The sequence below is a fragment of the Somniosus microcephalus genome, unplaced genomic scaffold (genome assembly GCF_052327205.1).
Source record: "Somniosus microcephalus isolate GS21.2 unplaced genomic scaffold, FLI_Smic_1.0 unresolved_chr2, whole genome shotgun sequence".
In the NCBI taxonomy this organism is placed as follows: Eukaryota; Metazoa; Chordata; class Chondrichthyes; order Squaliformes; family Somniosidae; genus Somniosus; species Somniosus microcephalus.
In genome coordinates this window covers 88,434,728-88,578,906 of record NW_028225180.1, presented here as the reverse complement: position 1 = coordinate 88,578,906, position 144,179 = coordinate 88,434,728, and the positions used below count along the sequence as shown (strand labels likewise).

Below are 144,179 nucleotides of genomic sequence, written 5' to 3'. Positions count from 1 at the left end.
CACTCACGCTCACACACACTCGCACTCACACACACTCACACTCAGTCATTCTCACACACTCACACTCAAACTCACACAGCCACAGTCACACACTTGAGTGAGTGAGTGTAAGTGTGTGTGTGAGTGAGTGAGAGAGTGTGTGTTATTGAGTTTGTGTGAATGAGTGTGTGTGAGAGTGTAAGTGTGTGTGTGTGAGTGAGAGTGAGTGTGTGTGAGTGAGTGTGAGTGTGTGTGTGTGTGTGTGAGTGTGTGTGTGTGTGTACCTAACACGTGCTGTACCTGCCCTGGGAGTGTTTGATGGGACAGTGTAGAGGGAGCTTTACTGGGAGTGTTTGATGGGACAGTGTAGAGGGATATTTACTCTGTATCTAACCCGTGCTATACCTGCCCTGGGAGTGTTTGATGGGGACAGTGTAGAGGGTGCTTTACTCTGTATCTAACCCGTGCTGTACCTGCCCTGGGAGTGTTTGATGGGACTGCGTAGAGGGAGCTTTACGCTGCATCTAACCCGTGCTGTACCTGCCCTGGGAGTGTTTGATGGGACAGTGTCGAGGGAGCTTTACTCTGTATCTAACCCGTGCTGTACCTGCCCTGGGAGTGTTTGATGGGACAGTGTAGAGGGAGCTTTACTCTGTATCTAACCCGTGCTGTACCTGCCCTGGGAGTGTTTGATGGGACAGTGCAGAGGGAGCTTTACTCTGTATCTAACCCGTGCTGTACCTGCACTGGGAGTGTTTGATGGGAGAGTGTAGAGGGAGCTTTACTCTGTATCTAACCCGTGCTGTACCTGCCCTGGGAGTGTTTGATGGGAGAGTGTAGAGGGAGCTTTACTCTGTATCTAACCCGTGCTGTACCTGCACTGGGAGTGTTTGATGGGAGAGTGTAGAGGGGAGCTTTACTCTGTATCTAACCCGTGCTGTACCTGCCCTGGGAGTGTTTGATGGGACAGTGTAGAGGGAGCTTTACTCTGTATCTAACCCGTGCTGTACCTGCACTGGGAGTTTTTGATGGGAGAGTGTAGAGGGAGCTTTACTCTGTATCTAACCCGTGCTGTACCTGCCCTGGGAGTGTTTGATGGGACAGTGTAGAGGGAGCTTTACTGGGAGTGTTTGATGGGACAGTGTAGAGGGATATTTACTCTGTATCTAACCCGTGCTGCACCTGCCCTGGGAGTGTTTCATGGGACAGTGTAGAGGGAGCTTTACTCTGTACCTAACCCGTGCTGTACCTGCCCTGGGAGTGTTTGATGGGACAGTGTAGAGGGATATTTACTCTGTATCTAACCCGTGCTGTACCTGCCCTGGGAGTGTTTGATGGGACAGTGTAGAGGGAGCTTTACTCTGTATCTAAACCGTGCTGTACCTGCCCTGGGAGTGTTTGATGGGACAGTGTAGAGGGAGCTTTACTCTGTATCTAACCCGTGCCGTCCCTGCCCTGCGAGTGTTTGATGGGACAGTGTAGAGGGAGCTTTACCCCGTATCTAATCCGTGCTGTACCTGCCCTGGGAGTGTTTGATGGGACAGTGTAGAGGGAGCTTTACTCTATATCTAACCCGTGCTGTACCTGCCCTGGGAGTGTTTGATGGGACAGTGTAGAGGGAGCTTTACTCTGTATCTAACCCGTGCTGTACCTGCCCTGGGAGTGTTTGATGGGACAGTGTAGAGGGAGCTTTACTCTGTATCTAATCCGTGCTGTACCTGCCCTGGGAGTGTTTGATGGGACAATGTAGAGGGAGCTTTACTCTATATCTAACCCGTGCTGTACCTGCCCTGGGAGTGTTTGATGGGACAGTGTAGAGGGAGCTTTACTCTGTATCTAACCCGTGCTGGACCTGCCCTGGGAGTGTTTGATGGGGGACAGTGTAGAGGGAGCTTTACTCTGTATCTAACCCGTGCTGTACCTGCCCTGGGAGTGTTTGATGGGACAGTGTAGAGGGAGCTTTACTCTGTATCTAACCCGTGCTGTACCTGCCCTGGGAGTGTTTGATGGGACAGTGTAGAGGGAGCTTTACTCTGTATCTAACCCGTGCTGTACCTGCCCTGGGAGTGTTTGATGGGACAGTGTAGAGGGAGCTTTACTCTATATCTAACCCGTGCTGTACCTGCCCTGGGAGTGTTTGATGGGACAGTGTAGAGGGAGCTTTACTCTGTATCTAACCCGTGCTGTACCTGCCCTGGGAGTGTTTGATGGGACAGTGTAGAGGGAGCTTTACTCTGTATCTAACCCGTGCTGTCCCTGCCCTGCGAGTGTTTGATGGGACAGTGTAGAGGGAGCTTTACTCTGTATCTAACCCGTGCTGTACCTGCCTTGGGAGTGTTTGATGGGACAGTGTCGAGGGAGCTTTAGTCTCCAGGCTATTTTACCCGATCTAGGAAAGCTTCCCAATTGAAACCAGAATCCACATTTTGATAAACAGTGTGTCAGTAAAAATCGATCCTGACGGCACTGAATTATGAAAAATTAAATCCAGGGGAGTCCGGGGAAGAAAAGCAAAGGGATTAGCGATTGTCGTTGAGCCGAGCGAGGCTGTGCGGATTTGTGAATGGGATGGAGTTGCCGGCAGTGTCGGCCCCAGTGACCGCATTCACTCAGTTTAACAGATGTGACCTGATCAAGATCTAAATCTTTGGAATTTCTGCCGGGCGCCCCGGTGACAGCAGTTTGGATTCGAGCCTGCAGCCTCCCCCAGGCAGCGTAACATTCCCACTTCCTGCTCACAGAAACAACATCCTCCCAAGCAATTCCCGGGCCTTTCCCTTGTGCTGCCTGCTTTATTCTGCAATCTGTCCTGTGCTTTCTCTCCGTAGATTCCCCCGTCCCCCCTCGCTTTGTCATGTCCTGCGGGGGGTGGGGTGCGGGGGGCTGGCGGCTGGGGGCGGGTAGCGGGAGGCTGGGTGCTGGGGGCGGGGGGCTGGGGGCTGGGGGCGGTTGGCTGGGGGCTGGGGGTTGGGGGCTGGGGGTGGGTGGCTGGGAGCTGGGGGCTGGGGGCTGGGAGCTGGGGGCGGGGGCTGGGGGCAGGGGGCGGGGGGCTGGGGGCTGGGGGCGGGGGGCGGGGGGGCAGGAGGCGGGGTCAGGGGTCTGGGGGCTGGGGGCTGGGGGCTGGGGGCGGGGGGCTGGAGGCTGGGGGCGGGGGGCGGGGGGCAGGGGGCTGGGGGCTGGGGGCTGGGGGCGGGGGACGGGGGGCGGTGGGCTGGGGGTTGGGGGCTGGGGATGGGGGTGGGGGCTGGGGGCTGGGGGCTGGGGGTGGGGGCTGGGGGCTCGGGGCGGGGCTGGGGGCTGGGGGCTTGGGGCGGGGTGCTGGGTGCGGGGGGCTGGGTGCGGGGAGCGGGGGGCGGGGGGCTGGGGGCGGGGTCTGGGGGCTGGGGGCTGGGGGTGGGGGCTAGGGGCGGGGGGCGGGGGCTGGGGGCGGGGCTGGGGGCTGGGGACGGGGGCGGGGGGCGTGGGGCTGGGGGCAGAGGACTGGGGGCTAGGGGCTGGGGGCTGGGGACGGGGGGCGGGGAGCTGGGGGCTGGGGGCGGGGCTGGGGGCTGGGGGCTGGGGGCGGGGGGTGGGGGGCTGGGGGCTGGGGACGGGGGCGGGGGGTGGGGGGCTGGGGGCTGGGGACGGGGGCGGGGGCTGGGGGCTGGGGACGGTGGCGGGGGGCTGGGGGCTGGGGGCTGGGGGCTGGGGGCTGAGGGCGTGGGGCTGGGGGCTGGGGGCGGGGGGCGTGGGGCTGGGGGTGGGGGGCTGAGGGCTGGGGGCTGGTGGCGGGGGTCTGGGGGCGAGGGGCGGGGGGCTGGGGACGGGGGGCTGGGGGCAGGGGGCTGGGGACTGGGGACTGGGGGCTGGGGGCGACGGGCGAGGGGCTGGGGGCTGGGGATGGGGGGCTGGGGGCTGGGCGGTGAATAGCTTTACTGGGGCACCTCATCCAATCCCCTTTTCTTCATGTGTGAGTTTAGATCGATATTTGCTGGCAGGCGGCATCGCACCCTGGCCCGTTCCTGTCCTGGTGTGATGTAGGTGTGCACACTCACACTCACACTCACACTCACACACACTCATACTCACACACATTCACACTCACACTCACGCACTCACACTCACGCACTCACACTCACACCTACACACACTCACGCACACACTCACACTCACACTCACACTCACACTCACACACACTCACACTCACACACATTCACACTCACACTCACGCACTCACACTCACGCACTCACACTCACACACACACACAGACACTCACACACACTCACATGCACACACATACTCACACTCACTCACACTAACACTCACACACACACTCACACAAACTAACACTCACGCACTCACACTCACGCTCACACTCACACACACACACTCACACTCATGCACTCACACGCACACACACACACCCACACTCATGCACTCACACTCACACTCACACACACATTCACACGCACTCACACTCACACACACACACACTCACATTCACACTCGCACTCACACTCACAGTCATACTCACGCACTCACACTCACACACACACTCACACTCACACACTCACACTCACACACACACTCACACTCACACACTCACACTCACACTCACACACACACACACTCACACTCACACACTCACACTCACACACACACTCACACTCACACACTCACACTCACACTCACACACACACACACTCACACTCACACACACACTCACACTCACACACTCACACTCACACACACACTCACACTCACACACTCACACTCACACTCACACACACACACACTCACACTCACACACTCACACTCACACACACTCACACTCACACACACACTCACACACACTCACACACACTCACACACACACTCACACACACATTCACACACTCACACTCACATACACACTCACTCACACTCACACTCACTCGCACACACACACTCACTCACTCACACACACACTCGCAGTCACACAAACGCTCACACACACACTCACACTCACACACGCACACTCACACACACATACTCACACTCACTCACACACACACACTCACACTCACACATACACACACTCACGCTCACACTCACACACACACTCACGCACACTCACACTTACAAATGCACACTCGCACACACACTCACACTCACACCCACTCACACTCACACTCACATTCACACACACACACTCACACACACACTCACACTCACACACACACACTCACACACACACACACACTCACACTCACACACACACACTCACACACACACTCACACTCACACACACACACTCACACACACACACACACTCACACTCACACACACACACACACACACTCACACTCACTCACACTCACACACACACTCACACTCACACGCACACACACACTCACAAACGCACACTCACACACACACTCACACTCACAGGCCGGGGATGGAACCTGAGAGAGAGAGCGAGACAGAGGGAGACAGAGAGAGAGAGAGAGACAGAGAGAGAGACAGAGAGAGAGACAGAGAGAGAGATAGAGAGAGGCAGGGTCACACAGACAGAGAATAGCGTGGATATATTACCGGAGCTCCCCTAACTGTCCTGTGATCGATATTTGAAACTGATTGTGATTATTGTTGGGGCCGAGGCTCCATTTATTGTATGATTGGGGCAGAGGGTGAGATATTACAGGGACCGCTCACTCGGCACTGAGAATCTTCACTGCATTCGAAACCTTGTCCGGGGTAAACACCATTCGAACCACAAGAGCCCAGTAAAGCGGCTGCCTTTTACGATGCCAAGCTTTAGAAATTATGTGCTGTTTCCTGGAGTGTTGGGCTTATAATAAACGCTGCACGCGCTCACACTGTGTCACAGCCAGCCACACACGTCGACAGACTTTAACACCACAAATCAGCCCTCGCTAGTAATACCGGCTTTCCATTGCCTCACCTCACTGAGACAGGCAGCCAGTGTCCGACAGTGGGCGAGGCTGTGCCTGAGGGAGAGAGGGGCAGCCAGTGTCCGACAGTGGGCGAGGCTGTGTCTGAGGGAGAGAGGGGCAGCCAGTGTCCGACAGTGGGCGAGGCTGTGTCTGAGGGACAGAGGGGCAGCCAGTGTCTGACAGTGGGCGAGGCTGTGCCTGAGGGAGAGACAGGGGCAGCCAGTGTCCGACAGTGGGCGAGGCTGTGCCTGAGGGAGAGACAGGGGCAGCCAGTGTCCGACAGTGGGCGAGGCTGTGTCTGAGGGACAGAGGGGCAGCCAGTGTCCGACAGTGGGCGAGGCTGTGCCTGAGGGAGAGACAGGGGCAGCCAGTGTCCGACAGTGGGCGAGGCTGTGCCTGAGGGACAGAGGGGCAGCCAGTGTCCGACAGTGGGCGAGGCTGTGCCTGAGGGAGAGACAGGGGCAGCCAGTGTCCGACAGTGGGCGAGGCTGTGCCTGAGGGAGAGACAGGGGCAGCCAGTGTCCGACAGTGGGCGAGGCTGTGTCTGAGGGACAGAGGGGCAGCCAGTGTCCGACAGTGGGCGAGGCTGTGCCTGAGGGAGAGACAGGGGCAGCCAGTGTCCGACAGTGGGCGAGGCTGTGCCTGAGGGAGAGACAGGGGCAGCCAGTGTCCGACAGTGGGCGAGGCTGTGTCTGAGGGACAGAGGGGCAGCCAGTGTCCGACAGTGGGCGAGGCTGTGCCTGAGGGAGAGACAGGGGCAGCCAGTGTCCGACAGTGGGCGAGGCTGTGTCTGAGGGACAGAGGGGCAGCCAGTGTCCGACAGTGGGCGAGGCTGTGCCTGAGGGAGAGACAGGGGCAGCCAGTGTCCGACAGTGGGCGAGGCTGTGTCTGAGGGACAGAGGGGCAGCCAGTGTCCGACAGTGGGCGAGGCTGTGCCTGAGGGAGAGACAGGGGCAGCCAGTGTCCGACAGTGGGCGAGGCTGTGTCTGAGGGACAGAGGGGCAGCCAGTGTCCCACAGTGGGCGAGGCTGTGTCTGAGGGAGAGAGGGGCAGCCAGTGTCCGACAGTGGGCGAGGCTGTGCCTGAGGGAGAGAGGGGCAGCCAGTGTCCGACAGTGGGCGAGGCTGTGTCTGAGGGAGAGAGGGGCAGCCAGTGTCCGACAGTGGGCGAGGCTGTGCCTGAGGGACAGAGGGGCAGCCAGTGTCCGACAGTGGGCGAGGCTGTGCCTGAGGGACAGAGGGGCAGCCAGTGTCTGACAGTGGGCGAGGCTGTGCCTGAGGGACAGAGGGGCAGCCAGTGTCCGACAGTGGGCGAGGCTGTGCCTGAGGGAGAGACAGGGGCAGCCAGTGTCCGACAGTGGGCGAGGCTGTGTCTGAGGGAGAGAGGGGCAGCCAGTGTCCCACAGTGGGCGAGGCTGTGCCTGAGGGACAGAGGGGCAGCCAGTGTCCCACAGTGGGCGAGGTTGTGCCTGAGGGAGAGACAGGGGCAGCCAGTGTCCCACAGTGGGCGAGGCTGTGCCTGAGGGAGAGAGGGGCAGCCAGTGTCCCACAGTGGGCGAGGCTGTGCCTGAGGGACAGAGGGGCAGCCGGTGTCCGACAGTGGGCGAGGCTGTGCCTGAGGGAGAGACAGGGGCAGCCAGTGTCCCACAGTGGGCGAGGCTGTGCCTGAGGGAGAGGGGGGCAGCCAGTGTCCCACAGTGGGCGAGGCTGTGCCTGAGGGACAGAGGGGCAGCCAGTGTCCCACAGTGGGCGAGGCTGTGCCTGAGGGAGAGAGGGGCAGCCAGTGTCCCACAGTGGGCGAGGCTGTGTCTGAGGGAGAGAGGGGCAGCCAGTGCCTGACAGTGGGCGAGGCTGTGTCTGAGGGGCAGAGGGGCAGCCAGTGTCCCACAGTGGGCGAGGCTGTGCCTGAGGGAGAGACAGGGGCAGCCAGTGTCCGACAGTGGGCGAGGCTGTATCTGAGGGACAGAGGGGCAGCCAGTGTCCCACAGTGGGCGAGGCTGTGCCTGAGGGAGAGAGGGGCAGCCAGTGTCCGACAGTGGGCGAGGCTGTGTCTGAGGGAGAGAGGGGCAGCCAGTGTCCGACAGTGGGCGAGGCTGTGTCTGAGGGAGAGAGGGGCAGCCAGTGTCCGACAGTGGGCGAGGCTGTGTCTGAGGGAGAGACAGGGGCAGCCAGTGTCCCACAGTGGGCGAGGCTGTGTCTGAGGGAGAGACAGGGCAGCCAGTGTCCGACAGTGGGCGAGGCTGTGCCTGAGGGACAGAGGGGCAGCCAGTGTCCGACAGTGGGCGAGGCTGTGTCTGAGGGAGAGAGGGGCAGCCAGTGTCCCACAGTGGGCGAGGCTGTGCCTGAGGGACAGAGGGGCAGCCAGTGTCCGACAGTGGGCGAGGCTGTGTCTGAGGGAGAGAGGGGCAGCCAGTGTCCCACAGTGGGCGAGGCTGTGTCTGAGGGAGAGACAGGGGCAGCCAGTGTCCGACAGTGGGCGAGGCTGTGTCTGAGGGAGAGAGGGGCAGCCGGTGTCCGACAGTGGGCGAGGCTGTGTCTGAGGGAGAGAGGGGCAGCCAGTGTCCCACAGTGGGCGAGGCTGTGTCTGAGGGAGAGAGGGGCAGCCAGTGTCCGACAGTGGGCGAGGCTGTGTCTGAGGGAGAGAGGGGCAGCCAGTGTCCGACAGTGGGCGAGGCTGTGCCTGAGGGAGAGAGGGGCAGCCAGTGTCCGACAGTGGGCGAGGCTGTGCCTGAGGGAGAGAGGGGCAGCCAGTGTCCGACAGTGGGCGAGGCTGTGTCTGAGGGAGAGAGGGGCAGCCAGTGTCCCACAGTGGGCGAGGCTGTGCCTGAGGGAGAGAGGGGCAGCCAGTGTCCGACAGTGGGCGAGGCTGTGTCTGAGGGGCAGAGGGGCAGCCAGTGTCCGACAGTGGGCGAGGCTGTGCCTGAGGGAGAGAGGGGCAGCCAGTGTCCGACAGTGGGCGAGGCTGTGCCTGAGGGAGAGACAGGGGCAGGGAGAGATCATAACAACATAAGACGTAGGAGCAGGAGTCGGCCATTCGGCCCCTCGAGCCTGCTCCGCCATTCAATGAGATCCTGGCTGGTCTGATCTTGGCCTCAACTCCACTTCCCTGCCCCGCTCCCCATAACCCTCGACTCCCTTATCGTTCAAAAATCTGTCTATCTCCACCTGGAATATATTCAATGACCCAGCCTCCACAGCTCTCTGGGGTAGAGGATTCCACAGATTTACGACCCTCGGAGAGAAGAAATTCCTCCTCATCTCAGTTCTAAAAGGGCGACCCTTTATTCTGAAACTATGTCCCCGAGTTCTAGATTCCCCCACCAGGGGAAACATCCTCTCTGCATCTACCCTGTCGAGCCCCCTCAGAATCTTATATGTTTCAATAAGATCACCTCTCATTCTTCTAAACTCCAATGAGTATAGGCCCAACCTGCTCAACCTTCACCAACAAACACTGGGGTCCTACCAAGTGTGCAGGAAGTTGTGCTGCAGTTGTGCAGAGCCTTGCTCAGACCCCCATCCTGGAGTGATTGTGTTCAGTTCTGGGCCCCGCGCCTCCAGAAGGATCTATCGGCCTCGGAGCGGGGGGGCAGCGCAGATTCACCAGAACGACACCGGGGGTAAAGGGGTTAAATTACAAGGACAGGTTGCACAGACTGGGCTTGTATTCCCTCGAGTTTAGAAGATTAAGGGGCGATCTAATCGAGGTGTTGAAGATGATTAAAGGATTCGATCGGGTCGAGAGAGAGAAACTATTTCCTCTGGTGGGGGGAGTCCAGAACAAGGGGGCAGAACCTTCAAATTAGAGCCAGGCCGTTCAGGGGTGATGTCAGGAAGCACTTCTTCACACAAAGGGTGGTGGAAATCTGGAACTCTCTCCCCCAAGAAGCTGTTGAGGTTGGGGGTCAATTGAAATTTCCAAACTGATTTTGATCGATTTTTGTTGGGTCAGGGTATTGAGGGTTACGGCACCAAGGCGGGTGGATGGGGTCAAGATACAGATCACCCGCGATCCGATTGAATGGCGGAACGTGTTCGAGGGGCTGAATGGCCTCCTCCTGTTCCTGTGTAACAGGCTCGAGGGGCTGAATGGCCTCCTCCTGTTCCTGTGTAACAGGCTCGAGGGGCTGAATGGCCTCCTCCTGTTCCTGTGTAACAGGCTCGAGGGGCTGAATGGCCTCCTCCTGTTCCTGTGTAACAGGCTCGAGGGGCTGAATGGCCTCCTCCTGTTCCTGTGTAACAGGCTCGAGGGGGCTGAATGGCCTCCTCCTGTTCCTGTGTAAAGGGCTCGAGGGGCTGAATGGCCTCCTCCTGTTCCTGAGTAACAGTCTCGAGAGGCTGAATGGCCTCCTCCTGTTCCTGTGTAACAGGCTCGAGGGGGCTGAATGGCCTCCTCCTGTTCCTGTGTAAAGGGCTCGAGGGGGCTGAATGGCCTCCTCCTGTTCCTGTGTAACAGTCTCAAGAGGCTGAATGGCCTCCTCCTGTTCCTGTGTAACAGGCTCGAGGGGGCTGAATGGCCTCCTCCTGTTCCTGTGTAAAGGGCTCGAGGGGCTGAATGGCCTCCTCCTGTTCCTGAGTAACAGTCTCGAGAGGCTGAATGGCCTCCTCCTGTTCCTGTGTAACAGGCTCGAGGGGGCTGAATGGCCTCCTCCTGTTCCTGTGTAAAGGGCTCGAGGGGGCTGAATGGCCTCCTCCTGTTCCTGTGTAACAGGTTCGAGGGGGCTGAATGGCCTCCTCCTGTTTCTGTGTAACAGGCTCGAGGGGCTGAATGGCCTCCTCCTGTTCCTGTGTAACAGTCTCGAGGGGCTGAATGGCCTCCTCCTGTTCCTGTGTAACAGGCTCGAGGGGGCTGAATGGCCTCCTCCTGTTCCTGTGTAACAGGCTCGAGGGGCTGAATGGCCTCCTCCTGTTTCTGTGTAACAGGCTCGAGGGGCTGAATGGCCTCCTCCTGTTCCTGTGTAACAGTCTCGAGAGGCTGAATGGCCTCCTCCTGTTCCTGTGTAACAGGCTCGAGGGGCTGAATGGCCTCCTCCTGTTCCTGTGTAACAGGCTCGAGGGGCTGAATGGCCTCCTCCTGTTGCTACACTCACCGTGGAACTGTACAGGGTCACCGGGGGAGAAATTAATTATAGCCTCGTTTGAGGCACTAACTTTTAAAAGTTGGCAAAAATTAGCACCAGGCGCTAATGTCTTTCAACTTTAAAAAAGTTGGGTTTAGCGCTCCAGGAAGTAATTGATGTGATAAATCTGGCGCTGCACTTCCTTCCTGGCGCCTAACAGGGGGGGCGGTGGGTGAGCAGCGCTGCCACGATGGAACGCTCCTTCCCTCCCTTAAAGGGAAGGGTCATCGCTGTGGGCTGTGCAAGGGGAAAAAATGACCTGGTCCCTGACGACAGCCGTGACCCGGCCCGATCAGCCCGATGCGCTGCAGCAGAGTGCCGGGCTGATCGAGAGCTGGGGGAAAAAAAGCAAAAAATACCCAGAGAACGAGCGTTCCAGAATATTTTTTCACTTACCTCGCCTTTAAGTATCGCCCCCCCCACCTCCCTCCTGCAGGGAGCGAACTGAAGTCCGGGTCCGGCGCGCTAGCGGGGCGATGTGCACGGTGATGACGTCACGATATCCGGGCGAAGCAGATTGGGGCGCGACGCCATAGTGCCGCCACTATCTTCCCGGCGCATTTAGCGGGAGGTGATATTCTCGCCGCGCCAGGGTGGTATGTGGTTAGCGACCCGATATCAACCTACAGAGGCGCTAAAGGGAGGCGGTAAACAGCCGAATTTCTAGCCCACCGTTTATTCAGCAGGGTAAGGATCGCTCGCTGTGTAACTGTACAGAGTCACTGTTTATTCAGGGTAAGGGTCATTCACTGTAACTGTACAGAGTCACTGTTTATTCAGGGTAAGGGTCACTCACTGTGTAACTATACAGAGTCACTGTTTATTCAGCAGGGTAAGGATCGCTCGCTGTGTAACTGTAGAGAGTCACTGTTTATTCAGGGTAAGGGTCACTCAATACAATACAATAACAATACAAATCGCTTTATTGGCATGATAAGGTACATCTTATGTTGCCAAAGCATCAAAATACATTTATGGTTGAACACATAAACGCGGTTCTATTGATACAGTGTATAAACAGGTATATCCCTGAGTTTATAAATATACATTCGCCTTGTTTATATATACTCTTGTCTTAGTTTACTGGTTGTCCCTCTGTTCATGGCAAGCTGTAACATAGTGTGCCGCCAGTGTTACACAGCTTCTCTCCTCCCCCAGTAGGAATGGGAGTTTTTGGTTGTCATTCAGATTTCTGAATTCAGGGCATATTTGTGAGAATTTTTGGTAGAAATTCTCCCTGATGCCCTGATATTTTCCACAGGCTGTGAGGAAGTGCATCTCTGTCTCAACTACTCCCTGACTGCAGTGAGAGCATATCCTGTCTTCTCTTGGCAGCCTGGTCTGCCTGTGTCTGCCTTTTTCGATCGCTAGGCTATGTTCGCTAAGTCTGTACCTTGTCAAGGTTCTTCTCAGTTTGTTATCCTTTACCATGGTCAGGTAATCAGCTATGTTGTATTGTCTGTTTAGGGCCAAGTAGCAATTGAGTTTGCTTTGGGTTTTTGTTGTTTCTGCCCAATATGTCAGATATTTTTCTTTTTGCTTAGCGACGATTGTGTTGGGTCGAATTCTTTGTGTTACCCTGTCACTGTCCTGGGGCTGGTTATTGTTAGTATTGTTAGTAGTTACTTCACTGAGTCCCAGGACTAGTTGACTGAGGGTATTCTTCTTTATGGTCAGCTCTTGGCATTTCAGGGCGTCGTAGTGATAGCATTGGGGGTTGCTCATTTGTAGGTGATTCCAAAATTTGGTGGCTCTTTTTTGGATAGTGATTATTAATGGATGTTGGCCTAGTTCCGCCCTGCATGCATTGTTTACTGTTTTTCTTTGAGTCCGGAGGATACTTTTACAGAATTCTGCATGTAGGGTCTCAATTGGGTGTTTGTCCCATTTTGCAAAATCTTGTTGTGTTAGTGGTCCCCAGACCTCACTGCCATAGAGTGCAATTGGTTCAATTACTGATTTGAAAATTTTGAGCCAAATGCTAATTGGGATTTCTATTTGGATTGATTTTTTGATGGCATAGAAAGCCCTTCTTGCTTTCTCTTTCAGTTCATTCACAGCCAGTTTGAAGTTTCCCGTAGAACTGATTTTTAAGCCCAAGTATGTGTAGTGAGTGGTTTGTTCAATTTTGGTTGTTCCGACTGTGAAATTTATTATGGGTCCCTGTTGTTTGGATCTTTGCTGGAACACAAGGACTTTGGTTTTTTGGGGATTTATTGTCAGGGCCCAAGTCTGGCAGTACGACTCCAGCAGGTCCAGGTTCTGCTGTAGACCCTCCTTAGTTGGTGACAGCAGAACCAGGTCGTCTGCATAGAGGAGGAATTTAACCTTGGATTCATATAGGGTGAGGCCGGGTGCTGTAGATTGTTCAAGTAGTTTTGCCAATCCATTAATGTAAATATTAAAGAGTGTCGGTGAGATTGGCAAGCCCTGCGTCACCCCCCGCCCCTGTGGGAAGTATTTTGTTTGTTTGTCTCCAATTTTAACTGCACATTTATTGTTTGTATACATTGATTTAATTACATCATATGTTTTCCCTCCTACCCCGCTTTCGATAAGTTTCAGGAATAAACCGTCATGCCAGATGGAGTCGAAAGCCTTCTGGAAATCTACAAAGCATGCGTAGATTTTGCTTTTGTTATGGTGAACGTGTTTGTCAATTAGGGTCTGTAGGGTGAAGATATGATCGGATGTTCTATAGTTTGGCAGGAATCCAATTTGGCTTTTACTCAAGACATTGTGCTCCTCAAGGAAGTTTATAAGTCTTTTGTTTATGATGCTACAGAATACCTTCCCCAGGTTACTGTTTACACAGATGCCTCGATAGTTGTTTGGGTCGATTTTGTCCCCACTTTTGTACATGGGTGTTATGAGTCCTTTGTTCCAGATGTCACGGAAATAACCGACACTCAGAACTAAGTTGAAGAGTTTTGGATAGCCAGTTTCAGTTTGTCGTCTGCGTGTTTAATCATCTCGTTTAGTATGCCGTCTGTCCCGCAAGCTTTTCCTGGTCACAGGTCCTTGAGTTTTTCAAGAAGTTCTTTTTCTGTTATTATGGCGTCTAGTGGGTTTTGGTTATCTTTTATGGCCATTTCAAGCTTTTCCAGTTTTTTGCGTATTTGGTGTTGCTCTGGTCTTAGTGTGTTTTTCTGGTATAATTTTTCAAAGTGGTTTACCCATGTATCCCCATTTTGAATGGACAAATCGTCGTGTTGTTTTTTGTGTAGTGTTTTCAAGTTGTCACTGAAACTGTACAGAGTCACTGTTTATTCAGGGTAAGGATCGCTCGCTGTAACTGTACAGAGTCACGGTTTATTCAGGGTAAGGGTCACTCACTGTGTAACTGTACAGAGTCACTGTTTATTCAGGGTAAGGGTCACTCACTGTGTAACTGTACAGAGTCGCTGTTTATTCAGGGTAAGGGTCACTCACTGTGTAACTGTACAGAGTCACTGTTTATTCAGGGTAAGGGTCACTCACTGTGTAACTGTACAGAGTCGCTGTTTATTCAGGGTAAGGGTCACTCACTGTGTAACTGTACAGAGTCACTGTTTATTCAGGGTAAGGGTCACTCACTGTGTAACTGTACAGAGTCGCTGTTTATTCAGGGTAAGGGTCACTCACTGTAACTGTACAGAGTCTCTGTTTATTCAGGGTAAGGGTCACTCACTGTGTAACTGTACAGAGTCACTGTTTATTCAGGGTAAGGGTCACTCACTGTAACTGTACAGAGTCACTGTTTATTCAGGGTAAGGATCACTCACTGTGTAACTGTACAGAGTCGCTGTTTATTCAGGGTAAGGGTCACTCACTGTGTAACTGTACAGAGTCACTGTTTATTCAGGGTAAGGATCACTCACTGTGTAACTGTACAGAGTCACTGTTTATTCAGTGTAAGGGTCACTCACTGTGTAACTGTACAGAGTCACTGTTTATTCAGGGTAAGGGTCACTCACTGTGTAACTGTACAGAGTCACTGTTTATTCAGGGTAAGGGTCACTCACTGTAACTGTACAGACTCTCTGTTTATTCAGGGTAAGGGTCACTCACTGTAACTGTACAGAGTCACTGTTTATTCAGGGTAAGGATCACTCACTGTGTAACTGTACAGAGTCACTGTTTATTCAGGGTAAGGGTCACTCACTGTGTAACTGTACAGAGTCACTGTTTATTCAGGGTAAGGGTCACTCACTGTGTAACTGTACAGAGTCACTGTTTATTCAGGGTAAGGGTCACTCACTGTGCAACTGTACAGAGTCACTGTTTATTCAGGGTAAGGGTCACTCACTGTAACTGTACAGAGTCACTGTTTATTCAGGGTAAGGGTCACTCACTGTGTAACTGTACAGAGTCACTGTTTATTCAGGGTAAGGGTCACTCGCTGTGTAACTGTACAGAGTCACTGTTTATTCAGGGTAAGGGTCACTCGCTGTGTAACTGTACAGAGTCACTCTTTATTCAGGGTAAGGGTCACTCACTGTGTAACTGTACAGAGTCACTGTTTATTCAGGGTAAGGGTCACTCACTGTGTAACTGTACAGAGTCACTGTTTATTCAGGGTAAGGGTCACTCGCTGTGTAACTGTACAGAGTCACTCTTTATTCAGGGTAAGGGTCACTCACTGTGTAACTGTACAGAGTCACTGTTTATTCAGGGTAAGGGTCACTCACTGTGTAACTGTACAGAGTCACTGTTTATTCACGATAAGGGTCACTCACTGTGTAACTGTACAGAGTCACTGTTTATTCAGGGTAAGGGTCACTCACTGTGTAACTGTACAGAGTCACTGTTTATTCAGGGTAAGGGTCACTCACTGTAACTGTACAGAGTCACTGTTTATTCAGGGTAAGGGTCGCTCGCTGTGTAACTGTACAGAGTCACTGTTTATTCAGGGTAAGGGTCACTCACTGTGTAACTGTACAGGGTCACTGATTATTCAGGGTAAGGGTCACTCACTGTGTAACTGTACAGAGTCACTGTTTATTCAGGGTAAGGATCACTCACTGTAACTGTACAGGGTCACTGTTTATTCAGGGTAAGGGTCATTCGCTGTGTAACTGTACAGAGTTACTGTTTATTCAGGGTAATGGTCACTCACTGTGTAACTGTACAGAGTCACTGTTTATTCAGGGTAAGGGTCACTCACTGTGTAACTGTACAGAGTCACTGTTTATTCAGGGTAAGGGTCACTCACTGTAACTGTACAGAGTCACTGTTTATTCAGGGTAAGGGTCACTCACTGTGTAACTTTACAGAGTTACTGTATATTCAGGGTAAGGGTCACTCACTGTGTAACTGTACAGAGTCACTGTTCATTCAGGGTAAGGGTCACTCACTGTTTAACTGTACAGAGTCACTGTTTATTCAGGGTAAGGGTCACTCACTGTGTAACTGTACAGAGTCACTGTTTATTCAGGGTAAGGGTCACTCACTGTGTAACTGTACAGAGTCACTGTTTATTCAGGGTAAGGGTCACTCACTGTGTAACTGTACAAAGTTACTGTTTATTCAGGGTAAGGGTCACTCACTGTGTAACTGTACAGAGTCACTGTTTATTCAGGGTAAGGGTCACTCACTGTGTAACTGTACAGAGTCACTGTTTATTCAGGGTAAGGGTCACTCACTGTGTAACTGTACAGAGTCACTGTTTATTCAGGGTAAGGGTCACTCACTGTGTAACTGTACAGAGTCACTGTTTATTCAGGGTAAGGGTCACTCACTGTGTAACTGTACAGAGTCACTGTTTATTCAGGGTCAGGGTCACTCACTGTGTAACTGTACAGAGTCACTGTTTATTCAGGGTAAGGGTCACTCACTGTGTAACTGTACAGAGTCATTGTTTATTCAGGGCAAGGGTCACTCACTGTAACTGTACAGAGTCACTGTTTATTCAGGGTAAGGGTCACTCACTGTAACTGTACAGAATCACTGTTTATTCAGGGTGAGAGTCACTCACTGTAACTGTACAGAGTCACTGTTTATTCAGGGTAAGGATCACTCACTGTGTAACTGTACAGAGTCACTGTTTATTCAGGGTGAGGGTCACTCACTGTAACTGTACAGAGTCACTGTTTATTCAGGGTAAGGGTCACTCACTGTGTAACTGTACAGAATCACTGTTTATTCACGATAAGGGTCACTCACTGTGTAACTGTACAGGGTTACTGTTTATTCAGGGTAAGGGTCACTCACTGTGTAACTGTACAGAGTCACTGTTTATTCAGGGTAAGGGTCACTCACTGTAACTGTACAGAGTCACTGTTTATTCAGGGTGAGGGTCACTCACTGTGTAACTGTACAGAATCACTGTTTATTCACGATAAGGGTCACTCACTGTGTAACTGTACAGAGTCACTGTTTATTCAGGGTAAGGGTCACTCACTGTGTAACTGTACAGAGTCACTGTTTATTCAGGGTAAGGGTCACTCACTGTAACTGTACAGAGTCACTGTTTATTCAGGGTAAGGGTCACTCACTGTGCAACTGTACAGAATCACTGTTTATTCACGATAAGGGTCACTCACTGTGTAACTGTACAGAGTCACTGTTTATTCAGGGTAAGGGTCACTTACTGTGTAACTGTACAGAGTCACTGTTTATTCAGGGTAAGGGTCACTCACTGTAACTGTACAGAGTCACTGTTTATTCAGGGTAAGGGTCACTCACTGTAACTGTACAGAGTCACTGTTTATTCAGGGTAAGGGTCACTCACTGTGTAACTGTACAGAGTCACTGTTTATTCAGGGTAAGTGTCACTCACTGTGTAACTGTACAGAGTCACTGTTTATTCAGGGTAAGGGTCACTCACTGTGTAATTGTACAGAGTCACTGTTTATTCAGGGTAAGGGTCACTCACTGTAACTGTACAGAGTCACTGTTTATTCAGGGTAAGCGTCATTCACTGTAACTGTACAGAGTCACTGTTTATTCAGGGTAAGGGTCACTCGCTGTGTAACTGTACAGAGTCACTGTTTATTCAGGGTAAGGGTCACTCACTGTGTAACTGTGCAGAGTCACTGTTTATTCAGGGTAAGGGTCACTCGCTGTGTAACTGTACAGAGTCACTGTTTATTCAGGGTAAGTGTCACTCACTGTGTAACTGTAGAGAGTCACTGTTTATTCTGGGTAAGGTTCACTCACTGTAACTGTACAGAGTCACTGTTTATTCAGGGTAAGGATCACTCACTGTAACTGTACAGAGTCACTGTTTATTCAGGGTAAGGATCACTCACTGTAACTGTACAGAGTCACTGTTTATTCAGGGTAAGGATCACTCACTGTAACTGGACAGAGTCACTGTTTATTCAGGGTAAGGGTCACTCACTGTGTAACTGTACAGAGTCACTGTTTATTCAGGATAAGGGTCATTTGCTGTGTAACTGTACAGAGTTACTGTTTATAAGGGTAAGGGTCACTCACTGTGTAACTGTACAGAGTCACTGTTTATTCAGGGTAAGGGTCACTCACTGTAACTGTACAGAGTCACTGTTTATTCAGGGTAAGGGTCACTCACTGTAACTGTACAGAGTCACTGTTTATTCAGGGTAAGGGTCACTCACTGTGTAACAGTACAGAGTCACTGTTTATTCAGGGTAAGGGTCACTCACTGTGTAACTGTACAGAGTCACTGTTTATTCAGGGTAAGGGTCATTCACTGTTACTGTACAGAGTCGCTGTTTATTCAGGGTAAGGGTCACTCACTGTTTAACTGTACAGAGTCACTGTTTATTCAGGGTAAGGGTCACTCACTGTAACTGTACAGAGTCACTGTTTATTCAGGGTAAGGGTCACTCACTGTAACTGTACAGAGTCACTGTTTATTCAGGGTAAGGGTCACTCACTGTGTAACAGTACAGAGTCACTGTTTATTCAGGGTAAGGATCACTCACTGTGTAACTGTACAGAGTCACTGTTTATTCAGGGTAAGGGTCACTCACTGTGTAACTGTACAGAGTCACTGTTTATTCAGGGTAAGGGTCACTCACTGTGTAACTGTACAGAGTCACTGTTTATTCAGGGTAAGGGTCACTCACTGTGCAACTGTACAGAGTCACTGTTTATTCAGGGTAAGGGTCACTCACTGTAACTGTACAGAGTCACTGTTTATTCAGGGTAAGGGTCACTCACTGTGTAACTGTACAGAGTCACTGTTTATTCAGGGTAAGGGTCACTCGCTGTGTAACTGTACAGAGTCACTGTTTATTCAGGGTAAGGGTCACTCGCTGTGTAACTGTACAGAGTCACTCTTTATTCAGGGTAAGGGTCACTCACTGTGTAACTGTACAGAGTCACTGTTTATTCAGGGTAAGGGTCACTCACTGTGTAACTGTACAGAGTCACTGTTTATTCAGGGTAAGGGTCACTCGCTGTGTAACTGTACAGAGTCACTCTTTATTCAGGGTAAGGGTCACTCACTGTGTAACTGTACAGAGTCACTGTTTATTCAGGGTAAGGGTCACTCACTGTGTAACTGTACAGAGTCACTGTTTATTCACGATAAGGGTCACTCACTGTGTAACTGTACAGAGTCACTGTTTATTCAGGGTAAGGGTCACTCACTGTGTAACTGTACAGAGTCACTGTTTATTCAGGGTAAGGGTCACTCACTGTAACTGTACAGAGTCACTGTTTATTCAGGGTAAGGGTCGCTCACTGTGAAACTGCAGAGAGTCACTGTTTACTCAGGGTAAGGGTCACTCACTGTGTAACTGTACAGGGTCACTGTTTATTCAGGGTAAGGGTCACTCACTGTGTAACTGTACAGAGTCACTGTTTATTCAGGGTGAGGGTCACTCACTGTAACTGTACAGAGTCACTGTTTATTCAGGGTAAGGGTCACTCACTGTAACTGTACAGAGTCACTGTTTATTCAGGGTGAGGGTCACTCACTGTGTAACTGTACAGGGTCACTGTTTATTCAGGGTAAGGGTCACTCAATGTGTAACTGTACAGAGTCACTGTTTATTCAGAGTGAGGGTCACTCACTGTGTAACTGTACAGAGTCACTGTTTATTCAGGGTAAGGGTCACTCACTGTGTAACTGTACAGAGTCACTGTTTATTCAGGGTAAGGGTCACTCGCTGTGTAACTGTACAGAGTCACTGTTTATTCAGGGTAAGGGTCACTCACTGTGTAACTGTACAGGGTCACTGATTATTCAGGGTAAGGGTCACTCACTGTGTAACTGTACAGAGTCACTGTTTATTCAGGGTAAGGATCACTCACTGTAACTGTACAGGGTCACTGTTTATTCAGGGTAAGGGTCATTCGCTGTGTAACTGTACAGAGTTACTGTTTATTCAGGGTAATGGTCACTCACTGTGTAACTGTACAGAGTCACTGTTTATTCAGGGTAAGGGTCACTCACTGTGTAACTGTACAGAGTCACTGTTTATTCAGGGTAAGGGTCACTCACTGTAACTGTACAGAGTCACTGTTTATTCAGGGTAAGGGTCACTCACTGTGTAACTTTACAGAGTTACTGTATATTCAGGGTAAGGGTCACTCACTGTGTAACTGTACAGAGTCACTGTTCATTCAGGGTAAGGGTCACTCACTGTTTAACTGTACAGAGTCGCTGTTTATTCAGGGTAAGGGTCACTCACTGTGTAACTGTACAGAGTCACTGTTTATTCAGGGTAAGGGTCACTCACTGTGTAACTGTACAGAGTCACTGTTTATTCAGGGTAAGGGTCACTCACTGTGTAACTGTACAAAGTTACTGTTTATTCAGGGTAAGGGTCACTCACTGTGTAACTGTACAGAGTCACTGTTTATTCAGGGTAAGGGTCACTCACTGTGTAACTGTACAGAGTCACTGTTTATTCAGGGTAAGGGTCACTCACTGTGTAACTGTACAGAGTCACTGTTTATTCAGGGTAAGGGTCACTCACTGTGTAACTGTACAGAGTCACTGTTTATTCAGGGTAAGGGTCACTCACTGTGTAACTGTACAGAGTCACTGTTTATTCAGGGTCAGGGTCACTCACTGTGTAACTGTACAGAGTCACTGTTTATTCAGGGTAAGGGTCACTCACTGTGTAACTGTACAGAGTCATTGTTTATTCAGGGCAAGGGTCACTCACTGTAACTGTACAGAGTCACTGTTTATTCAGGGTAAGGGTCACTCACTGTAACTGTACAGAATCACTGTTTATTCAGGGTGAGAGTCACTCACTGTAACTGTACAGAGTCACTGTTTATTCAGGGTAAGGATCACTCACTGTGTAACTGTACAGAGTCACTGTTTATTCAGGGTGAGGGTCACTCACTGTAACTGTACAGAGTCACTGTTTATTCAGGGTAAGGGTCACTCACTGTGTAACTGTACAGAATCACTGTTTATTCACGATAAGGGTCACTCACTGTGTAACTGTACAGGGTTACTGTTTATTCAGGGTAAGGGTCACTCACTGTGTAACTGTACAGAGTCACTGTTTATTCAGGGTAAGGGTCACTCACTGTAACTGTACAGAGTCACTGTTTATTCAGGGTGAGGGTCACTCACTGTGTAACTGTACAGAATCACTGTTTATTCACGATAAGGGTCACTCACTGTGTAACTGTACAGAGTCACTGTTTATTCAGGGTAAGGGTCACTCACTGTGTAACTGTACAGAGTCACTGTTTATTCAGGGTAAGGGTCACTCACTGTAACTGTACAGAGTCACTGTTTATTCAGGGTAAGGGTCACTCACTGTGCAACTGTACAGAATCACTGTTTATTCACGATAAGGGTCACTCACTGTGTAACTGTACAGAGTCACTGTTTATTCAGGGTAAGGGTCACTTACTGTGTAACTGTACAGAGTCACTGTTTATTCAGGGTAAGGGTCACTCACTGTAACTGTACAGAGTCACTGTTTATTCAGGGTAAGGGTCACTCACTGTAACTGTACAGAGTCACTGTTTATTCAGGGTAAGGGTCACTCACTGTGTAACTGTACAGAGTCACTGTTTATTCAGGGTAAGTGTCACTCACTGTGTAACTGTACAGAGTCACTGTTTATTCAGGGTAAGGGTCACTCACTGTGTAATTGTACAGAGTCACTGTTTATTCAGGGTAAGGGTCACTCACTGTAACTGTACAGAGTCACTGTTTATTCAGGGTAAGCGTCATTCACTGTAACTGTACAGAGTCACTGTTTATTCAGGGTAAGGGTCACTCGCTGTGTAACTGTACAGAGTCACTGTTTATTCAGGGTAAGGGTCACTCACTGTGTAACTGTGCAGAGTCACTGTTTATTCAGGGTAAGGGTCACTCGCTGTGTAACTGTACAGAGTCACTGTTTATTCAGGGTAAGTGTCACTCACTGTGTAACTGTAGAGAGTCACTGTTTATTCTGGGTAAGGTTCACTCACTGTAACTGTACAGAGTCACTGTTTATTCAGGGTAAGGATCACTCACTGTAACTGTACAGAGTCACTGTTTATTCAGGGTAAGGATCACTCACTGTAACTGTACAGAGTCACTGTTTATTCAGGGTAAGGATCACTCACTGTAACTGGACAGAGTCACTGTTTATTCAGGGTAAGGGTCACTCACTGTGTAACTGTACAGAGTCACTGTTTATTCAGGATAAGGGTCATTTGCTGTGTAACTGTACAGAGTTACTGTTTATAAGGGTAAGGGTCACTCACTGTGTAACTGTACAGAGTCACTGTTTATTCAGGGTAAGGGTCACTCACTGTAACTGTACAGAGTCACTGTTTATTCAGGGTAAGGGTCACTCACTGTAACTGTACAGAGTCACTGTTTATTCAGGGTAAGGGTCACTCACTGTGTAACAGTACAGAGTCACTGTTTATTCAGGGTAAGGGTCACTCACTGTGTAACTGTACAGAGTCACTGTTTATTCAGGGTAAGGGTCATTCACTGTTACTGTACAGAGTCGCTGTTTATTCAGGGTAAGGGTCACTCACTGTTTAACTGTACAGAGTCACTGTTTATTCAGGGTAAGGGTCACTCACTGTGTAACTGTACAGAGTCACTGTTTATTCAGGGTAAGGGTCACTCACTGTAACTGTACAGAGTCACTGTTTATTCAGGGTCAGGGTCACTCACTGTAACTGTACAGAGTTACTGTTTATTCAGGGCAAGGGTCACTCACTGTGTAACTGTACAGAGTCACTGTTTATTCAGGGCAAGGGTCACTCACTGTGTAACTGTACAGGGTCACTGTTTATTCAGGGTAAGGGTCACTCACTGTGTAACTGTACAGGGTCACTGTTTATTCAGGGTAATGGTCACTCACTGTGTAACTGTACAGAGTCACTGTTTATTCAGGGTAAGGGTCACTCACTGTGTAACTGTACAGGGTCACTGTTTATTCAGGGTAATGGTCACTCACTGTGTAACTGTACAGAGTCACTGTTTATTCAGGGTAAGGGTCACTCACTGTGTAACTGTACAGAGTCACTGTTTATTCAGGGTAAGGATCACTCACTGTGTAACTGTACAGAGTCACTGTTTATTCAGGGTAAGGGTCACTCACTGTGTAACTGTACAGAGTCACTGTTTATTCAGGGTAAGGGTCACTCACTGTGTAACTGTACAGAGTCACTGTTTATTCAGGGTAAGGGTCACTCACTGTAACTGTACAGAGTCACTGTTTATTCAGTGTAAGGGTCACTCACTGTGTAACTGTACAGAGTCACTGTTTATTCAGGGTAAGGGTCACTCACTGTAACTGTACAGAGTCACTGTTTATTCAGGGTAAGGGTCACTCACTGTGTAACTGTACAGAGTCACTGTTTATTCAGGGTGAGGGTCACTCACTGTGTAACTGTACAGAGTCACTGTTTATTCAGAGTAAGGGTCACTCACTGTGTAACTGTACAGAGTCACTGTTTATTCAGTGTAAGGGTCACTCACTGTGTAACTGTACAGAGTCACTGTTTATTCACGATAAGGGTCACTCACTGTGTAACTGTACAGAGTCACTGTTTATTCAGGGTAAGGGTCACTCACTGTGTAACTGTACAGAGTCACTGTTTATTCAGGGTAAGGGTCAGTCACTGTAACTGTACAGAGTCACTGTTTATTCAGGGTAAGGGTCACTCACTGTGTAACTGGACAGAGTCACTGTTTATTCAGGGTAAGTGTCACTCACTGTGTAACTGTACAGAGTCACTGTTTATTCTGGGTAAGGGTCACTCACTGTGTAACTGTACAGAGTCACTGTTTATTCAGGGTAAGGGTCACTCACTGTGTAACTGTACAGAGTCACTGTTTATTCTGGGTAAGGGTCACTCACTGTGTAACTGTACAGAGTCACTGTTTATTCTGGGTAAGGGTCACTCACTGTAACTGTACAGAGTCACTGTTTATTCAGGGTGAGGGTCACTCACTGTGTAACTGTACAGAGTCACTGTTTATTCAGGGTAAGGGTCACTCACTGTGTAACTTTACAGTCACTGTTTATTCAGGGTAAGGGTCACTCACTGTGTAACTGTACAGAGTCACTGTTTATTCAGGGTAAGGGTCACTCACTGTAACTGTACAGAGTCACTGTTTATTCAGGGTCAGGGTCACTCACTGTAACTGTACAGAGTTACTGTTTATTCAGGGCAAGGGTCACTCACTGTGTAACTGTACAGAGTCACTGTTTATTCAGGGCAAGGGTCACTCACTGTGTAACTGTACAGGGTCACTGTTTATTCAGGGTAAGGGTCACTCACTGTGTAACTGTACAGTCACTGTTTATTCAGGGTAAGCGTCACTCACTGTGTAACTGTACAGAGTCACTGTTTATTCAGGGTAAGGATCACTCACTGTGTAACTGTAGAGAGTCACTGTTTATTCAGGGTAAGGGTCACTCACTGTGTAACTGTACAGAGTCACTGTTTATTCAGGGTAAGGGTCACTCACTGTAACTGTACAGAGTCACTGTTTATTCAGTGTAAGGGTCACTCACTGTGTAACTGTACAGAGTCACTGTTTATTCAGGGTAAGGGTCACTCACTGTGACTGTACAGAGTCACTGTTTATTCAGGGTAAGGGTCACTCACTGTAACTGTACAGAGTCACTGTTTATTCAGGGTAAGGGTCACTCACTGTGTAACTGTACAGAGTCACTGTTTATTCAGGGTAAGGGTCACTCACTGTGTAACTGTACAGAGTCACTGTTTATTCAGGGTAAGGGTCACTCACTGTGTAACTGTACAGAGTCACTGTTTATTCAGGGTAAGGGTCACTCACTGTGTAACTGTACAGAGTCACTGTTTATTCAGGGTAAGGGTCACTCACTGTGTAACTGTACAGAGTCACTGTTTATTCAGTGTAAGGGTCACTCACTGTGTAATTGTACAGAGTCACTGTTTATTCACGATAAGGGTCACTCACTGTGTAACTGTACAGAGTCACTGTTTATTCAGGGTAAGGGTCACTCACTGTGTAACTGTACAGAGTCACTGTTTATTCAGGGTAAGGGTCACTCACTGTAACTGGACAGAGTCACTGTTTATTCAGGGTAAGGGTCACTCACTGTGTAACTGTACAGAATCACTGTTTATTCAGGGTAAGGGTCACTCACTGTGTAACTGTACAGAGTCACTGTTTATTCTGGGTAAGGGTCACTCACTGTGTAACTGTACAGAGTCACTGTTTATTCAGGGTAAGGGTCACTCGCTGTGTAACTGTACAGAGTCACTGTTTATTCTGGGTAAGGGTCACTCACTGTAACTGTACAGAGTCACTGTTTATTCAGGGTGAGGGTCACTCACTGTGTAACTGTACAGAGTCACTGTTTATTCAGGGTAAGGGTCACTCACTGTAACTGTACAGATTCACTGTTTATTCAGGGTAAGGGTCACTCACTGTGTAACTGTACAGAGTCACTGTTTATTCAGGGTAAGCGTCACTCACTGCGTAACTGTACAGAGTCACTGTTTATTCAGGGTAAGGGTCACTCAATGTAACTGTACAGAGTCACTGTTTATTCAGGGTAAGGGTCACTCACTGTAACTGTACAGAGTCACTGTTTATTCAGGGTAAGGGTCACTCACTAACTGTACAGAGTCACTGTTTATTCTGGGTAAGGGTCACTCACTGCGTAACTATACAGAGTCACTGTTTATTCAGGGTAAGGGTCACTCACTGCGTAACTATACAGAGTCACTGTTTATTCAGGGTAAGGGTCACTCACTGTGTAACTGTACAGAGTCACTGTTTATTCAGGGTAAGGGTCACTCACTGTAACTGGACAGAGTCACTGTTTATTCAGGGTAAGGGTCACTCACTGTAACTGGACACAGTCACTGTTTATTCAGGGTAAGGGTCACTCACTGTGTAACTGTACAGAGTCACTGTTTATTCAGGGTAAGGGTCACTCACTGTAACTGTACAGAGTCACTGTTTATTCAGGGTAAGGGTCACTCACTGTGTAACTGTACAGAGTCACTGTTTATTCTGGGTAAGGGTCACTCACTGTAACTGTACAGAGTCACTGTTTATTCAGGGTGAGGGTCACTCACTGTGTAACTGTACAGAGTCACTGTTTATTCAGTGTAAGGGTCACTCACTGTGTAACTGTACAGTCACTGTTTATTCAGGGTAAGGGTCACTCACTGTGTAACTGTACAGAGTCACTGTTTATTCAGGGTAAGGGTCACTCACTGTAACTGTACAGAGTCACTGTTTATTCAGGGTCAGGGTCACTCACTGTAACTGTACAGAGTTACTGTTTATTCAGGGCAAGGGTCACTCACTGTGTAACTGTACAGAGTCACTGTTTATTCAGGGCAAGGGTCACTCACTGTGTAACTGTACAGGGTCACTGTTTATTCAGGGTAAGGGTCACTCACTGTGTAACTGTACAGTCACTGTTTATTCAGGGTAAGGGTCACTCACTGTGTAACTGTACAGAGTCACTGTTTATTCAGGGTAAGGATCACTCACTGTGTAACTGTAGAGAGTCACTGTTTATTCAGGGTAAGGGTCACTCACTGTGTAACTGTACAGAGTCACTGTTTATTCAGGGTAAGGGTCACTCACTGTAACTGTACAGAGTCACTGTTTATTCAGTGTAAGGGTCACTCACTGTGTAACTGTACAGAGTCACTGTTTATTCAGGGTAAGGGTCACTCACTGTGACTGTACAGAGTCACTGTTTATTCAGGGTAAGGGTCACTCACTGTAACTGTACAGAGTCACTGTTTATTCAGGGTAAGGGTCACTCACTGTGTAACTGTACAGAGTCACTGTTTATTCAGGGTAAGGGTCACTCACTGTGTAACTGTACAGAGTCACTGTTTATTCAGGGTAAGGGTCACTCACTGTGTAACTGTACAGAGTCACTGTTTATTCAGTGTAAGGGTCACTCACTGTGTAACTGTACAGAGTCACTGTTTATTCACGATAAGGGTCACTCACTGTGTAACTGTACAGAGTCACTGTTTATTCAGGGTAAGGGTCACTCACTGTGTAACTGTACAGAGTCACTGTTTATTCAGGGGTAAGGGTCACTCACTGTAACTGGACAGAGTCACTGTTTATTCAGGGTAAGGGTCACTCACTGTGTAACTGTACAGAGTCACTGTTTATTCAGGGTAAGGGTCACTCACTGTGTAACTGTACAGAGTCACTGTTTATTCTGGGTAAGGGTCACTCACTGTGTAACTGTACAGAGTCACTGTTTATTCAGGGTAAGGGTCACTCGCTGTGTAACTGTACAGAGTCACTGTTTATTCTGGGTAAGGGTCACTCACTGTAACTGTACAGAGTCACTGTTTATTCAGGGTGAGGGTCACTCACTGTGTAACTGTACAGAGTCACTGTTTATTCAGGGTAAGGGTCACTCACTGTAACTGTACAGAGTCACTGTTTATTCAGGGTAAGGGTCACTCACTGTGTAACTGTACAGGGTCACTGTTTATTCAGGGTAAGCGTCACTCACTGCGTAACTGTACAGAGTCACTGTTTATTCAGGGTAAGGGTCACTCAATGTAACTGTACAGAGTCACTGTTTATTCAGGGTAAGGGTCACTCACTGTAACTGTACAGAGTCACTGTTTATTCAGGGTAAGGGTCACTCACTGCGTAACTATACAGAGTCACTGTTTATTCAGGGTAATGGTCACTCACTGCGTAACTATACAGAGTCACTGTTTATTCAGGGTAAGGGTCACTCACTGTGTAACTGTACAGAGTCACTGTTTATTCAGGGTAAGGGTCACTCACTGTAACTGGACAGAGTCACTGTTTATTCAGGGTAAGGGTCACTCACTGTAACTGGACACAGTCACTGTTTATTCAGGGTAAGGGTCACTCACTGTGTAACTGTACAGAGTCACTGTTTATTCAGGGTAAGGGTCACTCACTGTAACTGTACAGAGTCACTGTTTATTCAGGGTAAGGGTCACTCACTGTGTAACTGTACAGAGTCACTGTTTATTCAGGGTAAGGGTCACTCACTGTGTAACTGTACAGAGTCACTGTTTATTCAGGGTAAGGGTCACTCGCTGTGTAACTGTACAGAGTCACTGTTTATTCAGGGTAAGTGTCACTCACTGTGTAAATGTACAGAGTCACTGTTTATTCTGGGTAAGGTTCACTCACTGTAACTGTACAGAGTCACTGTTTATTCAGGGTAAGGGTCGCTCACTGTGTAACTGTACAGATTCACTGTTTATTCAGGGTAAGGGTCACTCACTGTGTAACTGTACAGATTCACTGTTTATTCAGGGTAAGGGTCACTCACTGTGTAACTGTACAGAGTCACTGTTTATTCAGGGTAAGGATCACTCACTGTAACTGTACAGAGTCACTGTTTATTCAGGGTAAGGGTCACTCACTGTAACTGTACAGAGTCACTGTTTATTCTGGGTAAGGGTCACTCACTGTGTAACTGTACACAGTCACTGTTTATTCAGGGTAAGGGTCACTCACTGTGTAACTGTACAGAGTCACTGTTTATTCAGGGTAAGGATCACTCACTGCAACTGTACAGAGTCACTGTTTATTCAGGGTAAGGGTCACTCACTGTGTAACTGTACAGAGTCACTGTTTATTCAGGGTAAGGATCACTCACTGTGTAACTGTACAGTGTCACTGTTTATTCAGGGTAAGGGTCACTCACTGTGTAACTGTACAGAGTCACTGTTTATTCAGGGTAAGGATAACTCACTGTGTAACTGTACAGAGTCACTGTTTATTCAGGGTAAGGGTCACTCACTGTGTAACTGTACAGAGTCACTGTTTATTCAGGGTAAGGGTCACTCACTGTGTAACTGTACAGAGTCACTGTTTATTCAGGGTAAGGGTCACTCACTGTGTAACTGTACAGGGTTACTGTTTATTCAGGGTAAGGGTCACTCACTGTGTAACTGTACAGAGTCACTGTTTTTTCAGGGTAAGGGTCACTCACTGTGTAACTGTACAGAGTCACTGTTTATTCAGAGTAAGGGTCACTCACTGTGTAACTGTACAGAGTCACTGTTTATTCAGGGCAAGGGTCATTCACTGTAACTGTAGAGAGTCACTGTTTATTCAGGGTAAGGGTCACTCACTGTGTAACTGTACAGAGTCACTGTTTATTCAGGGTAAGGTTCACTCACTGTGTAACTGTACAGAGTCACTGTTTATTCTGGGTAAGGTTCACTCACTGTAACTGTACAGAGTCACTTTTTATTCAGGGTAAGGGTCACTCACTGTAACTGTACAGAGTCACTGTTTATTCAGGGTAGGGGTCACTCACTGTAACTGTACAGAGTCACTGTTTATTCAGGGTAAGGGTCACTCACTGTGTAACTGTACAGAGTCACTGTTTATTCAGGGTAAGGGTCACTCACTGTGTAACTGTACAGAGTCACTGTTTATTCAGGGTAAGGGTCACTCACTGTGTAACTGTACAGAGTCACTGTTTATTCAGGGTAAGGATCACTCACTGTGTAACTGTACAGAGTCACTGTTTATTCAGAGTAAGGGTCACTCACTGTGTAACTGTACAGAGTCACTGTTTATTCAGGGTAAGGATCACTCACTGTGTAACTGTACAGAGTCACTGTTTATTCAGGGTAAGGATCACTCACTGTGTAACTGTACAGAGTCACTGTTTATTCAGGGTAAGGGTCACTCACTGTAACTGTACAGAGTCACTGTTTATTCAGGGTAAGGGTCACTCACTGTGTAACTGTACAGAGTCACTGTTTATTCAGGGTAAGGGGTCACTCACTGTGTAACTGTACAGAGTCACTGTTTATTCAGGGTAAGGATCACTCACTGTAACTGTCCAGAGTCACTGTTTATTCAGGGTAAGGGTCGCTCACTGTGTAACTGTACAGAGTCACTGTTTATTCAGGGTAAGGGTCACTCACTGTGTAACTGTACAGAGTCACTGTTTATTCAGGGTAACGGTCACTCATTCTGTAACTGTACAGAGTCACTGTTTATTCAGGGTAAGGGTCACTCACTGTGTAACTGTACAGGGTCACTGTTTATTCAGGGTAAGGGTCACTCACTGTGTAACTGTACAGAGTCACTGTTTATTCAGGGTAAGGGTCACTCACTGTGTAACTGTACAGGGTTACTGTTTATTCAGGGTAAGGGTCACTCACTGTGTAACTGTACAGAGTCACTGTTTTTTCAGGGTAAGGGTCACTCACTGTGTAACTGTACAGAGTCACTGTTTATTCAGAGTAAGGGTCACTCACTGTGTAACTGTACAGAGTCACTGTTTATTCAGGGCAAGGGTCACTCACTGTAACTGTAGAGAGTCACTGTTTATTCAGGGTAAGGGTCACTCACTGTGTAACTGTACAGAGTCACTGTTTATTCAGGGTAAGGGTCACTCACTGTGTAACTGTACAGAGTCACTGTTTATTCAGGGTAAGGATCACTCACTGCGTAACTGTACAGAGTCACTGTTTATTCAGGGTAAGGGTCACTCACTGTGTAACTGTACAGAGTCACTGCTTATTCAGGGTGAGGGTCACTCACTGTGTAATTGTACAGAGTCACTGTTTATTCAGGGTAAGGGTCACTCACTGTGTAACTGTACAGAGTCACTGTTTATTCAGGGTAAGGGTCACTCACTGTGTAACTGTACAGAGTCACTGTTTATTCAGGGTAAGGGTCACTCAGTGCGTAACTGTACAGAGTCACTGTTTATTCAGGGTAAGGGTCACTCACTGTGTAACTGTACAGAGTCACTGTTTATTCAGGGTAAGGGTCACTCACTGTGTAACTGTACAGAGTCACTGTTTATTCAGGGTAAAGGTCACTCGCTGTAACTGTACAGAGTCACTGTTTATTCAGGGTAAGGGTCACTCACTGTAACTGTACAGAGTCACTGTTTATTCAGGGTAAGGGTCACTCACTGTGTAACTGTACAGAGTCACTGTTTATTCACGATAAGGGTCACTCACTGTGTAACTGTACAGAGTCACTGTTTATTCAGGGTAAGGGTCACTCACTGTAACTGTACAGAGTCACTGTTTATTCAGCGTAAGGGTCACTCACTGTGTAACTGTACAGAGTCACTGTTTATTCAGGGTAAGTGTCACTCACTGTGTAACTGTACAGAGTCACTGTTTATTCTGGGTAAGGTTCACTCACTGTGTAACTGTACAGAGTCACTGTTTATTCTGGGTAAGGGTCACTCACTGTGTAACTGTACAGAGTCACTGTTTATTCAGGGTAAGGGTCACTCACTGTGTAACTGTACAGAGTCACTGTTTATTCTGGGTAAGGTTCACTCACTGTAACTGTACAGAGTCACTGTTTATTCAGGGTAAGGGTCACTCACTGTAACTGTACAGGGTCACTGTTTATTCAGGTAAGGGTCACTCACTGTAACTGTACAGAGTCACTGTTTATTCAGGGTAAGGGTCACTCACTGTAACTGTACAGAATCACTGTTTATTCAGGGTGAGGGTCACTCACTGTAACTGTACAGAGTCACTGTTTATTCAGGGTGAGGGTCACTCACTGTAACTGTACAGAGTCACTGTTTATTCAGGGTAAGGGTCACTCACTGTAACTGTACAGAGTCACTGTTTATTCAGGGTAAGGGTCACTCGCTGTGTAACTGTACAGAGTCACTGTTTATTCAGGGTAAGGGTCACTCACTGTAACTGTACAGAGTCACTGTTTATTCAGGGTAAGGGTCACTCACTGTGTAACTGTACAGAATCACTGTTTATTCACGATAAGGGTCACTCACTGTGTAACTGTACAGAGTCACTGTTTATTCAGGGTAAGGGTCACTTACTGTGTAACTGTACAGAGTCACTGTTTATTCAGGGTAAGGGTCACTCACTGTAACTGTACAGAGTCACTGTTTATTCAGGGTAAGGGTCACTCACTGTAACTGTACAGAGTCACTGTTTATTCAGGGTAAGGGTCACTCACTGTGTAACTGTACAGAGTCACTGTTTATTCAGGGTAAGTGTCACTCACTGTGTAACTGTACAGAGTCACTGTTTATTCAGGGTAAGGGTCACTCACTGTGTAATTGTACAGAGTCACTGTTTATTCAGGGTAAGGGTCACTCACTGTAACTGTACAGAGTCACTGTTTATTCAGGGTAAGCGTCATTCACTGTAACTGTACAGAGTCACTGTTTATTCAGGGTAAGGGTCACTCGCTGTGTAACTGTACAGAGTCACTGTTTATTCAGGGTAAGGGTCACTCACTGTGTAACTGTGCAGAGTCACTGTTTATTCAGGGTAAGGGTCACTCGCTGTGTAACTGTACAGAGTCACTGTTTATTCAGGGTAAGTGTCACTCACTGTGTAACTGTAGAGAGTCACTGTTTATTCTGGGTAAGGTTCACTCACTGTAACTGTACAGAGTCACTGTTTATTCAGGGTAAGGATCACTCACTGTAACTGTACAGAGTCACTGTTTATTCAGGGTAAGGATCACTCACTGTAACTGTACAGAGTCACTGTTTATTCAGGGTAAGGATCACTCACTGTAACTGGACAGAGTCACTGTTTATTCAGGGTAAGGGTCACTCACTGTGTAACTGTACAGAGTCACTGTTTATTCAGGGTAAAGGTCACTCGCTGTAACTGTACAGAGTCACTGTTTATTCAGGGTAAGGGTCACTCACTGTAACTGTACAGAGTCACTGTTTATTCAGGGTAAGGGTCACTCACTGTGTAACTGTACAGAGTCACTGTTTATTCAGGGTAAGGGTCACTCACTGTGTAAGTGTACAGAGTCACTGTTTATTCAGGGTAAGGGTCACTCACTGTAACTGTACAGAGTCACTGTTTATTCAGCGTAAGGGTCACTCACTGTGTAACTGTACAGAGTCACTGTTTATTCAGGGTAAGTGTCACTCACTGTGTAACTGTACAGAGTCACTGTTTATTCTGGGTAAGGTTCACTCACTGTGTAACTGTACAGAGTCACTGTTTATTCTGGGTAAGGGTCACTCACTGTGTAACTGTACAGAGTCACTGTTTATTCAGGGTAAGGGTCACTCACTGTGTAACTGTACAGAGTCACTGTTTATTCTGGGTAAGGTTCACTCACTGTAACTGTACAGAGTCACTGTTTATTCAGGGTAAGGGTCACTCACTGTAACTGTACAGGGTCACTGTTTATTCAGGTAAGGGTCACTCACTGTGTAACTGTACAGAGTCACTGTTTATTCAGGGTAAGGGTCACTCACTGTAACTGTACAGAGTCACTGTTTATTCAGGGTAAGGGTCACTCACTGTAACTGTACAGAATCACTGTTTATTCAGGGTGAGGGTCACTCACTGTAACTGTACAGAGTCACTGTTTATTCAGGGTGAGGGTCACTCACTGTAACTGTACAGAGTCACTGTTTATTCAGGGTAAGGGTCACTCACTGTAACTGTACAGAGTCACTGTTTATTCAGGGTAAGGGTCACTCGCTGTGTAACTGTACAGAGTCACTGTTTATTCAGGGTAAGGGTCACTCACTGTAACTGTACAGAGTCACTGTTTATTCAGGGTAAGGGTCACTCACTGTGTAACTGTACAGAATCACTGTTTATTCACGATAAGGGTCACTCACTGTGTAACTGTACAGAGTCACTGTTTATTCAGGGTAAGGGTCACTTACTGTGTAACTGTACAGAGTCACTGTTTATTCAGGGTAAGGGTCACTCACTGTAACTGTACAGAGTCACTGTTTATTCAGGGTAAGGGTCACTCACTGTAACTGTACAGAGTCACTGTTTATTCAGGGTAAGGGTCACTCACTGTGTAACTGTACAGAGTCACTGTTTATTCAGGGTAAGTGTCACTCACTGTGTAACTGTACAGAGTCACTGTTTATTCTGGGTAAGGGTCACTCACTGTGTAACTGTACAGAGTCACTGTTTATTCAGGGTAAGGGTCACTCACTGTGTAACTGTACAGAGTCACTGTTTATTCTGGGTAAGGTTCACTCACTGTAACTGTACAGAGTCACTGTTTATTCAGGGTAAGGGTCACTCACTGTAACTGTACAGGGTCACTGTTTATTCAGGTAAGGGTCACTCACTGTGTAACTGTACAGAGTCACTGTTTATTCAGGGTAAGGGTCACTCACTGTAACTGTACAGAGTCACTGTTTATTCAGGGTAAGGGTCACTCACTGTAACTGTACAGAATCACTGTTTATTCAGGGTGAGGGTCACTCACTGTAACTGTACAGAGTCACTGTTTATTCAGGGTGAGGGTCACTCACTGTAACTGTACAGAGTCACTGTTTATTCAGGGTAAGGGTCACTCACTGTAACTGTACAGAGTCACTGTTTATTCAGGGTAAGGGTCACTCGCTGTGTAACTGTACAGAGTCACTGTTTATTCAGGGTAAGGGTCACTCACTGTAACTGTACAGAGTCACTGTTTATTCAGGGTAAGGGTCACTCACTGTGTAACTGTACAGAATCACTGTTTATTCACGATAAGGGTCACTCACTGTGTAACTGTACAGAGTCACTGTTTATTCAGGGTAAGGGTCACTTACTGTGTAACTGTACAGAGTCACTGTTTATTCAGGGTAAGGGTCACTCACTGTAACTGTACAGAGTCACTGTTTATTCAGGGTAAGGGTCACTCACTGTAACTGTACAGAGTCACTGTTTATTCAGGGTAAGGGTCACTCACTGTGTAACTGTACAGAGTCACTGTTTATTCAGGGTAAGTGTCACTCACTGTGTAACTGTACAGAGTCACTGTTTATTCAGGGTAAGGGTCACTCACTGTGTAATTGTACAGAGTCACTGTTTATTCAGGGTAAGGGTCACTCACTGTAACTGTACAGAGTCACTGTTTATTCAGGGTAAGCGTCATTCACTGTAACTGTACAGAGTCACTGTTTATTCAGGGTAAGGGTCACTCGCTGTGTAACTGTACAGAGTCACTGTTTATTCAGGGTAAGGGTCACTCACTGTGTAACTGTGCAGAGTCACTGTTTATTCAGGGTAAGGGTCACTCGCTGTGTAACTGTACAGAGTCACTGTTTATTCAGGGTAAGTGTCACTCACTGTGTAACTGTAGAGAGTCACTGTTTATTCTGGGTAAGGTTCACTCACTGTAACTGTACAGAGTCACTGTTTATTCAGGGTAAGGATCACTCACTGTAACTGTACAGAGTCACTGTTTATTCAGGGTAAGGATCACTCACTGTAACTGTACAGAGTCACTGTTTATTCAGGGTAAGGATCACTCACTGTAACTGGACAGAGTCACTGTTTATTCAGGGTAAGGGTCACTCACTGTGTAACTGTACAGAGTCACTGTTTATTCAGGGTAAGGGTCACTCACTGTAACTGTACAGAGTCACTGTTTATTCAGGGTAAGGGTCACTCACTGTAACTGTACAGAGTCACTGTTTATTCAGGGTAAGGGTCACTCACTGTGTAACAGTACAGAGTCACTGTTTATTCAGGGTAAGGGTCACTCACTGTGTAACTGTACAGAGTCACTGTTTATTCAGGGTAAGGGTCATTCACTGTTACTGTACAGAGTCACTGTTTATTCAGGGTAAGGGTCACTCACTGTTTAACTGTACAGAGTCACTGTTTATTCAGGGTAAGGGTCACTCACTGTGTAACTGTACAGAGTCACTGTTTATTCAGGGTAAGGGTCACTCACTGTAACTGTACAGAGTCACTGTTTATTCAGGGTAAGGGTCACTCACTGTGTAACTGTACAGAGTCACTGTTTATTCAGGGCAAGGGTCACTCACTGTGTAACTGTACAGGGTCACTGTTTATTCAGGGTAAGGGTCACTCACTGTGTAACTGTACCGAGTCACTGTTTATTCAGGGCAAGGGTCACTCACTGTGTAACTGTACAGGGTCACTGTTTATTCAGGGTAATGGTCACTCACTGTGTAACTGTACAGAGTCACTGTTTATTCAGGGTAAGGGTCACTCACTGTGTAACTGTACAGAGTCACTGTTTATTCAGGGTAAGGATCACTCACTGTGTAACTGTACAGAGTCACTGTTTATTCAGGGTAAGGGTCACTCACTGTGTAACTGTACAGAGTCACTGTTTATTCAGGGTAAGGGTCACTCACTGTGTAACTGTACAGAGTCACTGTTTATTCAGGGTAAGGGTCACTCACTGTGTAACTGTACAGAGTCACTGTTTATTCAGGGTAAGGGTCACTCACTGTGTAACTGTACAGAGTCACTGTTTATTCACGATAAGGGTCACTCACTGTGTAACTGTACAGAGTCACTGTTTATTCAGGGTAAGGGTCACTCACTGTGTAACTGTACAGAGTCACTGTTTATTCAGGGTAAGGGTCACTCACTGTAACTGTACAGAGTCACTGTTTATTCAGGGTAAGGGTCACTCACTGTGTAACTGGACAGAGTCACTGTTTATTCAGGGTAAGTGTCACTCACTGTGTAACTGTACAGAGTCACTGTTTATTCTGGGTAAGGGTCACTCACTGTGTAACTGTACAGAGTCACTGTTTATTCAGGGTAAGGGTCACTCACTGTGTAACTGTACAGAGTCACTGTTTATTCTGGGTAAGGGTCACTCACTGTGTAACTGTACAGAGACATTGTTTATTCTGGGTAAGGGTCACTCACTGTAACTGTACAGAGTCACTGTTTATTCAGGGTGAGGGTCACTCACTGTGTAACTGTACAGAGTCACTGTTTATTCAGGGTAAGGGTCACTCACTGTGTAACTGTACAGTCACTGTTTATTCAGGGTAAGGGTCACTCACTGTGTAACTGTACAGAGTCACTGTTTATTCAGGGTAAGGGTCACTCAGTGTAACTGTACAGAGTCACTGTTTGTTCAGGGCAAGGGTCACTCACTGTGTAACTGTACAGAGTCACTGTTTATTCAGGGCAAGGGTCACTCACTGTGTAACTGTACAGGGTCACTGTTTATTCAGGGTAAGGGTCACTCACTGTGTAACTGTACAGAGTCACTGTTTATTCAGGGTAAGGGTCACTCACTGTAACTGTACAGAGTTACTGTTTATTCAGGGCAAGGGTCACTCACTGTGTAACTGTACAGAGTCACTGTTTATTCAGGGCAAGGGTCACTCACTGTGTAACTGTACAGGGTCACTGTTTATTCAGGGTAAGGGTCACTCACTGTGTAACTGTACAGTCACTGTTTATTCAGGGTAAGGGTCACTCACTGTGTAACTGTACAGAGTCACTGTTTATTCAGGGTAAGGATCACTCACTGTGTAACTGTAGAGAGTCACTGTTTATTCAGGGTAAGGGTCACTCACTGTGTAACTGTACAGAGTCACTGTTTATTCAGGGTAAGGGTCACTCACTGTAACTGTACAGAGTCACTGTTTATTCAGTGTAAGGGTCACTCACTGTGTAACTGTACAGAGTCACTGTTTATTCAGGGTAAGGGTCACTCACTGTGACTGTACAGAGTCACTGTTTATTCAGGGTAAGGGTCACTCACTGTAACTGTACAGAGTCACTGTTTATTCAGGGTAAGGGTCACTCACTGTGTAACTGTACAGAGTCACTGTTTATTCAGGGTAAGGGTCACTCACTGTGTAACTGTACAGAGTCACTGTTTATTCAGGGTAAGGGTCACTCACTGTGTAACTGTACAGAGTCACTGTTTATTCACGATAAGGGTCACTCACTGTGTAACTGTACAGAGTCACTGTTTATTCAGGGTAAGGGTCACTCACTGTGTAACTGTACAGAGTCACTGTTTATTCAGGGTAAGGGTCACTCACTGTAACTGGACAGAGTCACTGTTTATTCAGGGTAAGGGTCACTCACTGTGTAACTGTACAGAGTCACTGTTTATTCAGGGTAAGGGTCACTCACTGTGTAACTGTACAGAGTCACTGTTTATTCTGGGTAAGGGTCACTCACTGTGTAACTGTACAGAGTCACTGTTTATTCAGGGTAAGGGTCACTCGCTGTGTAACTGTACAGAGTCACTGTTTATTCTGGGTAAGGGTCACTCACTGTAACTGTACAGAGTCACTGTTTATTCAGGGTGAGGGTCACTCACTGTGTAACTGTACAGAGTCACTGTTTATTCAGGGTAAGGGTCACTCACTGTAACTGTACAGAGTCACTGTTTATTCAGGGTAAGGGTCACTCACTGTGTAACTGTACAGAGTCACTATTTATTCAGGGTAAGCGTCACTCACTGCGTAACTGTACAGAGTCACTGTTTATTCAGGGTAAGGGTCACTCAATGTAACTGTACAGAGTCACTGTTTATTCAGGGTAAGGGTCACTCACTGTAACTGTACAGAGTCACTGTTTATTCAGGGTAAGGGTCACTCACTGCGTAACTATACAGAGTCACTGTTTATTCAGGGTAAGGGTCACTCACTGCGTAACTATACAGAGTCACTGTTTATTCAGGGTAAGGGTCACTCACTGTGTAACTGTACAGAGTCACTGTTTATTCAGGGTAAGGGTCACTCACTGTAACTGGACAGAGTCACTGTTTATTCAGGGTAAGGGTCACTCACTGTAACTGGACACAGTCACTGTTTATTCAGGGTAAGGGTCACTCACTGTGTAACTGTACAGAGTCACTGTTTATTCAGGGTAAGGGTCACTCACTGTAACTGTACAGAGTCACTGTTTATTCAGGGTAAGGGTCACTCACTGTGTAACTGTACAGAGTCACTGTTTATTCAGGGTAAGGGTCACTCACTGTGTAACTGTACAGAGTCACTGTTTATTCAGGGTAAGGGTCACTCGCTGTGTAACTGTACAGAGTCACTGTTTATTCAGGGTAAGTGTCACTCACTGTGTAAATGTACAGAGTCACTGTTTATTCTGGGTAAGGTTCACTCACTGTAACTGTACAGAGTCACTGTTTATTCAGGGTAAGGGTCACTCACTGTGTAACTGTACAGATTCACTGTTTATTCAGGGTAAGGGTCACTCACTGTGTAACTGTACAGATTCACTGTTTATTCAGGGTAAGGGTCACTCACTGTGTAACTGTACAGAGTCACTGTTTATTCAGGGTAAGGATCACTCACTGTAACTGTACAGAGTCACTGTTTATTCAGGGTAAGGGTCACTCACTGTAACTGTACAGAGTCACTGTTTATTCAGGGTAAGGGTCACTCACTGTGTAACTGTACACAGTCACTGTTTATTCAGGGTAAGGGTCACTCACTGTGTAACTGTACAGAGTCACTGTTTATTCAGGGTAAGGATCACTCACTGCAACTGTACAGAGTCACTGTTTATTCAGGGTAAGGGTCACTCACTGTGTAACTGTACAGAGTCACTGTTTATTCAGGGTAAGGATCACTCACTGTGTAACTGTACAGTGTCACTGTTTATTCAGGGTAAGGGTCACTCACTGTGTAACTGTACAGAGTCACTGTTTATTCAGGGTAAGGATAACTCACTGTGTAACTGTACAGAGTCACTGTTTATTCAGGGTAAGGGTCACTCACTGTGTAACTGTACAGAGTCACTGTTTATTCAGGGTAAGGGTCACTCACTGTGTAACTGTACAGAGTCACTGTTTATTCAGGGTAAGGGTCACTCACTGTGTAACTGTACAGGGTTACTGTTTATTCAGGGTAAGGGTCACTCACTGTGTAACTGTACAGAGTCACTGTTTTTTCAGGGTAAGGGTCACTCACTGTGTAACTGTACAGAGTCACTGTTTATTCAGAGTAAGGGTCACTCACTGTGTAACTGTACAGAGTCACTGTTTATTCAGGGCAAGGGTCATTCACTGTAACTGTAGAGAGTCACTGTTTATTCAGGGTAAGGGTCACTCACTGTGTAACTGTACAGAGTCACTGTTTATTCAGGGTAAGGGTCACTCACTGTGTAACTGTACAGAGTCACTGTTTATTCTGGGTAAGGTTCACTCACTGTAACTGTACAGAGTCACTTTTTATTCAGGGTAAGGGTCACTCACTGTAACTGTACAGAGTCACTGTTTATTCAGGGTAGGGGTCACTCACTGTAACTGTACAGAGTCACTGTTTATTCAGGGTAAGGGTCACTCACTGTGTAACTGTACAGAGTCACTGTTTATTCAGGGTAAGGGTCACTCACTGTGTAACTGTACAGAGTCACTGTTTATTCAGGGTAAGGGTCACTCACTGTGTAACTGTACAGAGTCCCTGTTTATTCAGGGTAAGGATCACTCACTGTGTAACTGTACAGAGTCACTGTTTATTCTGGGTAAGGTTCACTCACTGTAACTGTACAGAGTCACTGTTTATTCAGGGTAAGGGTCACTCACTGTGTAACTGTACAGAGTCACTGTTTATTCAGGGTAAGGATCACTCACTGTGTAACTGTACAGAGTCACTGTTTATTCAGAGTAAGGGTCACTCACTGTGTAACTGTACAGAGTCACTGTTTATTCAGGGTAAGGATCACTCACTGTGTAACTGTACAGAGTCACTGTTTATTCAGGGTAAGGATCACTCACTGTGTAACTGTACAGAGTCACTGTTTATTCAGGGTAAGGGTCACTCACTGTGTAACTGTACAGAGTCACTGTTTATTCAGGGTAAGGGTCACTCACTGTGTAACTGTACAGAGTCACTGTTTATTCAGGGTAAGGGTCACTCACTGTAACTGTACAGAGTCACTGTTTATTCAGGGTAAGGGTCACTCACTGTGTAACTGTACAGAGTCACTGTTTATTCAGGGTAAGGGTCACTCACTGTGTAACTGTACAGAGTCACTGTTTATTCAGGGTAAGGGTCACTCACTGTAACTGTCCAGAGTCACTGTTTATTCAGGGTAAGGGTCGCTCACTGTGTAACTGTACAGAGTCACTGTTTATTCAGGGTAAGGGTCACTCACTGTGTAACTGTACAGAGTCACTGTTTATTCAGGGTAAGGGTCACTCACTGTGTAACTGTACAGGGTCACTGTTTATTCAGGGCAAGGGTCACTCACTGTGTAACTGTACAGAGTCACTGTTTATTCTGGGTAAGGGTCACTCACTGTGTAACTGTACAGAGTCACTGTTTATTCAGGGTAAGGGTCACTCACTGTAACTGTACAGAGTCACTGTTTATTCAGGGTAAGGGTCACTCACTGTGTAACTGTACAGAGTCACTGTTTATTCAGGGTAAGGGTCACTCACTGTGTAACTGTACAGAGTCACTGTTTATTCAGGGTAAGGGTCACTCACTGTGTAACTGTACAGGGTCACTGTTTATTCAGGGTAAGGGTCACTCACTGTGTAACTGTACAGAGTCACTGTTTATTCAGGGTAAGGGTCACTCACTGTGTAACTGTACAGGGTTACTGTTTATTCAGGGTAAGGGTCACTCACTGTGTAACTGTACAGAGTCACTGTTTTTTCAGGGTAAGGGTCACTCACTGTGTAACTGTACAGAGTCACTGTTTATTCAGAGTAAGGGTCACTCACTGTGTAACTGTACAGAGTCACTGTTTATTCAGGGCAAGGGTCACTCACTGTAACTGTAGAGAGTCACTGTTTATTCAGGGTAAGGGTCACTCACTGTGTAACTGTACAGAGTCACTGTTTATTCAGGGTAAGGGTCACTCACTGTGTAACTGTACAGAGTCACTGTTTTTACAGGGTAAGGATCACTCACTGCGTAACTGTACAGAGTCACTGTTTATTCAGGGTAAGGGTCACTCACTGTGTAACTGTACAGAGTCACTGCTTATTCAGGATAAGGGTCACTCACTGTGTAATTGTACAGAGTCACTGTTTATTCAGGGTAAGGGTCACTCACTGTGTAACTGTACAGAGTCACTGTTTATTCAGGGTAAGGGTCACTCACTGTGTAACTGTACAGAGTCACTGTTTATTCAGGGTAAGGGTCACTCACTGCGTAACTGTACAGAGTCACTGTTTATTCAGGGTAAGTGTCACTCACTGTGTAACTGTACAGAGTCACTGTTTATTCAGGGTAAGGGTCACTCACTGTGTAACTGTACAGAGTCACTGTTTATTCAGGGTAAAGGTCACTCGCTGTAACTGTACAGAGTCACTGTTTATTCAGGGTAAGGGTCACTCACTGTAACTGTACAGAGTCACTGTTTATTCAGGGTAAGGGTCACTCACTGTGTAACTGTACAGAGTCACTGTTTATTCAGGGTAAGGGTCACTCACTGTGTAACTGTGCAGAGTCACTGTTTATTCAGGGTAAGGGTCACTCACTGTGTAACTGTACAGAGTCACTGTTTATTCAGGATAAGGGTCACTCACTGTGTAACTGTACAGAGTCACTGTTTATTCAGGGTAAGGGTCACTCACTGTAACTGTACAGAGTCACTGTTTATTCAGAGTGAGGGTCACTCACTGTGTAACTGTACAGAGTCACTGTTTATTCAGTGTAAGGGTCACTCACTGTGTAACTGTAGAGAGTCACTGTTTATTCAGGGTAAGGGTCACTCACTGTAACTGTACAGAGTCACTGTTTATTCACGATAAGGGTCACTCACTGTGTAACTGTACAGAGTCACTGTTTATTCAGGGTAAGGGTTACTCACTGTAACTGTACAGAGTCACTGTTTATTCAGCGTAAGGGTCACTCACTGTGTAACTGTACAGAGTCACTGTTTATTCAGGGTAAGGGTCACTCACTGTAACTGTACAGAGTCACTGTTTATTCAGGGTAAGGTTCACTCACTGTGTAACTGTACAGAGTCACTGTTTATTCAGGGTAAGGTTCACTCACTGTGTAACTGTACAGAGTCACTGTTTATTCTGGGTAAGGGTCACTCACTGTGTAACTGTACAGAGTCACTGTTTATTCAGGGTAAGGGTCACTCACTGTGTAACTGTACAGAGTCACTGTTTATTCAGGGTAAGGGTCACTCACTGTAACTGTACAGAGTCACTGTTTATTCAGGGTAAGGGTCACTCACTGTGTAACTGTACAGAGTCACTGTTTATTCAGGGTAAGGGTCACTCACTGTAACTGTACAGAGTCACTGTTTATTCACGATAAGGGTCACTCACTGTGTAACTGTACAGAGTCACTGTTTATTCAGGGTAAGGGTCACTCACTGTAACTGTACAGAGTCACTGTTTATTCAGGGTAAGGGTCACTCACTGTGTAACTGTAGAGAGTCACTGTTTATTCAGGGTAAGTGGCACTCACTGTGTAACTGTACAGAGTCACTGTTTATTCTGGGTAAGGTTCACTCACTGTGTAACTGTACAGAGTCACTGTTTATTCAGGGTAAGGGTCACTCACTGTAACTGTACAGAGTCACTGTTTATTCAGGGTAAGGGTCACTCACTGTGTAACTGTACAGAGTCACTGTTTATTCTGGGTAAGGTTCACTCACTGTAACTGTACAGAGTCACTGTTTATTCAGGGTAAGGGTCACTCACTGTGTAACTGTACAGAGTCACTGTTTATTCAGGGTAAGGGTCACTCACTGTAACTGTACAGAGTTACTGTTTATTCAGGGTAAGGGTCACTCACTGTAACTGTACAGAGTCACTGTTTATTCAGGGTAAGGGTCACTCACTGTGTAACTGTACAGAGTCACTGTTTATTCAGGGTAAGGGTCACTCACTGTGTAACTGTACAGAGTCACTGTTTATTCAGGGTAAGGGTCACTCACTGTGTAAGTGTTAAAGATCGCAGTTTATTGAGTGATAATGCAGTTAAGTGTGGATTACACATTCCTGTCTGGCTGATTGTTGATGGCGATTATGTTTCGCCCTTTAGCCCGGCCAATTCCAAACTACAACCAAACACAGCCAAAAATACTCGCACACATCAAGAGGCAGAAATAATTCCGGCGATGGTTAACTTGATGAAAATTCTTTGTAATCTGCCGGTTTCCCAAATCAGAAGCTGGAGAGGCAATGACTGACTGGAATTAATAAATAGACACGCTGACTTATTAAAGGGTGGAAGACATATGTTAAAATCGGCAGAGCAGAAGGGCAGGGTCCGCCCAGCCCTCGCTGCTCCTCGCCTGGAGCTGCTGAATCTCTCCGGGCTGCAGTTACACATTGAGTGACCCTTACCCTGAATAAACAGTGACTCTGTACAGTTACAGTGAGTGATACTAACCCTGAATAAACAGTGACTCTGTACAGTTACAGTGAGTGACCCTTACCCTGAATAAACAGTGACTCTGTACAGTTACACAGTGAGTGACCCTTAGCCTGAATAAACAGTGACTCTGTACAGTTACACAGTGAGTGACCCTTAGCCTGAATAAACAGTGACTCTGTACAGTTACACAGTGAGTGACCCTCACCCTGAATAAACAGTGACTCTGTACAGTTACACAGTGAGTGACCCTTACCCTGAATAAACAGTGACTCTGTACAGTTACAGTGAGTGACCCTTACCCTGAATAAACAGTGACTCTGTACAGTTACAGTGAGTGACCCTTACCCTGAATAAACAGTGACTCTGTATAGTTACAGTGAGTGACCCTTACCCTGAATAAACAGTGACTCTGTACAGTTACACAGTGAGTGACCCTTACCCTGAATAAACAGTGACTCTGTACAGTTACACAGTGAGTGATCCTTACCCTGAATAAACAGTGACTCTGTACAGTTACAGTGAGTGACCCTTACCCTGAATAAACAGTGACTCTGTACAGTTACACAGTGAGTGACCCTTACCCTGAATAAACAGTGACTCTGTACAGTTACAGTGAGTGACCCTTACCCTGAATAAACAGTGACTCTGTACAGTTACACAGTGAGTGACCCTTACCCTGAATAAACAGTGACTCTGTACAGTTACACAGCGAGTGACCCTTACCCTGAATAAACAGTGACTCTGTACAGTTACACAGCGAGTGACCCTTACCCTGAATAAACAGTGACTCTGTACAATTACACAGTGAGTGACCCTTACCCTGAATAAGCAGTGACTCTGTACAGTTACAGTGAGTGACCCTCACCCTGAATAAACAGTAACTCTGTACAGTTACAGTGAGTGACCCTTACCCTGAATAAACAGTGACTCTGTACAGTTACAGTGAGTGACACTTACCCTGAATAAACAGTGACTCTGTACAGTTACAGTGAGTGACACTTACCCTGAATAAACAGTGACTCTGTACAGTTACACAGTGAGTGACCCTTACCCTGAATAAACAGTAACTCTGTACAGTTACAGTGAGTGACCCTTACCCTGAATAAACAGTGACTCTGTACAGTTACAGTGAGTGACACTTACCCTGAATAAACAGTGACTCTGTACAGTTACAGTGAGTGACACTTACCCTGAATAAACAGTGACTCTGTACAGTTACACAGTGAGTGACCCTTACCCTGAATAAACAGTGACTCTGTACAGTTACACAGTGAGTGACCCTTACCCTGAATAAACAGTGACTCTGTACAGTTACACAGTGAGTGACCCTTACCCTGAATAAACAGTGACTCTGTACAGTTACAGTGAGTGACCCTTACCCTGAATAAACAGTGACTCTGTACAGTTACACAGTGAGTGACCCTTACCCTGAATAAACAGTGACTCTGTACAGTTACACAGTGAGTGACCCTTACCCTGAATAAACAGTGACTATGTACAGTTACAGTGAGTGACCCTTACCCTGAATAAACAGTGACTCTGTACAGTTACAGTGAGTGACCCTTACCCTGAATAAACAGTGACTCTGTACAGTTACAGTGAGTGACCCTTACCCTGAATAAACAGTGACTCTGTACAGTTACACAGTGAGTGACCCTTACCCTGAATAAACAGTGACTCTGTACAGTTACAGTGAGTGACCCTTACCCTGAATAAACAGTGACTCTGTACAGTTACAGTGAGTGACCCTTACCCTGAATAAACAGCGACTCTGTACAGTTACACAGTGAGTGACCCTTACCCTGAATAAACAGTGACTCTGTACAGTTACACAGTGAGTGACCCTTACCCTGAATAAACAGTGACTCTGTACAGTTACAGTGAGTGACCCTTACCCTGAATAAACAGTGACTCTGTACAGTTACACAGCGAGTGACCCTTACCCTGAATAAACAGTGACTCTGTACAGTTACACAGTGAGTGACCCTTACCCTGAATAAACAGTGACTCTGTACAGTTACAGTGAGTGACACTTACCCTGAATAAACAGTGACTCTGTACAGTTACACAGTGAGTGACCCTTACCCTGAATAAACAGTGACTCTGTACAGTTACACAGTGAGTGACCCTTACCCTGAATAAACAGTGACTCTGTACAGTTACACAGTGAGTGACCCTTACCCTAAATAAACAGTGACTCTGTACAGTTACAGTGAGTGACCCTCACCCTGAATAAACAGTGACTCTGTACAGTTACAGTGAGTGACCCTTACCCTGAATAAACAGCGACTCTGTACAGTTACACAGCGAGTGACCCTTACCCTGAATAAACAGTGACTCTGTACAGTTACAGTGAGTGACCCTTACCCTGAATAAACAGCGACTCTGTACAGTTACACAGCGAGTGACCCTTACCCTGAATAAACAGTGACTCTGTACAGTTACACAGTGAGTGACCCTTACCCTGAATAAACAGTGACTCTGTACAGTTACAGTGAGTGACACTTACCCTGAATAAACAGTGACTCTGTACAGTTACACAGTGAGTGACCCTTACCCTGGCTACCCTCCGGGATGTCGTGCAATTGGCTCATTTTTCATACACACCCCTGGAGAGTGAGTACCAGGCAGGCCCATCGACCATGGTGGGCATCACAGTTGACACTGATCCCTGTCTCACTGCTCTCTTTCGGCTGGTGAACAGTGATCAGGGCAAGGAGCTGCGGCTGATATTCCCTGCTCCCTAACCCAAACAGTACTCGAGGCCGATGGTGGCCTGGGTTCAGCTATCTCGACGTGTGTCCGCGCGTGTGTGTGGGGCTCAGCACCCGCTCAGGCACTGCAATCCCCAAACCAGGGTGGGTGGCGGGGGGTTGGGGGTGGGGGTGGAAAAGTTGACCGGTCAAGCGACAGAAGCGAATCTCAACCTTAAACTCCAGCAAGTTGCGAATTCCCGTCTCAAGAGTCAAGAGCAAACACAAGTCTGGCAGGATCGTCCGTTCTGTCTCACTCCTGGGAAATCTCAAACGGAGAACTTAAGCGGGTTCTTTTAAAACTCTGCCTTGGAGTCCAGCCTTCCCTGAGTGTGTGTGTTGTTTATCCCAGCGACACGCGCCCCTCTTTCCAAAGACCTGGAGTGTGTGGTCCCGCTCCACCCCATTCTCCGATTGTAATTGGCAGGAGTCTCGGGAGCTGATGGCTCGGAGAGCGTGTGTGTGTGTGTGTGTGTGTGTGTGTGTGTGGGCAGGATAACAAAGATCTGCCTTAGAAGGTCTGGCGATTGTGAGATTTCTTGCAAGTTTTCTCTCTCTCTCCCTCGTCTTGCTCCTCCCCTTTCGTGGGCGGAGGAGAGAGAGAGAGAGAGAGAGAAAACAGACTTGGAGAAGTTTCTTGGTTCGGGAGCTCAGAAGGGACGAGCTCGCGAGGGCAGGAAGGATGTTGCTGCTGTGGCTGGGGCTCTCCTCCCTCTTGCCCCGGGCTGACTCTCAGGAGCTAGGGAGCGTCAACGCCGTCTGCAGTGCTGAGGCTTGCTACACGGCTCACCTGCAGAGGAAGTCGTTCAGCGATGCCTGGAGGTCGTGCCGGGACCACGGGGGCAATCTGGCCAGCATCAAGAGGCGGGAGGAGGCGGCGCTGGTGGAGGAGCTGCTGCTGGGGCTCCTGGCCGGGGAGGGGGACGGGCACGGAAAACTCAAGCTGTGGCTGGGCCTGCACCGGCAGCCCCGCCAGTGCTCCCCCTACAAAGCTTTGCGTGGCTTCACCTGGACCACGGGTGACCAGGACACCCAGTACACCAACTGGCTGAAGGACGAGCCCCCGGGCTCCTGCCCGGCTGCCCGCTGTGTGGTGCTGAGCTATGGGACGGCGGGCCGCGCCGACTACAAGTGGCTGGACGGCTCCTGCCTGCTGGCGGTGGACGGTTACCTCTGTCGCTTCGCCTACAAGGGGATGTGCGGGCGCATCGAGCTGGGCCCCGGGCGGCCCGTGGCCTACGCCACCCCCTTCGGCGTCACCTCCGACCGGCTGCGACACGTGCCCTTCGGATCGGTCGCCACCCTGCCGTGCGGCGGGGCGCGGGGCGGCCAGTCACTGCTGTGCATGACGCGGGAGGAGGAAGAACGGCGAGGAGGAGGAGGGGAGGCGGTGGGCTGGTCGCAGGACCCCCCCTACTGCCAGGAGAGCCGGCGGCGCAGCTGGTGCGCGGACAATGGCGGCTGCCAGCACGCGTGCGTGGACGAGGGCGCTTACTACCACTGCCGCTGCGACGAGGGCTACCAGCTGGAGGAGGACGGGCGCGGCTGCACCCCGCTGGACGACTGCGCCAGCAACCCCTGCCAGTTCTACTGCGCCGGCCAGCCGGGCGGATACGCCTGCAGCTGCCCGCCCGGCTACCGGCTGGCGGACAACGGCCGCAACTGCCTCGACCTGGACGAGTGCCCGCTGGCGCCCTGCAGCCATAGCTGCCTCAACACGCCGGGCACATTCTTCTGCCAGTGTTTCGAGGGGTACCAGCTGGAGGAGGGCGAGTGCCGGGACCGCGACGAGTGCGAGGACACGCCCTGCGACCAGCTGTGCGCCAACACCGAGGGCTCCTACCAGTGCTACTGCGAGGTGGGCTTCACGCTGGCGGAGGACGGCGCCCACTCCTGCGTCGACGTGGACGAGTGCCAGTACCAGGGCACCTGCGAGCAGATGTGCGTCAACTACCTGGGCCACTTCGAGTGCCACTGCGAGGAGGGCTATGCCCTAGACCTGGACGGCTTCTCCTGCAACCACGCGCCCGACCCCTACGGGCGGCCCACGCCGGGCGGTTTCGCCCCGGACTTTGAGACCCCGCTGACCGAGGTGCCCAGCTGGGGGGCGTTCCCCTCCATCCAGGAGAGCGAGACAGAGGCTGGAGTCCCGCGCTGGCGGGCGAAGGGCACCGACCCGGCCGTGACGCCGCCGGCGCGGGTTCCCGAGCGGACGCCCCCGAGAGACTCGCAGCCCGCGACCCCCGAGCCGGAGCCGGAGCCGGAGGGCCATTCGACCGTGAGGGCGGAGAACTTGCCCGGTGCGGTGGGCGCCCTTGAACGCTCCTCGACCAGCGTGGCGGGCACCACAGAACGTTCCACGCCCGTCACACAGCCGTGGGAGGCGAGGGGCGTGAGCGCAACCCGCGGAGGCACGGAGAGGCGGGACCGAGTGCCCACGGCCGAGGCCGAAGAGCGACACCAAGCGGCCGAAACCGCTGACCCCGGCTTGCGAGCGCAGGAGGTCGAAGAGCAAACGCCAGTCTGGAAATTGCGGGGGATTCCCGTGCAAGAGGTCCCCCTCGCCACCACCACTGCCGCCAACGCCATGGTCAGCTCCCGCATGGCTCAGAATGTGGGCCAGGAGACGCCCGCCCTGGCCTGGACCTCCTCCGCGCTGGAGAGCTGGCCCGCGCTCAATGCCTCAAGCGGCCCGGACGGCCACCGGGAGCTGCAGCAGCGCAGGGACGACCGGTGGCTGCTCATCGCCCTCCTGGTGCCCATCTGCGTCTTTGTGGTGGTGATGCTGGCTCTCGCCATTGTCTACTGCACCCGCTGCGCCTGCGGGAGGTCACGTAATGTTACCGACTGCTACCGCTGGATAAACAACTCCAACAAATCGGCCGTACCGGACGCCCCCGCGACCAACATGAACACCACAGTGTAGGTGAATGCGGCGCACGCGTTGGGGACTTAAGGGGGCAGCAGTGAGCGCTGGGCAGCAATTACCAAGGGGGCCGTTATGTGGCGAGCGCAGTTAAAGAGTTCGAACGGTGGGGGTGAGGCGAGGAACGGAGGAGCGACAAGGGGTAATGCAAGAGTCGGGGGGGAGAAACCTTCTTCAGCCAGTGTGCCATCGAGTCCTGGCATCAGTTCTCCGGGGAAAGACTGTGAATGGTGGGGACGGTGTTAATGTAGTGCACAGATAGTTAGATAAAGAAGTGGGGTTGGGGGATACGGGGAGAATGTGAGTTGACATCTCAAAATAACCAACAATTATTTATAGACTATGGTCTCATACTTTGATGTAAAAGGATTGTGGCAGGTACAGCACGGGTTAGATACAGAGTGAGGCTCCCTCTACACTGTCCCATCAAACACTCCCGGGGCAGGTACAGCATGGGTTAGATACAGAGTGAAGCTCCCTCTACACTGTCCCATCAAACACTCCCAGGGCAGGTACAGCACGGGTTAGATACAGAGTAAAGCTCCCTCTACACTGTCCCATCAAACACTCCCAGGGCAGGTACAGCACGGGTTAGATACAGAGTGAAGCTCCCTCTACACTGTCCCATCAAACACTCCCAGGGCAGGTACAGCACGGGTTAGATACAGAGTGAAGCTCCCTCGACACTGTCCCATCAAACACTGCTAGGGCTGGTACAGCACGGGTTAGATACAGAGTAAAGCTCCCTCTACACTGTCCCCATCAAACACTCCCAGGGCAGTGTTGTGTATGTAATATGTGTGCTACTTGAACCTATGGACAGGACTGCACTACTTGTAGGGCGTAGTGATACGCAGTACCACTCCTGGCCATAGGGGTATAAATAGTACTGTGGGTACTGATCTCCCCTCAGTTCCCGCCTGTGGGCATGAAGTAAAGACCTACGTGCAGTCCCTACCTCCAACCAGTAAAGACCTGTTTGAGTTATACGTTTAAGTCTTTGTGTTAATTGTTCAATACAATACACATACTTAACAGGCAGGTACAGCACGGGTTAGATACAGAGTAAAGCTCCCTCTACACTGTCCCATCAAACACTCCCAGGGCAGGGACAGCATGGGTTAGATACAGAGTGAAGCTCCCTCTACACTGTCCCATCAAACACTCCCAGGGCAGGTACAGCACGGGTTAGATACAGAGTAAAGCTCCCTCTACACTGTCCCATCAAACACTCCCAGGGCAGGTACAGCACGGATTAGATACAGAGTAAAGCTCCCTCTACACTGTACCATCAAACACTCCCAGGGCAGGTACAGCACGGGTTAGATACAGAGTAAAGCTCCCTCTACACTGTCCCATCAAACACTCCCAGGGCAGGTACAGCACGGGTTAGATACAGAGTAAAGCTCCCTCTACACTGTCCCATCAAACACTCCCAGGGCAGGTACAGCACGGGTTAGATACAGAGTAAAGCTCCCTCTACACTGTCCCATCAAACACTCTAGGGCAGGTACAGCACGGGTTAGATACAGAGTAAAGCTTCCTCTACACTGTCCCATCAAACACTCCCAGGGCAGGTACAGCATGGGTTAGATACAGAGTAAAGCTCCCTCTACACAGTCCCATCAAACACTCCCAGGGCAGGTGCAGCACGGGTTAGATACAGAGTAAAGCTCCCTCTACATTGTCCCATCAAACACTCCCAGGGCAGGTACAGCACGGGTTAGATACAGAGTAAAGCTCCCTCTACACTGTCCCGTCAAACACTCCCAGGGCAGGTACAGCACGGGTTAGATACAGAGTAAAGCTCCCTCTACACTGTCCCGTCAAACACAGTGCCAATAACTAGGGACAGTTGATTTCTCCTGTTTGAAGTGGATTTGAGCACGATTCTCACAGATGTTAGCCCAGTGTCTGACCCACTGTACCACACAGCCCCCCTGCCTTTTACCTTTTCTGAATGTGGTAATATGTCGCACTGCCCCTGTATTACAGCTGTGGTTTGTTGCCTTTAGACAGAGATTATTTTCACACACTAGATTCATAGAATCACAGAATCACACAGCACAGGAGGAGGTCATTCGGCCCATCGTGCCTGTGCTGGCTCTTTGAAAGAGCTCTCCAATTAGTCCCACGCCCCCCTGCTCTCTCCCCACAGCCCTGCACATTTCTCCTTTTCAAGTATTTCTCCAATTCCCTTTTGAAAGTTACTATTGAATCTGCTCCCACCGCCCTTTCAGGCAGCGCGTTCCAGATCACAACAACTCGCTGCGGAAAAACATTCTCCTCATCTCCCCTCTGGTTCTTTTACCGATTATCTTCAATCTGTGTCCTCTGGTTACCAACCCTCCTGCCACTGGAAACACTTTCGCCTTATTTACTCCATCAAAATCCCTCGTAATTTTAAACGCCTCTATTAAATCTCCCCTTAACCTTCTCTGCTCTAAGGAGAATAATCCCAGCTTCTCCAGTCTCTCCACATTAACTGAAGTCCCTCATCCCCTGGGACCATTCTGGTCCATCTCCTCCTTAACCTTCTCAAAATCTATAAGTCCAACTTGGCTCTCTTTCTCTCTGTATGCTCAGGTGGGACACTCGCGATACGGGACCAGTGACAACCCTTTGGAGGACAGATGTCACGCACGTCTGACCCAGGTGGTTGCCAGGAGCGCCGAGAGCCTCGGAGAGACCCACAGGATAGCCACTGGCAAGTCTCACATTTCCTGCAACCCTACTGCATGTTCGGTTAACCCCCCGCCCCTCCCCACCCCACCCTCCACCTCCCCAGCTTCAAGAGGCCTCCATATCTTGAGGCTCGAGCCTCACGGCCAGGAGGGGCCAGGGGAGAGAGGGGGGTACCCCGGTCGATGAGGGAGAGAGAGAGCCGGGCGCAAAAGGCCTTCAGCAGGCCTTGGGCCTTCAGCAGGCTTTGGGCCTTCAGCAGGCTTTGTCTTCAGCAGGCCTTGGGCCTTCAGCAGGCCTTGGGCCTTCAGCAGGCTTTGGGCCTTCAGCAGGCTTTGGGCCTTCAGCAGGCCTTGGGCCTTCAGCAGGCTTTGGGCCTTCAGCAGGCTTTGTCTTCAGCAGGCCTTGGGCCTTCAGCAGGCCTTGGGCCTTCAGCAGGCTTTGGGCCTTCAGCAGGCTTTGGGCCTTCAGCAGGCCTTGGTCCTTCAGCAGGCTTTATGCCTTCAGCAGGCCTTGGGCCGTCAGCAGGCTTTGGGCCTTCAGCAGGCCTTGTGCCTTCAGCAGGCTTGGTTTTGGCTGGGCTGAGAATGTAGGGTTGGAGGTCCAACCACTCTTAAAACTAGTGGGTCTCGCTGACACTCGAGCAGTCGATATATAAACACTGGGCGGGTGGGGAGGTGCGGGTAGGGGTGGGTGTGGGGGGACGTCCCCCCACACATTTTAGGCCGAATAAAAGACCGGTCGCGCTTGGGGTTGTCAAGAACATGTGAGGTACTCGAGCTCGAGTGATAAGAGCCATTCTTCGCGAGGTTCTTTCCTCACCTCAGACCTGAGGGCAGTCACGCAATAAGCAGCCTTCCCTCCCCACGTAGCCTCTCCTTCCAGACTGTCCCCAGGCATTTCCTGACAGACAGTTTCACTGTGTGGGTGTGCAAGGCCTAGGACTAGGCCATAGCAACACCAGTGTAAGAAGAGACTCCCATTTCTCCCCCTAGCCTTTCACCACCTCAGGACGTCCCAAAGCACTTCACAGCCAATGAAGTACTTTTATTGAAGTGTGGTCACTGTTGTAATGTGGGAAACGCGGCAGCCAATTTGCGCACAGCAAGCTCCCACAAACAGCAATGTGATACTGACCAGATCATCTGTTTTAGTGATGTTGGTTGAGGGATAAATATTGGCCCCAGGACACCGGGGAGAACGCCCCCTGCTCTTCTTCCAATAGTGGCCGTGGGATCTTTTACACCCGCCTGCGAGAGCAGACGGGGCCTCGGTTTAATGTCTCATATACTAGTAGGATAGAGGATTGGCTAACTATCAGAAAAGAAAGAGTCGGGATAAATGGGTAATTTTCCGGTTGGATATCAGTAACTAGTGGGGTGCCGCAGGGATCAGTGCTGGGGCCTCAACTATTTACAATCTACATTAATGACTTGGATGAAGGGACCGAGTGTAATGTAGCCAAATTTGCTGATGATACAAAGATAGGTGGGAAAGCAAATTGTGTGGAGGACGCAAAGAATCTCCAAAGGGATATAGACAGGCTCAGTGAGTGGGCAGAAATCTGGCAGATGGAGTATAATGTGGGAAAATGCAAGGTTATCCAGTTTGGTAGGAAAAATTAAAAAGCAAATTATTATTTAAATGGAGAGAGACTACAGAATGCTGAGGTACAGAGGGATCTGGGGGTCCTTGTACATGAAACATAAAAGGTTAGCACGTAGGTACAGCAAGTAATTAGGAAGGCAAGTGGAATGTTGGCCTTTATTGCAAAGGGGATGGAGTATAAAAGTAGGGAACTCCTGCTACAACTGTACAGGGTGTTGGTGAGACCACACCTGGAGTACTGCGTACAGTTTTGGTCTCCTTATTTAAGGAGGGATAGACTTGCATTGGAGGCAGTTCAGAGACGATTCACGAGGTTAATTCCTGAGATGAGGGGGTTGTCTTATGGGGAAAGGTTGAGCAGGTTGGGCCTATACTCACTGGAGTTTAGAAGAATGAGAGGGGATCTTATTGAAACACATAAGATTCTGAGGGGGCTCGACAGGGTAGATGCAGAGAGGATGTTTCCCCCCGTGGGGAAATCTGGAACTCGGGGGCACAGTTTCAGAATAAAGGGTCGCCCTTTTAGAACTGAGATGAGGAGGAATTTCTTCTCTCAGAGGGTCGTAAATCTGTGGAATTCTCTGCCCCGGAGAGCCGTGGAGGCTGGGTCATTAAATACATTTAAGGTGGAGATAGGCAGATTTTTGCAAGATAAGGAAGTGAAGGGTTATGGGGAGCGGGCGGGAAAGTGGAGATGAGGCCAAGATCAGATCAGCCATGATCTTATTGAATGGCGGAGCAGGCTCGAGGGGTCGAATGGCCGACTCCTGCTCCTATTTCTTATGTTCTTATGTTCTAATCTGAAAGACGGCCCCTCCGACAGTCGGCACTCCCTCAGTACTGCCCCTCCGACAGTGTGGCACTCCCTCAGTACTGCCCCTCCAACAGTGCGGCGCACCCTAAGTACCGCCCCTCCGACAGTGCGGCCCTCCCTCAGTACTGCCCCTCCGACAGTGCGGCGCTCCCTCAGTACTGACCCTCCGACAGTGCGGCGCTCCCTCAGTACTGCCCCTCCGACAGTGCGGCGCTCTCTCAGTACGGCGCTCCCTCAGTACTGCCCCTCTGACAGTGCGGCGCTCCCTCAGTACTGCCCCTCCGACAGTGCGGCGCTCTCTCAGTACGGCGCTCCCTCAGTACTGCCCCTCTGACAGTGCGGCGCTCCCTCAGTACTGCCCCTCCCACAGTGCGGCGCTCCCTCAGTACTGCACTGGGAGTGTCAACCTAGATTATGGGGCTCGAGTCTCTGGAGTGGGGCTCGAACCCACGACCTCTGACTCTGAGGCGAGAGAGAGAGCGCTACCCAATGAGCCATGGATGACTCTTATTATGAGACGCTAACTTATACAGAATTGGATTGGGTGGGGTCAGGACTGACTGTTTTCTGACTTTTGGTAATTCACTGCCAGCTCACTAAATAGTGATTTACATTAAAGTGACATTTGATCAGATCCCAACTGTTGACAGGAGCTGGCGAACAAGCTGCCTTCGCTTACATCTGATTCTCATCAGAGTTTGATGGGCTGGTGTGTGAGGGAGGCTGGGGGATGGGGGATTTAGCCCCTTAATTTACTGCACCAGGATTCCCATCGATCGAAGGGCCCCTCTCCCTCTCTCTCTCTCTCTCTCCCCCTCTCTCTCTCTCTCCACCTCTCTCTGTCTCTCTCTGTCTGTCTCTCGTCTCTCTCTGTCTCGTCTCTCTCTGTCTCTGTCTCTGTCTCTCTATCTGTCTCTCTGTCTCTCTCTCTCTGTCTCTCTCTGTCTCTGTCTCTCTCTCTGTCTCTGTCTCTCTCTCTCTGTCTCTCTCTCTCTCTCTGTCTCTCTCTGTCTCTCTCTCTCTCTGTCTCTCTCTCTGTCTCTCTCTGTCTCTGTCTCTCTCTGTCTCTCTCTCTCACTGTCTCTCTCTGTCTCTCTCTCTCCCTCTGTCTTTGTCTCTCTCTCTCTGTCTCTATCTCTCTGTCTCTCTCTCTCTCTCACTGTCTCTCTCCCTCTCTCTCTGTCTCTGTTTCTATCTCTGTCTCTATCTCTGTCTCTCTCTCACTGTCTCTCTCTCTCTGTCTCTCTCTCTCTCTCTCTCTGTCTCTCTCTCTCTGTCTCTCTGTCTCTCTCTCTCTCTCGCCCTCTGTCTCCCCCCACCCCCCCGCCCCATCTGTCTGTCTCTGGGCAGCGAGTTGCAGACGTCCAGCTTGATTTGGAACACAATCCATCCTGGCGATGCTTTGTGCAGATGCGGTCTGATGGGAAGCATGTGTGAGTGTGTGTGGGGGGGCGGGGAAGTGAGGGGAAGCGGAGTGCGGGGGGGGGTTGAGGTGACAGGGGTGGGGTTCAAACAAAGTACTGATGCCGTCTCCTGCGGCGAGCCCTGAGCTTTCTGACTCGAACCTTATTCATCGATGCAGAGCCAGTTTCAGGGACTGCGGGATTTCATGTGTTGCAGAATGACAGAAAGCAGGGAGCGAGGGGGAAGGGCCGATGTCAAAGCAACAGAGAGAAGCGAAGAGGAATCGTTGACGGCAACTCCACATTTTGCCGTTTGTGTAAAGCTGGCTGGAGTTTTCTTCCTCTCGAAGAATGGGGATTGTTCCTTCCATCCCTCGCCCGATCACTTCCCTGCCCCGCTCTCCCTCCTCCTCCTCACTTTACGCCCCACGTTCCTCTGACTCTTACGGGGGCTGTGGGTGGCGATGCGCGCTCCTTGCGCGTTGAGCCCACCCCCTGGCGCCGGGGCTGTGTCCAGAAGGTGAGGCTATTCGACCGTGGTGGGCACCGCTCCGTGGACCCAATGCCAATCCGGCGGGAGATGGGGGTGGTGGGCAAGGGTCACTGGATGGTGAAAGGGGACTGGGAACTCTGGTTTTAGTTCCCCCCGGGGTTCTCAGTCCCATTGCCCACCACGATTTGAGATACCGCACCTGGGTGGGGCAGCCTTCTACGGCCCTCACTCGCTCGCTCCCCGTGCCCCCCAGGGGAGCGAGGGATCCCCTTCACTCCCATTCATCCCCCAGCGCACGGGACCTCTCTATTATTTGCCGCCCCCCCCTTACATCTCTGCCCCGACACCACTGCTGTAACAAACGATCCCTTCTAAACCGTGGCCTGCGATCGGAAAGAATTTGCGGGGCTGTGGGGAGAGAGCGGGTGGGGGAAGCGGGGAGCGGGACTAATTGGGCAGTTGATTCAAAGAGAACCTGCACAGGCAGGATGGGCCGATCGGCCTCCTCTTGTGCGATACCGTTCTACGATTCTAGGGGGCAGCAAAGCAGCAAAGCAGATTGGCCACCCACTAACGCCCAAGAGGGCGCTGGACTCATTTGGCAAACTGTTGCCTTGTTGCTCAATGTCTCCTCGAGCCCGTATCCGGTGCAGGCGGAACACGGGGCCATGAGACACCCCGGGTGGTTCGGAGTGCTGTAACACCACCGCCTGGAGTTTATATTCTCGTTGCCTTGAGGCAGACTGTTTGACCTCAAGTTAAAGTGCCTGCACTGCACACACACACAGACACACACATACTGCAAACATCGCTCAGCTCGTCCCCACAATGCTCCTGATTGTCTGGGTGGGATAATTGAATCCGGGCATTGCAAAAGCGCCAACTTAAAACAGGCACAGCCCTCGGGTTAGAGGCACGGCAGCTGTTAACTCTTGCAGGGACATTCAGACTTTAGATAGGACAGTGTAGAGGGAGCTTTACTCTGTATCTAACCCGTGCAGTTCCTGCCCTGGGAGTGTTTGATGGGACAGTGTAGAGGGAGCTTTACTCTGTATCTAACCCGTGCTGTACCTGCCCTGGGAGTGTTTGATGGGACAGTGTAGAGGGAGCTTTACTCTGTATCTAACCCGTGCTGTACCTGCCCTGGAAGTGTTTGATGGAGACAGTGTAGAGGGAGCTTTACTCTGTATCTAACCCCGTGCTGTACCTGCCCTGGGAGTGTTTGATGGAGACAGTGTAGAGGGAGCTTTACTCTGTATCTAACCCCGTGCTGTACCTGCCCTGGGAGTGTTTGATGGGACAGTGTAGAGGGAGCTTTACTCTGTATCTAACCCGTGCTGTACCTGCCCTGGGAGTGTTTGATGGGACAGTGAAGAGGGAGCTTTACTCTGTATCTAACCCGTGCTGTACCTGCCCTGGGAGTGTTTGATGGGACAGTGTAGAGGGAGCTTTACTCTGTATCTAACCCACGCTGTACCTGCCCTGGGAGTGTTTGATGGGACAGTGTAGAGGGAGCTTTACTCTGTATCTAACCCGTGCTGTACCTGCCCTGGGAGTGTTTGATGGGACAGTGTAGAGGGAGCTTTACTCTGTATCTAACCTGTGCTGTACCTGCCCTGGGAGTGTTTGATGGGACAGTGTAGAGGGAGCTTTACTCTGTATCTAACCCACGCTGTACCTGCCCTGGGAGTGTTTGATGGGACAGTGTAGAGGGAGCTTTACTCTGTATCTAACCCGTGCTGTACCTGCCCTGGGAGTGTTTGATGGGACAGTGTAGAGGGAGCTTTACTCTGTATCTAACCCATGCTGTACCTGCCCTGGGAGTGTTTGATGGGGACAGTGTAGAGGGAGCTTTACTCTGTATCTAACCCGTGCTGTACCTGCCCTGGGAGTGTTTGATGGGGACAGTGTAGAGGGAGGTTTACTCTGTATCTAACCCGTGCTGTATTTGCCCTGGGAGTGTTTGATGGGACAGCATAGAGGGAGCTTTACTCTCTTTATAACCCGTGCTGCACCTGCCCTGGGAGTGTTTGATGGGACAGTGTAGAGGGAGCTTTACTCTGTATCTAACCTGTGCTGTACCTGCCCTGGGAGTGTTTGATGGGACAGTGTAGAGGGAGCTTTACTCTGTATCTAACCCACGCTGTACCTGCCATGGGAGTGTTTGATGGGACAGTGTAGAGGGAGCTTTACTCTGTATCTAAACCGCGTTGTACCTGCCCTGGGAGTGTTTGATGGGACAGTGTAGAGGGAGCTTTACTCTGTACCTAACCCGTGCTGTACCTGCCCTGGGAGTGTTTGATGGGGCAGTGTAGGGGGAGATTTACTCTGTATCTAACCCATGCTGTACCTGCCCTGGGAGTGTTTGACGGGACAGTGTAGAGGGAGCTTTACTCTGTATCTAACCCGTGCTGTATCTGCCCTGGGAGTGTTTGATGGGACAGTGTAGAGGGAGCTTTACTCTGTATCTAACCCCGTGCTGTAACTGCACTGGGAGTGTTTGATGGGACAGTGTAGAGGGAGCTTTACTCTGGATCTAACCCGTGCTGTACCTGCCCTGGGAGTGTTTGATGGGGCAGTTTAGAGGGAGATTTACTCTGTATCAAACCCGTGCTGTACCTGCCCTGGGAGTGTTTGATGGGATAGTGTAGAGGGAGATTTACTCTGTATCTAACCCGTGCTGTACCTGCCCTGGGAGTGTTTGACAGGACAGTGTACAGGGAGATTTACTTTGTATCTAACCCCGTGCTGTACCTGCCCTGGGAGTGTTTGATGGGAGAGTGTAGAGGGAGCTTTACTCTGTATCCAACCTGTGCTGTACCTGCCCTGGGAGTGTTTGATGGGACAGCGTAGAGGGAGCTTTACTCTGTATCTAACCTGTGCTGCACCTGCCCTGGGAGTGTTTGATGGGACAGTGTAGAGGGAGCTTTACTCTGTATCTAACCCGTGCTGTACCTGCCCTGGGAGTGCTTGACGGGCCAGTGTAGAGGGAGCTTTCCTCTGTATATAACCCGTGCTGTACCAGCATTTTGAGTGTTTTATGGGATAGTGTAGAGGGAGATTTACTCTGTATTTAACCCATGCTGTACCTGCATTGGGAGTGTTCGAGGGGACAGTGTAGAGGGAGATTTACTCTGTGTCTAACCTGTCCTGTACCTGCCCTGGGAATGTTTGACGGGACAGTGTAGAGGGAGCTTTATTCTGTATCTAACCTGTGCTGCACCTGTCCTCGGAGTGTTTGATGGGAGAGTGTAGAGGGAGCTTTACTCTGTATCTAACCCATGCTGTACCTGCCCTGGGAGTGTTTGATGGGACAGTGTAGAGGGAGCTTTATTCTGTATCAAAGCCATGCTGTACCTGCCTTCGGAGTGTTTGCTGGGACAGTGTAGGGGAAGCTTTACTCTGTATCTAACCTGTGCTGCACCTGTCCTCGGAGTGTTTGATGGGAGAGTGTAGAGGGAGCTTTACGCTGTATCTAACCCGTGCTGTACCTGCCCTGGGAGTGTATGATGGGAGTGTGTAGAGGGAGGTTTATTCTGTATCTAACCCGTGCTGTAGCTGCCCTGGCAGTGTTTGATGGGACAGTGTAGCGGGAGGTTTACTCTTTATCTAACCCGTGCTGTACCTGCCCTGGGAGTGATTGATGGGACAGTGCAAAGGGAGCTTTTCTCTGTATCTAACCTGTGCTAAACCTGCCCTGGGAATGTTTGATGGGACAGTGTAGAGGGAGCTTAATTCTGTATCTAACACATGCTGTGGCTGTCCTGGGAGTGTTTGATGGGACAGTGTAGATGGAGGTTAACTCTGTATCTAACCCGTGCTGTACCTGCCCTGGGTGTGTTTGATGGGACAGTGTAGAGGGAGCTTAACTCTGTATCAAAACCGTGCTGTACCTGCCCTGGGAGTGTTTGATGGGACAGTGTAGGGGAAGCTTTACTCTGTATCTAACCCGTGCTGCACCTGTCCTCGGAGTGTTTGATGGGAGAGTGTAGAGGGAGCTTTACTCTGTATCTAACCCGTGCAGTACCTACCCTGGGAGCGTTGGATAGGAGAGTGTAGAGGGAGCTTTACTCTGTATCTAACCCGTGCTGTACCTGCCCTGGGAGTGTTTGATGGGAGTGTGTAGAGGGAGGTTTATTCTGTATCTAACCCGTGCCGCAGCTGCCCTGGCAGTGTTTGATGGGACAGTGTAGAGGGAGCTTTACTCTTTATCTAACCCGTGCTGTACCTGCCCTGGGAGTGTTTGATGGGACAGTGCAAAGGGAGCTTTACTCTGTATCTAACCTGTGCTAAACCTGCCCTGGGAATGTTTGATGGGACAGTGTAGAGGGAGCTTAATTCTGTATCTAACACATGCTGTGGCTGCCCTGGGAGTGTTTGATGGGACAGTGTAGATGGAGTTTTACTCTGTATCTAACCCGTGCTGTACCTGCCCCGGGAGTGTTTGATGGGGACAGTGTAGAGGGAGCTTTACTCTGTATCTAACCCGTGCTGAACCTGCCCTGGGAGTGTTTGATGGGACAGTGTAGATGGAGCTTTACTCTGTATCTAACCCGTGCTGCACCTGCCCTGGGAGTGTTTGATGGGAGAGTGTTAAGGGAGCTTTACTCTGTATCTAACCCATGCTGTCGCTGTCCTGGGAGTGTTTGATGGGACAGTGTAGATGGAGCTTTACTCTGTATCTAACCTGCGTTGAACCTCCCCTGGGAGTGTTTGATGGGACAGTGTCGAGGGATCTTTACTCTGTATCTAACCCGTGCTGTGCCTGGCCTTGGAGTGTTTGCTGGGAGAGTGTAGAGGGAGCTTTACTCTGTATCTAACCTGTGCTGTATCTGCCCTGGCAGTGTTTGATGGTGCTGTACCTGCCCTGGGAGTGTTTGATGGGACAGTGTAGAGGGAGCTTTACTCTGTATCTAACCCGTGCTGTACCTGCCCTGGGAGTGTTTGATGGGACAGTGTAGAGGGAGCTTTACTCTGTATCTAACCTGTGCTGTACCTGCCCTGGGAGTGTTTGATGGGACAGTGTAGAGGGAGCTTTACTCTGTATCTAACCCGTGCTGTACCTGCCCTGGGAGTGTTTGATGGGACAGTGTAGAGGGAGCATTACTCTGTATCTAACCCGTGCTGCACCTGCGCTGGGAGTGTTTGATGGGACAGTGAAGAGGGAGCTTTACTCTGTATCTAACCCGTGCTGTACCTGCCCTGGGAGTGTTTGATGGGACAGTGTAGAGGGAGCTTTACTCTGTATCTAACCCACGCTGTACCTGCCCTGGGAGTGTTTGATGGGACAGTGTAGAGGGAGCTTTACTCTGTATCTAACCCGTGCTGTACCTGCCCTGGGAGTGTTTGATGGGACAGTGTAGAGGGAGCTTTACTCTGTATCTAACCTGTGCTGTACCTGCCCTGGGAGTGTTTGATGGGACAGTGTAGAGGGAGCTTTACTCTGTATCTAACCCACGCTGTACCTGCCCTGGGAGTGTTTGATGGGACAGTGTAGAGGGAGCTTTACTCTGTATCTAACCCGTGCTGTACCTGCCCTGGGAGTGTTTGATGGGACAATGTAGAGGGAGCTTTACTCTGTATCTAACCCATGCTGTACCTGCCCTGGGAGTGTTTGATGGGGACAGTGTAGAGGGAGCTTTACTCTGTATCTAACCCGTGCTGTACCTGCCCTGGGAGTGTTTGATGGGGACAGTGTAGAGGGAGGTTTACTCTGTATCTAACCCGTGCTGTATTTGCCCTGGGAGTGTTTGATGGGACAGCATAGAGGGAGCTTTACTCTCTTTATAACCCGTGCTGCACCTGCCCTGGGAGTGTTTGATGGGACAGTGTAGAGGGAGCTTTACTCTGTATCTAACCTGTGCTGTACCTGCCCTGGGAGTGTTTGATGGGACAGTGTAGAGGGAGCTTTACTCTGTATGTAACCCACGCTGTACCTGCCATGGGAGTGTTTGATGGGACAGTGTAGAGGGAGCTTTACTCTGTATCTAAACCGCGTTGTACCTGCCCTGGGAGTGTTTGATGGGACAGTGTAGAGGGAGCTTTACTCTGTATCTAACCCGTGCTGTACCTGCCCTGGGAGTGTTTGATGGGGCAGTGTAGGGGGAGATTTACTCTGTATCTAACCCATGCTGTACCTGCCCTGGGAGTGTTTGACGGGACAGTGTAGAGGGAGCTTTACTCTGTATCTAACCCGTGCTGTAAATGCCCTGGGAGTGTTTGATGGGACAGTGTAGAGGGAGCTTTACTCTGTATCTAACCCCGTGCTGTAACTGCACTGGGAGTGTTTGATGGGACAGTGTAGAGGGAGCTTTACTCTGGATCTAACCCGTGCTGTACCTGCCCTGGGAGTGTTTGATGGGGCAGTTTAGAGGGAGATTTACTCTGTATCAAACCCGTGCTGTACCTGCCCTGGGAGTGTTTGATGGGATAGTGTAGAGGGAGATTTACTCTGTATCTAACCCGTGCTGTACCTGCCCTGGGAGTGTTTGACAGGACAGTGTACAGGGAGATTTACTTTGTATCTAACCCCGTGCTGTACCTGCCCTGGGAGTGTTTGATGGGAGAGTGTAGAGGGAGCTTTACTCTGTATCCAACCTGTGCTGTACCTGCCCTGGGAGTGTTTGATGGGACAGCGTAGAGGGAGCTTTACTCTGTATCTAACCTGTGCTGCACCTGCCCTGGGAGTGTTTGATGGGACAGTGTAGAGGGAGCTTTACTCTGTATCTAACCCGTGCTGTACCTGCCCTGGGAGTGCTTGACGGGCCAGTGTAGAGGGAGCTTTCCTCTGTATGTAACCCGTGCTGTACCAGCATTTTGAGTGTTTTATGGGATAGTGTAGAGGGAGATTTACTCTGTATTTAACCCATGCTGTACCTGCATTGGGAGTGTTCGAGGGGACAGTGTAGAGGGAGATTTACTCTGTGTCTAACCTGTCCTGTACCTGCCCTGGGAATGTTTGACGGGACAGTGTAGAGGGAGCTTTATTCTGTATCTAACCTGTGCTGCACCTGTCCTCGGAGTGTTTGATGGGAGAGTGTAGAGGGAGCTTTACTCTGTATCTAACCCATGCTGTACCTGCCCTGGGAGTGTTTGATGGGACAGTGTAGAGGGAGCTTTATTCTGTATCAAAGCCATGCTGTACCTGCCTTCGGAGTGTTTGATGGGACAGTGTAGGGGAAGCTTTACTCTGTATCTAACCTGTGCTGCACCTGTCCTCGGAGTGTTTGATGGGAGAGTGTAGAGGGAGCTTTACGCTGTATCTAACCCGTGCTGTACCTGCCCTGGGAGTGTATGATGGGAGTGTGTAGAGGGAGGTTTATTCTGTATCTAACCCGTGCTGTAGCTGCCCTGGCAGTGTTTGATGGGACAGTGTAGCGGGAGGTTTACTCTTTATCTAACCCGTGCTGTACCTGCCCTGGGAGTGATTGATGGGACAGTGCAAAGGGAGCTTTTCTCTGTATCTAACCTGTGCTAAACCTGCCCTGGGAATGTTTGATGGGACAGTGTAGAGGGAGCTTAATTCTGTATCTAACACATGCTGTGGCTGTCCTGGGAGTGTTTGATGGGACAGTGTAGATGGAGGTTAACTCTGTATCTAACCCGTGCTGTACCTGCCCTGGGTGTGTTTGATGGGACAGTGTAGAGGGAGCTTAACTCTGTATCAAAACCGTGCTGTACCTGCCCTGGGAGTGTTTGATGGGACAGTGTAGGGGAAGCTTTACTCTGTATCTAACCCGTGCTGCACCTGTCCTCGGAGTGTTTGATGGGAGAGTGTAGAGGGAGCTTTACTCTGTATCTAACCCGTGCAGTACCTACCCTGGGAGCGTTGGATAGGAGAGTGTAGAGGGAGCTTTACTCTGTATCTAACCCGTGCTGTACCTGCCCTGGGAGTGTTTGATGGGACAGTGTAGATGGAGCTTTACTCTGTATCTAACCTGCGTTGAACCTCCCCTGGGAGTGTTTGATGGGACAGTGTCGAGGGATCTTTACTCTGTATCTAACCCGTGCTGTGCCTGGCCTTGGAGTGTTTGCTGGGAGAGTGTAGAGGGAGCTTTACTCTGTATCTAACCTGTGCTGTATCTGCCCTGGCAGTGTTTGATGGTGCTGTACCTGCCCTGGGAGTGTTTGATGGGACAGTGTAGAGGGAGCTTTACTCGGTATCTATCCCGTGCTGTACCTATCCTGGGAGTGTTTGATGGGAGAGTGTGGAGGGAGCTTTACTCTGTATCTAACCCGTGCTGTACCTGCCCTGGCAGTGTTTGATGTGGACAGTTTAGAGGGAGCTTTACTCTGTATCTAACCCTTGCTGTTCCTGCCCTGGGAATGTTTGATGGGACAGTGTCGAGGAACCTTTACTCTGTATCTAACCCGTGCTGTACCTGTCCTGGGAGTGTTTGATGGGGACAATGTAGAGGGAGCTTTACTCTGTATCTAACCCGTGCTATACCTGCCCTGGGAATGTTTGATGGGACAGCGTAGAGGGACCTTCACTCTTTATCTAACTCGTGCTGTACCTGACCTGGGAGTGTTTGATGTGGCAGTTCAGAGGGAGATTTACTCTGTATCTAAACCGTGCTGTACCTGCCCTGGGAGTATTTGATAGGATAGTGTAGAGGGAGATTTACTCTGTATCTAACCCGTGATGTACCTGCCCTGGGAGTGTTTGACGGGACAGTGTACAGGGAGATTTACTTTGTATCTAACCCCGTGCTGTATCTGCCCTGGGAGTGCTTGACGGGCCAGTGTAGAGGGAGCTTTCCTCTGTATCTAACCCGTGCTGTACCAGCATTGGGAGTGTTTTATGGGATAGTGTAGAGCGAGCTTCACTCTGTATTGAACCCATGCTGTACCTGCATTGGGAGTATTCGAGGGGACAGTGTAGAGGGAGCTTTACTCTGTATCTAACCTGTGATGTACCTGCCCTGGGAGTGTTTGATGGGACAGTGTAGAGGGAGCTTTACTCTGTATCTAACCCGTGCTGTACCTGCCCTGGGAGTGTTTGATGGGGCAGTGTAGAGGGAGATTTACCCTTTATCTAACCCGTGCTGTACATGCCCTGGGAGTGTTTGATGGGGCAGTGTAGAGGGAGATTTATTCTGTATCTAACCCGTGCTTTACCTGCACTGGGAGTGTTTGATGGGATAGTGTACAGGGAGATTTACTTTGTATCTAACCCCGTGCTGTACCTGCCCTGGGAGTGTTTGATGGGACAGTGTAGAGGGAGCTTTACTCTGTATCTAACCCGTGCTGTACCTGCCCTGGGAGTGCTTGACGGGCCAGTGTAGAGGGAGCTTTCCTCTGTATGTAACCCGTGCTGTACCAGCATTTTGAGTGTTTTATGGGATAGTGTAGAGGGAGATTTACTCTGTATTTAACCCATGCTGTACCTGCATTGGGAGTGTTCGAGGGGACAGTGTAGAGGGAGATTTACTCTGTATCTAACCTGTCCTGTACCTGCCCTGGGAATGTTTGACGGGACAGTGTAGAGGGAGCTTTATTCTGTATCTAACCTGTGCTGCACCTGTCCTCGGAGTGTTTGATGGGAGAGTGTAGAGGGAGCTTTACTCTGTATCTAACCCGTGCTGTACCTGCCCTGGGAGTGTTTGATGGGACAGTGTAGAGGGAGCTTTATTCTGTATCAAAGCCATGCTGTACCTGCCTTCGGAGTGTTTGATGGGACAGTGTAGGGGAAGCTTTACTCTGTATCTAACCTGTGCTGCACCTGTCCTCGGAGTGTTTGATGGGAGAGTGTAGAGGGAGCTTTACTCTGTATCTAACCCGTGCTGTACCTGCCCTGGGAGTGTATGATGGGAGTGTGTAGAGGGAGATTTATTCTGTATCTCACCCGTGCTGTAGCTGCCCTGGCAGTGTTTGATGGGACAGTGTAGAGGGAGGTTTACTCTTTATCTAACCCGTGCTGTACCTGCCCTGGGAGTGATTGATGGGACAGTGCAAAGGGAGCTTTTCTCTGTATCTAACCTGTGCTAAACCTGCCCTGGGAATGTTTGATGGGACAGTGTAGAGGGAGCTTAATTCTGTATCTAACACATGCTGTGGCTGTCCTGGGAGTGTTTGATGGGACAGTGTAGATGGAGGTTAACTCTGTATCTAACCCGTGCTGTACCTGCCCTGGGTGTGTTTGATGGGACAGTGTAGAGGGAGCTTAACTCTGTATCAAAACCGTGCTGTACCTGCCCTGGGAGTGTTTGATGGGACAGTGTAGGGGAAGCTTTACTCTGTATCTAACCCGTGCTGCACCTGTCCTCGGAGTGTTTGATGGGAGAGTGTAGAGGGAGCTTTACTCTGTATCTAACCCGTGCTGTACCTGCCCTGGGAGTGTTTGCTGGGAGTGTGTAGAGGGAGGTTTATTCTGTATCTAACCCGTGCCGCAGCTGCCCTGGCAGTGTTTGATGGGACAGTGTAGAGGGAGCTTTACTCTTTATCTAACCCGTGCTGTACCTGCCCTGGGAGTGTTTGATGGGACAGTGCAAAGGGAGCTTTACTCTGTATCTAACCTGTGCTAAACCTGCCCTGGGAATGTTTGATGGGACAGTGTAGAGGGAGCTTAATTCTGTATCTAACACATGCTGTGGCTGTCCTGGGAGTGTTTGATGGGACAGTGTAGATGGAGCTTTACTCTGTGTCTAACCCGTGCTGAACCTGCCCTGGGAGTGTTTGATGGGACAGTGTAGATGGAGCTTTACTCTGTATCTAACCTGCGTTGTACGTTGCCTGGGAGTGTTTGATGGGACAGTGTAGAGGGATCTTTACTCTGTATCTAACCAGTGCTGCACCTGCCCTGGGAGTGTTTGATGGGAGAGTGTTAAGGGAGCTTTACTCTGTATCTAACCCATGCTGTCGCTGTCCTGGGAGTGTTTGATGGGACAGTGTAGATGGAGCTTTACTCTGTATCTAACCTGCGTTGAACCTCCCCTGGGAGTATTTGACGGGACAGTGTAGAGGGAGCTTTACTCTGTATCTAACCTGCGTTGAACCTCCCCTGGGAGTGTTTGATGGGACAGTGTCGAGGGATCTTTACTCTGTATCTAACCCGTGCTGTGCCTGGCCTTGGAGTGTTTGCTGGGAGAGTGTAGAGGGAGCTTTACTCTGTATCTAACCTGTGCTGTATCTGCCCTGGCAGTGTTTGATGGTGCTGTACCTGCCCTGGGAGTGTTTGATGGGACAGTGTAGAGGGAGCTTTACTCGGTATCTAACCCGTGCTGTACCTATCCTGGGAGTGTTTGATGGGAGAGTGTGGAGGGAGCTTTACTCTGTATCTAACCCGTGCTGTACCTGCCCTGGCAGTGTTTGATGTGGACAGTTTAGAGGGAGCTTTACTCTGTATCTAACCCTTGCTGTTCCTGCCCTGGGAATGTTTGATGGGACAGTGTAGAGGAACCTTTACTCTGTATCTAACCCGTGCTGTACCTGCCCTGGGAGTGTTTGATGGGGACAATGTAGAGGGAGCTTTACTCTGTATCTAACCCGTGCTATACCTGCCCTGGGAATGTTTGATGGGACAGCGTAGAGGGACCTTCACTCTTTATCTAACTCGTGCTGTACCTGACCTGGGAGTGTTTGATGTGGCAGTTTAGAGGGAGATTTACTCTGTATCTAAACCGTGCTGTACCTGCCCTGGGAGTATTTGATGGGATAGTGTAGAGGGAGATTTACTCTGTATCTAACCCGTGATGTACCTGCCCTGGGAGTGTTTGACGGGACAGTGTACAGGGAGATTTACTTTGTATCTAACCCCGTGCTGTATCTGCCCTGGGAGTGCTTGACGGGCCAGTGTAGAGGGAGCTTTCCTCTGTATCTAACCCGTGCTGTACCAGCATTGGGAGTGTTTTATGGGATAGTGTAGAGCGAGCTTCACTCTGTATTGAACCCATGCTGTACCTGCATTGGGAGTATTCGAGGGGACAGTGTAGAGGGAGCTTTACTCTGTATCTAACCTGTGATGTACCTGCCCTGGGAGTGTTTGATGGGACAGTGTAGAGGGAGCTTTACTCTGTATCTAACCCGTGCTGTACCTGCCCTGGGAGTGTTTGATGGGGCAGTGTAGAGGGAGATTTACCCTTTATCTAACCCGTGCTGTACCTGCCCTGGGAGTGTTTGATGGGGCAGTGTAGAGGGAGATTTATTCTGTATCTAACCCGTGCTTTACCTGCACTGGGAGTGTTTGATGGGATAGTGTACAGGGAGATTTACTTTGTATCTAACCCCGTGCTGTACCTGCCCTTGGAGTGTTTAATGGGACAGTGTAGAGGGAGCTTTACTCTGTATCTAAACTGTGCTGTACCTGCCCTGGGAGTGTTTGATGGGACAGCGTAGAGGGAGTTTACTCTGTATCTAACCTGTGCTGCACCTGCCCTGGGAGTGTTTGATGGGACAGTGTAAAGGGAGCTTTACTCTGTATCTAACCCGTGCTGTACCTGCCCTGGGAGTGCTTGACGGGCCAGTGTAGAGGGACCTTTCCTCTGTATCTAACCCGTGCTGTACCTGCATTGGGAGTGTTCGAGGGGGCAGTGTAGAGGGAGATTTACTCTGTATCTAACTTGTGCTGTACCTGCCCTGGGAATGTTTGACGGGACAGTGTAGAGGGAGCTTTAATCTGTATCTAACCCGTGCTGTACCTTCCCTGGGAATGTTTGATGGGACAGTGTAGAGGGAGCTTTTTTCTGTATCAAAGCCGTGCTGTACCTGCCCTGGGAGTGTTTGATGGGACAGTGTAGATCGGGCTTTACTCTGTAACTAACCCATGCTGTACCTGCCTTCGGAGTGTTTGATGGGACAGTGTAGGGGAAGCTTTACTCAGTATCTAACCCGTGCTGCACCTGTTCTCGGAGTGTTTGATGGGAGAGTGTAGAGGGAGCTTTACTTTGTATCTAACCCGTGCTGTACCTGCCCTGGGAGCGTTGGATGGGACAGTGCAGAGGGAGCTTTACTCTGTATCTAACCCGTGCTGTACCTGCCCTGGGAGTGTTTAATCCGATAGTGTAGCGGGAGCTTTACTCTGTATCTAACCCGTGCTGTACCTGCCCTGGGAGTGTTTGATGGGACAGTGTAGAGGGAGCTTTACTCTGTATCTAACCCGTGCTGTACCTGCCCTGGGAGTGTTTGATGGGACAGTGTAGAGGGAGCTTTCCTCTGTATCTAACCCGTGCTGTACCTGCCTTGGGAGTGTTTAATGGGACAGTGTAGAGGGAGCTTTTCTCTGTATCTAACCCGTGCTGCACCTGGCCTGGGAGTGTTTGATCGGAGAGTGTAGAGGCTGCTTTACTCTGTATCTATTCCGTGCTGTACCTGCCCTGGGAGTGTTTGATGGGACAGTGTACAGGGAGATTTATTCTGTATCTAACCCGTGCTGTACCTGCCCTGGCAGTGTTTGATGGGACAGTGTAGATGGATCTTTACTCTGTATCTAACCCGTGCTATACCTGCCCTGGGTGTGTTTGCCTGGACAGTGCTAAGGGAGCTTTACTCTGTATCTAACCAGTGCTGTAGCTGCCCTGGGAGTTTTTGATGGGACATTGTAGAGAGAGCTTTAATCTGTATCTAACCCGTGCTGTACCTGCCCTGGGAATGTTTGATGGGGCAGTGTAGAGGGAGCTTTATTCTGCATCAAACCTGTGCTGTACCAGCCCTGGGAGTGTTTGATGGGACAGTGTAGACGGATCTTTACCCTGTATCTAGCCCGTGCTATACCTGCCCTGGGAGTGTTTGCCTGGACAGTGCTGAGGGAGCTTTACTCTGTATCTAATCAGTGCTGTAGCTGCCCTGGGAGTGTTTGATGGGACAGTGTAGAGGGTGCTTTACTCTGTACCTAACCCATGCTGTAGCTGCCCTGGGAGTGTTTGATGGGACAGTGTAGAAGGAGATTTTCTCTGCATGTAACCCATTCTGTACTTGCCCCGGGAGTGTTTGATGGGACAGTGTACAGGGAGCTTTATTCTGTATCTAACCCATGCTGTACCTGCCCTGGGAGTGTTTGATGGGGCAGTGTAGAGGGAGATTTATTCTGTATCTAACCCGTGCTTTACCTGCACTGGGAGTGTTTGATGGGATTGTGTACAGGGAGATTTACTTTGTATCTAACCCCGTGCTGTACCTGCCCTTGGAGTGTTTGATGGGAGAGTGTAGAGGGAGCTTTACTCTGTATCTAAACTGTGCTGTACCTGCCCTGGGAGTGTTTGATGGGACAGTGTAGAGGGAGTTTACTCTGTATCTAACCTGTGCTGCACCTGCCCTGGGAGTGTTTTATGGGACAGTGTAGAGGGAGCTTTACTCTGTATCTAACCCGTGCTGTACCTGCCCTGGGAGTGCTTGACGGGCCAGTGTAGTGGGACCTTTCCTCTGTATCTAACCCGTGCTGTACCTGCATTGGGAGTGTTCGAGGGGGCAGTGCAGAGGGAGATTTACTCTGTATCTAACTTGTGCTGTACCTGCCCTGGGAATTTTTGACGGGACAGTGTAGAGGGAGCTTTAATCTGTATCTAACCCGTGCTGTACCTTCCCTGGGAATGTTTGATGGGACAGTGTAGAGGGAGCTTTTTTCTGTATCTAACCCGTGCTGTACCTGCCCTGGGAGTGTTTGATGGGACAGTGTAGATCGGGCTTTACTCTGTAACTAACCCGTGCGGTACCTGCCTTCGGAGTGTTTGATGGGACAGTGTAGGGGAAGCTTTATTCAGTATCTAACCCGTGCTGCACCTGTTCTCGGAGTGTTTGATGGGAGAGTGTAGGGGAAGCTTTACTCAGTATCTAACCCGTGCTGCACCTGTTCTCGGAGTGTTTGACGGGACAGTGTAGAGGGAGCTTTACTTTGTATCTAACCCGTGCTGTACCTGCCCTGGGAGCGTTGGATGGGACAGTGCAGAGGGAGCTTTACTCTGTATCTAACCAGTGCTGTACCTGCCCTGGGAGTGTTTGATCCGATAGTGTAGAGGGAGCTTTACTCTGTATCTAACCCGTGCTGTACCTGCCCTGGGAGTGTTTGATGGGACAGTGTAGAGGGAGCTTTCCTCTGTATCTAACCCGTGCTGTACCTGCCTTGGGAGTGTTTAATGGGACAGTGTAGAGGGAGCTTTTCTCTGTATCTAACCCGTGCTGCACCTGGCCTGGGAGTGTTTGATCGGAGAGTGTAGAGGCTGCTTTACTCTGTATCTATTCCGTGCTGTACCTGCCCTGGGAGTGTTTGATGGGACAGTGTACAGGGAGATTTATTCTGTATCTAACCCGTGCTGTACCTGCCCTGGCAGTGTTTGATGGGACAGTGTAGATGGATCTTTACTCTGTATCTAACCCGTGCTATACCTGCCCTGGGTGTGTTTGCCTTAACAGTGCTGAGGGAGCTTTACTCTGTATCTAACCAGTGCTGTAGCTGCCCTGGGAGTGTTTGATGGGACATTGTAGAGAGAGCTTTAATCTGTATCTAACCCGTGCTGTACCTGCCCTGGGAATGTTTGATGGGACAGTGTAGAGGGAGCTTTATTCTGCATCAAACCTGTGCTGTACCAGCCCTGGGAGTGTTTGATGGGACAGTGTAGACAGATCTTTACCCTGTATCTAGCCCGTGCTATACCTGCCCTGGGTGTGTTTGCCTGGACAGTGCTGAGGGAGCTTTACTCTGTATCTAACCAGTGCTGTAGATGCCCTGGGAGTGTTTGATGGGACAGTGTAGAGGGTGCTTTACTCTGTATCTAATTCGTGCTGTAGCTGCCCTGGGAGTGTTTGATGGGACAGTGTAGAAGGAGATTTTCTCTGCATGTAACCCATTCTGTACTTGCCCCGGGAGTGTTTGATGGAACAGTGTACAGGGAGCTTTATTCTGTATCTAACCCGTGCTGTACCTGCCCTGTCAGCGTTTGATGGGACAGTATAGAGGGAGCTTTACTCTGTATCTAACCCGTGCTGGACCTGCCGTGGGAGTGATTGATGGGACAGTGTAAAGGGAGCTTTACTCTGTATCTAACCCGTGCTGTACCTGCCCTGGGAGTGATTGATGGGACAGTGAAAAGGGAGCTTTACTCTGTATCTAACCTGTGCTGTACCTGCCCTGGGAGTGTTGGATGGGACAGTGTAGAGGGAGCTTTACTCTGAATCTTACCCATGCTGTACCTGTCCTGGGAGTGTTTGATGGGACAGTGTAGGGCGAGCTTCACTCTGTATCTAACCTGCACTGTAACTTCCCTGGGAGTGTTTGATGGGACAGTGTAGAGGGAACTTTACTCTGTATCTAACCCGTGCTGTACCTGTCCTCGGCTTGTCTGATGTGACAGTGTAGAGCGAGCTTTACTCTGTATCTAACCCGTGCAAACCTGCCCTGGGAATGTTTGATGGGGCAGTGTAGAGGGAGCTTAATTCTGTATCTAACACATGCTGTCGCTGTCCTGGGAGTGTTTGATGGGACAGTGCAGATGGAGCTTAACTCTGTAACTAACCCGTGCTGTACCTGCCCTGGGAGTGTTTGATGGGACAGTTTATAGGGAGCTTTACTCTGTATCTAACCCGTGCTGTACCTGCCCTGGGAGTGTTTGATGGGGCAGTGTAGAGGGAGCTTTACTCTCTATCTAACCCTTGCTGAACCTGCCCTGGGAGTGTTTGATGGGACAGTGTAGATGGAGCTTTACTCTGTATCTAACCTGCGTTGTACCTTCCTGGGAGTGTTTGATGGGACAGTGTAGAGGGATCTTTACTCTGTATCACACCCGTTCTGCATCTGCCCTTGGAGTGCTTGATGGGAGAGTGTAGAAGGAGCTTTACTCTGTATCTAACCCGTGCTGTACCTGCCCTGGGAGTGTTTGATGCGACAGTGTACAAGGAGCTTTACTCTATATCTAACCCGTGCTGTAGCTGCCCTGGCACTTTTTGATGTGGACAGTTTAGAGGGAGCTTTACTCTGTATCTAACCCTGCTGTACCTGCCCTGGGAGTGTTTGATGGGGACAATGTAGAGGGAGCTTTACTCTGTATCTAACCCGTGCTGTACCTGCCCTGGGAGTGTTTGATGGGGACAATGTAGAGGGAGCTTTACTCTGTATCTAACCCATTCTGCACCTGCCCTGGGAGTGTTTGATGGGAGAGTGTAGTGGGAGCTTTACTCTGTATCTAACCCGTGCTGTACCTGCCCTAGGAGTGTTTGATGGGACATTGTAGCGGGAGCTTTATTCTGTATCTAACTCATGCTGTACCTGCCCTGGCAGTGTTTGATGTGGACAGTGTAGAGGGAGCTTTATTCTGTATCAAACTCGTGCTGTACCTGCCATGGGAGTGTTTGATGGGACAGTGTGGAGGGAGCTTTACTCTATATCTAACCCGTGCTGTACCTGCCCTGGGAGTGATTGATGGGACAGTGTAAAGGGAGCTTTACTCTGTATCTACCCCATGCTGTACGTGCCCTAGTGTATTTTGACGGGACAGTGTAGAGGGAGCTTTATTCTGTATCTAACCCGTGCTGTACCTGCCCTGGGAATGTTTGATGGGGCAGTGTAGAGGGAGCTTTATTCTGTATCAGACCCGTGCTGTTCCTGCCCTGGGAGTGTGTGATGGGACAGTGTAGACCGGGCTTTACTCTGTATCTAACCTGTGCTGTCCCTGCCTTTGGAGTGTTTGATGGGAGATTGTAGAGAGAGCTTTACTCTGTATCTAACCCATGCTGTACCTGCCCTGGGAGCATTTGACGGGACAGTATAGAGGGAGCTTTACTCTGTATCTAACCAGTGCTGTACCTGCCCTGGGAGTGATTGACGGGACAGTGTAGAGGGAGCTTTACTCTGTATCTAACCTGCGTTGTACCTTCCCTGGGAGTGTTTGATGGGACAGTGTAGAGGGAGCTTTACTCTGTATCTAACCCGTGCTGTACCTGCCCTGGGAGTGTTTGATGGGACAGTGTAGAGGGAGCTTTACTCTGTATCTAACCTGTGCTGTACCTGCCCTGGGAGTGTTTGATGGGACAGTGTAAAGGGAGCTTTTCTCTGTATCTAACCCGTGCTGCACCTGGCCTGGGAGTGTTTGATCGGAGAGATAAGAGGCCGCTTTACTCTGTATCTAATCCGTGCTGTCCCTGCCCTGGGAGTGTTTGATAGGACAGTGTAGAGGGAGATTTATTCTGTATCTAACCCGTGCTGTACCTGCCCTGGCAGTGTTTGATGGGACAGTGTAGACAGATCTTTACTCTGTATCTAACCCGTGCTATACCTGCCCTGGGTGTGTTTGCTGGGACAGTGTAGAAGGAGCTTTACTCTGTATCTAACCAGTGCTGTCCCTGTCCTGGGAGTGTTTGATGGGACATTGTAGAGGGAGCTTTACTCTGTCTCTAACCCGTGCTGTACCTGCCCTGGGAGTGTTTGATGGGGACAATGTAGAGGGAGCTTTACTCTATATCTAACCCGTGCTGCACCTGCTGTGGGAGTGTTTGATCGGACAGTGTAGAGGGAGCTTTACTCTGTATCTAACCCGTGCTGTACCTGCCCTGTGAGTGTTTGATGGGGACAGTGTAGAGGGAGCTTTACTCTGTATCTAACCCGTGCTGTACCTGCCCTGGGAGTGTTTGATGGGGCAGTGTAGAGGGAGCTTTACTCTGTATCTAACCCGTGCTGTACCTGCCCTGGGAGTGTTTGATGGGACAGTGTAGAGGGAGCTTTACTCTGTATCTAACCCGTGCTGTACCTGCCCTGGGAGTGTTTGATGGGACAGTGTAGAGGGAGCTTTACTCTGTATCTAACCCGTGCTGTACCTGCCCTGGGGGTGTTTGATGGGACAGTGTAGAGGGCGCTTTATTCTGTATCTAACTGTAGTGTATGTGCCTTTAAGTCAGAACTACTTTTACCGCTCCTGTATACTGTAGTACCGGCAGTGACCACACCGGTATATAAGCTTTGCGCATGCCTCTGTACCCCCAGTCTAGAGACTACCCTCCTCCATTAAAGACCTGTTTATTGTTAATGTACGGCATCCATGTGATTATTTAATAACAGCATATCCACTGAACCACGGATCTAACAGTGGCGACGAGTGTCGATTCGAATCTACCTGCAACTTAAGAAAAAAAAATAGTCGATGCCAGGAACACAGGCGTCGACCACGAGCAACCGCCCAGCCGTCAGGCAGAGATTGAACTTCGCAGGGGAGGCTGTGGAGAGCCGGGCTTGGTTCCCCAGCCACGATGAGCAGCAAGAGACTGACGACAGGTCCAGCGCAGACCCTTCCCGAGCAGCGGCAGCTGGAGCCGACCGACGGCGGAGAGAAAGCCGAGCAGCGTCGACGGGGTAAGACAGAGGGTGAAGAGCGCAGGGCGCAGCCGGGGGTTGAACACCGAGCGGCGTCGAGGAAAAGAAAACAAACCGGAGAGAGAGAGGGTAAAGAAACAGCCGGGTTCTAGACTGAGCGGCGTCGAAAAATATAAAAAGAAGAACGCGCAGAGCACAACCAGGGCTCACGGGCTGAACAGGGTCCGCGGGGCGAAGAAAGGGGAGTGCGGCAGACGCCATTGAGCCGCGGAGAAGAAAGAAGAGCGCGGGAGACGCCATTTTTAGAAGCCGCAGCGGAGAAGAAGGGCGAGCGCGGGAAGGAAGAAATGCGCGGGAGACGCCATTTTGTGCCAGCGGAGAAGAAGTGGAAGCGCGGGAGGTGCCATTTTTGACAGTTAACTCACACCCAAGGATGCCGAAGAGTGGCAGTATCTCTACGTTCGACAATGAAGTCGAAGATTGGGCGACATATGTGGAATGTATTGAGGTGTACTGCAGGGCGAATGAAGTGCCAGATGCTAATAAAGCACTGGTTCTGTTAAATTCCATGGGTGCAAAAACTTATGGGTTACTGCGAAATCTAATAACCCCAGAGAAGCCGGTAAACAAGAATTTTGAAAGCATAGTAGAAATCCTACAGGACCACTTAAACCCCACACCGCTGCTAATAGCAGAACGATTTAAGTTCCATAAAAAGAACCAACACAAAGATGAAAGCAATGCTGAGTACCTAACGGAACTGCGCAAGCTATCGAAACACTGCCAGTTTGGAGCGGGACTAGCAGATACGTTAAGGGACAAGTTTGTGTGTGGGCTACAGAGTGAAGGAACCCAGAAACGGCTTCTGTCGGAAACGGATCTTACGCTGGACAAAGCTTTCAGTATGGCAGTATCACACGAAGCAGCCGCAAGGGATGCTGCAGAGATACAACGGAGACCGCAAGAATATGGCACCAATGAAATGTCCTATGGAACAGGGAAGTGCTATCGCTGCGGCAGAACAACACATGACCAGAAAGATTGTTGGTTCAAGGACCAAGTGTGCAGACAGTGTGGAAAAGCAGGACACATAGCAAGAGTCAGCATGTCTGGGAAGAAAACCAACAGTAAGAAATCTCCACAGGGCAGCACGGTGGCATAGTGGTTAGCACTGTTGCCTCACAGCGCCAGGGACCCGGGTTCGAATCCGGCCTCGGGTGACTGTCTGTGTGGAGTTTGCAAATTCTCCCCGTGTTTGCGTGGGTTTCCTCCGGGTGCTCCGGTTTCCTCCCACAGTCCAAAGATGTGCGGGTTAGGTTGATTGGCTATGATAAATTGACCCTTAGTGTTAGGGGGATTAAATACGTGGGGTTACGGGGATAGGGTGGGTATGTGTTGGTGTAGGAGTTACGGGGATCGGGTGGGATATGTGTCGGTGCAGGCTCGATGGGCCGAAATGGCCTCTATCTGCACTGTGGGGTTTCTGTGATTCTGTGATTCTGTGAGAAGTACAAAAAGGTACACCAGGTGATGGACAGTGGTTCAGACGAACAGAAAAGTGACACAGACTCCAGAAGCAAGGAGCTGGGTTGTCTGAAACTACATAAGGTAACCAAAATGGAGGATCACCAGACTATCTGGGTTACACTCAAGATAGACGGAGTCCAAGTGAAAATGGAATTGGACACAGGGTCAGCTCTAACAGTCATAAATCAAAGAGACTACAAGCGGCTATTTTCACACATACCCTTGAAAGCTACAGAGATTGTCTTGAAGACGTATACGGGGCAAAAAGTCTACCCCAAAGGAAAAATAAGGGTGAAAGTGACAAATAAAGGCCAGGAAATACCTAAAATGGATATATATGTATTGCCAGATGGAGGACCACCACTGCTAGGACGTGAATGGATCCGGAAGATACAATTAGATTGGCATTCCATACAGGCACTGAAGGTTGAGGCCAAAAAGGATGACGACGTCACACCTGGACGACTGTCAAAAATGCTAACTGACACAAAAGAAGTGTTCCAGGAGGGACTAGGAACACTAAAAGGAATAACAGCAACGATTAAAATAGAGGAAAATGCAAGCCCAAAGTTTCTGAAGGCCAGACCAGTGCCTTATGCAATCAGACCAGCTGTTGAAGCAGAGCTGGAAGGGTTGGAACGTTCAGGAGTACTGTCCAAAGTGGACTGGAGCGAGTGGGCTACACCCATCGTTCCTGTAATGAAGAGGTCGTTGAGTAATACGCCTGGGGAACCAAAGAAGGTCCGCATCTGTGGGGATTTTAAGGTGACAGTGAACCCAGTCCTTCACACGGTACAATATCCGCTTCCACGAATTGAGGATATTTTCGCCTCGCTATCTGGAGGTAAACGCTTCACCAAAATTGATCTAGCCCAGGCGTACTTGCAAATGGAGGTAGAAGAAGCTTCGAAACAATACCTTACGATCAACACTCATAAAGGTCTCTATCAATACAACCGGCTGGTGTTTGGAGTAGCATCAGCTCCGGCTATTTGGCAAAGGGCAATGGATCAAGTCCTGCAAGGGATTCCAGGGACCCAGTGTTATTTGGACGACATCTTGGTCACGGGTGAAAATGACGGTGATCACCTCGCCAACTTGGAGAAGGTGCTCACCAGATTAAAGGAGTATGGGCTACGAGCTAATCGCCACAAGTGCGAGTTTTTCCAGAAACAGATCTCGTATTGTGGCCACGTCATCGATGAAGAGGGGTTACATAAGTCCCCTGACAAGATTGAGGCAGTAGTCAAGGCTCCAACACCGGAAAATGTGTCACAACTGAGGTCATTCCTCGGGCTGGTAAACTACTACCACAAGTTCTTACCAAATTTGTCTACGGTATTACACCCACTGAACACCCTACTGCAAACAAGGGTACCATGGAAGTGGGATGACGAACGTAGACTAGCTTTCCAGAAGTGTAAAGAATTGATCACATCAAAAGAGGTGTTGGCCCATTTCAACCCAGCACTACCAATTCGTTTGGCATGTGATGCATCACCCTATGGTATTGGAGCGGTGCTGTCGCACAAATTCCCAGACGGGTTGGAGAGGCCAGTAGCCTTTGCGTCTCGGTCACTAACCTCAGCCGAGCGCAACTATGCCCAGATTGACAGGGAGGCCCTCAGCCTAGTATGGGGAGTAAAAAAATTCAACAACTATCTGCATGGGCAGAAGTTCACCTTGCTGACTGACCACCAACCACTTGTCTCCATCTTTAAACCTAAGAAGGGCGTTCCAGTGATGACTGCACAGCGGTTACAAAGATGGTCACTGTTTCTAGGGGCGAATCAATATGAAATAGAATATAAAGGCACGAAACAGCATGGGAACGCTGATGGGCTATCGCGCCTGCCACTGCCTACTGTGGAGGAAGCACTAGCAGTGGACCCTATCGAGATATTTTATTCGTCAATAATTGAACGATTGCCAGTAACAAACGCGGATATAGAGGAGGAGACCCGCAATGATCCGACGCTGTCGCGGGTATATGAATTGACGGTGAGGGGATGGCCAACACATGGCGACTCACTGTTGCCAGCATTCTCATCCAGAAGAGAACAGCTGTCAGTATGCCAGGGGACAGTGATGTGTGGATCCAGAGTGGTGATTCCACCCAAGTTAAGGGAGAGAGTGCTAAATGAGCTACATGAAGGTCATCTGGGGGGAGTGAAAATAAAAAGCCTTGCTAGGGCTTATGTGTGGTGGCCGGGAATCGATCAACAAATTGAAGACCTAACTAAGAGCTGCTTAGGATGCCAGAAGGTCCATAATGCACCACCACATGCCCCTCTACACCCATGGGAGTGGCCCTCCTCTCCATGGCAACGGGTGCATATTGATTTCGCTGGTCCATTCATGGACTCAATGTTCTTAATAGCAGTGGATGCTCATTCAAAGTGGCCTGAGGTGATAAAAATGTCTTCAACCACTACAGAGAAAACGATTGCAGTCCTACGGACCATATTTGCCAGAAACAGGTTGCCAGAGCAGATTTGCTCTGATAATGGACCACAGTTTGTGTCCGACGAGTTCCAAAAATTTATGAGAAGGAATGGGGTAAGGCATTACACATCCGCCCCGTATCATCCAGCCACAAATGGATTGGCTGAGAGGTTCGTACAAACCTTTAAGAAGGCGATAAAGGCCATGTGCGACGATGAAATTCCACGACAGCATAAGGTGGACAATTTCTTATTAGCCTACAGAAATGCGACACATGCAGTTACCAACCAGACCCCGGCCATGATGTTCTTTAACCGAAGGTTGAGATCTCGTCTGGACTTGCTCAGACCAAATGTGCGAAGAAATGTTGAGGACAAACAATTCCAGCACATCAACGAGAAGCCGACAAGGAGCTTCAATGTAGGACAATCAGTCTTGGCCCGTGACTACCGAACAGAGAAATGGCAACCCGGAACGATATGCACAAGGCAGGGGCCACTAATGTACACAGTGGATGTCGGGGAGAACATTGTGAGACACCACGTCGATCAGATCTTAGCGTCACAGGAACGAGTCAACCCCATGTCTCGAGTACCTGGGGATGAACCCGACATACCGGTAGCATCTACTTCAGACCCAGTAGCAGTGGAACCCGATGAACTACCCGATGAAAAGGGGTCAGAATCGCCTCTGCACCAAGAACAAGAACCTCCGGAAAGGCGCTATCCCGAAAGGGTCAGGAAGCCGCCCCAAGACTGAATCTATAAATGGACTTTTGTTGTTTAATGTACATGTTGAAATGTTAATTGTTATTTGAATATTAGGGGTACTACTAATCTAAAAGGGGAGGAATTGTAGTGTATGTGCCTTTAAGTCAGAACTACTTTTACAGCTCCTGTATACTGTAGTACCGGCAGTGACCACACCGGTATATAAGCTTTGCGCATGCCTCTGTACCCCCAGTCTAGAGACTACCCACCTCCATCAAAGACCTGTTTATTGTTAATGCACGGCATCCATATGATTATTTAATAACATCATATCCTCTGAATCACGGATCCAACATAACCCATGCTGTACCTGTCCTGGGAGTGTTTGATGGGACAGTGAAGGGCAAGCTTGGCTCTGTATCTAACCCGTGCTGTACCTGCCCTGGGAGTGTTTGATGGGACAGTGTAGAGGGAGCTTTACTCTGTATCTAACCCATGCTGTACCTGCCCTGGGAGTGTTTCATGAGACAGTTTAGAGGGATCTTTACTCTGTATCTAACCCGTGCTGTAGCTGTCCTCGGCGTGTTTGATGGGAAAGTGTAGAGGGAGCTTTACTCTGTATCTATTGCGTGCTGTACCTGCCCTGGGAGTGATTGATGGGACAGTGTAGAGGCAGCTTTATGCTGTATCTAAACCGTGCTGTACCTGCCCTGGGAGTGTTTGATGGGACAGTGTAGAGGGAGCTTTACACTGTATCTATCCTGTTAAGTATGTGTATTGTATTGAACAATTAACACAAAGACTTAAACGTATAACTCAAACAGGTCTTTACTGGTTGGAGGTAGGGACTATACATAGGTCTTTACTTCATGCCCACAGGCGGGAACTGAGGGGAGATCAGTACCCACAGTACTATTTATACCCCTATGGCCAGGAGTGGTACTGCGTATCACTACGCCCAACAAGTAGTGCAGTCCTGTCCATAGGTTCAAAGTAGCACACATATTACATACACAACATTCCTCCCTTCCTAGCTTTACAGTCATCTCCCCATTTAACATAACGTAATAACATATATACATATGTAACTTCAGGTTTACATAACAGAATAACATAGATACATAGATAACTTCATGTCAAAACAGATCACAGATTCAGTCTCTGCGGAAAACAGTTCACAGATTCAATCTCTGTGGTGGAGTCGGTTCACGTTGCTGGAGTGACTCATTCAATAGTCCTTCCATGGATTTAACAGTTTGAACTTCCGAACTGAATTGGCTCCGTTCGGAGGGACCACGTGTGTGTGATCTGGTAGAGGTAATAATGGTTCAGATGGGTCATCTTCTGTTTCGACTTTTCCTTTTCTGCTTCTTGGAGACTCTCTGGGCTCCACTGTCAGCTGCCAGCTGCATGCGCAGTTCCTCCTTCTCGCCCTCCTTTTTCCGTAGTAGAGCCACCTTCTCCCGATGTTCCGTAGACTTTCGGTGCTCCTCCATGATTTCTGTATGGTGGGAGTCGAAGTTACAAGTTGGGCAGGACAGGACATAGTAATATTCGGTGTCGTCCTGATCTAGGCCAGCGAGAGGGTCTTCTATTTCCTCCATACCCAGCTGGGCGTTAGCCAGCTTTTGTTCCAAGTCCAGACATCTTTCCTGAAGAGACTTCTTCATGCGTACCTCTTCATCCAGCTTTTTCTGGGCTTTCAGCAAGTCGTTTACTAATGACCTCATTTGAGATTTTACTACTTCAACTTCTTTTGGAGATTGATTGATCGGACTATTCAATCCCTCTACCGGAGCAGCTGTTTCAGCGGTCTGTTGTTCTACGTTGACGTGAGTCAGCGTACTTTTGGCATCCAAGGGCTGCTCTGTTGCAGTCATCTCAGTCTGTGTTGCCACCTCAGCTCTTCCAATAACCTTTGAGAGCTCCGAACCCCTTTCGTTTGAATATTGAAGTTCGTGTTCAAGTTTTTCCCATTTCAGAGTCCTGTCCTTCAGCATATGCAGGAGTTGGCTGACCGTTAACTCCTCTGACATCAGACGTTTTGTGTGCTCCTGCTCCATTTTCTCCATCAGCTGCTTCTGTTGTCTTTCCAGATTCTCCAACTCTATATCAAAGAACTCTTTCGTTGCATTCAACTCTTGCTCACAACGGCGAAGCATTTGTTCTAATTGCTGTTGTAGTTTGAAATGGAGTTGAGTTCGAGCCCGGTGTCCCTCAGAAATGGGCACATCTGTAGACTTGCCAGACTCAGAATCCACAGTTAAACTATGTTGTTGTTGCTCAGTGGAATTCTGTGCTGAAACTTTATCTTTTGCACCTGAGTTGGGCTTACCATCATCCGTTCCAGAGTCTGGGCCGACTATCTTCACCGAGTTCTCACTCGTTATTGTTTGTAGGAAATGCCAGTCCATATTCATTTTCCTAATCCACTCCCGTCCTAGTAGTGGAGAACCTCCTTCAGATATCACATATAAGTCCATTATTTGACTGTCTTCGCCCTTGTGGACCACTGCAACCTCTATTTTCCCGATGGGGTACACTCTTTGCCCCGTGTATGTTTTCAATATAATCCCCGTATCCTGTAGGGGAATATGTTGGAATAACTTTCCGTAATCTTTCTTATTTATGACCGTCAATGCCAATCCAGTGTCCAATTCCAGTTTTACTTGGACTCCTTCTATCTGAAGAGTGATCCAAATTGTCTGGAGGTCTGCACCCTAACCAGCGTTGAGTACTCTTAAGCTAGCCAGTTCATTACAGCTTAAGTTAGCCAGTTCATTACTGCTAGCATCTGAATCGGACTCCTGTTCGGTCACCTTGTGTACCTTTGCGTATTTTCCTCGCGGTGACTTCTTGTTGCTGGTCTTCTTCCCTGACCTGCATACTCTAGCTATATGTCCAAGCCTACCACAAGTTCTACATTCTTGGTTTTTAAACCAACACTGGTTCTGATCATGCGTTGTCTTTCCACAACGGTAACATTTGCCAGAACTCACACCCAATTTGTGTGCACTGAGCTCCGGTGACCGTAGCTGCATTACTGCCGTGCCTCTCGCTGCGGCTTCGTGTGCTGCTGCCATAGTGACCGCCTTCTCAAGCGTCAGCTCATTCTCCTCGAGCAGTCGCTTTTGTGTATCCTGTTTAAATAAACCACACACAAATTTGTCTCGAAGTGCCTCTGTCAGTCCCGTTCCAAACTGGCAATATTTCGCTAATTTACGCAATTCCAGCAAATAATCAGCATTGCTTTCATGCTGTAGCTGCCTTCTGTCGTAAAATTTAAATCGTTCCGCTAGCATCAGCGGCGTGGGGTTTAGATGATCTTTCAGGACAGTAACAATCTCATCGAACGTCTTATCCGCCGGTTCATCTGGTGATAACAGGTGTTTCAATTGCCCCTATGTCTTCGCACCCATTAAATTTAATAATGTTAGAGCTTTATCTTGGTCACGAATTTTATTGGCCTTACAATAATTTTTTACTCTTTCAACATATATGGCCCAATCTTCGAGGTCACTATCAAAGGTGCTAATATTCCCGTGTTTAGGCATTGTAGATTTGCAATTTCTCAGATTTTCTTTTCTTTACTTGTTATCAAAGATGGCGGCTTCCCGCTCTTGCCGTCGTCCTCCGCCCACAAAATGGCGGTTTTCCCGCGCTTGGCGGTCTTCACCCGTCCCCCGACGCCGTCTCCCTTCAGCCCCCGAGTGCGGCCCTTATCTTCGCCGCGATCGCCCGAGTGCGGCCCTTATCAGCGGATGCGATCGCTGGATCGCGAAGCGGCTCTCGGCTCTTATCAGGAGATGCGATCGCTCTGTTGAAACGCCTCCCGCTCGAAGCGGCTCTCGCGCCCTATTCCTCCAGCTCCCCCAGCCCCGTTCGTGCGGCCAACGCGGTCGACTGCCTGTCGCGTCGCTGCCCGGCTCAGACAACGGCTTACCCACCACCAAGCTGGAGAAGAAGCTGATGGTCGCCGATGGAGGCTCCGAGGTCAGGATGTCTTCCAGTGGGGTGGAGAGGGTGGAAACCTCTCTGCAACGTCCTGGCTGTGGACGAAGCTGCCGTGGAGTGACTGCCGCAGAGTCCGAATCAGACTCGTCGCCAGTGTTAAGTATGTGTATTGTATTGAACAATTAACACAAAGACTTAAACGTATAACTCAAACAGGTCTTTACTGGTTGGAGGTAGGGACTATACATAGGACTTTACTTCATGCCCACAGGCGGGAACTGAGGGGAGATCAGTACCCACAGTACTATTTATACCCCTATGGCCAGGAGTGGTACTGCGTATCACTACGCCCAACAAGTAGTGCAGTCCTGTTCATAGGTTCAAAGTAGCACACATATTACATACACAACATATCCCGTGCTGTGCCTGCCCTGGGAGTGTTTGATGGGACAGTGTAGAGGGAGCTTTACTCTGTATCTAAACCGTGCTGTCCCTTCCCTGTGAGTGTTTGATGGGACAGTGTAGAGGGAGCTTTACTCTGTATCTATCCCGTGCTGTGCCTTCCCTGTGAGTGTTTGATGGGACAGTGTCGAGGTAGCTTTACTCTGTATCTAACCCGTGCTGTACCTGCCCTGGGAGTGTTTGATGGGTCAGTGTAGAGGGAGATTTACTCTGTATTTAACACATGCTGTACATGAACTGGGAGTGTTTGATGGGAGAGTGTAGAGGGAGCTTTACTCTGCATCTAACGCGTGCTGTACCTGCCCTGGGTGTGTTTGATGGGACAGTGTAGAGGAAGCTTTACTCTGTATCTAACCCGTGCTGTACCTGCCCTGGGAGTGGTTGATGGGATAGTGTAGAGGGAGCTTTACTCTGTATCTAAGCCGTGCTGTATCTGCCCTGGGAGTGTTTGATGGGGACAATGTAGAGGGAGCTTTACTATGTATCTAACCCGTGCTGTACCTGCCCTAGGAATGCTTGATGGGACAGTGTAGAAGGAGCTTTACTCTGTATCTAACCCGTGCTGTACCTGCCATTGGAGTGTTTGATGGGACAGTGTAGAGGAAGCTTTACCCTGTATCTAACCCGTGCCGCACCTGGCCTGGGAGTGTTTGATGGGAGAGTGTAGTGGGAGTATTAGTCTGTATCTAACCCGTGCTGCACCTACTCTGGGAGTGTGTGATGGGAGAGTGTAGAGGGAGCTTTATTCTGTATCTAACCCGTGCTGTACCTGCCCTGGCAGTGTTTGATGGGACAGTGTAGAGGGAGCTTTACTCTGTATCTAACCAGTGCTGCACCTGCCCTGGGAGTGTTTGATGGGAGAGTGTAGATTGAGCTTAATTCTGTATCTAACCCGTGCTGTACCTGCCCTGGCAGTGTTTGATGGGACAGTGTAGAGGGAGCTTTACTCTGTATTTAAACCCGTGCTATACCTGCCCTGCGAGTGAATGATGGGACAGTGTAAAGGGAGCTTTATTCTGTATCTCACCCGTGCTGTACCGGCCCTGGGAGTGTTTCATGGGACAGTTTAGGGGGATATTTAATCTGTATCTAACCCGTGCTGTAGCTGTCCTCGGAGTGTTTGATGGGACAGTTTAGAGGGAGCTTTACTCTGTATCTAACACATGCTGTACCTGCCCTGGGAGTGTTTGATGGGACAGTGCAGAGGGAGCTTTACTCTGTATCTAACCCGTGCTGTACTTGCCCTGGGAGTGTTTGATTGGACAGTGTACAGAGAGCTTTACTCTGTATGTAACCCGTGCTGTACCTGCCCTGGGAGTGTTTGATGGGACACTGTAGAGAGAGCTTTACTCTGTATCTAACCTGTGCTGTATCTGACCTGGGCGTGTTTGATGGGGCAGAGTAGAGGAAGATTTAACCTGCATCTAACCCCATGCTGTACCTGCCCTGGGAGTATTTGATGGGACCGTGTAGACGGAGCTTTACTCTGTATCTAACCCGTGCTGTACCTGCCCTGGGAGTGTCTGATGGGAGAGTGTAGAGGGAGCTTTACTCCGTATCTAACCCGTACTGCACCTATTCTGGGAGTGTGTGATGGGAGAGTGTAGAGGGAGCTTTATTCTGTATCTAACCCGTGCTGTACCTGCCCTGGGAGTGTTTGATGGGATAGTGTAGAGGGAGCTTTACTCTGTATCTAACCAGTGCTGTACCTGCCCTGGGAGTGTTTGATGGGATAGTGTAGAGGGAGCTTTACTCTGTATCTAACCCGTGCTGTACCTGCCCTGGGAGTGTTTGATGGGGACAATGTAGAGGGAGCTTTACTCTGTATCTAACCCGTGCTGCACCTGCCCTGGGAGTGTTTGATGGGACAGTGTAGAAGGAGCTTTACTCTGTATCTAACCCGTGCTGTAACTGTCATCGGAGTATTTGATGGGAGAGTGTAGAGGAAGCTTTACTCTGTAGCTAACCCGTGCTGTACCTGGCCTGGGAGTGTTTGATGGGAGAGTGTAGAGGGAGCTTTACTCTGTATTTAACCCGTGATGTACCTGCCCTGGGAGTGTTTGATGGGACAGTGTAAAGGGAGCTTTACTCTGTATCTAACCTGCGCTGTACCTGCCCTGGGAGTGTTTGATGGGACAGTGTAGAGTGAGTTTTACTCTGTATCTAACCCGTGCTGCACTTGCCCTGGGAGTATTTGATGGGACAGTGTAGAGAGAGCTTTACTCTGTATCTAACCCGTGCTGAACCTGCCCTGGGAGTGTTTGATGGGACAGTGTAGAGAGAGCTTTACTCTGTATCTAACCCGTGCTACACCTGCCCTGGGAGTGTTTGATGGGACAGTGTAGAAGGAGCTTTACTCTGTATCTAACCCGTGCTGTACCTGCCCTGGGAGTGTTTGATGGGACAGTGTAGAGGGAGCTTTACTCTATATCTATCCCGTGCTGTGCCTGCCCTGGGAGTGTTTGATGGGACAGTGTAGAGGGAGCTTTACTTTGTATCTACCCCGTGCTGTGCCTTCCCTGTGAGTGTTTGATGGGATAGTGTAGAGGGAGCTTTACTCTGTATCTATCCCGTGCTGTGCCTTCCATGTGAGTGTTTGATGGGACAGTGTAGAGGGAGCTTTACTCTGTCTCTAACCCGTGCCGTACCTGCCCTGGGAGTGTTTGATGGGTCAGTGTAGAGAACTTTACTCTGTATCTAACACATGCTGTACATGTCCTGGGAGTGTTTGATGGGAGAGTGCAGAGGGAGCTTTACTCTGTATCTAACCCGTGCTGTACCTGCCCTGGGTGTGTTTGATGCGACAGTGTAGAGGGAGCTTTACTCTGTATCTAACCAGTGCTGTACCTGCCCTGGGAGTGTTTGATGGGATAGTGTAGAGGGAGCTTTACTCTGTATCTAACCCGTGCTGTACCTGCCCTGGGAGTGTTTGATGGGGACAGTGTAGAGGGTGCTTTACTCTGTATCTAACCCGTGCTGCACCTGCCCTGGGAGTGTTTGATGGGACAGTGTAGAAGGAGCTTTACTCTGTATCTAACCCGTGCTGTAACTGTCATCGGAGTGTTTGATGGGAGAGTGTAGAGGAAGCTTTACTCTGTAGCTAACCCGTGCTGTACCTGGCCTGGGAGTGTTTGATGGGAGAGTGTAGAGGGAGCATTACTCTGTTTCTAACCCGTGCTGTACCTGCCCTGGGAGTGAATGGTGGGACAGTGTAAAGGGAGCTTTACTATGTATCTCACCCGTGCTGAACCTGTCCTGGGAGTGTTTCATGTGACCGTTTAGAGGGATGTTTAATCTGTATCTAACCCGTGCTGTAGCTGCCCTCGGGGTGTTTGATGGGAGAGTGTAGAGGGAGCTTTACTCTGTATCTATTACGTGCTGTACCTGCCCTGGGAGTGATTGATGGGACAGTTTAAAGGGGGCTTTACTCTGTATTTAACCCGTGCTGTACCTGCCCTAGAGTGTTTGATGGGACAGTGTAGAGGGAGCTTTACTCTGTATCCAACCCATGCTGTACCTGCCCTGGGAGTGTTTGATTGGACAGTGCAGAGGGAGCTTTATTCTGTATCTAACCTGCGCTGTACCTGCCCTGGGAGTGTTTGATGGGACAGTGTAGAGTGAGTTTTACTCTGTATCTAACCCGTGCTGTACTTGCCCTGGGAGTATTTGATGGGACAGTGTAGAGAGAGCTTTACTCTGTATCTAACCCGTGCTGTACCTGCCCTGGGAGTGTTTGATGGGACAGTGTAGAGAGAGCTTTACTCTATATCTAACCCCTGCTGAACCTGCCATGGGAGTGTTTGATGGGGCAGAGTAGAGGAACATTTAACCTGTATCTAACCCCATGCTGTACCTGCCCTGGGCGTATTTGATGGGACCGTGTAGACGGAGCTTTACTCTGTATCTAGCCCGTGCTGTACCTGCCCTGGGAGTGTTTGATGGGGACAGTGTAGAGGGAGCTTTACTCTGTATCTAACCTGTGCTGTACCTGCCCTGGGAGTGCTTGATGGGACAGTGTTGAGGGAGCTTTACTCTGTATCTAACCCGTGCTGTACCTGCCCTGGGAGTGTTTGATGGGACAGTGTAGAGAGAGCTTTACTCTGTATCTAACCCGTGCTGTACCTGCCCTGGGAGTGTTTGATGGGACAGTGTAGAGAGAGCTTTACTCTGTACCTAACCCGTGCTGCACCTGCCCTGGGAGTGTTTGATAAGGCAGAGTAGAGGAAGATTTAACCTGTATCTAACCCCATGCTGTACCTGCCCTGGGAGTATTTGATGGGACCATGTAGACGGAGCTTTACTCTGTATCTAACCCGTGCTGTACCTGCCCTGGGAGTGTTTGATGGGACAGTGTAGAGGGAGCTTTACTCTGTATCTAACCTGTGCTGCACCTGCCCTGGAAGTGTTTGATGGGACAGTGTAGAGGGAGCTTTACTCTGTCTCTAACCCTTGCTGTACCTGCCCTGGGAGTGTTTGATGGGGACAATGTAGACGGAGCTTTACTCTGTATCTAACCCGTGCTGTACCTGCCCTGGGAGTGTTTGATGGGACAGTGCAGAGGAAGCTTTACTCTGTATCTAACCTGTGCTGCACCTGCCCTGGAAGTGTTTGATGGGATAGTGTAGAGGGAGCTTTAGTCTGTATCTAACCCGTGCTGCACCTACTCTGGGAGTGTGTGATGGGAGAGTGTAGAGGGAGCTTTACTCTGTATCTAAACCGTGCTTTACCTGCCCTGGGAGTGAATGATGGGACAGTGTAAAGGGAGCTTTACTCTGTATCTAACCCGTGCTGTACCTGCCCTGGGAGTGTTTCATGGGACAGTTTAGAGGGACCTTTACTCTGTATCTAACCCGTGCTGTACCTGCCCTGGGAGTGTTTGATGGGACAGTGTAGAGGGAGCTTTACTCTGTATCTAACCTGTGCTGTACCTGCCCTGGGAGTGTTTGATGGGACAGTGTAGAGGGAGCTTTACTCTGTATCTAACCCGTGCTGTACCTGCCCTGGGAGTGTTTGATGGGACAGTGTAGAGGGAGCTTTACTCTGTATCTAACCCGTGCTGTACCTGCCCTGGGAGTGTTTGATGCGTCAGTTTAGAGGGAGCTTTCCTCTGTATCTAACCTGTGCTGTACCTGCCCTGGGAGTGTTTGATGGGACAGTGTAGAGGGAGCTTTACACTGTATCTAACTTGTGCTGTACCTGCCCTGTGAGTGTTTGATGGGACAGTGTAGAGGGAGCTTTACTCTTTATCTAACCCGTGCTGTACGTTCCCTGGGAGTGTTTGATGGGACAGTGTAGAGGGAGCGTTACTCTGTATCTAACCCGTGCTGTACCTGCCGTGGAGTGTTTGATGGGACAGTGTAGAGGGAGCTTTACTCTGTATCTAACCCGTGCTGTACCTGCCCTGGGAGTGTTTGATGGGGACAATGTAGAGGGAGCTTTACTCTGTATCTAACCCGTGCTGTACCTGCCCTGGGAGTGTTTGATGGGAGAGTGTAGAGGGAGCTTTACTCTGTATCTAAGCTGTGCTGCACCTACTCTGGGAGTGTGTGATGGGAGAGTGTAGAGGGAGCTTTATTCTGTATCTAACCCGTGCTGTACCTGCCCTGGGAGTGTTTGATGGGACAGTGTAGAGGGAGCTTTACTCTGTATCTAACCCGTGCTGTACCTGCCCTGGGAGTGTTTGATGGGGCAGAGTGGAGGAAGATTTAACCTGTATCTAACCCCATGCTGTACCTGCCCTGGGAATATTTGATGGGACCGTGTACACGGAGCTTTACTCTGTGTCTAACCCGAGCTGTACCTGCCCTGGGAGTGTTTGATGGGATAGTGTAGAGGGAGCTTTACTCTGTATCTAACCCGTGCTGTACCTGCCCTGGGAGTGTTTGATGGGGCAGAGTAGAGGAAGATTTAGCCTGTATCTAACCCCATGCTGTTCCTGCCCTGGGAGTATTTGATGGGACCGTGTAGACGGAGTTTTAATCTGTATCTTACCCGTGCTGTACCTGCCCTGGGAATGTTTGCTGGGACAGTGTAGAAGGAGCTTTACTCTGTATCTAACCTGCGCTGTACCTGCCCTGGGAGTGTTTGATGGGACAGTGTAGAGGGAGCTTTACTCTGTATCTAAACCGTGCTTTACCTGCCCTGGGAGTGAATGATGGGACAGTGTAAAGGGAGCTTTACTCTGTATCTAACCCGTGCTGTACCTGCCCTGGGATTGTTTCATGGCACAGTTTAGAGGGATCTTTACTCTGTATCTAACCCTTGCTGTAGCTGTCCTTGGTGTGTTTGATGGGACAGTGTAGAGGGAGCTTTACTCTGTATCTATTACGTGCTGTACCTGCCCTGGGAGTGATTGATGGGACAGTTTAAAGGGAGCTTTACTCTGTATCTAACCCGTGCTGCACCTGCCCTGGGAATGTTTGATGGGACAGTGTAGAGGGAGCTTTACTCTGTATCTATCCCGTGCTGTGCCTGCCTGGGAGTGTTTGATGGGACAGTGTCGAGGGAGATTTACTCTGTATCTACCCGGTGCTGTGCCTTCCCTGTGAGTGTTTGATGGGACAGTGTAGAGGGAGATTTGCTCTGTATCTATCCCGTGCTGTGTCTTCCCTGTGAGTGTTTGATGGGAGAGTGTAGAGGGAGCTTTACTCTGTATCTAACCAGTGCTGTACCTGCCCTGGGAGTGTTGATGGGATAGTGTAGAGGGAGCTTTACTCTGTATCTAACCCGTGCTGTACCTGCCCTGGGAGTGTTTGATGGGACAGTGTAGAAGGAGCTTTACTTTGTATCTAACCCATGCTGTACCTGTCATCGGAGTGTTTGATGGGAGAATGTAGAGGGAGCTTTGCTCTGTATCTAACCCGTGCTGCACCTACTCTGGGAGTGTTTGATGGGAGAGTGTAGATTGAGATTTATTCTGCATCTAACCCGTGCTGTATCTGCCCTGGCAGTGTTTGATTTGACAGTGTAGAGGGAGCTTTACTCTGTATTTAACCCATGCTGTACCTGCCCTGGGAGTGTTTGATGGGACAGTGTAGAGGGCACTTTACTCTGTATCTAACCCGTGCTATACCTGCCCTGGGAGTGAATGATGGGACAGTGAAAAGGGAGCTTAACCCTGTATCTCACCTGTGCTGTACCTGCCCTGGGAGTGTTTCATGGGACAGTTTAGGGGGATATTTAATCTGTATCTAACCCGTGCTGTAGCTGTCCTCGCGGTGTTTGATGGGACAGTGTAGAGGTAGCTTTACTATGTATCTATTACGTGCTGTATCTGCCCTGGGAGTGATTGATGGGACATTTTAAAGGGAACTTTACTCTGTATTTAACTCGTGCTGTACCTGCCCTAGAGTGTTTGATGGGACAGTGTACAGGGAGCTTTACTCTGTATCTAACCCATGCTGTACCTGCCCCGGGAGTGTTTGATGGGAAAGTGTAGAGGGAGCTTTACTCTGTATCTAACCTGCGCTGTACCTGCCCTGGGAGTGTTTGATGGAACAGTGTAGAGGGAGTTATACTCTGTATCTAACTCGTGCTGTACTTGCCTTGGGAGTGTTTGATAGGACAGTGCAGAGAGAGCTTTACTCTGTATCTAACCCGTGCTGTACCTGCCCTGGGTGTGTTTGATGGGACAGTGTAGAGAGATCTTTACTCTGTATCTAACCCGTGCTGTACCTGCCCTGGGAGTGTTTGATGGGGACAGTGCAGAGGGAGCTTTAATCTGTATCTTACCCATGCTGTACCTGCCCTGGGAGTGTTTGATGGGGACAGTGTAGAGGGAGCTTTACTCGGCATCTAACCCGTGCTGTACCTGCCCTGGGAGTGTTTGATGGGGACAGTGTAGAGGGAGCTTTAATCTGTATCTTACCGATGCTGTACCTGCCCTGGGAGTGTTTGATGGGGACAGTGTAGAGGGAGCTTTACTCGGCATCTAACCCGTGCTGTACCTGCCCTGGGAGTGTTTGATGGGACAGTGTAGAGGGAGCTTTTCTCTGTATCTAACCCGTGCTATACCTGCCCTGGAAGTGTTTGAGGGGGACAGTGTAGAGGGAGCTTTACTGTGTACCTAACCTGTGCTGTACCTGCCCTGGGAGTGTTTGATGGGACAATGTAGGGGGAGCTTTACTCTGTATCTAACCCGTGCTGTACCTGCCCTGGGAGTGTTTGATGGGACAGTGTAGAAGGAGCTTTACTCTGTATCTAACCCGTGCTGTACCTGTCATCGGAGTGTTTGACGGGACAATGTAGAGGGAGCTTTACTCTGTATCTAACCCGTGCTGTATCTGCCCTGGGAGTGTTTGATGGGACAGTGTAGAAGGAGCTTTACTCTGCATCTAACCCGTGCTGTACCTGTCATCGGAGTGTTTGATGGGAGAATGTAGAGGGAGCTTTACTCCGTATCTAACCCGTGCTGCACCTACTCTGGGAGTGTTTGATGGGAGAGTGTAGATTGAGCTTTATTCTGTATCTAACCCGTGCTGTACCTGCCCTGGCAGTGTTTGATGGGACAGTGTAGAGGGAGCTTTGCTCTGTATTTAACCTATGCTGTACCTGCCCTGGGAGTGTTTCATGGGATTTAGAGGGATTTTTAATCTGTATCTAACCCGTGCTGTAGCTGTCCTCGGGGTGTTTGTTGGGACAGTGTAGAGGGAGCTTTACTCTGTATCTATTACGTGCTGTACCTGCCCTGGGAGTGATTGATGGGACAGTTTAAAGGGAGCTTTACTCTGTATTTAACTCGTCCTGTACCTGCCCTAGAATGTTTGATGGGACAGTGTACAGGGAGCTTTACTCTGTATCTAACCCATGCTGTACCTGCCCTGGGAGTGTTTGATGGGACAGTGTAGAGGGAGCTTTACTCTGTATCTATCCCGTGCCGTGCCTGCCCTGGGAGTGTTTGATGGGACAGTGTAGAGGGAGCTTTACTCTGTATCGACCCCGTGCTGTGCCTTCCGTGTGAGTGTTTGATGGGACAGTGTAGAGGGAGCTTTACTCTGTATCTATCCCGTGCTGTGTCTTCCGTGTGAGTGTTGATGGGAGAGTGTAGAGGGAGCTTTACTCTGTATCTAACCAGTGCTGTACCTGTCCTGGGAGTGTTTGATGGGACAGTGTAGATGGAGCTTTACTCTGTATCTAAGCCGTGCTGTACCTGTCATCGGAGTGTTTGATGGGAGAATGTAGAGGGAGCTTTACTCTGTATCTAACCCGTGCTGCACCTACTCTGGGAGTGTTTGATGGGAGAGTGTAGATTGAGCTTTATTCTGTATCTAAACCGTGCTGTACCTGCCCTGGCAGTGTTTGATGGGACAGTGTAGAGGGAGCTTTACTCTGTATCTAACCTGCGCTGTACCTGCCCTGGGAGTGCTGATTGGGACAGTGTAGAGGGAGTTTTACTCTGTATCTAACCCGTGCTGTACCTGCCCTGGGAGTGTTTGATGGGACAGTGTAGAGGGAGCTTTACTCTGTATCTAACCTGCGCTGTACCTGCCCTGGGAGTGCTGATTGGGACAGTGTAGAGGGAGCTTTACTCTGTATCTAACCCGTGCTGTACCTGCCCTGGGAGTGTTTGATGGGGACAGTGTAGAGGGAGCTTTACTCTGTATCTAACCCGTGCTGTACTTGCCCTGGGAGTGTTTGATGGGACAATGTAGAGAGAGCTTTACTCTGTATCTAACCCGTGGTGTACCTGCCCTGGGAGTGTTTGATGGGGCAGGGTTAAGGAAGATTTAACCTGTATCTAACCCCATGCTGTTCCTGCCCTGGGAGTATTTGATGGGACCGTGTAGACGGAGATTCACTATGTATCTAACCCGTGCTGTACCTGCCCTGGGAATGTTTGCTGGGACAGTGTAGAAGGAGCTTTACTCTGTATCTAACCCGCGCTGTACCTGCCCTGGGAGTGTTTGATGGGGACAATGTAGAGGGAGCTTTACTATATATCTAACCCGTGCTGTACCTGCCCTGGGAATGTTTGATGGGACAGTGTAGAAGGAGCTTTAATCTGTATCTTACCCATGCTGTACTTGCCCTGGGAGTGTTTGATGGGACAGTGTAGAAGGAGCTTCACTATGTATCTAACCCGTGCTGTACCTGTCCTCGGAATGTTTGCTGGGACAGTGTAGAAGGAGCTTTACTCTGTATCTAACCCGCGCTGTACCTGCCCTGGGAGTGTTTGATGGGGACAATGTAGAGGGAGCTTTACTATATATCTAACCCGTGCTGTACCTGCCCTGGGAATGTTTGATGGGACAGTGTAGAAGGAGCTTTACTCTGCATTTAATCCGTGCTGTACCTGCCATCGGAGTGTTTGATGGGACAGTGTAGAGGAAGCTTTACTCTGTATCTAACCCGTGCTGCACCTGGCCTGGGATTGTTTGATGGGAGAGTGTAGAAGGAGCTTTACTCTGTATCTAACCCGTGCTGTACCTACTCTGGGAGTGTGTGATGGGAGAGTGTAGAGGGAGCTTTATTCTGTATCTAACCCGTGCTGTACCTGCCCTGGCAGTGTTTGATGGGACACTGTAGAGGGAGCTTTACTGTGTATTTAAACCGTGTTTCACCTGCCTCGGGAGTGAATGATGGGACAGTGTAGAGGGAGCTTTACTCTGTATCTAACCCGTGCTGTACCTGCCCTGGGAGTGTTTCATGGGACAGTTTAGAGGGATCTTTACTCTGTATCTAAGCCGTGCTGTACCTGCCCTGGGAGTGTTTGATGGGATAGTGTGGAGGGAGCTTTACTCTGTATCTAACCCGCGGTGTTTCTGCTCTGGGAGTGTTTGATGGGGACAATGTAGAGGGAGCTTTACTATGTATCTAACCCGTGCTGTACCTCCCCTAGGAATGTTTGATGGGACAGTGTAGAAGGAGCTTTACTGTGTATCTAACCCGTGCTGTACCTGCCATCGGAGTGTTTGATGGGACAGTGTAGAGGAAGCTTTACTCTGTATCTAACCCGTGCCGCACCTGGCCTGGGAGTGTTTGATGGGAGAGTGTAGAGGGAGCTTTAATCTGTATCTAACCCGTGCTGCACCTACTCTGGGAGTGTGTGATGGGAGAGTGTAGAGGGAGCTTTATTCTGTGTCTAACCCGTGCTGTGCCTGCCCTGGGAGTGTTTGATGGGACAGTGTAGAGGAAGCTTTACTCTGTATCTACCCCGTGCTGTACCTGCCCTGGGAGTGTTTGATGAGGACAATGTAGAGGGAGCTTTACTCTGTATCTAACCCGTGCTTTACCTGCCCTGGGAGTGTTTGATGGGACAGTGTAGAAGGAGCTTTACTCTGTATCTATTACGTGCTGTACCTGCCCTGGGAGTGATTGATGGGACAGTTTACAGGGAGCTTTACTCTGTATCTAACCCGTGCTGTACCTGCCCTGGGAGTTTTTGATGGGACAGTGTAGAGGGAGCTTTACTCTATATCTATCCCGTGCAGTGCCTGCCCTGGGAGTGTTTGATGGGACAGTGTAGAGGGAGCTTTACTCTGTATCTACCCCGTGCTGTGCCTTCCCTGTGAGTCTTTGATGGGACAGTGTAGAGGGAGCTTTACTCTGTATCTATCCCGTGCTGTGTCTTCCCTGTGAGTGTTTGATGGGAGAGTGTAGAGGGAGCTTTACTCTGTATCTAACCAGTGCTGTACCTGCCCTGGGAGTGTTTGATGGGATAGTGCAGAGGGAGCTTTACTCTGTATCTAACCCGTGCTGTACCTGCCCTGGGAGTGTTTGATGAGGACAATGTTGAGGGAGCTTTACTCTGTATCTAACCCGTGCTGTACCTGCCCTGGGAGTGTTTGACGGGACAGTGTAGAAGGAGATTTACTCTGTATCTAACCCGTGCTGTACCTGCCCTGGGAGTGTTTGATGGGAGAATGTAGAGGCAGCTTTACTCTGTATCTAACCCGTGCTGCACCTAATCTGGGAGTGTTTGATGGGAGAGTGTAGATTGAGTTTTATTCTGTATCTAACCCGTGCTGTACCTGCCCTGGCAGTGTTTGATGGGACAGTGTAGAGGGAGCTTTACTCTGTATCTAACCCGTGCTGTACCTGCCCTGGGAGTGTTTGATGGGGCAGAGTTAAGGAAGATTTAACCTGTATCTAACCACATGCTGTTCCTGCCCTGGGAGTATTTGATGGGACCGTGAAGACGGAGCTTTACTCAGTATCTAACCCGTGCTGTACCTGCCCTGGGAGTGTTTGACGGGACAGTGTAGAGGGAGCTTTACTCTGTATCTAACCCGTGCTGTACCTGCCCTGGCAGTGTTTGATGGGACACTGTAGAGGGAGCTTTACTGTGTATCTAAACCGTGCTTTACCTGCCCTGGGAGTGCATGATGGGACAGTGTAAAGGGAGCTTTACTCTGTATCTAACCCGTGCTGCACCTGCCCTGGGAGTGTTTCATGGGACAGTTTAGAGGGATCTTTACTCTGTATCTAACCCGTGCTGTAGCTGTCCTCAGTGTGATTGATGGGACAGTGTAGAGGGAGCTTTACTCTGTATCTAACCTGTGCTGTACCTGCCCTGGGAGTGTTTGATGGGACAGTGTAGAGGGAGATTTACTCTTTATCTAACCCATGCTGTACCCGCCCTGGGACTGTTTGATAGGGACAATGCAGAGGTAGCTTTACTCTGTATCTAACCCGTGCTGTACCTGCCTTCGGAGTGTTTGATGGGACAGTGTAGAGGAAGAATTTTTTCTGTACCTAACCCGTGCCGCACCTGGCCTGCGATTGTTTGAGGGGAGAGTGTAGAGGGAGCTTTACTCTGCATTTAATCCGTGCTGCACCTGGCCTGGGAGTGTTTGGTGGGACAGTGTAGAGAGAGCTTTACTCTGTATCTAACCCGTGCTGAACCTACCCTGGGAGTGTTTGATGGGACAGTGTAGAGGGAGATTTATTCTGTATCTAACCTGTGCTGTACCTGCCCTGGCAGTGTTTAATGGGACAATGTCGACGGATCCTTATTCTGTATCTAACCCGTGCTATACCTGCCCTGGAAGTGTTTGATGGGGACAGTGTAGAGGGAGCTTGACTGTGTACCTAACCTGTGCTGTACCTGCCCTGGGACTGTTTGATGGGACAGTGTAGAGGGAGCTTTACTCTGTATCTATCCCGTGCTGTGCCTTCCCTGTGAGCGTTTGATGGGACTGTGTAGAGGGAGCTTTACTCTGTATCTAACCCGTGTTGTACCTGCACTGGGAGTGTTTGATGGGATAGTGTAGAGGGAGCTTTACTCTGTATCTAACCCGTGCTGTACCTGCCCTGGGAGTGTTTGATGGGGACAATGTAGATGGAGCTTTACTCTGCATCTAACCCGTGCTGTACCTGCCCTGGGAGTGTTTGATCGGACAGTTTAGAGGGAGATTTACTCTGTATCTATCCCGTGCTGTGCCTCCACTGTGAGTGTTTGATGGGACAGTGTAGAGGGAGCTTTACTCTGTATCTAACTCGTGCTGTACCTGCCCTGGGAGTGTTTGTTGGGACAGTGTAGAGGGAGCTTTACTCTGTATCCAACCCGTGCTGTACCTGCCTTCGGAGTGTTTGATGGGACAGTGTAGAGGAAGTATTTTTTCTGTACCTAACCCGTGCCGCACCTGGCCTGGGATTGTTTGATGGGAGAGTGTAGAGGGAGCTTTACTCTGTATCTAACCCGTGCTGCACCTGGCCTGGGAGTGTTTGATCGGAGAGTGTAGAGGGAGCTTTACTCTGCATCTAATCCGTGCTGTACCTGCCCTGGGAGTGCTGGATGGGACAGTGTAGAGCGAGCTTTACTCTGTATCGAACCCGTGCTGCACCTGCCCTGTGTGTGTTTGATGGGATAGTGTAGAGAGAGCTTTACTCTGTATCTCACCCGTGCTGTACCTGCCCTGGGAGTGTTTGATGCGGACAGTGTAGAGGGAGCTTTAATCTGTATCTTACCCATGCTGTACCTGCCCTGGGAGTGTTTGATGGGGACAGTGTAGAGGGAGCTTTACTCGGCATCTAACCCATGCTGTACCTGCCCTGGGAGTGTTTGATGGGGACAGTGTAGAGGGAGCTTTAATCTGTATCTTACCCATGCTGTACCTGCCCTGGGAGTGTTTGATGGGGACAGTGTAGAGGGAGCTTTACTCGGCATCTAACCCGTGCAGTACCTGCCCTGGGAGTGTTTGATGGGACAGTGTAAAGGGAGCTTTACTCTGTATCTAACCCGTGCTGTCCCTGCCCTGGGAGTGTTTGATGGGTCAGTTTAGAGGGAGCTTTACTCTGTATCTAACCTGTGCTGTACCTGCCCTGGGAGTGTTTGATGGGACAGTGTAGAGGGAGCTTTACTCTTTATCTAACCCATGCTGTACCCGCCTTGGGACTGTTTGATGGGGACAATGTAGAGGTAGCTTTACTGTGTATCTAACCCGTGCTGTACCTGCCTTCGGACTGTTTGATGGGACAGTGTAGAGGAAGCATTTTTTCTGTACCTAACCCGTGCCGCACCTGGCCTGGGAGTGTTTGATCGGAGAGTGTAGAGGGAGCTTTACTCTGCATCTAATCCTTGCTGTACCTGCCCTGGGAGTGTTTGGTGGGACAGTGTAGAGAGAGCTTTGCTCTGTATGTAACCCCTGCTGAACCTACCCTGGGAATGTTTGATCGGACAGTGTAGAGGGAGATTTATTCTGTATCTAACCTGTGCTGTACCTGCCCTGGCAGTGTTTGATGGGACAGTGTCGACGGATCCTTACTCTGTATCTAACCCGTGCTATACCTGCCCTGGAAGTGTTTGATGGGGACAGTGTAGAGGGAGCTTTACTGTGTACCTAACCTGTGCTGTACTGCCCTGGGACTGTTTGATGGGACAGTGTAGAGGGAGCTTTACTCTGTATCTATCCCGTGCTGTGCCATCCCTGTGAGTGTATGATGGGACAGTGTAGAGGGAGCTTTACTGTGTACCTAACCTGTGCTGTACCTGCCCTGGGAGTGTTTGATGGGACAGTGTAGAGGGAGCTTTACTCTGTATCTAACCCGTGCTGTACCTGCCCTGCGAGTGTTTGATGGGATAGTGTAGAGGGAGCTTTCCTCTGTATCTAACCCGTGCTGTACCTGCCCTGGGAGTGTTTGATGGGACAGTGTAGAGGGAGCTTTACTCTGTATCTAACCCGTGCTGTACCTGCCCTGGGAGTGTTTGATCGGACAGTTTAGAGGGAGTTTTACTCTGTATCTATCCCGTGCTGTGCCTCCCCTGTGAGTGTTTGATGGGACAGTGTAGAGGGAGCTTTAATCTGTATCTAACCCGTGCTGCATCTACTCTGGGAGTGTTTGATGGGAGAGTGTAGAGGGAGCTTTATTCTGTATCTAACCTGTGCTGTACCTGCCCTGGCAGTGTTTGATGGGAGAGTGTAGAGGGAGCTTTATTCTGTATCTAACCCGTGCTGTACCTGCCCTGGGAGTGTTTGATGGGACAGCGTAGAGGGAGATTTACTCTGTATCTAACCCGTGCTGTACCTGCCCTGGGAGTGTTTGATGGGGCAGTGTAGACGAAGATTTAACCTGTATCTAACCCCATGCAGTACCTGCCATGGGAGTATTTGATGGGACCGTGTAGACGGAGCTTTACTCTGTATCTAACCCGTGTTGTACCTGCCCTGGGAGTGTTTGATGGGAAAGTGTAGAGGTAGCTTTACTCTGTATCTAACCCGCGCTGTCCCTGCCCTGGGAGTGTTTGATGGGGACAATGTAGAGGGAGCTTTACTCTGTATCTAACCCGTGCTGTACCTGCCATCGGAGTGTTTGATGGGACAGTGTAGAAGGAGCTTTACTCTGTATCTAACCCGTGCTGTACCTGCCATCGGAGTGTTTGATGGGACAGTGTAGAGGAAGCTTGACTCTGTATCTAACCCGTGCCGCACCTGGCCTGGGAGTGTTTGATGGGAGAGTGTCGAGGGAGCTTTACTCTGTATCTACCCGTGCTGCACCTACTCTGGGAGTGTGTGATGGGAGAGTGTAGAGGGAGATTTATCTGTATCTAACCCGTGCTGTACCTGCCCTGGGAGTGTTTGATGGGACAGTGTAGAGGGAGCTTTACTCTTGATCTAACCCATGATGTACCCGCCCTGGGACTGTTTGATGGGGACAATGTAGAGGGAGCTTTACTCTGTATCTAACCCGTGCTGTACCTGCCTTCGGAGAGTTTGATGGGACAGTGTAGAGGAAGCATTTTTTCTGTACCTAACCCGTGCCGCACCTGGCCTGGGATTATTTGATGGGAGAGTGTAGAGGGAGCTTTACTCTGTATCTAACCCGTGCTGCACCTGGCCTGGGAGTGTTTGATCGGAGAGTGTAGAGGGAGCTTTACTCTGCATCTAATCCGTGCTGTACCTGCCCTGGGAGCGTTTGGTGGGACAGTGTAGAGGGAGATTTATTCTGTATCTAACCTGTGCTGTACCTGCCCTGGCAGTGTTTGATGGGACAGTGTAGACGGATCCTTACTCTGTATCTAACCCGTGCTATACCTGCCCTGGAATTGTTTGATGGGGACAGTGTAGAGGGAGCTTTACTGTGTACCTAACCTTTGCTGTGCCTTCCCTGTGAGTGTTTGATGGGACAGTGTAGAGGGAGCTTTACTCTGTATCTAACCCGTGCTGTACCTGCCCTGGGCGTGTTTGCTGGGACAGTGTAGAGGGAGCTTTACTCTGTATGTAACTCGTGCTGTACCTGTCCTGGGAGTGTTTGATGGGACATTGTAGAGGGAGCTTTACTCTGTATCTAACCCGTGCTGCACCTACCTGGGAGTGTTTGATGGGAGAGTGTAGAGGGAGCTTTATTCTGTATCTAACCCGTGCTGTAACTGTCCTGGCAGTGTTTGATGGGACAGTGTAGAGGGAGCTTTACTTTGTATCTAAACCGTGCTATACCTGCCCTGGGAGTGAACGATGGGACAGTTTAAAGGGAGCTTTACTCTGTATCTAACCCGTGCTGTAAATGTCCTCGGCGTCTTTGATGGGATAGTGTAGAGGGAGCTTTACTCTGTATCTGTTACGTGCTGTACCTGCCCTGGGAGTGTTTGATGGGACAGTGTAGAGGGAGCTTTACTCTGTATCTAACCCGTGCTGCACCTGCCCTGGGAGTGGTTGAAGGGGCAGTTTAGAGGGAGCTTTATGCTGTATCTAACCCGTGCTGTACCTGCCCTGGGATTGTTTAACGGGACAGTGTAGAGGGAGCTTTACTCTGTTTCTATCCCGTGCTGTGCCTTCCCTGGGAGTGTTTGATGGGACAGTGTAGAGGGAGCTTTATGCTGTATCTAAGCCGTGCTGTACCTGCCCTGTGAGTGTTTGATGGGACAGTGTAGAGGGAGCTTTACTCTGTATCTAACTCGTGCTGTACCTGCCCTGGGAGTGTTTGATGGGAAAGTGTAGAGGGAGCTTTACTCTGTATCTAACCCGTGCTGTACCTGCCCTGGGAGTGTTTGATGGGTCAGTGTAGAGGGAGCTTTACTCTGTATCTAACACATGCTGTACCTGCCCTGGGTGTGTTTGATGGGACAGTGTAGAGGCAGCTTTACTCTGTATCTAACCCGTGCTGTACCTGCCCTGGGAGTGTTTGATGGGATAGTGTAGATGGAGCTTTACTCTGTATCTAACCTGTGCTGTACTTCTTTTGGGAGTGTTTGATGGGGACAATGTAGAGGGAGCTTTACTCTGTATGTAACCCGTGCTCTACCTGCCATCGGAGTGTTTGATGGGACAGTGTAGAGGAAGCTTTACTCTGTATCTAACCCGTACCGCACCTGGCCTGTGAGTGTTTGATGGGAGTGTGTAGAGGGAGCTTTATTCTGTTACTAACCTGTGCTGTACCTGCCCTGGGAGTGTTTGATGGCACAGTGTAGAGGGAGGTTTACTCTGTATCTAACCCGTGCTGTACCTGCCCTGGGAGTGTTTGATGGGGACAGTGTAGAGGGAGCTTTACACTGTATCTAACACGTGCTGTACCTGCCCCGGGAGTATTTGATGGGACAGTGTAGAGGGAGCTTTACTCTGTATCTAACCCATGCTGCACCTTGCCTGGGAGTGTTTGATCGGACAGTGTAGAGGGAGCTTTACACTGTATCTAACACGTGCTGTACCTGCCCCGGGAGTATTTGATGGGACAGTGTAGAGGGAGCTTTACCCTCTGCTATCTAACCCATGCTGCACCTTGCCTGGGAGTGTTTGATCGGACAGTCGTAGAGGGAGCGTTACTCTGTATCTAACCCGTGCTGTACCTGCCCTGGGAGCGTTTGATGGGACAGTGTAGAGGGCGCTTTACTCTGTATCTAACCCGTGCTGTACCTGCCCTTGGAGTGTTTGATGGGACAGTGTAGAGGGAGCTTTACTCTGTATCTAACCCATGCTGTACCTGCCCTGGGAGTGTTTGATTGGGGACAGTGTAGAGGGAGCTTTACTCTGTATCTAACCCGTGCTGTACCTGCCCTGGGTGTGTTTGATGGGACAGTGTAGAGGGAGCTTTACTCTGTATCTAACCCGTGCTGCACCTGCCCTGGGAGTGTTTGATGGGATAGTGTAGAGGGAGCTTTACTCAGCATGTAGCCCGTGCTGTACCTGCCCTGGGAGTGTTCCATGGGGCTACAATGTAGAGGGAGCTTTACTCTGTATCTAACCCGTGCTGTACCTGCTATCGGAGTGTTTGATGGGACAGTGTAGAGGGAGCTTTACTTTGTATCTAACCCGTGCTACACCTTCCCTGGAAATGAATGATGGGACAGTGTAAAGGGAGCTTTACTCTGTATCTAATCCGTGCTGTAGCTGTTCTCGGCGTGTTTGATGGGACAGTGTAGAGGGAGCTTTACTCTGTATCTATTATGTGCTGTAACTTCCCTGGGAGTGATTGATGGGACAGTTTAAAGGGAGCTTTACTCTGTATCTAACCCGTGCTGTACCTGCCCTGGAGTGTTTGATGGGACAGTGTAGAGGTAGCTTTACTCTGTATCTAACCCATTCTGTACATGCCCTGGGAGTGTTTGATGGGACAGTGTAGAGGGAGCTTTACTCTGTATCTAACCCATGCAGTACCTGCCCTGGGAGTGTTTGATGGGTCAGTGTAGAGGGAGCTTTACTCTGTATCTAACACATGCTGTACATGACCTCGGAGTGTTTGATGGGAGAGTGTAGAGGGAGCTTAACTCTGTATCTAACCCGTGCTGTACCTGCCCTGGGTGTGTTTGATGGGGACAGGTTTAGAGGGAGCTTTCCTCTGTATCTAACCCCGTGCTGTACCTGCCCTGGGAGTGGTTGATGGGACAGTGTAGAGGGAGCTTTACTCTGTATCTAACCCATGCTGTACCTGCCCTGGGAGTGTTTGATGGGGACAGGGTAGAGCGAGCTTTATGGTGTATCTAACCTGTGCTGTACCTGCCCTGGGAGTGTTTGATGGGACAGTGTAGAGGGGAGCTTTCCTCTGTATCTATCCCGTGCTGTGCCTTCCCTGTGAGTGTTTGATGGGACAGTGTAGAGGGAGGCTTTACTCTGTATCTAACCCATACTGTATCTGCCCTGGGAGTATTTGATGAGTCAGTGCAGAGGGAGCTTTCGTCTGTATCTAACACATGCTGCACATGACCTGGGAGTGGTTTGATGGGAGAGTGTAGAGGGAGCTATACTCTGTATCTAACCCGTGCTGTACCTGCCCTGGGAGTGTTTTGATGGGGACAGTGTAGAGGGAGCTTTGCTCTGTATCTAACCCGTGCTGTACCTGCCCTGGGAGTGTTTGATGGATCAGTGCAGAGGGGAGCTTTACTCTGTATCTAACACATGCTGTACATGACCTGGGAGTGTTTGATGGGAGAGTGTAGAGGAGCTTACTCTGTATCAAACCCGTGCTGTACCTGCCCTGGGTGTGTTTGATGGGACAGTGTAGAGGGGAGCTTTACTCTGTATCTAACCCGTGCTGTACCTGCACTGGGAGTGTTTGATGGGATAGTGTAGAGGGAGCTTTACTCTGTACCTAACCCGTGCTGTACCTCCCCTGGGTGTGTTTGATGGGGACAATGTAGAGGGAGCTTTACTCTGTATCTAACCCGTGCTGTACCTGCCCTGGTGTGTTTGATGGGACAGTGTAGAGGGAGCTTTACTCTGTATCTAACCGGTGCTGTACCTGCCCTGGGAGTGTTTGATGGGATAGTGTAGAGGGAGCTTTACACTGCATCTAAGCCGTGCTGTACCTGCCCTGGGAGTGTTTGATGGGACAGTGTAGAGGGAGCTTTACTCTGTATCTAACTCGTGCTGCAGCTTACTCTGGGAGTGTTTGATGGGAGAGTGTAGAGGGAGCTTTATTCTGTATCTAACCCGTGCTGTACCTGCCCTGGCAGTGTTTGATGGGGACAGTGTAGAGGGAGCTTTACTCTGTATCTAACCCATGCTATACCTGCCCTGGGAGTGAATGATGGGACCAGTGTAGAGGGAGCTTTACTCTGTATCTAACCCGTGGCTGTACCTGCCCTAGCGTGTTTGATGGGACAGTATAGAGGGAGCTTTACTCTGTATCTAACCCGTGCTGTACCTGCCCTGGATGTGTTTGATGGGGACAGTGTAGAGGGAGCTTTACTCTGTATCTAACCCGTGCTGTACCTGCCCTGGGAGTGTTTGATGGGATAGTGTAGAGGGAGCTTTACTCTGTATTTAACCCGTGCTAAACCTGCCCTGGGAGTGTTTCATGGGGGACAATGTCGAGGGAGCTTTACTCTGTATCTAACCCGTGCTGTACCTGCTATCGGAGTGTTTGATGGGACAGTGTAGAGGGAGCTTTACTCTGTATCTAATCCGTGCCGCACCTAGCCTGGAGTGTTTGATGGGAGAGTGTAGAGGGAGCTTTACTTTGTATCTAACCCGTGCTATACCTGCCCTGGGAGTGAATGATGGGACAGTGTAGAGGGAGCTTTACTCTGTATCTATTAAGTGCTGTAACTTCCCTGGGAGTGATTGATGGGACTGTTTAAAGGGAGCTTTACTCTGTATCTAACCCGTGCTGTACCTGCCCTGGGAGTGTTTGATGGACAGTGTAGAGGGAGCTTTACTCTGTATCTAACCCATTCTGTACCTGGCCTGGGGTAGTGTTTGATGGGAGAGTGTAGAGGGAGCTTTACTCTGTATCTAACCCGTGCTGTACCTGCCCTGGGAGTGTTTGATGGGAAGAGTGTAGAGGGAGCTTTACTCTGTATCTAACCCGTGCTGTACCTGCCCTGGGAGTGTTTGATGGGAGAGTGTAGAGGGGAGCTTTATTCTGTATCTAACCTGTGCTGTACCTGCCATGGCAGTGTTTGATGGGAGAGTGTAGAGGGAGCTTTACTCTGTATCTAACCCGTGCTGTACCTGCCCTGGAGTGTTTGATGGGAGAGTGTAGAGGGAGCTTTATTCTGTATCTAACCCGTGCTGTACCTGCCCTGGGAGTGTTTGATGGGAGAGGTGTAGAGGGAGCTTTATTCTGTATCTAACCTGTGCTGTACCTGCCCTGGCAGTGTTTGATGGGACAGTGTAGAGGGAGCTGTACTCTGTATCTAACCCGTGCTATACCTGCCCTGGGAGTGAATGATTGGGACAGTGTAAAGGGAGCTTTACTCTGTATCTAACCCATGCTGTACCTACCCTGGGAGTGTTTGATGGGACAGTGTAGAGGGAGCTTTACTCTGTATCTAACCCGTGCTGTACACTGCCCTGGTTGTGTTTGATGGGGACAATGTAGAGGGAGCTTTACTCTGTATCTAACCCGTGCTGTACCTGCTATCGGAGTGTTTGATGGGACAGTGTAGAGGGTGCTTTACTCTTTATCAAACCCGTGCTGTACCTGCCCTGGGAGTGTTTGATGTGATAGTGTAGAGGGAGCTTTACTCTGTATTTAACCCGTGCTGTACCTGCCCTGGGAGTGTTTCATGGGAACAATGTAGAGGGAGCTTTACTCTGTATCTAACCCGTGCTGTACCTGCTATCGGAGTGTTTGATGGGACAGTGTAGAGGGAGCTTTACTCTGTATCTAACCCGTGCCGCACCTAGCCTGGGAGTGGTTTGATGGGAGAGTGTAGAGGGAGCTTTACTCTGTATCTAACCCATGCTGTACCTGCCCTGGGAGTGTTTGATGGACAATGTAGAGGGAGCTTTACTCTGTATCTAACCTGTGCTGTACCTGCCCTGGGAGTGTTTGATGGGACAGTGTAGAGGGAGCTTTACTCTGTATCTATCCCGTGCTGTGCCTTCCCTGTGAGTGTTTGATGGGACAGTGTAGAGGGAGCTTTACTCTGTATCTAACCCGTGCTGTATCTGCCCTGGGAGTGTTTGATGGGTCAGTGCAGAGGGAGCTTTACTCTGTATCTAACCCATGCTATACCTGCCCTGGGAGTGAATGATGGGACAGTGTAGAGGGAGCTTTACTCTGTATCTAACCCGTGCTGTACCTGCCCTGGCAGTGTTTGATGGGACAGTGTAGAGGGAGCTTTACTCTGTATCTAACCCATGCTATACCTGCCCTGGGAGTGAATGATGGGACAGTGCAGCCGTGCTGTACCTGCCCTAGCGTGTTTGATGGGACAGTATAGAGGGAGCTTTACTCTGTATCTAACCCGTGCTGCACCTGCCCTGGGTGTGTTTGATGAGGACAGTACAGAGGGAGCTTTACTCTGTATCTAACCCGTGCTGTACCTGCTATCGGAGTGTTTGATGGGACAGTGTAGAGGGTGCTTTACTCTTTATCAACCCGTGCTGTACCTGCCCTGGGAGTGTTTGATGGGATAGTGTAGAGGGAGCTATACTCTGTATTTAACCCGTGCTGTACCTGCCCTGGGAGTGTTTCATGGGGACAATGTAGAGGGAGCTTTACTCTGTATCTAACCCGTGCTGTACCTGCTATCGGAGTGTTTGATGGGACAGTGTAGAGGGAGCTTTACTCTGTATCTAACCCGTGCCGCACCTAGCCTGGGAGTGTTTGATGGGAGAGTGCAGAGGGAGCTTTACTTTGTATCTAACCCGTGCTATACCTGCCCTGGGAGTGAATGATGGGACAGTGTAAAGGGAGCTTTACTCTGTATCTAATCCGTGCTGTAGCTGTCCTCGGCGTGTTTGATGGGACAGTGTAGAGGGAGCTTTACTCTGTATCTAACCCGTGCTGTACCTGCCCTGGGAGTGTTTGATGGGACAGTGTAGAGGGAGCTTTACTCTTTATCTAACCCGTGCTGTACCTGCCATCGGAGTGTTTGATGGGACAGTGTAGAGGAAGATTTACTCTGTATCTAACCCGTGCTGTACCTGCCCTGGGAGTGTTTGATGGGAGAGTGTAGAGGGAGCTTTACTCTGTATCTAACCCGTGCTATACCTGCCCTGGGAGTGAATGATGGGACAGTGTAAAGGGAGCTTTACTCTGTATCTAATCCGTGCTGTAGCTGTCCTCGGCGTGTTTGATGGGACAGTGTAGAGGGAGCTTTACTCTGTATCTATTAAGTGCTGTACCTGCCCTGGGAGTGATTGATGGGACAGTTTAAAGGGAGCTTTACTCTGTATCTAACCCGTGCTGTACCTGCCCTGGGAGTGTTTGATGGGACAGTGTAGAGGGAGCTTTACTCTGTATCTAACCCGTGCTGTACCTGCCCTGGCAGTGTTTGATGGGACTTTGTAGAGGAAGCTGTACTCTGTATCTAACCCGTGCTGTACCTGCCCTGGGTGTGTTTGATGGGACAATGTAGAGGGAGCTTTACTCTGTATCTAACCCGTGCTGTACCTGCTATCGGAGTGTTTGATGGGACAGTGTAGAGGGAGCTTTACTCTGTATCTAACCCGTGCCGCACCTAGCCTGGGAGTGTTTGATGGGAGAGTGTCGAGGGAGCTTTACTTTGTATCTAACCCGTGCTATACCTGTTCTGGGAGTGAATGATGGGACAGTGTAAAGGGAGCTTTACTCTGTATCTAACCCGTGCTGTACCTGCCCTGGGAGTGTTTGATGGGACAGTGTAGAGGGAGCTTTACTCTGTATCTAACCTGTGCTGTACCTGCCCTGGGAGTGTTTGATGGGACAGTGCAGAGGGAGCTTTACTCTGTATCTATCCCGTGCTGTGCCTTCCCTGTGAGTGTTTGATGGGACAGTGTAGAGGGAGCTTTACTCTGGATCTAACCCGTGCTGTATCTGCCCTGGGAGTGTTTGATGGGTCAGTGCAGAGGGAGCTTTACTCTGTATCTAACACATGCTGTACATGACCTGGGAGTGTTTGATGGGAGAGTGTAGAGGGAGCTTTAGTTTGTATCTAACCCGTGCTATACCTGCCCTGGGAGTGAATGATGGGACAGTGTAAAGGGAGCTTTACTCTGTATCTAATCCGTGCTGTAGCTGTTCTCGGCGTGTTTGATGGGACAGTGTAGAGGAAGCTTTACTCTGTATCTAACCCGTGCTGTACCTGCCCTGGGAGTGTTTGATGGGACAGTGTAGAGGGAGCTTTACTCTGTATCTAACCCGTGCTGTACCTGCCCTGGGAGTGTTTGATGGGAGAGTGTAGAGGGAGCTTTACTCTGTATCTAACCCATGCTGTACCTGCCCTGGGAGTGTTTGATGGGACAGTGTAGAGCGAGCTTTGTTGTGTATCTAACCCGTGCTGTACCTGCCCTGGGAGTGTTTGATGGGACAGTGTAGAGGGAGCTTTACTCTGTATCAATCCCGTGCTGTGCCTTCCCTGTGAGTGTTTGATGGGACAGTGTAGAGGGAGCTTTACTCTGTATCTAGCCCATGCTGTACCTGCCCTGGGAGTGTTTGATGGGTCAGTGCAGAGGGAGCTTTACTCTGTATCTAACACATGCTGTACATGACCTGGGAGTGTTTGATGGGAGAGTGTAGAGGGAGATTTACTCTGTATCTAACCCGTGCTGTACCTGCCCTGGGAGTGATTGATGGGACAGTGTAGAGGGAGCTTTGCTCTGTGTCTAACCCGTGCTGTACCTGCCCTGGGAGTGTTTGATGGATCAGTGCAGAGGGAGCTTTACTCTGTATCTAACACATGCTGTACCTCCCCTGGGTGTGTTTGATGGGGACAATGTAGAGGGAACTTTAATCTGTATCTAACCCATGCCTGTACCTGCCCTGGGTGTGTTTGATCGGACAGCGTAGAGGGAGCTTTACTCTGTATCTAACCCGTGCTGTACCTGCCCTTGGAGTGTTTGATGGGATAGTGTAGAGGGAGCTTTACTCTGTATCTAACCCGTGCTGTACCTGCCCTGGGTGTGTTTGATGGGCACCATGTAGAGGGAGCTTTACTCTGTATCTAACCCGTGCTGTCCCTGCCATCGGAGTGTTTGATGCGACAGTGTAGAGGGAGCTTTACTCTGCATCTAACCCGTGCTGTACCTGCCCTGGGAGTGTTTGGTGGGATAGTGTAGATGGCGCTTTACTCTGTATCTAACCCGTGTTGGACCTCCCCTGGGAGTGTTTGATGGGGACAATGTAGAGGGAGCTTTACTCGGTATCTAACCCGTGCTGTACCTGCCATCGGAGTGTTTGATGGGACAGTGTAGAGGAAGCTTTACTCTGTATCTAACCCGTACCGCACCTGGCCTGGGAGTGTTTGATGGGAGAGTGTAGAGGGCGCTTTACTCTGTATCTAACCCGTGCTGTACCTGCCCTGGGAGTGTTTGATGGAAGAGTGTAGAGGGAGCTTTATTCTGTATCTAACCTGTGCTGTACCTGCCCTGTCAGTGTTTGATGGGACAGTGTGGAGGGAGCTGTACTCTGTATCTAACCCGTGCTATGCCTGCACTGGGAGTGAATGATGGGACAGTGTAAAGGGAGCTTTACTCTGTATCTAACCCGTGCTGTACCTACCCTGGGAGTGTTTGATGGGACAGTGTAGAGGGAGCTTTACTCTGTATCTAACCCGTGCTGTACCTGCCCTGGGTGTGTTTGATGGGACAATGTAGAGGGAGCTTTACTCTGTATCTAACCCGTGCTGTACCTGCTATCGGAGTGTTTGATGGGACAGTGTAGAGGGAGCTTTACTCTGTATCTAACCCATGCCGCACCGAGCCTGGGAGTGTTTGATGGGAGAGTGTAGAGGGAGCTTTACTTTGTATCTAACCCGTGCTATGCCTGCACTGGGAGTGAATGATGGGACAGTGTATAGGGAGCTTTACTCTGTATCTAACCCGTGCTGTACGTGCCCTGGGAGTGTTTGATGGGACAGTGTAGAGGGAGCTTTACTCTGTATGTAACTCGTGTTGTACCTGCCATCGGAGTGTTTGATGGGACATTGTAGAGGGAGCTTTACTCTGTATCTAACCCGTGCTGCACCTACCTGGGAGTGTTTGATGGGAGAGTGTAGAGGGAACTTTATTCAGTATCTAACCCGTGCTGTAACTGTCCTGGCAGTGTTTGATGGGACAGTGTAGAGGGAGCTTTACTTAGTATCTAAACCGTGCTATACCTGCCCTGGGAGTGAATGATGGGACAGTTTAAAGGGAGCTTTACTCTGTATCTAACCCGTGCTGTAAATGTCCTCGGCGTGTTTGATGGGACAGTTTAGAGGGAGCTTTACTCTGTATCTGTTACGTGCTGTACCTGCCCTGGGAGTGTTTGATGGGACAGTGTAGAGGGAGCTTTACTCTGTATCTAACCCGTGCTGCACCTGCCCTGGGAGTGGTTGAACGGGCAGTTTAGAGGGAGCTTTATGCTGTATCTAACCCGTGCTGTACCTGCCCTGGGATTGTTTAACGGGACAGTGTAGAGGGAGCTTTACTCTGTATCTATCCCGTGCTGTGCCTTCCGTGGGAGTGTTTGATGGGACAGTGTAGAGGGAGCTTTATGCTGTATCTAACCCGTGCTGTACCTGCCCTGTGAGTGTTTGATGGGACAGTGTCGAGGGAGCTTTACTCTGTATCTAACTCGTGCTGTACCTGCCCTGGGAGTGTTTGATGGGAAAGTGTAGAGGGAGCTTTACTCTGTATCTAACCCGTGCTGTACCTGCCCTGGGAGTGTTTGATGGGTCAGTGTAGAGGGAGCTTTACTCTGTATCTAACACATGCTGTACCTGCCCTGGGTGTGTTTGATGGGACAGTGTAGAATCAGATTTACTCTGTATCTAACCCGTGCTGTACCTGCCCTGGGAGTGTTTGATGGGATAGTGTAGATGGAGCTTTACTCTGTATCTAACCTGTGCTGTACTTCCCCTGGGAGTGTTTGATGGGGACAATGTAGAGGGAGCTTTACTCTGTATCTAACCCGTGCTGTACCTGCCATCGGAGTGTTTGATGGGACAGTGTAGAGGAAGCTTTACTCTGTATCTAACCCGTACCGCACCTGGCCTGTGAGTGTTTGATGGGAGTGTGTAGAGGGAGATTTACTCTGTATCTAACCCGTGCTGTACCTGCCCTGGGAGTGTTTGATGGGAGAGTGTAGAGGGAGCTTTATTCTGTTACTAACCTGTGCTGTACCTGCCCTGGGAGTGTTTGATCGGACAGTGTAGAGGGAGCTTTACTCTGTATCTAGCCCGTGCTGTACCTGCCCTGGGAGTGTTTGATGGCACAGTGTAGAGGGAGCTTTACTCTGTATCTAACCCGTGCTGTACCTGCCCTGGGAGTGTTTGATGGGGACAGTGTAGAGGGAGCTTTACTCTGTATCTAACACGTGCTGTACCTGCCCCGGGAGTGTTTGATGGGACAGTGTAGAGGGCGATTTACTCTGTATCTAACCCATGCTGTACCTTGCCTGGGAGTGTTTGATCGGACAGTGTAGAGGGAGCTTTACTCTGTATCTAACCCGTGCTGTACCTGCCCTGGGTGCGTTTGATGGGACAGTGTAGAGGGAGCTTTACTCTGTATCTAACCCGTGCTGTACCTGCCCTTGGAGTGTTTGATGGGACAGTGTAGAGGGAGCTTTACTCTGTATCTAACCCATGCTGTACCTGCCCTGGGAGTGTTTGATGGGGACAGTGTAGAGGGAGCTTTACTTTGTGTCTAATCCGTGCTGTACCTGCCCTGGGTGTGTTTGATGGGACAGTGTAGAGGGAGCTTTACTCTGTATCTAACCCGTGCTGCACCTGCCCTAGGAGTGTTTGATGGGATAGTGTAGAGGGAGCTTTAATCAGTATTTAGCCCGTGCTGTACCTGCCCTGGGAGTGTTCCATGGGGACAATGTAGAGGGAGCTTTACTCTGTATCTAACCCGTGCTGTACCTGCTATCGGAGTGTTTGATGGGACAGTGTAGAGGGAGCTTTACTTTGTATCTAACCCGTGCTACACCTGCCCTGGGAGTGAATGATGGGACAGTGTAAAGGGAGCTTTACTCTGTATCTAATCCGTGCTGTAGCTGTTCTCGGCGTGTTTGATGGGACAGTGTAGAGGGAGCTTTACTCTGTATCTAACCCATTCTGTACCTGCCCTGGGAGTGTTTGATGGGACAGTGTAGAGCGAGCTTTATGGTGTATCTAACCCGTGCTGTACCTGCCCTGGGAGTGTTTGATGGGACAGTGTAGAGGGAGCTTTACTCTGTATCTATCCCGTGATGAGCCTTCCCTGTGAGTGTTTGATGGGACAGTGTAGAGGGAGCTTTACTCTGTATCTAACCCATGCAGTACCTGCCCTGGGAGTGTTTGATGGGTCAGTGTAGAGGGAGCTTTACTCTGTATCTAACACATGCTGTACATGAACTCGGAGTGTTTGATGGGAGAGTGTAGAGGGAGCTTTACTCTGTATCTAACCCGTGCTGTACCTGCCCTGGGTATGTTTGATGGGACAGTTTAGAGGGAGCTTTACTCTGTATCTAACCCGTGCAGTACCTGCACTGGGAGTGTTTGATGGGATAGTGTAGAGGGTGATTTACTCTGTATCTAACCCGTGCTGCACCTCCCCTGGGTGTGTTTGATGGGGACAATGTAGAGGGAGCTTTACTCTGTATCTAACCCGTGCTGTACCTGCCCTGGGTGTGTTTGATCGGACAGTGTAGAGGGAGCTTTACTCAGTATCTGACCCGTACCGCACCTGGCCTGGGAGTGTTTGATGGGAGAGTGTAGAGGGAGCTTTACTCTGCATCTAACCCGTGCTGTACCTGCCCTGGGAGTGTTTGATGGGATAGTGTAGATGGAGCTTTACTCTGTATCTAACCCGTGCTGTACCTGCTATCGGAGTGTTTGATGGGACAGTGTAGAGGGAGCTTTACTTTGTATCTAACCCGTGCTACACCTGCCCTGGGAGTGAATGATGGGACAGTGTAAAGGGAGCTTTACTCTGTATCTAATCCGTGCTGTAGCTGTTCTCGGCGTGTTTGATGGGACAGTGTAGAGGGGGCTTTACTCTGTATCTATTAAGTGCTGTAACTTCCCTGGGAGTGATTGATGGGACAGTGTAGAGGGAGCTTTACTCTGTATCTAACCCGTGATGTACCTGCCCTGGGAATGTTTGATGGGACAGTGTAGAGGGAGCTTTACTCTGTATCTAACCCGTGCTGTGCCTTCCCTGTGAGTGTTTGATGGGAGAGTGTAGAGGGAGCTTTACTCTGCATCTAACCCGTGCAGTACCTGCCCTGGGAGTGTTTGATGGGAGAGTGTAGAGGGAGGTTTATTCTGTATCTAACCTGTGCTGTACCTGCCCTGGCAGTGTTTGATGGGACAGTGTAGAGGGAGCTGTACTCTGTATCTAACCCGTGCTATACCTGCCCTGGGAGTGAATGATGGGACAGTGTAAAGGGAGCTTTACTCTGTATCTAACCTGTGCTGTACCTGCCCTGGGAGTGTTTGATGGGAGAGTGTAGAGGGAGCTTTACTCTGTATCTAACCCGTGCTGTACCTGCCTTGGGTGTGTTTGATGGGACAATGTAGAGGGAGCTTTACTCTGTATCTAACCCGTGCTGTACCTGCCCTGGGTGTGTTTGATGGGACAATGTAGAGGGAGCTTTACTCTGTATCTAACCCGTGCTGTACCTGCTATCGGAGTGTTTGATGGGACAGTGTAGAGGGAGCTTTACTCTGTATCTAACCCGTGCCGCACCTAGCCTGGGAGTGTTTGATGGGAGAGTGTCGAGGGAGCTTTACTTTGTATCTAACCCGTGCTATACCTGCCCTGGGAGTGAATGATGGGACAGTGTAAAGGGAGCTTTACTCTGTATCTAATCCGTGCTGTAGCTGTCCTCGGCGTGTTTGATGGGACAGTGTAGAGGGAGCTTTACTCTGTATCTAACCCATGCTGTAACTGCCCTGGGAGTGTTTGATGGGACAATGTAGAGCGAGCTTTATGGTGTATCTAACCTGTGCTGTACCTGCCCTGGGAGTGTTTGATGGGACAGTGTAGAGGGAGCTTTACTCTGTATCTATCCCGTGCTGTGCCTTCCCTGTGAGTGTTTGATGGGACAGTGTAGAGGGAGCTTTACACTGTATCTAACCCGTGCTGTATCTGCCCTGGGAGTGTTTGATGGGTCAGTGCAGAGGGAGCTTTACTCTGTATCTAACACATGCTGTACATGACCTGGGAGTGTTTGATGGGAGAGTGTAGAGGGAGCTATACTCTGTATCTAACACGTGCTGTACCTGCCCTGGGACTGTTTGATGGGACAGTGTCGAGGGAGCTTTACTCTGTATCTAACCCGTGCTGTACCTGCCCTGGGAGTGTTTGATGGATCAGTGCAGAGGGAGCTTTACTCTGTATCTAACACATGCTGTACATGACCTGGGAGTGTTTGATGGGAGAGTGTAGAGGGAGCTTTAGTTTGTATCTAACCCGTGCTATACCTGCCCTGGGAGTGAATGATGGGACAGTGTAAAGGGAGCTTTACTCTGTATCTAATCCGTCCTGTAGCTGTTCTCGGCGTGTTTGATGGGACAGTGTAGCGGGAGCTTTAATCTGTATCTATTAAGTGCTGTACCTGCCCTGGGAGTGATTGATGGGGACAGTGTAGAGGGAGCTTTACTCTGTATCTAACCCGTGCTGTACCTGCCCTGGGAGTGATTGATGGGACAGTTTAAAGGGAGCTTTAATCTGTATCTAACCCGTGCTGTACCTGCCCTGGGAGTGTTTGATGGGACAGTGTAGAGGGAGCTTTACTCTGTATCTAACCCGTGCTGTACCTGCCCTGGGAGTGTTTGATGGGAGAGTGTAGAGGGAGCTTTACTCTGTATCTAACCCATGCTGTACCTGCCCTGGGAGTGTTTGATGGGACAGTGTAGAGCGAGCTTTGTGGTGTATCTAACCCGTGCTGTACCTGCCCTGGGAGTGTTTGATGGGACAGTGTAGAGGGAGCTTTTCTCTGTATCTATCCCGTGCTGTGCCTTCCCTGTGAGTGTTTGATGGGACAGTGTAGAGGGAGCTTTACTCTGTATCTAACCCATGCTGTACCTGCCCTGGGAGTGTTTGATGGGTCAGTGCAGAGGGAGCTTTACTCTGTATCTAACACATGCTGTACATGACCTGGGAGTGTTTGAACGGGAGAGTGTAGAGGGAGATTTACTCTGTATCTAACCCGTGCTGTACCTGCCCTGGGAGTGATTGATGGGACAGTGTAGAGGGAGCTTTGCTCTGTATCTAACCCGTGCTGTACCTGCCCTGGGAGTGTTTGATGGATCAGTGCAGAGGGAGCTTTACTCTGTATCTAACACGTGCTGTACATGACCTGGGTGTGTTTGATGGGACAGTGTAGAGGGAGCTTTACTCTGTATCTAACCCGTGCTGTATCTGCACTGGGAGTGTTTGATGGGATAGTGTAGAGGGAGCTTTACCCTGTATCTAACCCGTGCTGCACCTCCCCTGGGTGTGTTTGATGCGGACAATGTAGAGGGAGCTTTACTCTGTATCTAACCCGTGCTGTACCTGCCCTGGGTGTGTTTGATGGGAGAGTGTAGAGGGAGCTTTACTCTGTATCTAACCCGTGCTGTACCTGCCCTGGGTGTGTTTGATGGGACAGTGTAGAGGGAGCTTTACTCTGTATCTAACCCGTGCTGTACCTGCCCTGGGAGTGTTTGATGGGATAGTGTAGAGGGAGCTTTACTCTGTATCTAACCCGTGCTGTAGCTGCCCTGGGAGTGTTTGATGCGACAGTGTAGAGGGAGCTTTACTCAGTATCTAACCCGTACCGCACCTGGCCTGGGAGTGTTTGATGGGAGAGTGTAGAGGGAGCTTTACATTGCATCTAAGCCGTGCTGTACCTGCCCTGGGAGTGTTTGATGGGACAGTGTAGAGGGAGCTTTACTCTGTATCTAACTCGTGCTGCACCTACTCTGGGAGTGTTTGATGGGAGAGTGTAGAGGGAGCTTTATTCTGTATCTAACCCATGCTGTACCTGCCCTGGGAGTGTTTGATGGGACAGTGTAGATGGAGCTTTACTCTGTATCTAACCCATGCTATACCTGCCCTGGGAGTGAATGATGGGACAGTGTAAAAGGAGCTTTAGTCTGTACCTAACCCGTGCTGTACCTGCCCTGGGAGTGTTTGATGGGACAGTGTAGAGGGAGCTTTACTCTGTATCTAACCTGTGCTGTCCCTGCCCTGGGAGTGTTTGATGGGACAGTGTAGAGGGAGCTTTACTCTGTATCTCACCCGTGCTGTACCTGCCCTGGGAGTGTTTGATGGGACAGTATAGAGGGAGCTTTACTCTGTATCTAACCCATGCTGTCCCTGCCCTGGGAGTGTTTGATGGGACAGTGTAGAGGGAGCTTTACTCTGTATCTAACCCGTGCTGTACCTGCCCTGGGAGTGTTTGATGGGACAGTATAGAGGGAGCTTTACTCTGTATCTAACCCATGCTGTACCTGCCCTGGGAGTGTTTAATGGGACAGTGTAGAGGAAGATTTAACCTGTATCTAACCCCATGCTGTACCTGCCCTGGGAGTATTTGATGGGACCGTGTAGACGGAGCTTTACTCTGTATCTAACCCGAGCTGTTCCTGCCCTGGGAGTGTTTGATGGGGACAGTGTAGAGGGAGCTTTACTCTGTATCTAACCCGTGCTGTACCTGCCCTGGGAGTGTTTGATGGGGACAGTGTAGAGGGAGCTTTACTCTGTATCTAACCCGTGCTGTACCTGCCCTGGGAGTGTTTGATGGGACAGTGTAGAGGGAGCTTTAATCTGTATCTTACCCATGCTGTACCTGCCCTGGGAGTGTTTGATGGGACAGTGTAGAGGGAGCTTTACTCTGTATCTAACCCGTGATGTACCTGCCCTGGGAGTGTTTGATGGGACAATGTCGACGGAACTTTACTCTGTATCTAACCCGTGCTATTCCTGCCATTGGAGTGTTTGACGGGACAATGTAGAGGGAGCTTTACTCTGCATCTAACCCGTGCTGTATCTGCCCTGGGAGTGTTTGATGGGACAGTGTAGAGGGAGCTTTACTCTGTATCTAACCCGTGCTGTACCTGCCCTGGGAGTGTTTGATGGGACAGTGTGGAGGGAGCTTTACTCTGTATCTAACTCGTGCTGTACCTGCCCTGGGAGTGTTTGATGGGACAGTGTCGAGGGAGCTTTACTCTGTATCTAACCAGTGCTGTACCTGCCCTGGGAGTGTTTGATGGGACAGTGTGGAGGGAGCTTTACTCTGTATCTAACTCGTGCTGTACCTGCCCTGGGAGTGTTTGATGGGACAGTGTCGAGGGAGCTTTACTCTGTATCTAATCCGTGCTGTACCTGCCCTGGGAGTGTTTGATGGGACAGTGTAGAGGGAGCTTTGCTCTGTATCTAATCCGTGCTGTCCCTGCCCTGGGAGTGTTTGATGGGACAGTGTAGAGGGAGCTTTACTCTATATCTAACCCGTGCCGTACCTGCCCTGGGAGTGTTTGATGGGACAGTGTAGAGGGAGCTTTGCTTTGTTTTATCCGTGCTGTACCTGCCCTGGGAGTGTTTGATGGGACAGTGTAGAGGGAACTTTACTCTGTTTCTAACCCGTGATGTTAGTGTGAAATCAGGAAGCACTTTTTCTCATGACGTTTGGTCTAGCACTCTCGAGGGGCTGAATGGCGTCCTCCCACTGCCATGAAACAGTCCGTCTGTAGTCTGAAAGTCAGCCTTCAAATTCAGTTAAAGTCTGTTCTTTATTCGCACTGGGACCTTAGCCAGGTGCGCCGATCATAAAGCCGCATTCTTTCCACCCTCAGGGGGACTGGGGGGGTTTTAATCCATCCGCCCCAGGGGGTGGGATCGCGCCAGCTCGACAATTGCATGAGCCCCGTGCTGAAGGTCCACGGTGTGAGGGTCTCGAATCTCGGTGACAGCAAGCTGAGGTTTTGGGCGGGAGCCTCGCCGCGAGGGTCCTCGATGATGGGGGTCTCGCTGCCGGTGACTTCTGTCAGGAAGAGGGTGTCTCCGGGACCCCCTGTGAGGAGGAGGATTTGCGACTGGGACCCCTTTACAGGGGGGCATCTTGTATCTAACGCCCCATTTCATGATAGGGCATTGTCTCCTGGACCCTCTTAAAAGAGGGAATCGTAAATCTCAGATCCCCTTTAAAGAGGAAATCTTAAATTTCGGACCCCCTTTAAAGAGAGAACCTTAAATCTCAGACCCCCTTTAAAGAGGGAATCGTAAATCTCAGACCCCCTTTAAAGAGGAAATCGTAAATCTCAGACCCCCTTTAAAGAGGAAATCATAAATCTAGGACCCCCTTTAAAGAGAGAATCTTAAATCTCAGACCCCCTTTAAAGAGGAAATCTTAAATCTCAGACCCCTTTAAAGAGAGAATCTTAAATCTCAGACCCCCTTTAAAGAGGAAATCTTAAATCTCAGACCCCCTTTAAAGAGAGAATCTTAAATCTCAGACCCCTTTAAAGAGAGAATCTTAAATCTCAGACCCCCTTTAAAGAGGAAATCTTAAATCTCAGACCCCTTTAACGAGAGAATCTTAAATCTCAGACTCCCTTTAAAGAGAGAATCTTAAATCTCAGACCCCTTTAAAGAGAGAATCTTAAATCTCAGACCCCCTTTAAAGAGGAAATCTTAAATCTCAGACCCCCTTTAACGAGAGAATCTTAATTCAAGGACCCCTTTAAAGAGGGAATCGCAAACATCAGAGCCCCTTTAACGAGAGAATCGTATGTCTAAACCCTTTGAACTGGTGGATTGTCAGATAGATATTTGTACAGAAGTTTCACATGAACTCCTGAGGTCTGCAGGAGCTGACTGCTGCGATTCGTCTCCTCTCTCTCCCCTTCTCCGAGCCCCTCCACCCTCCCGTCGGCTGGTCGAGTTCCAGCTCGCTGGGAGCCTCCTGTCATCTCAGTTATGCCTCTCCTTTCAACATCAACAAAATGCACTCCCAAAATCTGGGAATGTGCTTTCTTCAGGTTCTGTGCGAGTTCTGCTATTATTAATTTGCTCCCCAGATTTCCTACCCACTCTGTGAAGCCTCTGGCAGACTTCCTCTCCGCCTCGCTAAGAAGGTTCAGTTTTCATCCCCTGGGAGTTGAGAGGGGGGGAGGTGAGGGGAAGGTGAGAGGACAATATCGCTTAGACTGGAGTGTGTTATGAGCATTAACAGGTCTAGAGTTGAATAAATTCCAGCTCATCCCAAACTCTGCCTCTGCCCCGTGTCCAAACTCGCACCCAGTCCCGTTCACCCATCACCCCTTGTGCTCACTGCCCCGTGTCCTAACTCACACCCAGTCCCGTTCACCCATCACCCCCTGTGCTCACTGCCCCGTGTCCTAACTCACACCCAGTCCCGTTCACCCATCACCCCTTGTGCTCACTGCCCCGTGTCCTAACTCACACCCAGTCCCGTTCACCCATCACCCCCTGTGCTCACTGCCCCGTGTCCTAACTCACACCCAGTCCCGTTCACCCATCACCCCCTGTGCTCACTGCCCCGTGTCCTAACTCACACCCAGTCCCGTTCACCCATCACCCCCTGTGCTCACTGCCCCATGTCCTAACTCACACCCAGTCCCGTTCACCCATCACCCCGTGCTCACTGCCCCGTGTCCTAACTCACACCCAGTCCCGTTCACCCATCACCCCCTGTGCTCACTGCCCCGTGTCCTAAGTCACACCCAGTCCCGTTCACCCATCACCCCCTGTGCTCACTGCCCCGTGTCCTAACTCACACCCAGTCCCGTTCACCCATCACCCCCTGTGCTCACTGCCCCGTGTCCTAACTCACACCCAGTCCCGTTCACCCATCGCCCCCTGTGCTCACTGCCCCGTGTCCTAACTCACACCCAGTCCCGTTCACCCATCACCCCCTGTGCTCACTGCCCCGTGTCCTAACTCGCACCCAGTCCCGTTCACCCATCACCCACTGTGCTTGCTGACCTACATTGGCACCCGGTCCGGCAACGCCTCGATTTTAAAATTCTCATCCTGGTGTTCAAATCCCTCCATGGCGTCCTCGCCCCCCTCCCTATCTCTGTAACCTCCTCCAGCCCTACAACTCTCCCTATCTCTGTAAACTCCTCCAGCCATACAACCCTCCCTATCTCTGTAACCTCCTCCGGCCCTACAACCCTCCCTATCTCTGTAACCTCCTCCAGCCCCTACAACCCTCCCTATCACTGTAACCTCCTCCAGCCCCTACACCCCTCCCGATCTCTGTAACCTCCTCCAGCCCTACAACCCTCCCTATCTCTGTAACCTCCTCCAGCCCTACAACCCTCCCTATCTCTGTAACCTCCTCCAGCCACTACAACCCTCCCTATCTCTGTAACCTCCGCCAGCCCTACAACCCTCCCTATCTCTGTAACCTCCTCCAGCCCTACAACCCTCCCTATCTCTGTAACCGCCTCCAGCCCTCAACCCACGCTACCTCTGTAACCTCCTCCAGCCGCTACAATCCTCTCTATCTCTGTAACCTCCGCCAGCCCTACAACCCTCCTTATCTCTGTAACCTCCGCCAGCCCTACAACCCTCCTTATCTCTGTAACCTCCTCCAGCCCTACAACCCTCCCTATCTCTGTAACCTCCTCCAGCCCTACAACCCTCCTTATCTCTGTAACCTCCGCCAGCCCTACAACCCTCCCTATCTCTGTAGCCTCCTCCAGCCACACAACCCTCCCTATCTCTGTAACCTCCTCCAGCCCTACAACACTCCCTATCTCTGTAACCTCCTCCAGCCCTACAACCCTCCCTATCTCAGTAACCTCCTCCAGCCCCTACAACCCTCCCTATCTCAGTAACCTCCTCCAGCCGCTACAACCCTCCCAATCTCTGTAACCTCCTCCAGCCCTACAACCCTCCCTATCTCCGTAACCTTCTCCAAACCTACAACCCTCCGTATCTCTGTAACCTCCTCCAGCCCCTACAACCCTCCCTATCTCTGTGACCTTCTCCAGCCCCTACAACCTTCCCTATCTCTGTCACCTCCTCCAGCCCCTACAACTCTCCGTATCTCTGTAACCTCCTCCAGCCCCTACAACCCTCCCTATCACTGTAACCTCCTCCAGCCCCTACAACCCTCCCTATCTCTGTAACCTCCTCCAGCCGCTACAACCCTCCCTATCTCTGTAACCTCCTCCAGTCACTACAACTCTCTCTATCTCTGTAGCCTCCTCCAGCCCCACAACCCTCCCTATCTCTGTAACCTCCTCCCGCCCTACAATCCTCCCTATCTCTGAAACCACCTCCAGCCCTCAACACACCCTACCTCTGTAACCTCCTCCAGCCGCTACAATCCTCTCTATCTCTGTAACCTCCGCCAGCCCTACAACCCTCCTTATCTCTGTAACCTCCTCCAGCCCTACAACCCTCCATATCTCTGTAACCTCCTCCAGCCCTACAACCCTCTCTATCTCTGTAACCTCCTCCAGCCCTACAACCCTCCTTATCTCTGTAATCTCCGCCAGCCCTACAACCCTCCCTATCTCTGTAGCCTCCTCCAGCACCACAACCCTCCCGATCTCTGTAAACTCCTCCAACACTACAACCCTCCCAATCTCTGTAACCTCCTCCAACACTACAACCCTCCCTATCTCAGTAACCTCCTCCAGCCCCTACAACTCTCCCTATCTCTGTCACCTCCTCCAGCCCCTACAACCCTCCCTATCTCTGTAAACTCCTCCAGCCCCAACAACCCTCCCTATTTCTGTAACCTCCTCCAGCCGCTACAACCCTCCCTATCTCTGTAACCTCCTCCAGCCCCTACAACCCTCCCTATCTCTGTAACCGCCTCCAGTCACTACAACCCTCTCTATCTCTGTAGCCTCCTCCAGCCCCACAACCCTCCCTATCTCTGTAACCTCCTCCAGCCCTACAACCCTCCCTATCTCTGGAACCTCCTCCAGCCCTACAACCCTCCCTATCTCAGTGACCTCCTCCAGCCCCTACAACCTTCCCTGTCTCTGTACGGTGGCATAGTGGTTAGCACTGTTGCCTCACAGCGCCAGGGACCCGGGTTCGAATCCAGCCTCGGGTGACTGTCTGTGTGGAGTTTGCACATTCTCCCCGTGTTTGCGTGGGTTTCCTCCGGGTGCTCCGGTTTCCTCCCACAGTCCAAAGATGTGCGGGTTAGGTTGATTGGCTGTGATAAATTGACCCTAAGTGTTAGGGGGATTAAATACATGGGGTTACGGGGATAGGGTGGGATATGTGTCGGTGCAGGCTCGATGGGCCGAAATGGCCTCTATCTGCATTGTGGGGTTTCTGTGATTCTGTAACCTCCTCCAGCCCCAACAACTCTCCCTATCTGTGCAATCTCCTCCAGCCCGTAGAACCCTACCTATCTCTGTAACCTCCTCCAGCCCCTACAACCCTCCCTATCTCTGTAACCTCCTCCAGCCCCTACAACCCTCCCTATCTCTGTAACCTCCTCCAGCCCCTACAACCCTCCCTATCTCGGTAACCTCCTCCAGCCTCTACAACCCTCCCCATCTCTGTAACCTCCTCCAGCCCTACACCCATCCCTATCTCTGTAACCTCCTCCAGCCCCTACAACCCTCCCTATCTCTGTAACCTCCTCCAGACCCTACAACCCTCCCTATCTCTGTAACCTCCTCCAGTCCCTACAACCCTCCCTATCTCTGTAACCTCCTCCAGCCCTACAACCCTCCCTATCTCTGTAACCTCCTCCAGTCCCTACACCCATCCCTATCTCTGTAACCTCCTCCAGTCGTACAACCCTCCCTATCTCTGTAACCTCCTCCAGCCCTACAACCCTCCCTATCTCTGTAACCTCCTCCAGCCCCTACAAACCTTCCTATCTCTGTAACCTCCTCCAGCCCTACAACCCTCCCTACCTCTGTAACCTCCTAAAGCCCCTACAACCCTCCCTACCTCTGTAACCTTCTCCAGCCCTACAACCCTCCCTATCTCTGTAACCTCCTCCAGCCCCACAACCCTCCCTATCTCTGTAACCTCCTCCAGTCCCTACAACACTCCCGATCTCTGTAACGTCCTCCAGCCCCTACAACCCGCCCTATCTCTGTAACCTTCTCCAGCCCTACAACCCACCCTATCTCTGTAACCTCCTCCAGCCCTACAACCCTCCCTATCTCTGTAACCTCCTCCAGCCCCTATAACCCTCCCTATCTCTGTAACCTCCTCCAGCCCTACAACCCACCCTATCTCTGTAATCTCCTCCAGCCCTACAACCCTCCCTATCTCTGTAACCTCCTCCAGCCCCTACAACCCTCCCTATCTCTGTAACCTCCTCCAGTCCCTACAACCCTCTCTATCTCTGTAGCCTCCTCCAGCCCCACAACCCTTCCTTTCTCTGTAACCTCCTCCAGCCCTACAACCCTCCCTATCTCTGTAACCTCCTCCAGCCCTACAACCCTCCCTATCTCAGTGACCTCCTCCAGCCCCTACAACTCTCCCTATCTCAGTAACCTCCTCCAGCCCCTACAACCCTCCCTATCTCTGTAACCTCCTCCAGCCCTACAACCCGCCCTATCTCCATAACCTCCTCCAGCCCTACAACCCTCCCTATCTCTGTAACCTCCTCCAGCCCCTACAACCCTCCCTATCTCTGTAACCTTCTCCAGCCCCTACAACCTTCCCTATCTCTGTAACCTCCTCCAGCCCCTAAAACTCTCCCTATCTCTGTCACCTCCTCCAGCCCGTACAACCCTCCCTAACTCTGTAACGTCCTCCAGCCCCTACAACCCTCCCTATCTCTGTAACCTCCTGCAGCCCCTACAACCCTCCCTATCTCTGTAACCTCCTCCAGTCCCTACAACCCTCCCTATCTCTGTAACCTCCTCCAGTCCCTACAACCCTCCCTATCTCTGTAACCTCCTCCAGCCCCTACAACCCTCCCTATCTCTGTAACCTCCTCCAGTCCCTACACACATCCCTACCTCTGTAACCTCCTCCAGTCCTACAACCCTCCCTATCTCTGTAACCTCCTCCAGCGCCTACAACCCTCCCTATCTCTGTAACCTCCTCCAGCCCCTACAAACCTCCCTATCTCTGTAACCTCCTCCAGCCCTACAACCCTTCCTATCTCCGTAACCTCCTCCAGCCCTACAACCCTCCCTATCTCTGTAACCTCCCCCAGCCCCTACAACCCTCTGTATCTCTGTAACCTTCTCCAGCCCCTACAACCTTCCCTATCTCTGTAACCTCCTCCAGCCCCTACAACTCTCCCTATCTCTGTCACCTCCTCCAGCCCGTACAACCCTCCCTCTCTCTGTAACCTCCTCCAGCCCCTACAACCCTCCCTATCTCTGTAACCTCCTCCAGCCCCTACAAACCTCCCTATCTCTGTAACCTCCTCCAGGCCCTACAACCCTCCCTATTTCTGTAACCTCCTCCAGCCCCTACATCCCTCCCTATCTCTGTAACCTCCTCCAGCACTACAACCCTCCCTACCTCCATAACCTCCTCCAGCCCTACAACCCTCCCTTTCTCTGTAACCTCCTCCAGCCCCTACAACCCTCCCTATCTCTCTAACCTTCTCCAGCCCCTACAAACTTCCCTATCTCTGTAACCTCCTCCAGCCCTACAACTCTCCCTGTCTCAGTGACCTCCTCCAGCCCCTGCAACCCATCCTATCTCAGTAACCTCCTCCAGCCCCGACAACCCTCCCTATCTCAGTAACCTCCTGCAGCCCTACAGCCCGCCCTATCTCCATAACCTCCTCCAGCCCTACAACCCTCCCTATCTCTGTAACCTCCTCCAGCCCCTACAACCCTCCCTATCTCTGTAACCTTCTCCAGCCCCCAAAACCTTCCCTATCTCTGTAACCTCCTCCAGCCCCTAAAACTCTCCCTATCTCTGTCACCTCCTCCAGCCCGTACAACCCTCCCTATCTCTGTAACCTCCTCCAGCCCCTACAACCCTCCCTATCTCTGTAACCTCCTGCAGCCCCTACAACCCTCCCTATCTCTGTAACCTCCTCCAGTCCCTACAACCCTCCCTATCTCTGTAACTTCCTCCAGTCCCTACAACCCTCCCTATCTCTGTAACCTCCTCCAGCCCCTACAACCCTCCCTATCTCTGTAACCTCCTCCAGTCCCTACACACATCCCTACCTCTGTAACCTCCTCCAGTCCTATAACCCTCCCTATCTCTGTAACCTCCTCCAGCCCCTACAACCCTCCCTATCTCTGTAACCTCCTCCAGCACCTACAAACCTCCCTATCTCTGTAACCTCCTCCAGGCCCTACAACCCTCCCTATCTCTGTAACCTCCTCCAGCCCCTACAATCCTCCCTATCTCTGTAACCTCCTCCAGCCGTTCACCCCTCCCTATCTCTGTAACCTCCGCCAGCCCCTACAACCCTCCCTATCTCTGTAACCTCCTCCAGTCCCTACAACCCTCCCTATCTCTGTAACCTCCTCCAGTCACTACAACCCTCCCCATCTCTGTAACCTCCTCCAGCCCTACAACCCTCCCTATCTCTGTAACCTCCTCCAGTCCCTACACACATCCCTATCTCTGTAACCTCCTCCAGTCCTACAACCCTCCCTATCTCTGTAACCTCCTCCAGCCCTACAACCCTCCCTATTTCTGTAACCTCCTCCAGTCGCTACAACCCTCCCTATCTCTGTAACCTCCTCCAGCCCTACAACCGTCCCTATCTCTGTAACCTCCTCCAGCCCCTACAGCCCTCCCTACCTCTGTAACCTTCTCCAGCCCTACAACCCTCCCTATCTCTGTAACCTCCTCCAGCCCCACAATCCTCCCTACCTCTGTTACCTCCTCCAGTCCCGACAACACTCCCGTTTTCTGCAACCACATCCAGCCCTACAACACTCCCTCTCTCTGTAGCCTCTTCCAGCCCCTACAACCCGCCCTATCTCTGTACCCTCCTCCAGTCCCTACAACCCTCTCTATCTCTGTAGCCTCCTCCAGCCCCACAACCCTCCCTATCTCAGTAACCGCCTCCAGCCCCACAACCCTCCCTATCTCTGTAACCTCCTCCAGCCGTACAACCCTCCCTATCTCAGTGACCTCCTCCGGCCCCTACAACCCTCCCTATCTCAGTAACCTCCTCCAGCCACTACAACCCTCCCTATCTCTGTAACCTCCTCCAGCCCTACAACCCTTCCTATCTCCGTAACCTCCTCCATCCCTACAACCCTCCCTATCTCTGTAACCTCCTCCAGCCCCTACAACCTTCCCTATCTCTGTAACCTCCTCCAGCCCCTACAAATCTCCCTATCTCTGTCACCTCCTCCAGCCCGTACAACCCTCCCTATCTCTGTAACCTCCTCCAGCCCCTACAACCCTCCCTATCTCTGTAACCTCCTCCAGCCCGTAAAACCCTCCCTATCTCTGTAACCTCCTCCAGCCCCTACAACCCTCCCTATCTCTGTAACCTCCTGCAGCCCCTACAACCCTCCCTATCTCTGTAACCTCCTCCAGTCCCTACAACCCTCCCTATCTCTGTAACCTCCTCCAGTCCCTACAACCCTCCCTATCTCTGTAACGTCCTCCAGCCCTACAACCCTCCCTATCTGTGTAACCTCCTCTAGTCCCTACACACATCCCTATCTCTGTAACCTCCTCCAGTCCTACAACCCTCCCTATCTCTGTAACCTCCTCCAGCCCTACAACCCTCCCTAACTCTGTAACCTCCTCCAGACGCTACAACCCTCCCTATCTCTGTAACCTCCTCCAGCCCTACAACCGTCCCTATCTCTGTAGCCTCCTCCAGCCCCTACAGCCCTCCCTACCTCTGTAACCTTCTCCAGCCCTACAACCCTCCCTATCTCTGTAACCTCCTCCAGACCCACAACCCTCCCTATCTCTGTAACCTCCTCCAGTCACTACAACACTCCCGTTTCCTGTAACTTCCTCCAGCCCTACAATCCTCCCTATCTCTGTAACCTCTTCCAGCCCCTACAACCCGCCCTATCTCTGTAACCTTCTCCAGCCCTACAACCCTCCCTATCTCTGTAACCTCCTCCAGCCCTACAACCCACCCTATCTCTGTAACCTCCTCCAGCCCTACAACACTCCCTATCTCTGTAACCTCCTCCAGACCCACAACCCTCCCTATCTCTGTAACCTCCTCCAGTCACTACAACACTCCCGTTTCCTGTAACTTCCTCCAGCCCTACAATCCTCCCTATCTCTGTAACCTCTTCCAGCCCCTACACAACCCGCCCTATCTCTGTAACCTTCTCCAGCCCTACAACCCTCCCTATCTCTGTAACCTCCTCCAGCCCTACAACCCACCCTATCTCTGTAACCGCCTCCAGCCCCTACAACCCTCCCTATCTCTGTAACCTCCTCCAGTCCCTACAATCCTCTCTATCTCTGTAGCCTCCTCCAGCCCCACAACCCTCTCTATCTCTGTAAACTCCTCCAGCCCTACAACCCTCCCGATCTCTGTAACCTCCTCCAGCCCTACAACCCTCTCTATCTCAGTGACCTCCTCCAGCCCCTACAACCCTCCCTATCTCAGTAACTTCCTCCAGCCCCTACAACCCTCCCTATCTCTGTAACCTCCTCCAGCCCTACAACCCTCCCTATCTCCGTAACCTCCTCCAGCCCCACAACCCTCCCTATCTCTGTAACCTCCTGCAGCCCCTACAACCCTCCCTATCTCTTTAACCTTCTCCAGCCCCGACAACCTTCCCTATCTCTGTAACCTCCTCCAGCCCCTACAACTCTCCCTATCTCTGTCACCTCCTCCAGCCCGTACAACCCTCCCTATCTCTGTAACCTCCTCCAGCCCCTACAACCCTCCCTATCTCTGTAACCTCCTCCAGCCCCTACAAACCTCCCTATCTCTGTAAACTCCTCCAGGCCCTACAACCCTCCCTATCTCTGTAACCTCCTCCAGCCCCTACAATCCTCCCTATCTCTGTAACCTCCTCCAGCCCTACACCCCTCCCTATCTCTGTAACCTCCTCCAGCCCCTACAACCCTCCCTATCTCTGTAACCTCCTCCAGTCCCTACAACCCTCCCTATCTCTGTAACCTCCTCCAGTCACTACAACCCTCCCCATCTCTGTAACCTCCTCCAGCCCTACAAACCTCCCTATCTCTGTAACCTCCTCCAGTCCCTACACACATCCCTATCTCTGTAACCTCCTCCAGTCCTACAACCCTTCCTATCTCTGTAACCTCCTCCAGCCCTACAACCCTCCCTATTTCTGTAACCTCCTCCAGTCGCTACAACCCTCCCTATCTCTGTAACCTCCTCCAACCCTACAACTGTCCCTATCTCTGTAACCTCCTCCAGCCCCTACAGCCCTCCCTACCTCTGTAACCTTCTCCAGCCCTACAACCCTCCCTATCTCTGTAACCTCCTCCAGCCCCACAATCCTCCCTACCTCTGCAACCTCCTCCAGTCCCCACAACACTCCCATTTTCTGCAACCTCCTCCAGCCCTACAACCCTCCCTATCTCTGTAGCCTCTTCCAGCCCCGACAACCCGCCCTATCTCTGTACCCTTCTCCAGCCCTACAACCCTCCCTATCTCTGTAACCTCCTCCAGCCCAACAACCCACACTATCTATGTAACCTCCTCCAGCCCTACAACCCTCCCTATCTCTGTAACCTCCTCCAGCCCCTACAACCCTCCCTATCTCTGCAACCTCCTCCAGCCCTACAACCCACCCTATCTCTGTAACCTCCTCCAGCCCTACAACCCTCCCTATCTCTGTAACCTCCTCCAGCCCCTACAACCCTCCCTATCTCTGTAACCTCCTCCAGCCCTACAACCCTTCCTATCTCCGTAACCTCCTCCAGCCCTACAACCCTTCCTATCTCTGTAACCTCCTCCAGCCCCTACAACCCTCCCTATCTCTGTAACCTTCTCCAGCCCCTACAACCTTCCCTATCTCTGTAACCTCCTCCAGCCCCTACAACTCTCCCTATCTCTGTCACCTCCTCCAGCCCGTACAATCCTCCCTATCTCTGTAACCTCCTCCAGCCCCTACAACCCTCCCTATCTCTGTAACCTCCTCCAGCCCCTACAAACCTCCCTATCTCCGTAACCTCCTCCAGGCCCTACAACCCTCCCTATCTCTGTAACCTCCTCCAGCCCCTACAACCCTCCCTATCTCTGTAACCTCCTCCAGCCCTACACCCCTCCCTATCTCTGTAAACTCCTCCAGCCCCTACAACCCTCCCTATCTCTGTAACCTCCTCCAGTCCCTACAAACCTCCCTATCTCTGTAACCTCCTCCAGTCCCTACAACCCTCCCTATCTCTGTAACCTCCTCCAGCCCTACAACCCTCCCTATCTCTGTAACCTCCTCCAGTCCCTACACACATCCCTATCTCTGTATCCTCCTCCAGTCCTACAACCCTCCCTATCTCTGTAACCTCCTCCAGCCCTACAACCCTCCCTATCTCTGTAACCTCCTTCAGCCGCTGCAACCCTCCCTATCTCTGTAACCTCCTCCAGCCCTACAACCGTCCCTAACTCTGTAACCTCCTCCAGCCCCTACAGCCCTCCCTACCTCTGTAACCTTCTCCAGCCCTACAACCCTCCCTATCTCTGTAACCTCCTCCAGCCCCACAACCCTCCCTATCTCTGTAACCTCCTCCAGTCCCTACAACACTCCCGTTTCCTGTAACCTCCTCCAGCCCTACAACCCTCCCTATCTCTGTAACCTCTTCCAGCCCCTACAACCCTCCCTATCTCTGTAACCTTCTCCAGCCCTACAACCCTCCCTATCTCTGTAACCTCCTCCAGCCCTACAACCCACCCTATCTCTGTAACCTCCTCCAGCCCTACAACCCTCCCTATCTCTGTAACCTCCTCCAGCCCCTACAACTCTCCCTATCTCTGTAACCTCCTCCAGCCCTACAACCCACCCTATCTCTGTAACCTCCTCCAGCCCTACAACCCTCCCTATCTCTGTAACCTCCTCCAGCCCCTACACCCCTACCTAACTCTGTAACCTCCTGCAGCCCCTCCAACCCTCCCTATCTCTGTAACCTTCTCCAGCCCTACAACCCTCCCTATCTCCGTAACCTCCTCCAGCCCCTACAACTCTCCCTATCTCTGTAACCTCCTCCAGCCCCTACAATACTCCCTATCTCTGTAACCTGCTCCTGCCCCTACAACCCTCCCTATCTCTGTAACCTCCTCCAGCCCCTACAATCCTCCCTATCTCTGTAACCTCCTCCAGCCCCTACAACTCTCCCTATCTCTGTAACCTCCTCCAGCCCATACAACCCTCCCTATCTCTGTAACCTCCTCCAGCCCCTACAACCCTCCCTATCTCTGTCACCTCCTCCAGCCCGTACAACCCTCCCTATCTCTGTAACCTCCTCCAGCCCCTACAACCCTCCCTATCTTTGTAACCTCCTCCAGTCCCTACAACCCTCCCTATCTCTGTAACCTCCTCCAGTCCCTACAACCGTCCCTATCTCTGTAACCTCCTCCAGCCCTACAACCCTCCCTATCTCTGTAACCTCCTCCAGTCCCTACACCCATCCCTATCTCTGTAACCTCCTCCAGTCCTACAATCCTCCCTATCTCTGTAACCTCCTCCAGCCCTACAACCCTCCCTATCTCTGTAACCTCCTCCAGACCCTACAACCCTCCCTATCTCTGTAACCTCCTCCAGCCCTACAATCGTCCCTATCTCTGTAACCTCCCCCAGCCCCTACAACCCTCCCTACCTCTGTAACCTTCTGCAGCCCTACAACCCTCCCTATCGCTGTAACCTCCTCCAGCCCTACAACCCTCCCTATCTCTGTAACCTCCTCCAGTCCCTACAACACTCCTGATCTCTGCAACCTCCTCCAGCCCTACAACCCTCCCTATCTCTGTAACCTCTTCCGGCCCCTACAACCCTCCCTATCTCTGTAACCTCCTCCAGCCCTACAACCCACCCTATCTCTGTAACCTCCTCCAGCCCTACAACCCTCCCTATCTCTGTAACCTCCTCCAGCCCCCACAACCCTCCCTATCTCTGTAACCTCCTCCAGCCCTACAACCCACCCTATCTCTGTAACCTCCTCCAGCCCTACAACACTCCCTATCTCTGTAACCTCCTCCAGCACCTACACCTCTCCCTATCTCTGTAACCTCCCCCAGTCCCTACAACCCTCCCTATCTCTGTAACCTCCTCCAGCCCTACAACCCTCCCTATCTCTGTAACCTCCTCCAGTCCCTACACCCATCCCGATCTCTGTAACCTCCTCCAGTCCTACAACCCTCCATATCTCTGTCACCTCCTCCAGCCCTACAACCCTCCCTATTTCTGTAACCTCCTCCAGCCCCTACAACCCTCCCTATCTCTGTAACCTCCTCCAGCCCTACAATCCTCCCTATCTCTGTAACCTCCCCCAGCCCCTACAACCCTCCCTACCTCTGTAACCTTCTCCAGCCCTACAACCCTCCCTATCTCTGTAACCTCCTCCAGCCCTACAACCCTCCCTATCTCTGTCACCTCCTCCAGTCCCGACAACACTCCCGATCTCTGTAACCTCCTCCAGCCCAACAACCCTCCCTATCTCTGTAACCTCCTCCAGCCCTACAACCCTCCCTATCTCTGTAACCTCCTCCAGCCCTACAACCCTCCCTATTTCTGTAACCTCCTCCAGCCCCTACAACCCTCCCTATCTCTGTATCCTCCTCCAGCCCTACAAGCCTCCCTATCTCTGTAACCTCCTCCAGCCCCTACACCGCTCCCTATCTCTGTAACCTCTTCCAGCCCCTACAATCCTCCCTATCTCTCTAACCTCCTCCAGCCCCTACACCCCTCCCTATCTCTGTAACCTCCTCCAGCCCTACAACCCTCCCTATCTCTGTAACCTCCTCCAGCCCCTACAACCCTCCCTATCTCTGTAACCTCCTCCTGCCCTACAATCTTCCCTATCTCTGTAACCTCCTCCAGTCCCTACAACCCTCCCTATCTCTGTAACCTCCTCCAGCCCCTACAACTCTCCCTATCTCTGTAACCTCCTCCAGCCCTACAACCCTCGCAGATCTCTGTAACCTCCTCCAGCCCTACAACCCTCCCTATCTCTGTAACCTCCCCCAGCCCCTACAACCCTCCCTACCTCTGTAACCTTCTCCAGCCCTACAACCCTCCCTATCTCTGTAACCTCCTCCAGCCCTACAACCCTCCCTATCTCTGTAACCTCCTCCAGCCCTACAACCCTCCCCATCTCTGTTACCTCCTCCAGCCGTACAACCCTCCCTATCTCAGTAACCTCCTCCAGCCCCTACAACCCTCCCTATCTCTGTAACCTCCTCCAGCCCTACAACCCTTCCTATCTCCGTAACCTCCTCCAGCCCTACAACCCTTCCTATCTCTGTAACCTCCTCCAGCCCCTACAACCCTCCCTATCTCTGTAACCTTCTCCAGCCCCTGCAACCTTCCCTATCTCTGTAACCTCCTCCAGCCTCTACAACTCTCCCTATCTCTGTCACCTCCTCCAGCCCGTACAATCCTCCCTATCTCTGTAACCTCCTCCAGCCCCTACAACCCTCCCTATCTCTGTAACCTCCTCCAGCCCCTACAAACCTCCCTATCTCCGTAACCTCCTCCAGGCCCTACAACCCTCCCTATCTCTGTAACCTCCTCCAGCCCCTACAACCCTCCCTATCTCTGTAACCTCCTCCAGCCCTACACCCCTCCCTATCTCTGTAACCTCCTCCAGCCCCTACAACCCTCCCTATTTCTGTAACCTCCTCCAGTCCCTACAAACCTCCCTATCTCTGTAACCTCCTCCAGCCCCACAACCCTCCCTATCTCTGTAACCTCTTCCAGCCCCTACAACCCTCCCTATCTCTGTAACCTTCTCCAGCCCTACAATCCTCCCTATCTCTGTAACCTCCTCCAGCCCTACAACCCACCCTATCTCTGTAACCTCCTCCAGCCCTACAACCCTCCCTATCTCTGTAACCTCCTCCAGCCCCTACAACTCTCCCTATCTCTGTAACCTCCTCCAGCCCTACAACCCACCCTATCTCTGTAACCTCCTCCAGCCCTACAACCCTCCCTATCTCTGTAACCTCCTCCAGCCCCTACACCCCTACCTAACTCTGTAACCTCCTGCAGCCCCTACAACCCTCCCTATCTCTGTAACCTTCTCCAGCCCTACAACCCTCCCTATCTCCGTAACCTCCTCCAGCCCCTACAACTCTCCCTATCTCTGTAACCTCCTCCAGCCCCTACAATACTCCCTATCTCTGTAACCTGCTCCTGCCCCTACAACCCTCCCTATCTCTGTAACCTCCTCCAGCCCCTACAATCCTCCCTATCTCTGTAACCTCCTCCAGCCCCGACAACTCTCCCTATCTCTGTAACCTCCTCCAGCCCGTACAACCCTCCCTATCTCTGTAACCTCCTCCAGCCCCTACAACCCTCCCTATCTCTGTAACCTCCTCCAGCCCGTACAACCCTCCCTATCTCTGTAACCTCCTCCAGCCCCTACAACCCTCCCTATCTTTGTAACCTCCTCCAGTCCCTACAACCCTCCCTATCTCTGTAACTTCCTCCAGTCCCTACAACCCTCCCTATCTCTGTAACCTCCTCCAGCCCTACAACCCTCCCTACCTCTGTAACCTCCTCCAGTCCCTACACCCATCCCTATCTCTGTAACCTCCTCCAGTCCTACAACCCTCCCTTTCTCTGTAACCTCCTCCAGCCCTACAACCCTCCCTATCTCTGTAACCTCCTCCAGACCCTACAACCCTCCCTATCTCTGTAACCTCCTCCAGCCCTACAACCGTCCCTATCTCTGTAACCTCCCCCAGCCCCTACAACCCTCCCTACCTCTGTAACCTTCTGCAGCCCTACAACCCTCCCTATCTCTGTAACCTCCTCCAGCCCTACAACCCTCCCTATCTCTGTAACCTCCTCCAGTCCCTACAACACTCCTGATCTCTGCAACCTCCTCCAGCCCTACAACCCTCCCTATCTCTGTAACCTCTTCCGGCCCCTACAACCCTCCCTATCTCTGTAACCTCCTCCAGCCCTACAACCCACCCTATCTCTGTAACCTCCTCCAGCCCTACAACCCTCCCTATCTCTGTAACCTCCTCCAGCCCCCACAACCCTCCCTATCTCTGTAACCTCCTCCAGCCCTACAACCCACCCTATCTCTGTAACCTCCTCCAGCCCTACAACCCTCCCTATCTCTGTCACCTCCTCCAGCCCCTACACCCCTCCCTATCTCTGTAACCTCCTCCAGTCCCTACAACCCTCCCTATCTCTGTAACCTCCTCCAGCCCTACAACCCTCCCTATCTCTGTAACCTCCTCCAGTCCCTACACCCATCCCGATCTCTGTAACCTCCTCCAGTCCTACAACCCTCCCTATCTCTGTAACCTCCTCCAGCCCTACAACCCTCCCTATTTCTGTAACCTCCTCCAGCCCCTACAACCCTCCCTATCTCTGTAACCTCCTCCAGCCCTACAATCCTCCCTATCTCTGTAACCTCACCCAGCCCCTACAACCCTCCCTACCTCTGTAACCTTCTCCAGCCCTACAACCCTCCCTATCTCTGTAACCTCCTCCAGCCCTACAACCCTCCCTATCTCTGTAACCTCCTCCAGTCCCCACAACACTCCCGATCTCTGTAACCTCCTCCAGCCCTACAACCCTCCCTATCTCTGTAACCTCCTCCAGCCCTACAACCCTCCCTATCTCTGTAACCTCCTCCAGCCCTACAACCCTCCCTATTTCTGTAACCTCCTCCAGCCCCTACAACCCTCCCTATCTCTGTATCCTCCTCCAGCCCTACAAGCCTCCCTATCTCTGTCACCTCCTCCAGCCCCTACACCGCTCCCTATCTCTGTAACCTCTTCCAGCCCCTACAATCCTCCCTATCTCTCTAACCTCCTCCAGCCCCTACACCCCTCCCTATCTCTGTAACCTCCTCCAGCCCCTACAACCCTCCCTATCTCTGTAACCTCCTCCTGCCCTACAACCTTCCCTATCTCTGTAACCTCCTCCCGTCCCTACAACCCTCCCTATCTCTGTAACCTCCTCCAGCCCCTACAACCCTCCCTTTCTCTGTAACCTCCTCCAGCCCTACAACCCTCCCAGATCTCTGTAACCTCCTCCAGCCCCTACAACCCTCCCTATCTCTGTAACCTCCTCCTGCCCTACAACCTTCCCTATCTCTGTAACCTCCTCCAGTCCCTACAACCCTCCCTATCTCTGTAACCTCCTCCAGCCCCTACAACTCTCCCTATCTCTGTAACCTCCTCCAGCCCTACAACCCTCCCAGATCTCTGTAACCTCCTCCAGCCCTACAACCCTCCCTATCTCTGTAACCTCCCCCAGCCCTACAACCCTCCCTATCTCTGTAACCTCCTCCAGTCCCTACAACACTCCCGATCTCTGTAACCTCCTCCAGCCCTACAACCCTCCCTATCTCTGTAACCTCCTCCAGCCCTACAACCCTCCCTATCTCTGTAACCTCCTCCAGCCCTACAACCCTCCCTATTTCTGTAACCTCCTCCAGCCCCTACAACCCTCCCTATCTCTGTAACCTCCTCCAGCCCTACAAGCTTCCCTATCTCTGTAACCTCCTCCAGCCCTACAACCCTCCCTATCTCTGTAACCTCCTCCAGCCCTGCAACCCTCCCAGATCTCTGCGCTCCTCCAATTCTGGCCTCTTGCGCATCCCCCGATTTCCATCGCTCCACCATTGGCGGCCTTGCCTTCAGCCGCCTGGGCCCCGAGCTCGGGAATTCCCTCCCTAAACCTCTCCGCCTCTCTCTCCCCCTTTAAGACGCTCCTTAAAACCGACCTCTTTGACCCAGCTTTTGATCGCCTGTCCCAATATCTCCTTATGTGTCTCGGGGTCAAATTTTGTCTGATTTACGCTCCTTTGAAGTGTCTTGGGACGTTTTACTATGTTAAAGGCGCTATATAAATACAGGGTGTTGTTCGAGAGGCATTTGACCTGACAATTGCAAAGAACAATTCAGGGCAGGACCACGATAACAGTTTAGATTTGGGTCGCCAACACGGCTTGAAGACATCCCTGGAGGATTCATCGCGTGACCTCGCGCCTCCGACCGCCCCACCCGGTCAAACAGCCATTTTGTGAAATAAAAACCTTCTCCAATAGTTTGGTGACTGATTAACACAAAGGAAAGATGCTCACACTTTGCTTTAATGACGACTGTCATTTTTTTTTGCTCCCGGCCATTGCTCACCTTTGTGTCCGTAGAGATTCCTGGAGATCTCCAGCGCAACCCTGGTTTGGGTGAAGGCCATCCTCAATCCCATCCATTGCACAAGTCCGCTCCTTTATCAAGGAGCCCTGTTTTCCTGGACTCTCTCCTGGGATCCCTCATCACAGCTGACCACAGCCTGTAGGAGTCAGTCGTAAATCTCTGAGGGAACGCCGCACTGTCGGAGGGGCAGTACTGAGGGAGCGCCGCACTGTCGGAGGGGCAGTGCTGAGGGAGCGCCGCACTGTCGGAGGGGCGGTACTGAGGGAGCGCCGCACTGTCAGAGGGGCAGTACCGAGGGAGCGCCGCACTGTCGGAGGGGCAGTACTGAGGGAGCGCCGCACTGTCGGAGGGGCAGTACTGAGGGAGCGCCGCACTGTCGGAGGGGCAGTACTGAGGGAGCGCCGCACTGTCGGAGGGGCAGTACTGAGGGAGCGCCGCACTGTCGGAGGGGCAGCACTGAGGGAGCGCCGCATTGTCGGAGGGGCAGTACTGAGGGAGCGCCGCACTGTCGGAGGGGCAGTGCTGAGGGAGCGACGCACTGTCGGAGGGGCAGTGCTGAGGGAGCGACGCACTGTCGGAGGGGCAGTGCTGAGGGAGCGCCGCACTGTCGGAGGGGCAGTGCTGAGGGAGCGCCGCACTGTCGGAGGGGCAGTACTGAGGGAGCGCCGCACTGTCGGAGGGGCAGTACTGAGGGAGCGCCGCACTGTCGGAGGGGTGGTACTGAGGGAGTGCCGCACTGTCGGAGGGGCAGTACTGAGGGAGCGCCGCACTGTCGGAGGGGCGGTGCTGAGGGAGCACCGCACTGTCGGAGGGGCAGTACTGAGGGAGCGCCGCACTGTTGGAGGGGCAGTACTGAGGGAGCGCCGCATTGTCGGAGGGGCAGTACTGAGGGAGCGCCGCACTGTCGGAGGGGCAGTACTGAGGGAGCGCTGCACTGTCGGAGGGGCGGTACTGAGGGAGCACCGCACTGTCGGAGGGGCAGTACTGAGGGAGCGCCGCACTGTCGGAGGGGCAGTACTGAGGGAGCGCCGCACTGTCGGAGGGGCAGTACTGAGGGAGCGCTGCACTGTCGGAGGGGCGGTGCTGAGGGAGCACCGCACTGTCGGAGGGGCGGTGCTGAGGGAGCACCGCACTGTCGGAGGGGCAGTACTGAGGGAGCGCCGCACTGTCGGAGGGGCAGTACTGAGGGAGCGCCGCACTGTTGGAGGGGCAGTACTGAGGGAGCGCCGCACTGTCGGAGGGGCAGTACTGAGGGAGCGCCGCACTGTCGGAGGGGCAGTACTGAGGGAGCGCCGCACTGTTGGAGGTGCCGTCTTTCGGATGAGACGTTAAACCGAGGCCCCGTCTGCCCTCTCAGGTGGATGTAAAAGATCCCACGGCCACTATTGGAAGAAGAGCAGGGGGAGTTCTCCCCGGTGTCCTGGGGCCAATATTTATCCCTCAACCAACATCACTAAAACAGATGATCCGGTCATTATCACATTGCTCTTTGTGGGAGCTTGCTGTGCACAAATTAGCTGCCGCGTCTCCCACATTACAACAGTGACCACAGTTCAAAAAAGTACTTCATTGGCTGTGAAGTGTTTTGGGATGTCCTGAGGTGGAGAAAGGCGCGGGAGAAATGGGAGTTTTGTTCGAGGGAGATTGCGTAACTCCAGGACAGAGGCCTGAATATTTCATATTGGACAATGTGTTTCACAGATGCATATAAATCTCAGTGAATCGTGGTAAATAGAGAATCTTTCCAATATATACAGCATGCGTGGACCTCCCTGAGGGTGCAGTGTTTGACGTGGCCCAGAGCCAGACTAAGATAGTCTGTGCTGAGTTAGTGATCTGAGTCTGGGGTCGGGGGTGGCGGGGGAGGGACAATGGCCGGCCTCACACCATCTCAGGAAAAAGCTGAATCGCTCAGCTCCTGATCGCCCACAGTCTGCCGCACTGTCGGAGGGGCGGTACTGAGGGAATGCCGCACTGCCGGAGGGGCAGTACTGAGGGAGTGCCGCACTGTCGGAGGGGCAGCACTGAGGGAGCGCCGCACTGTTGGAGGGGCAGTACTGAGGGAGCGCCGCACTGCCGGAGGGGCAGTACTGAGGGAGTGCCGCACTGTCGGAGGGGCAATACTGAGGGAGTGCCGCACTGTCGGAGGGGCAGCACTGAGGGAGCGCCGCACTGTCGGAGGGGCAGTACTGAGGGAGCGCCGCACTGCCGGAGGGGCAGTACTGAGGGAGTGCCGCACTGTCGGAGGGGCAATACTGAGGGAGGGCCGCACTGTTGGAGGGGCGGTACTGAGGGAGCGCCGCACTGTCGAAGGGGCAGTACTGAGGGAGCACCGCACTGTCGGAGGGGCAGTACTGATGATGTACTTTTGAAGTGTACATCTGCCCTCTCAGGTGGATGTAAAAGATCCCACGGCCACTATTGGAAGAAGAGCAGGGGGAGTTCTCCCCGGTGTCCTGGGGCCAATATTTATCCCTCAACCAACATCACTAAAACAGATGATCTGGTCATTATCACATCGCTGTTTCTGGGAGCTTGCTGTGCACAAATTGGCTGCCGCGTTTCCTACATTACAACAGTGAGCACTCTTCAAAGAAAGTACTTCATTGGGCGCGAAACGCTTTGGGATGTCCTGGGGTGGTGAAAGGCGCGGGAGAAATGGGATTCTCTCCTTCCCTGATCTAAGTGCGAGGTGTTATGTGTCATCGGTCTAACTCTGCGCTCTTTCCACTCTCTCCAACAGCTGACCACTGATCCTTGCTGAGAGCGGGAAGGACGGAGGACCGGAGTCGCTCTGGCGTGTGGATCGACCACAGGACTATTCCCCCACCTTCCTAACCGGAGGCAGACTCCCGCTCGAGTGTTTTTTTAAATTTCTTCGTTGTATAAACAAGGTGCTGAGACATTGATGACTGGGACTGCGTCGAGGGCGGTGGACTCGCCCGAATTGCAGGGGCGTTACAACACCCCGTGGCCAATCGCGGGGCCGGACTATTCTCTCTGCAAAAATAACTCACCCTCGGCCTCGTTCATCCTCCTCACATCCCCCCCGCCCCCCCCCCGCCGGCCCCTCCTTCTCCCGATGACGTTCGAAACACAATCTTTGGCGCTCGCGTCTGTCACGTCGGCCATTTTTAAAATGGCGCCGAGCTGGGCCGGGAGGGGGTAGAGTTGGCGGGGACGGATCCCTCCCGGCGCGGTTTCGCATGTTGACTTAACCGCCGTTCGCGCGCCCACCCCCCGCCCCTCCCCTCCCCCCCCCCGGACTGCCGCCGCTCTGTGCAGAACTCCACGGGTCCGTCGCTTCGCGCCGGCTCTGTTCGGCCGGGTTACAGAAACCGTCGGCGTCTCCGCGTCCTCGCCACGGAAAAGGTCGGGCCACTGCGCCGGGCGCGCGTCCTTCGGTCTTCAGTAGAGTCGGGGTCGGAGGGTGCATAGTTGGGAGGAGGGGGGTGTGGGGGTGGTCGAAGGGGGAGGAAGATCACAGCAAACAATCTCTCCAGCCCCAACTTCAACCTCACAGCCCCGGGGGGAACTGGGAAGAGTTCAGTCGATGTTGGTTTAGAAACATAGAGAAATAGGAGGAGGAGTCGACCATTCGGCCCTTCGAGCCTGCTCCGCCATTCAATATGATCATGGCTGATCCTCTATCTCAACACCATATTCCCGCTCTCTCCCCATACCCCTTGATGCCTTTTGTGTCCAGAAATCTATCGATCTCCTTCTTAAATATATTCAGTGACTTGGCCTCCACAGCCTTCTGTGGTAGAGAATTCCACAGGTTCACCACCCTCTGAGTGAAGACATTTCTCCTCATCTCAGTCCTAAATGTCCTACCCCGTATCCTGAGACTGTGACCCCTCGTTCTAGACCCCCCCAGCCAGGGGAAACATCCTCCCTGCATCCAGTCTGTCTAGCCCGGTCAGAATTTTATACATTTCAATGAGATCTCCTCTCATTCTTCTAAACTCTCGTGAATACAGGCCTAGTCGACCCAATCCCTCCTCATACGACAGTCCTGCCATCCCAGGAATCAGTCTGGTGAACCTTCGCTGCACTCCCTTCATGGCAAGTATATCCTTTCTTAGGTGTGGAGACCAAAACTGCACACAGTACTCCAGGTGTGGTCTCACCAAAGCCCTGTACAACTGTTTAAGCCTCCGCCCCTGATTCTGCTCTCCATGGAGCCCGTCCCATCCCCACCAGGCCGGCAAGTGCGGGTTAGGTTAAAGTCGGGGCTGTTATCTTCACTGTCTGGTCTAGTTCTTCTACGACACCGTGTGGGACACTTTCCCTGCTCCTCCACTGCCAATGGCCAACTCCTCTCGAAGGCTCAATGGCCAGTCGAAGGCCAGCCGGTCTCACGTTGAAACCGTGCCCTGTTGGGTGAAGGAGATCCTCAAGGGTTCCGGACGGGATGGTGTGGTGTCTGAGTTTGTGCTCATAATATACGAGTGGAGGAAAGACACAGGCTCGTCTGGACGTCTGTGCGACGTGCTGCCGACTCAATGCTGTCTATAACTCCTTGGCTTGATCCCTCGTACATAGTCCCACTCTTCCGTCACCGCCCCTCCGCCCCCCGCTCCGCCTGGTCCCTGCTGACCTCCACTGGCTCCCCTATCCCAGAAGTTTAGCTCTTCCTCCTCATCTCCCAGCCCCTTTTGCTGTGCTCCTGCCCCACCCTCTATCAGGACACTCACCCTCTCCTCTCCCAACACCGCTTCACTCTACCTCATTGGCCATTCCCTCACGGTGGCCTTGCTCGTCGGAGCCCTCTCCCCCAACACTCCTGCATTGGCACCACTGGGTGTCAACCGTGGCTCAGAGGGTTCAGCTCTCTCTCTTGCCTGAGTCAGAAGGTCGTGGGTTCGAGCCCCCACTCCAGAGACTCGAGCCCCATAATCCAGGCCGGCACTCCCAGTGACACTGCTGAGGGAGCGCCGCACTGTTGGAGGGGCAGTACTGAGGGAGCGCCGCACTGTCGGAGGGGCAGTACTGAGGGAGCACCGCACTGTCGGAGGGGCAGTACCGAGGCAACGCCGCACTGTCGGAGGGGCAGTACTTGGGGAGCGCTGCACTGTCAGAGGGGCAGTACTGAGGGAGCGCCGCACTGTCAGAGGGGCAGTACTGAGGCAGCGCCGCACTGTCGGAGGGGCAGTACTGAGGGAGCGCCGCACTGTCAGAGGGGCAGTACTGAGGGAGCGCCGCACTGTCGGAGGGACGGTAGTGAGGGAGCGCCGCACTGTCAGAGGGGCAGTACTGAGGGAGCGCCGCACTGTTGGAGGGGCAGTACTGAGGGAGCGCCGCACTGTTGGAGGGGCAGTACTGAGGCAGCGCCGCACTGTCGGAGGGGCTGTACTGAGGGAGTGCCGCACTGTCGGAGGGGCTGTACTGAGGGAGCGTCGCACCGTCGGAGGGGCAGTACTGAGGGAGCGCCGCACTGTCGGAGGGGCAGTACTGAGGGAGCGCCGCACTGTCGGAGGGGCTGTACTGAGGGAGCGCCGCACTGTCGGAGGGGCAGTACTGAGGGAGCGCCGCACTGTCGGAGGGGCAGTACTGAGGGAGCGTCGCACTGTCGGAGGGGCAGTACTGAGGGAGCGCCGCACTGTCGGAGGGGCAGTACTGAGGGAGCGCCGCACTGTCGGAGGGGCAGTACTGAGGGAGCGCCGCACTGTCGGAGGGGCAGTACTGAGGGAGCGTCGCACTGTCGGAGGGGCAGTACTGAGGGAGCGCCGCACTGTCGGAGGGGCAGTACTGAGGGAGTGCCGCACTGTCGGAGGGGCAGTACTGAGGGAGCGTCGCACTGTCGGAGGGACAGTACTGAGGGAGGCCACTATATTGAAGAGCAGGGGGGAGTTCTCCCTGGTGTCCTGGGGCCAATATTTCTCCCTCATCCAACATCTGGTCATTATCACATTGCTGTTTGTGGGAGCTTCCCACATCACAACAGTAACCACACTTCAAAAAAAGTTCTGCAATGGCTGTGAAGCGATTTGGGACGTCCGGAGGCGGTGAAACGCGGGGGGAGAAATGGAAGACATTCTAAAAGTCTTTTCTACTGCCCTCCACTCTCAGCCTCTTGGTTCCCCCCCACCCCGCACCCTACAAGCCCACCCTCTGCCTCTCTCCTCCTGCTGGTCTCCATTACCCTGCTCCATCCCAGAACAGAATTCCCCGGTTGTCTTTCTGCGGAAGAATGGTACGATATTTTCTTGTTAAATTGTGATTCTCGTTCAGTATTGAGATTCCTTCGTTCTGTTTTGATTCCTGTGTATTTAGAGACGGGGCG

General features: G+C 50.8%; 1 protein-coding gene across 2 annotated transcripts; it reads left to right on the top strand.

Annotated features, from left to right (window-relative positions):
- Nucleotides 1-47,793: 47,793 nt before the first annotated feature.
- LOC147092972 (uncharacterized) lies at nucleotides 47,794-143,205 on the top strand. Of its 2 annotated transcripts, none has more exons than XM_085976299.1 (2): nucleotides 47,794-50,123; nucleotides 52,714-52,828. In XM_085976299.1, the coding sequence occupies exons 1-2, from the start codon at nucleotides 47,884-47,886 to the stop codon at nucleotides 52,775-52,777; spliced, it is 2,304 nt and encodes a 767-aa protein (XP_085832425.1). In that variant the 5' UTR covers nucleotides 47,794-47,883; the 3' UTR covers nucleotides 52,778-52,828. The 2 variants fall into 2 exon arrangements, with proteins under 2 accessions (XP_085832425.1, XP_085832424.1); XM_085976298.1 differs by lacking the exon at nucleotides 52,714-52,828 and adding an exon at nucleotides 140,634-143,205 and having other exon boundaries at nucleotides 47,807-50,123.
- Nucleotides 143,206-144,179: the final 974 nt, after the last annotated feature.

Coding starts and splice junctions, on each gene's coding strand:
- LOC147092972 (XM_085976299.1), top strand. CDS start 47,884: ATGTTGCTGCTGTGGCTGGGGCTCTCCTCCCTCTTGCCCCGGGCTGAC. Junction 50,124..52,713: donor ACCAACATGAACACCACAGT/GTAGGTGAATGC, acceptor CTGTATGCTCAG/GTGGGACACTCGCGATACGG.